This window comes from Polyodon spathula, chromosome 23 (genome assembly GCF_017654505.1).
Source record: "Polyodon spathula isolate WHYD16114869_AA chromosome 23, ASM1765450v1, whole genome shotgun sequence".
Taxonomy (NCBI): domain Eukaryota; kingdom Metazoa; phylum Chordata; class Actinopteri; order Acipenseriformes; family Polyodontidae; genus Polyodon; species Polyodon spathula.
This window is the reverse complement of record NC_054556.1, coordinates 6,967,300-7,111,478: the sequence shown is the minus strand read 5'-3', so window position 1 is coordinate 7,111,478 and position 144,179 is coordinate 6,967,300. Positions and strand designations below refer to the sequence as shown.

At 35.7% G+C, this 144,179-nt stretch overlaps 1 protein-coding gene across 1 annotated transcript; it reads left to right on the top strand.

Moving 5' to 3' along the window:
* The first annotated feature begins 43,228 nt into the window (after positions 1-43,228).
* LOC121298436 (succinate--CoA ligase [GDP-forming] subunit beta, mitochondrial-like) lies at positions 43,229-120,185 on the top strand. The gene is made up of 11 exons (XM_041225560.1): positions 43,229-43,339; positions 58,375-58,516; positions 74,359-74,458; positions 76,716-76,806; positions 78,574-78,726; positions 80,278-80,367; positions 80,794-80,890; positions 83,945-84,106; positions 85,136-85,278; positions 112,531-112,651; positions 118,827-120,185. Exons 1-11 carry the CDS (start codon positions 43,259-43,261, stop codon positions 118,940-118,942), a joined length of 1,296 nt encoding a protein of 431 aa, XP_041081494.1. The 5' UTR covers positions 43,229-43,258; the 3' UTR covers positions 118,943-120,185.
* The last annotated feature ends 23,994 nt before the right edge of the window (positions 120,186-144,179 follow it).

The window sequence follows — 144,179 nt, the reverse complement described above, 5'->3', positions numbered from 1 at the left end:
AAAGAAAATGCCAACCATTTTAGAAGGCACAATTGTTGTTTGCAACAACTGCAGAAACTATACATGCTATACACAATAGATATCTAGCAAGAATTTGGATTTGGTCACAGATGAAAAGAGACATACTGTACAGATGACCTGGGCCCTCCCCCAGAGAACTGCGCTGACTATGAAGAGGTAGGGAAGGACCCAGGGGGCTGTTAGCAAGTTGTTCCTCCCACCCGACTGCAGTGGTAATGTGGTTGTTTGGGTTGGGGATGGAGCCAGTGTACTTCAGAGGTTATGGAAGTGATATTTCTCAAGCGTTATTGTTGGCTCGCTTGCCAGAGTTTAGAGTTGCAATATTGAGTGATTCTGTCTGCTTTGGCTGTCAACGCTGCTTTGGCTTTTTGCCTTTTCAAATTTTCAAAAATTGTTACCTTAAATGCCTTTTCCTACTGTCATTGAGAAAATAAAATTATGAAGAAAAATAAAATCATGGGTGCTTATCTGATCTTCCTATCTCACCTTTTGAGTCTCCAGTTCACTAAATTTCAACAGCTGTCATTATACCACCAAACTGAACCCAATCAGGATAAGAAATCTGTGAATTCAACTGAATATAGACTACAAAACACTTGCAACATTTGGGATATGAATTCTAAGCACCAATAATATAATATAGAATTAAATTTCCTTTGTCTTCATTTCTTTCTCAAAGAAATGGTGACCACTTAAAAGCAATAGTTGTGTGATACTAGCAGAAACAGATATTGCTTAATATAATTAGATTAAACCTGATCTTTATAACTGCAGCAGTTCCATTATAAATCAATGGCAGGTGTAGTGCGTCATGGGAAGGCTAGCTAATCATAAGCTGAGGCAAACTATGTGAACTCTTTTTAATTATATGATGAAGAGGTATCACTGATTATGTCTAATGTGCCTATATCTATAAGTTAATGGAGTTGGAATTATAGATTAGTCTATATCTTAAATGGTTACATGAGCCTAAATTTCATATTCCTCTTGTGTCTCTAAATATGATTAGTTGATTTAAAGTAAATATTTGTAATACCTTTAAGTGATTGTTAATTGCACATTATTACTGGAAATGATATAAACATTATTTAAAAGTGTATGGCATTGAAGACTGTCTGTTAATTAACACTGATATGCTGAAGCAACTTGTTATTCTCTTGCTTGGCTTAATTGACAAAATCTGGAGCAATCTCAAATGACTTTAGAGGACAATATCACTGGGGGGCTTTCTCTGTTGTACAGCTAAGATCAGTTCAGCGAAGTGAAAATAAGAGGTTGACAGCAAAAGACACAAATGTAGTAAAAAAAAAAAAACACCACTTTCCTTTTTTTTGCCTTCATTTGCTTTGAAAATGAATTAGTAAATAGATTTTAAAAGCTTCTCTCACAAGGTTAGTTGGTTCTTATAATAACTAGGGATATTGTCACCTAACATTTGCCTTTCCCTTCATTGAATACTGAAATACAGTATGTAATTAAAGTTTGTTACACTACCATAAAGATGTTATAGCTTCCAGCTTGTGTTTAACATTTAAGAGATGACTAATTAGAATCTTGTTGTTTACCATACCGTATAATTGATGACAAAAACACAACACACAATATAAAATAAAACCCTAAAGCCAAATAAAAAAGCCTAACAGTCACTCAAAATTGCGTAAAAAATAAATTGGGTAAAAAAAAAAACGATTCCACTAAAAAAGTGGCTTATCAACTGGCTTACCCTTGTTCAATAATTTGCTGCATCTATTAACCAGATTGTCAACCACACCACAACCTGGTCCCAATAAAACATGTATGCATTCATTTATTTATGGCTAGCAAGGTTCATAACTGGTAGCAGTGTGCTTTGAAAGCAGCCCCTAGCAGTGGTTTTCATTCTTACAATGTTACTTTCAGTCTAGTTACTTGGCATTGAACTGTAATTGGAAATGTGAGGATGCTGCTGTGTGACAGGAAGGTTTTCCTAATGGCACTTCCAGTCATCATGGGGTATATGGAGATTTAATGTTTAACAGAAAAGAGATAACCTGTCCTGTAAACACTGTTTTCTGAATGCTCTGTGGCGTGAATTTTATGTGCTGTTAATTTGTTTTGTGTAGTCTAAATTTGCGCTCAATTGAACCTCTTATTTGTTGTGAAACGCCTCCCCCCGGTGCAATGAACATGATGGTGACTGTAAACGTAATGGCCCCACACTAACCCAAACCTTTATTGGACCCTTATATGTAATGCAGATGATATTGTCAAGTTTTTAAAGAATTCAAGCCTTGATGTGTTTGCTTTCTGGTCAAAGACAAATTTAAACAAATCACACAAAATAAATATTTTTTTGTGGCGTACTCAGTCCTCTCAAATTTAAGCATCAGTTGCTTTGGATACAGTTGTGTCAGTTCTGTTGCATTTGTCATGTATGCACTCTTTTTTTTCTTCCTTTAGACACCAATCGAAAGCTGTCTATCAATCAATCTCTTGAGTCACGGCTGTAGAATTCAGCATTACGACATTGAAAGTGATCAGAGCACTGTTAAAGAACCCCAGTGGGTAGAGTATAGTTATTCTGTCTTAACCAGTATATCCTATTTTTAGTATTGTAAAAGGACCAATACAAAAATATTATATCTTTTTATTATGTAGCTCCCTGGTCCTCCCTTCTTAATATCCCCTGTGTCATGACTAGAGAGGAACATATGACAAGGGGCTTTGACAAGAATGAATCTGACACCTTATTTTATTTAGTTAATTCCATGTTATTGTATTTCTATCAGATAGCAGTTTCCTATATTTGGTTGAACACCTTCAATTATGAAGGCATTTAAATCATGTAAAAGTAATTAGTACACAGAAAATACTGTGTTAAATAACTATATATACATATGATAACAAATATGTTGCACTGGGTCTTCTCCTCTGCTCAGTTTCCAGGATATTTACAATCTTGTGCTGGAGTCATGATTCACAGGATTCATTTATCCACTTTTTTGCATATCTGCCCTTACTCTGGTCCCACCACAGTCTGATATGCGACGGATTACTGTGTGTGTGTGTGTGTGTGTGTGTGTGTGTGTGTGGCTTTAAAAAAAATGCAATACAATATATCATAGTGGAGTGAAAGAAGTCATGTTTGTTTTTATGGAGAATCATAAATATGGTAAGCTCCCTAGTGATTGTCTAATAATCCCCATTTTTTGGACTCTAAACAATTTATGAAAAGGTCACGATGATAATAGTCTAAGATAATTCAGTTTTAAGACATACATCTCAAGCAAGAAGTAAGTTATATAAGACTATTTATAGCAAGTAATGAAGGGAAACACAGATTCTAGTACGAAAGAGGTGAGCAAAAAAATACATTAACCTTTTGCAACATGTTCAGTTTTACAATATGTTGCTCATTGTGTTTTTGGAAACAAAACATGTCTTAAGTCTTAAAATTCAGAATATCAGAAAGGAAAACACATATAACTAAACCTGTTTATATGCCATAATATGCAATGTTAGACTTACTGTATCATTCCGATACAGTAATTTGTTTATAAATGTGTGTGTTTACTCATGTATTTATGTTCACATATCTATGACAGATGTGCAATATTCAGTACAGTGGTCCCTTACTAATAAAGACATCGTTGTGGATGACATTTGGATATGTCGGGCACAATGTACATCCCATAATAATATCCAATGAAGTGTGATGCTAGGTCACTGTGAATTGCATGATCCAAAGAGACACACTGAAGAATAAAAATATCTGTTATACTGACAGCAAAGACAGGATGAAAATGAAGAACAGATACAAGTAGCCTACTAAATTGCTAAAATTAAGTACATGATTAAGTGAGGGCATAAACTCACACACTATGGAGTTTAAAATAACTGTGCTTGATTGGCTAGAAAAGGGAGAGAAGCTTTCAGAAATGCTGATGGACTCCAGTGGTGCGAAATGTCGTGGGCCACAATAACAAAAATTCAGAATTTTCAAGTCTTTAATTGTTTTTGCAAAGAAAGCTTGACTCATACCAACAGAAAACAAAAAATGTAGCAGATAGGCTATATATTTTACATACAGCCACGGATACACTATGATTTTCTAAGTAAATTTAAAAATGATTGATTTCTGTCTGTGCAGTATATGTAAGATACTGTGTAGAAACTCACATTTTTTGCACCCTGACGAAGGCACTTCTCTGTCAAAACATTGGTGATTTTATGAATTAAATTCAGTGTGCGGTTCTCTCTTTTTCTATGCTGTATAGTATCACCACATGTCAGTGCGCCACCATTATTTGTTTTGTGTAATAAGTAGGCTACGGTAAAAAAAAAAAAAAAAAAAAAAGAATGCACTAAAATCTTTTAGCTTCAATGTAAAATAATCAGTTATGATTTTCACGTTGTACAGTAACATGTACAGGGCAGCAGCTTGATTTATTCTGTGTTACCGGTAGGCTAAAGTAAAAAGAAAGTGAACAAGGTATTCATTTGATTTTACTACTGTACAGATTTCGATTTTCACATCATGTAACGTGTACAGAGAACACATGAATGCTATTTCAATGCAATGATTTATACCTTTAAAAAAAACTTGAGCACTATAAATCTGTGTGTGTTATTTATTTATTTCTTTATTTGTTTTTAAAGCAGACACCTCATTATTTTGAACAACGTGTCTGTCTCCCGACATGTGTCAACAAGGGACTGTTGTACAACGGCTTCCCTTGCTTTTGTGAAGCTGCCTCCTACCATTGTGCCGACACTGCTAAATTACGGCATGAATTATAGCATGGACTGATTGACAATTTGCAACCTCCTTTCAGTCCATCAGCAGGACAATATGAAATCCAATGAGCCAGAACACATTAGGACTGCACTCACACTGGACACAAGGCTGTTCCCAATTTTTATGCACTTTTGTAGGAACATAAATATTCATTGCAAAGTAGCTGAAAATTGCTGAAGTGAGAAAAAGAGAAACATGGAAGCCATTGGTTCAAATCTGTTGGGTAGTTATTCATTGATTGCTATAGGGTTTGGAGAGCACCATGCTTGTGCAAAAAGATGCCATTGCAAGTAAATTGACCAAAACTGCAATGGTGAGACTATTAAATTTGATTCAGTGACAGACAGGGAGAGTGTTTGTTTTCCAGCAAGGGTTTTTTTGTGTTTTATCTCCAGGGCATATAAGTTGCATCGAGCCACAGATGCATACAGTTCAGATTAGAGATGCAAAGTTTCAAAATGATTAGGGTTAATCAGCAGATACAAAACTTAAATACAAATGCATTCATGTACTAATGCCTGAAAGGGTTCGGGGTGTTGAGAGCTCATTTCTGGGGGGGCAACATGTTTGCTTAGTAGGGTAAGACCAAAGGTCTGAATCAGTGTTCCTATTCTAAATTAGAGCTATCAGTATGATAAAAAAAAGATTGATGATTAAGTACTGTGCATACAGAGGAGTATAGATTAAGAATTAGCAATTAAATATTTCATCACAGTTTGATAAGTCATGTAACTGTGCTATACAGTACAGATGGACGAACATACCGCCACCCCCTATATCCCAGGGATCTGATATTGTCATAACTGTAGCTAAATAATATTACTATAAAGTTACAAAGACAATTCTCCACATACATGGAAAAATGTGATGTGCACATACATACTGCAAAGCCACCTCCCTGACTGGTGAAATAGTTTGCAAAACTAGATTATGATGTTAGTAGCCTATGACATTCTGAGTATTTTGAAGTTATTTTGGTGACATCCCAACAATGCATTAGTCTACTATTGCCCTGTCCTCGAAGGGGCTCTCAAGGGGTTTTTCTACAGCCAAGGTGGAAAAATAGCCGGTTAATTAAACAATTAATGTTATGAAATGTGTTAATTTCCATTGACTATGCTAATTTACAACTAAAAAGTAATCAAATTACAATGATTTAGTTGTGAAAGAGTAATTTTATTTATCTTTTAACATGTCACCTACTGTTCTAACTAAAGCTGTCACCTCCTATTCTAACTTAATCATAAAATACATTTATTGTAAATATGAATGTTTCTCGCAGTCAGAATAGTAAATAGTGTTTTATGTATTATCAACAAAGTACAGTATGCTGTAACAAAACAGTTCATAACTTATTGATTTTATTAGACAGTGATAGTGGGAAGGTTTAAAACACATTTGACCTCCTTGGTTGCTTTTTCATGTTATTCCACTCAAAACGTTATGTGTCAAATGTATATTTCTATCTGTGGTATCATGTGGTATGCTATACTTTACCATGCAACAATATAACAGATAATTGTTGATAATTTTCAGCTAATTGTTTAGTTACATTTACTGATAATGCTGAATGTTCAACACAATTAAATCACAAAGCATGTTCCCCTTGTCTGTTCACTTTTGGGTGCTGTAGTACTTGGCCTATGGTAACACAATTGTTTTTCATAACAAAGATTTTGATAATGCGTTTAAATATGAGTGCACTAAAGGACTGAAATCAATAGACAGCCTTCTCTCAAGAAGAAAATAACCTTATTAATCTTTCAAAACAATTTTAAGTTATGAAAGGTCAATTAAAGAGTCACATGCCACAGAAATACATCTTAAATGTGTACCAATGTGGCGCCTATGATCGCAATGACAAAGATTAACTGCATATCTATTTATATTTAAAAAAAAACAAACAAAAAAAAAACCCTGTAATATAACCTATGAATGTGGTGCCTGTGAATGAAATGCTTCAGGAAATGACAAACAATTATGTTTAAATGCTTGTAAATGGCTGTACAATCTTATGAAACAAGGAAACAAGTCTCATTAAATGATTTTACATTTAGCTTTTTAGACCAATTAGCAGCCGATACCTGACCTGTTTATCGAACGTGTCTATTAGAGATGTTATCAGTTTTTTTTTTTCAGAGACATTTTCAGCTCATATTTCAGGTCTTTGGTAGCTTGAAACCACAGAAGAATAATTATACTTTAGGTTGATCTTCCTCGAATAAAGACATCTTAATTTGTGCAGGTGATCTATTGGTGTCTAAAGATTTCCCTTTTCACTGCCACTGCAAAATAGTGACTTTGAAAATGAGATGTTCCATCTCTGTGGCTATATCTTTTATAAATATCTTTGAATAATGAAAGTGTTTGAGGACACTCATAAATGTGACAAGAGGAACAATCAGAACATAATTTTCTTCTTTTTATCTTTTGCGTTACTATGATCAGTGTCACTAGATCAAGACAAACTCCCTAAATTAGAGTAGAAAGGCAATGAGTTTTGAAACCACAACTCTACAATCACCAAGAGAAAACCCTGCACTGTGAGCTAAAACTGTGTCTCAGCCAGTAGGAATTCTCATACACAGTACAAGCAGATCTTTACAATTTGAACTTAGACCCTCAAGATGACAGGCAAGGTCCTTAATTCCTTGAAATGGATACTCTTTCATTTGATGAGATCAGACACTTATTGTAAAAGTAGGATTAAAAAAGCTCCCTCTGCCCATCAAGCGTCACTGATGTTCAGGGATTGTAGAACTAAACTCAATCTAGTTCTTTGTGTAGTACCGTCTTGAATTCAAAGCCAAAAATATCTTAAATATGTTTCTAGCAGACGACTGCTTGGATCTGCATTAGAAAGTCCAGCATCATCCTGTTTCACATTACTCATTATGGAACTGAAACTGTTTTAGTTGGACCTATCTTAGTTGGAAATAAATGAAGATCCAGACAATTAATGCCCAGCTTTGCTTCTTAAAAAAACAAAGAAAAAAATGTAATACTTCTCGTATTAGATGGCTTCTCATGACAAATGACTCGGCTCTCATAACTATATATATATATATATATATATATATATATATATATATATATATATATATATATATATATATATATATAATCAGATCTCATGAAAGGAAAAACAACATTAGTACATGTTCATTCTGTACTTCTTATATTTTAGACACTGTGGAAGTCTGGAAAGCTAAGTTTCCCATTTCTGTATAACAGCAGATGAAGTACAGAGTGTGAAAACCATGAGTTGTATTATGTGTAATTTGAATCCAATGAAGTGTATGGAAATTCAGTGTTAATTACAAGTGGCTGAGGATTTCCAAAAATAATATTCAGGAGTGTGTCAGACACAATAAGATGTAAATTATAGAATTATTACACATACTTGCAGCATGTGAGGAAGTGTTGTAACCCAGAGCTTCCATAAATTATAAGTGAAAAACTATGGAATACTGACTCATGAGTCGCAACAAGCAGCTGCCAATTGCATTTCTGTTACCCCCATGATATCAATTAGAACCACCCCGCCCGAGAGGATTCCAAAGTCATGCTGTGGCTTCATGCATGTGTTTGCTGAGTGCTAGAACAGGTACCATTTTCTTTAATGTATTCCGTGAATGGTATTGCATGTGTTTTACACTGAAGATTTGTTATTCACTGTTGTTTTTGTGTATCCAAAACACAAATCAATCTGAAAATCCTGATGCATCTATTGCACTATAATGTACTAAAGGTGTAATAACTGAGGCAGAATCCATTCCCAAATTTTTTAGTAGCATTAGTAAATATGGAGGTGAGACCTGGTAATGGAAATAACCTTCAGTACAGGAAGTGATGGTGGCAGGGAGAAGCAGTGAAAACGTTTCAAATATAGGGTGTGGTATTTCAAAATCTTCATATTACTTAATACATAGAAAACAAGCAAAGATCAAGACTCCTAAGCACAACAACATTTATTACCTGCCAACAAATACTTCTTAAAGGTAATTACTCAGAAAATATCAGCACACCCCAAATAATTGTGACAAAAATGTAACGCAATCATATTTTTTCTGCTTTTATCTGTGGCCCAATGACAGTATGTGCAACTCATTTATTAGTTAACATTAAAATTGTTTTATTTGCCCCAGATAAAAATCATGGTCCAAAGAGCACAATTTGATTTGTATGCATGGCACTGAAGTAGCTTACTAATGACGTTTGACATTAGGACAGCCAATTTTAAACTCTATAGCTGTTGCTATTTATAAACACCCCCTAAACACTAGAAAGTGGACACAGAAATAACTGACATTTCCATTAGATGGAGAAATGGTACAAAGTATTAATGGTGTTGTCTTGTCTGAGCGTCTCTTACTGAAGATGGTTAAATCTAACTTGGGGATACAAAACAAAATGTAATGTTTATTGAGTCTTTGTGAAAACAGACATTTGAATAATGTATACAGTATGATACAGATGAATTATTTCAATTAAGGGGTGGTGTATGTGCATCCACTAGCTATTATTAAGCTACCTTACAAAATACACTAAACCTTCCATAGCATTATTTGTGAAATGAATGATGTAAATGTTATTTTCCAGAAATAGTTTACATTTTCTAGACTACCTAGTTTTATGGTTACTGACAGCCCAATACTGCTGAGACCCTAAGTGCCCATTAGACAAAGATATATTGCTGTTTTGATGACAACCAGCATGCCTGGAAATCTCATTACACTATATTTTATATAACTGGATAACTGTGAAATCAACCTGTCTGCAAAAAATGATGTCTCAAGGGACAAGGCAGTCAGTTCTATGTCAGCTTTGGACTGGTACTTCTGCTGTCTGTGTTAACAACAAAATAAGTTAATGTTATACCCGTTTTGTTGTATAAAAGGTTTTTATATTAATTTAATAAAGCGTCAGCTTTTATCATAACATATTTATAGAGGATCAACAGCATATGCAAGAGTTCTTGATTCAGCACGATGCATCACCTGTATAGCCATCATGCTGTATTTGTTGATCTCTTAAGTAAATGCATATCCTCTATTACAATATGTTGTAACTTCAGCTGCCCTTTGCAGGCAACACATTATAATTCAAGGATGATTTTCCGTATTTAAACTTGATAGAGAATAAATTGAAAGTGGAAGTAGAATTGTAGTAATTTTATACATTGCACCTTTGGAGAAATATCTTTATATATTAAATATCACTGAGGGGGGGGGGGGGGGGGGGGGGGGGCTGTAGGAATATAGTCTCAATGCTGCTCTTTCATTCAAGTAGCAAATATCCATGTGTAAGTATACAATCAACTTAAATTCATGGCACTTTTGGATCAAACAACAATGTTAACAGATCCTACCTCCTGTGGCATTTTTAGGATTAATGGGGAAAAACAAAAACAGTACATTAGGATCAATTTAGGGAATCTTAAGGTATTAGGGAACTGAAGTCTAGGGTTACCCCAAAGATTCCTTGTTCTATAAATCTTGGTAGCCCTAAACAGATTATCAACCAATATTGAAAACATCATTTAAATCAGCATATATCACACATCATATAATATACTACAAGTGCAAAGAACTGTTTGGGATATGTGTTCCTTTATTTGTCCCAAACATTGGTTTTCTGCAAGTTCTCATTTACATATTTGTTCAGTATGCCATTAAGGTCTCATGTGGTACAGTAAAACATATATCATGAACAATGCATGGTTTAATCATGACTCAATGAGCATAATTAAGCTCCTTGCAAAATGTTAAACTGACTCAAGTTTTATTAAATTTTATTGCATGTATATTAGTGGCTGAGGTTGAGCTCACTTAGAATGTATGTTGATCTCCATGACAGATACGGATAAAATATCACAGACGGATAGTCAGTTAATCAGAATATTTATAAATTTGCACAAAGGCGATGATACCATAAAAGCTTGAGGAACTATTAATAAGCATTAATTTTAGGGATGGTTGAGTTTGCGAGATGAATAAACTACTTAATCCATACTAGAAAACATAATAAAACATAATAAACATAATACTGTTTTCAACATATCTTTAACAATTTTAAGTTTTAAAAAAATTGAGTGGAGACTAGTTAAGTAAAAAATAAAAGCAATGAGGCTTGAGGCTGAGCTGAGGTTTGAAAAGTGAAGTCTTTCTGATGTCAAATTTATTGCAGTAATTAGAGGGGCAGTCAGTGCTACTGTTTTATAACTATAAGTATATACAATTGTATAATTAGGGGTATATTTAGTGACAAATGGCTTTCATACTGTGCTCTTTTGTTGTTTTTTTAGAGATCACTGCCGGGGCTCCACTGCAAATAAATCAATAAACTCACTGATGAATGGCAAAATGATGCTCCTCCAGATTGATCTGATGCAGTCTCACTGGACAAGGCCCCAAATACGTAGTTTGACCCAGACATTTATATTTAATATCTACCTGCCCTTTTATTCAGTGCCTGAATGCTGTGCCTGTGATATCTATCACTTGAAATGTCCTTTGCTAATCAAAAAGAGTTTTATAAAAGGGCACACCAAAGAAATATAATAACCTTGCAATGTGCCTATGATCATCTGCAGAGTGGAAGCCAAAAGATACAAAGATATTGAGCCTTGCCCCCATTGAAGTGTTGTGTGCATCTATCAGTGAACATGAACATAAAATGCTGAATTGTCCCCAAATTGTAAAATCCTGTATTGCAGTTGTGGCTTTTTAACAAAGTTACTTGCTTTACCTATTTAAGAATTAAGTCAAACCTGTTGCTGTTATTATTATAATTATCATATTGTGGGACGCATTACCAATGCAGGTATGTCTTAATAAAGTGGTTTAAAGGTGGTATTCTGTAGAATTGTTAATTACTGTATAAACTTAGTAAAATACCTACCAGTACAAATTTTAATTTGCGTCTTTACTAGTGGAATCTGAAATTCTGCCCACAGAGTTTTCAACTGGACAGGTCAAGGCTGCTCTGTAATTGGGATCTTACATCTTACAGCACTGAAGTCTCTTCTGTTTGGACTTAAATGGTGTAATGCAGGTAAAGACCTATATAATCATAATGTAACAAAGTTTACAAATTTTGTTACATTTCCAAATGCACTACTGCTGATATTTTGATTGTAAGATAATCACATTCAAACATCATTTATTTTTTATGCTACTGAACAGTATTAAAACTTGAGCCATTTCAGAATGTAAAACTTTTCAAACTGAAATATTAACGTATTTAATTGACAGAAAAAAAAAAAAAAGTCAATTTCTGAGGCTTTTAGTGCTGTTACTGCACAACAAGAAGCATGATGAATGTAGCAACATCATTGTTATTTATGTTCTGCACAAAAATTATTCTCTATGGACAGAGCAGCATAAAACAAAAATGCTTTCATTACCACTAGCACTGATGTGACACGCCTGATAAATGCCACTTTAAGACTCCTTTGGGTTTCTGCAACCCTTCACACTTATTTTCAAGTTCTTAATAGACTCTGAAAGTATGACTGGCCATCATTTAGGAGTGTCGTTTGCACTGAAATGACAGAACAGTAAAATGTTCATTTGTTCCAATCTTTTCCTTGACTAATGACTACGAATAATGTTTTTTTTTTTTTCATTTTGTATAGGTGATAAAAAAAGTTATAAACCGGTGATGTATTCAAAAAAAAGGGTTGTTTCAACAATTTCATATATAAACCTTTCATAGGAAGAGGCACTGTATCTATATAGCATTTTTCACAAACTGTAGGACCTCATGCAATACTTGATTCCAGGGTCCCTACCAGGGCAGAGCTGCCAGACCAGTTTACAGTATTTGAAACAATTCCAAGATGTAGAATGACAGTATTTTCCAGTTATAATAAATAAACACACTGTTTATTAGGTATATAAAAGCTTGTGTTGCATACTGCATCTAGTTATTTAGAGTAAATGGACAAACAACTGATTTTAAACTTTGCACAAAGGAAGCTTGTTTATTGCAGCTTTCAACGTACTTTAAAACAGTGTCTGTAGCAAATTTCTGCCTCTCCCCCACCTTGAATCTTAGCAATAATAAGCATGATAATAACTCCACACGATCCGATAACTGGCAGACACAGGTACATTGCTTGCACTCATTATTTGTGTTATGGCTATACATATAACATAACAGCATCCATACAAATAAAATAAGACATACTTTTCTGCTTTTAAAACAAAATCTTCCAGGTCCCTATTTCCACCACTGTACATACATACATGCATACAGTACATGGAACTGTCTCTTAGAAATGTTTTTCTTTCTCAATTAACACAGTTAGTCCTAAGTTTCCACCTGACTAAACACAGAAAAGATTTACATAAATATTATACATTAAACTAGACATTTCCATCCTAATCACATGGTTGGCAACTTTCGTGGGAGAAGTGCTATTATTCACATAAAGAAACGACACCATACATAAGATACCCCATACCTAAAATACTCCATACTTAAGCACATGCACCCATTTGAGATTATACAGCACCTGGAACATGTTAAAAAGTGACATGATAGGAAGTGAAACTTTTTCCCTCAATTGACAGCCTTGTACTTACATAGGTGACTGTGATTTAAAAGTCATGGGAATACCACCAGTAGAGATTCTAAAAACATTTACCAAGCAGTACATACTCACACTCTGAAATACACCTTCAATTCTGAAGAGGAATGTAGACGACTGTAGAACTGCTGCAGTGGACTAGGATGTTTGATTATCTTCATTATCTGCTGGGTATCACAGCAATACATTGATTGCCTTCCACTGTTTATGCCACTCTTTATGTGTGTGTATGTGCTGACCTAGACCTGCCTCATTAATGTTTTTCTATTGGTACTAGCATAAGGTAAAGGTAAGCATTCTTGCCACCTTTACACTATAAATCTCCTTGATGTTATGTATTCCAGCAGTCATTTCTCATGCTTAGCAACCACCCATGCTAAAGCTGAATAACGTTTTCCACTGTCTATTTTTTTAAAGTTACTTAAAAGATTATAAGCCAATATTTTTCATTGTGAAAATAAAAATAACACGTTGCATAAATGTCATAGATGGGATACAATCAAGCATGTTTTTATTTATTTATTTATTTATTTTTAGTTTAGTTGTTTTAGGTAGTCAAAGAGATTATATGAATTTGTAAAATATTTGCAGTGGACAGAGCAGTTCTTTACACAGTGAACATAATGTTTTTGGCCTGGCAAACATTTTCTTTAAAAATAATAAGCCTGTATTGTGTTTTTGTAGTTATTTGAAATGCTGTTAATCACAGTTTCCATTGAGTTTATTGGGAAGGAAGGAGGTTGTGCTAAGATGTTTATGATCAGTCAAAGTAACAACAGCCAATAAATAAATACACAAATAAAACCTCACAGATACTGCAGAGTATTAATACAATTACATATTATTTCTAGGACTGTGTAGTTTTGTGGTGTATTTATTTTTTTTATAATCTTACTTATGTAGGACATTTGTAAATTATACTGAATGTAATCAAATGGAGTCATATTTGAATCCTTTTCAGATCACATATCCAATGACCAACAAAAGACTACACATGTGAATCTTAAACATTGTATGATCATTTGTCCAGGGGTAGTAATACCATGCTTGACACATTATTATTATTATTTATTATTATTATTATTATTATTATTATTATTATTATTATTATTATTATTATTATTATTATTATTATTATTCTTTTAATATTTGTATCATTCCAATCTGAATAATATGCTCAGATGATATTTTGTGGTGCACATTGGATACAATGTATTTTCCACGGTTGGGTAAGCAATATGCATATGAACTCTGTTCTGTGAGGTATGCTGTTGTTTAATATACTGCCATTGTCTATATGTTATTAGAAACATATTTTCCATTCCACATATTTTATCAGCTCTTTCCAACAGGACAAGAGTACAAAAATAAAAAGAACATTTTGTATACTTCCCTCCCTAGTAATATGTGCAGGTATTATATTTTTCATTCCTCTATTAGCACTGTTAACCAGTACCCCACAACCCCTGTGCCTGGTTGATTCTCTGGTACAGCGAGGCATACTATATATTCATTGTCTTAAAAATCCACATTACATATGGCATGCATGTTCCCACGAGAGTCTAATCATGCATTTTTGGTTCTTGATAGCGCCATTAACAATCTGCATTCCTCCCACATCATATCTGCATTGAAAGAAATACATTCCTAAGAGACAGTTCCATGTCTTTAGTGTGTGTTATTTGGGCATTTTAAGTAGTGTAAATATGGTTAAATGGTTTGGTTTGCTCCAGTAGTTATAATTATAATGCTCTAAAACCTGAGGGTCTTGCAACACTTTCCACCCTCTGCTGAGAGAACACGCCCCTTATTTGACTGCCGGGTTGAACTGAATTTACAGGTGCACTCAGTGTTGAGCGTTTTTGGTTATTTAAATGTTAATAGAATTTGTCAAAGTAGCTCTGTGCTGCATCTGCCAAATAGTGTAGACTCTCACAGACTGGGCATTAAAGCAAATCATTACGTGAGATTAAACCTCCTGCTAATTAGGCACTTGTTGTTTATCACACATTTTTTGCAAATGTAAGTTAGATTTAGATTCTCTATTAAGTGTGAACAATGAAGTCTGCAACAGGATGTGGAAAGCTGGGTTGGTAATCAACATCTAGAAATTCAAATGGGATTTAGCTTCTGCTCATTATATATTTCAGTCACTACAAGAAGCATCATTTACAATAATTAAATAATTAATGGATCAGATTATATCTCATAGAGACAGCTTAATGACATCATCCATTCTTCCAGTAGCATCTACCAATAGACACAGTGATAATCTGTATGCCATTGTGAGGCGAGAGTGTATTAAATGGAATGTCCAGACAGTAATTTATGTGTACAGAAATAAAATAATTTATTTTTATTCTCTATACACAACACAATGATTAAATAACAAAAGAAAACAAAATGGTGTGAGGGAAGGAGTGCAGGGGTGAAATCCAAAACAAACCGTGATGACTCGTCTTTAATTGTCTTCGTGGCGACCCATACATAAACAAAAAAAGACAAAAGAAATGTTAGTGTTTTTTGTTTTAAAAATCCCGCTGCACCAAACCAGTCTCTCCCTCCACCCGTTACTCCTCCTATTTTACTTTCGGACCAACCCCGAACACAGTAGTACGTTCCCTTTAGTATGTAATGTCCCGCCTCTGTAGTCAGTGGAACACCAATCCTCAACTGACAAGTGTCCTTATCCTTCACTTGACTCCAGTGGCTGGAATTTACATACTCGTACTTCCGCCCCTCACCAAGGTGCCGCCCCTCAAAAAGATGACTTTTGCCATGGTCACGAGATCTTGGTAAGGGAAGTCCCGAGTTGGTTTGATGCCATCTACTGTCGGGAGGCTGAATCACAGACCGAAAACCCTTTGACTCATCACATATCCCACCCCTCAGAGTGGAGCCGAAGGAACACTCGGAAACCTCTAACCCTTCCCTTTTCCCTCCCTCCCGGGAAAAAAAATCAGCATTTTGATGTAACTTACCCGCACGATACCTTATTTGAAAGGCGAAGGGTTGGAGCGCCAGGTACCACCGCGTAATCCTAGCGTTTGAATCCTTCATCGTGTCTAACCACTTTAAAGAAGCGTGATCTGTGATGAGTACAAAAGGTCGTCCCAGAAGATAGTATTTTAAAGATTCCACTGCCCATTTCACTGCCAGGCATTCTTTCTCCACTACCGAATACCTCTGTTCTCTGGGCAGTAACTTCCGACTGATGTATAGTATCGGGTGTTCTATACCATCTCTCTCCTGGGACAGAACCGTCCCCAGACCAGTCTGCGATGCATCTGTCTGCAGGACGAACTCTCGGCTGAAATCCGGGCTTATTAATGCTGGGGCCTGACTCAAATTAGTTTTAATAGATTCAAAGGCTGTCTGACACTCTGCACTCCACTTAATTTTATTTGGAGCGTTCTTTTTAGTGAGATCAGTGAGAGGGGCGGCTATAGTGGAAAAGTGTGGAATAAAGCGGCGGTAATAACCAGCCAACCCTAACAGTGATCTCACCTGGGTTTTCGTGGTAGGTACCGGTGAATCCAACAAAGCCTGGACTTTTGAAACCAACGGTTTCACTCTACCCTTACCCATTATGAAACCTAAATATTTAGTTTCTTCTTTTCCAATAGCGCACTTTGCCATGTTCGCTGTGAGCCCCGCCCTCCTCAGAGACTGTAAGACGGCTTCTAATCTAGTCAAATGTTCTCTCCAGGAAGAACTATAAATGACTACATCATCGATATACGCAGCTGCATACTCTCGATGAGGTTGTAAAACCCTGTCCATTAGTCTCTGAAAAGTAGCAGGCGCTCCATGAAGTCCGAACGGCATAGTACAAAATTGAAAAAGACCCTCTGGGGTTGAAAATGCCGTTTTCTCACGAGAGGCTTTTGCCAATATCCTTTCGTCAGATCCAGAGTTGAAATAAACCGAGATTGCCCCAGTTTGTCTAAGAGTTCATCTACTCGAGGCATGGGATATGCATCAAACTTGGAGATAGCATTCACCCTCCTAAAATCGATACATAATCGTAGTGACCCATCTGGCTTGTCTATTGGTACTATTGGGCTACACCACTCACTTCGGGAAGGTTCAATTACCCCAAGTTTCAACATACACTCCACCTCCCTTCGAACAGAATCTCTCCGACTCTCTGGAATGCGATACGGTCTCTGTCTAACTCTTAGACCTGGCGGAGTGATAATAGCATGTTCGATCAAATGCGTTCTTCCAGGCACGTTAGAAAACACATCACTGAACATTTTAATTAGATTGCTTACCTCTTCACGCTGATCAGGAGTTAATTGTTCCCCCATCGGGACCTCAATTGCTGACTCTGACTCAATTGAGGGTCCAAAATCCTCTCCCTCCTGTACAGGAGATATAAAATGGACTTCCCGTTCTTTCCACGGTTTCAGGAGATTAACATGATAAATTTGACTTTCTTTCCGACGCCCAGGCTGTCGGATCTCATAATTGACTTTACCAATTGCTCGAATAACCTGAAAGGGACCCTGCCATTTAGCAAACAACTTAGATTCCGATGAGGGCGACAATAACAACACTTTATCTCCAGGTCGAAAGTTCCGAATTCTTGCATTTTTATTGTAGCTTTGTTGCTGCTTCTGCTGTGCCGCTTTGAGATTGTCATGTGCCAATCGACCGACTAATTCTAAGCGATCGCGTAACTGCAACACGTATTTTACTACATTTTTAGACTCCTTTGACTGTTCTTCCCAGCCTTCTCTTATGAGATCCAAGATACCCCGCGGCTGCCGACCGTACAAGAGCTCAAACGGGGAAAACCCCGTTGAGGATTGTGGTACCTCGCGAACTGCAAAGAGCAAGTAGGGAAGCAGTTTAGCCCAATTGCGTTTTTCTTGATCTACAAAGCGGCGCAACATATTTTTCAAAGTCTGATTAAATCGTTCAACAAGCCCATCCGTTTGAGGATGAAAAACTGAGGTTCTAATTGAACGAATTTTCAATAATTTATATAGTTGCTGAATACAGTCTGACATAAAATTAGTGCCCTGATCAGTGAGAATTTCTTTCGGGATTCCCACCCTAGAGAATATTTTTACCAATTCATTCGCTACAGCTACTGCATTCATAGAGCGTAAGGGAACAGCTTCTGGATATCTCGTTGCGTAGTCCACTACTACTAAAATATACCGATATCCTGACTCTGTTCCCTCCAGAGGGCCTACTAAATCTACACCAATCCTTTCAAACGGTACCCCAATAATTGGAAGTGGAACCAGAGGTGCGGGGCGAACTGACTTAGGGGCAGCTAATTGACATTCAGGACACTCCGATACATACTTCCGCACAAGACCATAAACCCCAGGCCAAAAAAACCGGGCCAGAATTCGTTCCTGAGTCTTTTCAGTTCCCAAATGACCTGAAAATGGAATGTCATGCGCCAATCTCATGACTTCTGACTGAAAAGGCCTAGGAACCAATAACTGTTTTACGAGCTGTCCCGTCCCGGGAGCCCGGGTTATTCTATATAATAAGTGCCCAGATACAGAAAAATGCGGAAATACCACCGGTTGTCCTTCCTGCATATCCTTCCCCTCGATATATCTAACCTGTTTCCAAGCATACTGTAACGTGGGATCATTTTGTTGTTCATATCCCAAGTCAATATCTCGGTCCCAATGGTTAGGTACACAGAGAGGAGTGTCTTTTATTACATGACCTTCCACCTCAGTAACCTCGCAGCCCCGGTTACACTGAATACCTACTCCCTTTCCTTGCCGTTTAAGCGATTGGTTTACTTTTGTGTCAGACCCCTCCCCTTGTCGTCTCAGAGTTCCCTCATATTTTTCCACCCGACGCTCTCTTTTTGTTTTTCTTGGGCGGATTTTAGGGTTAAACAGGTCGGATTGCAACGGAAAAATCTCGCCAATTGTTTTCTCCTGTTGCTTTAATTGTCCCCTGGTAGAAACTAAGACCATTTCCCGACCTAAAATACGATCAAAAAACGGCCAGTCTCTTCCCAGGAGAACAGGGTATGGTAAACATTGCGCTACAGCCACTTTAACGTAAGCTGAATAATCACCTACAATAAGTCTAACTTTAGTGGTGGGATAAACCCGAGTTTCTCCATGAATACAGGAGATAGCCACTTTACCCTGTGGCTCCCAGGCTACCCCATCCAAGAGAGCTTGCCGAATCAATGTTTGTGCACACCCAGAGTCCGCAAATGCGTAAGTACTCTTTCCCCCGACCTGTACTCTTAACTGATAAGGGCCCTCCCGACATTCCCCAGTGTTCCTACCTGTTACTGCTGACCAGGATCTTGTCGCCAGGTCCACCTTTATTACTGGACAATTCCTGGCAATGTGTCCAGGCTCATTACATTGGTAGCACACTTGGTTAGGAGGCATCAACGGAGTTAATCTGTCCTGCGAGTCCGCGACCGGCAGGTTAGGGGGATTCTCTCTCGCCCAGGATGGGGCTAACCTCGACCTCCATGGTCTGAAGGTCTGGTTACCCCCTCTGGGCTTCATTGGTTGGTTGGTCCGAGTTAGTTTAGGGGCAGGAGTGGGGTCTGACCCGGCACCTTCGTTTGCGTCTTCGTAGGCCTCCGCCAGGAGGATGGCATCCTCGAGAGTGGTAGGTCGATTCCTCTTAATCCACTCTCGATTCCCTGGCGGTAGTATAGACGCAAACTGTTCTATAACTATTTTCTGCACCAGTTCTTGGGGTGTATGTTCTTCTGGCCGCAGCCACCGGGTGCACTGATCTAAAAGATATTGTCCCGCAACCCGGGGCCGCATCCCCTTGGACAGCTGGTATTCCCGAAAACGGCGCCGGTATGTTTCCTCCGTGATCCCGAGGCGTGAGAGAATGGCTTCTTTAACTTTAACATAGTCCCCTGCATTCGTGGCCGTCAGGGCTCGATACGCTGCCTGAGCTTCCCCTGTCAGGCAGGGTGCCAATTTCATGGCCCAGTGTTCCCTAGGCCACTCTGCAGCCTCTGCCACTCTCTCAAAAGTAATCAAGAAAGCCTCGGGATCATCTTCCGAGGTCATCTTCTGAAGATTAGGCTGAGCTGCAAACATCCGGGCAACCGCTCTCTCTGATGTTGATATTGATAGTTTTTCCACCAGCTGTCCAAAGAACTGGGCGAGCTGTTCCTGGTGCCGTGTCTCTCTCTCCTCTCGCTTCTCCTCCTGCTCCCTAAACATTGTCAAAACTGTAGCTGGATCCATTTTCACTTCTGACACCACGTGTGAGGCGAGAGTGTATTAAATGGAATGTCCAGACAGTAATTTATGTGTACAGAAATAAAATAATTTATTTTTATTCTCTATACACAACACAATGATTAAATAACAAAAGAAAACAAAATGGTGTGAGGGAAGGAGTGCAGGGGTGAAATCCAAAACAAACCGTGATGACTCGTCTTTAATTGTCTTCGTGGCGACCCATACATAAACAAAAAAAGACAAAAGAAATGTTAGTGTTTTTTGTTTTAAAAATCCCGCTGCACCAAACCAGTCTCTCCCTCCACCCGTTACTCCTCCTATTTTACTTTCGGACCAACCCCGAACACAGTAGTACGTTCCCTTTAGTATGTAATGTCCCGCCTCTGTAGTCAGTGGAACACCAATCCTCAACTGACAAGTGTCCTTATCCTTCACTTGACTCCAGTGGCTGGAATTTACATACTCGTACTTCCGCCCCTCACCAAGGTGCCGCCCCTCAAAAGATGACTTTTGCCATGGTCACGAGATCTTGGTAAGGGAAGTCCCGAGTTGGTTTGATGCCATCTACTGTCGGGAGGCTGAATCACAGACCGAAAACCCTTTGACTCATCACAGCCATTTCCAAGTGTTTCACAAACCTCAGTCTACTCTATCCAAATGGTATTTGGTGATGTTAATTTGAGGTGGCTAGCTTTGCATTTTAGAGCAATACTATGGGTTAGCTGTTTACAAAAAAATATACATTACAAACATTAACATCAAACTACTTACTGTATCCTCTAATTGTTAAAATAGGTGTTTATTTACTTTCTGGGAAAAATAAATCTTTCCAATGACAAATTGGATTAAGGAGATTTGAGAATCTAGCTCTGTGTTTTATGAAAAAAAACTCAGTTGTCCAAATGTGCTTGTTCTGCAATAGAAGATACAATAGAATTTGGTATTGCACCTGATAAATGTAATTTGATTGTGTGTAATGTTTTGTATGTGCAGTATAAGGTAATCATTACACAATAGTTTAAAGTTGATATAAACCCTCTGGTTAAATGAAATAAATAATGGTTCTATTCAGTGTGAAATTTCTACAGTACAATGATATCATTAAGATTAAACTGACTGGTGTTATCAGTCTAAGGCAAAGTCAATACCAATTATTTGCAATGCCAGCAGGTTTTGTTTTTCTTTGAAGACTAATTTGTTTCATTAACCTGTTCTGTTCATAAAAACATTCACTTCAATGCAATTCAAATGCAGGTTTTTAGTTTCACTTCTAGCATTACTTAAAGACTTTCGCAGAGGAAAGACAAACAATCGTATACATATATATATATATATATATATATATATATATATATAGATATATATATATATATATATATATAATTATATTATATTTTATTAATTATAATATAATAATATAATTATTTATAATAATATATAATATACGAAAATTCTCATAACACTACACAAATGACTCTAGGACGATCCATCTTGCAAAGACAATTATGCAATTAAAGTAGTTATACGTCATATAATCATAGATCGCATGGCTTACATAGCTGTGTTATTATCATGTAATAACTGGATATTTCCCAATGGATCATGTTATTACATGGTACCTAATGGACACTTGCATAGAACTAGCCTTGTGAACATCAGCTTGTTACCAGATGTAATTACAAGTCAACAGTATGGTAGACCATGACGATGTTATCAGTTGTTATAATGTAAAAAAGGCATGTGTTAAGTGGTTATATGCTAACCACAATCCTAATCAACTTGTAAAAATGCCATTATTCCTACAGAAAGATGCTTTGTAAATGAATACATATATGGAAGGATGAGGTCGCATATACTCTGATAATAACCCCCTCTCATCTTAAATATAATGTGGGAGTAAAACTACAATTAGATTTTTGTTTATGTGGAAATTACAATTAAACTCAGTTTCTTTGGGTTCAAATTTGATTCTGGCAAGCCTGTGTGTATTATACTAATAAACACAGTGTTAACTTATAAATATTTAATCAACACAGGGACATCATCAAAGAGTGAAACATATGTTTCAAGGCTGAAATAGGAATCAAATATGGATTATAGAACATGTATTATAAAATATGTAATGTATTTGCTTCATTTTTAAAAGCACACCTTATTATTGATCAGGGACAATGAGATACTAACTGAAATAAAGAAATCATTATAAGCTGACATTCTTTTAATAAGGCACTGCTTTGTATTCTAAACATGACGTTTTTCAGAGCTTATGAAAACAAGTGCACAAGTATATTAATGTGTTTCTTTTGCTTTATTAAAAATGGGTTGACAATGAGAATGATTTAATTAAATTTTATTACGGGGTGGGGGGGGGGGGGTGCAGAAAATTTGGGGAAATCGTAATTCTTTGCTAAACAGATTCATTTGCATGGAACAAACACAATATTGCTAATATATGAATTCATACTACTTCATACTACTGCACATCCACTCAGTTTAAAATATCAACTACACTGAGCAATTTGCATTCACACATTTCCATAAAAACACAACACATTAAATATATTCACTACACAACCCACTCAGACTGATTACACACTGTCACTTTTGTGCTCTTTAAGTTGCACAGTGCCAGACAGCTGGGAACAACAGGGCATTGTCAAGGTCAGATGTACCATAACAACAGGAACAATTTTATCACACCTCAACACCGACTTCCACTGAGACCAATTCAGTGTCAGTGTCAGATGCTAATTTCAACAGCTTTCTGTACTTTCCTGAACTGAAAATCAAAAGGAAGGTGCCAGTTAGTCTAAACAGAGTATTCTAATGTCATGGTTTCAGTTTACCCTGATCTAATTTCCCCATGCTCACTAAACTGTGGTTTCCCTGTGTATATTATTAAGAAAGAAGGACTTATAAAACACAAAAATACAATGGAATCCCATTGTTAAATAATGTCACTTTCTGGTATTTATGGTGTCCATGAAGTCGAACCACGAAACCCAAAAAATGAACCATAGTGAACTTGGGGCCCAGTTTGAAGATATTTCTTTTCTCAGATCATGGTGGGTCTACCAACGGCTCATTCAACTGTAACTTCCATTGTGGCTGTTCTAACTTTCCATGCCCCTTAGTTCAAAACACATTGACTTTGAGGGCCCACAGCATTGCAACTGAATAGCATTTGGTAAGCTCTGAAGAGCTGGCTTTCACACTTAATGACCTACTGATATTGAGGGTCAGTGCACTGTGTTAAAATCAATCTAGTCGATCCTTGACATTTTATTGAAACCCTTTGCCAGGGGAATTCTATTGAAAGCACAACAACTTAATTAATGTACCTTACTCACGACTTTTGGTCACTCCTTAATCCAGGTGTCTCCCATAGGTAAGATCCCAGTGCCATTTTGAATTAAATCACTGTTTGTTTTCCCTTGTGTGAATCATTATTTTCTTGGTTTGGGCACAATTCAGTTGGATTTGTATTTGAGGTTAATATTTAAAAAAAAAAAAAAAAGATATGCTAGGCTAACATTTAAAAAAGATATACTAATCTACTTCATTAAACCAGGTAGAATGTCTTCCCTTGAGTTTCAGCACATCAGAAGACCTATCACGTAATATGATTTAAAGCAGCATTACATCCTTTCATGTTCTAGATATAAGCAAAAAACGCTTCACAAAAAATTGTAGCATCCTTTTTATCCACGTAGTTTTAGTTTTAGAAACTCTGGTTGGTGGATATTTAAACTGTATGTCACTGTGCTGCTGTAAATAGTGTGTGGGGGAATGTAAGTTTGGCAGGGATGGGGTTAAATCTGTCCCTGCCAGCAGTCACAGGTGTGGCCATTCTCCAGTTAGGTAATTGACGCTAATTGAGGAGTGACCACATGTGTGTTTTATTTATTTATTTTTAAACTGCAGTACTGCTCTGGGTCACAAGGGACAGTATCTCACTTGTGACAGTTATGGCCCAGGCTGGCTACTGACAGGAATTAGACCCAGAGACAGAAAGCTGCAGTTTTAAGCGCATATGCTCACATTTATTTAACAAAATAACACACAAAACACAGGAACAAAATAAGCACAGCACGAGGACCAAAATAAAGGCTTTAAACAAAAGAATAACTGCGTCAGTATACAGTACAGTATGTGTTATTTTTAATTGGTTTAGTTAATCTGAATGTGTAACCAGTAATGAGGTGACATTTCTTGAACTACAAGCTGGAAAATATCTTGTACTAGTCTCTTACATGACAAGTGTATGTTATAATATCATACATATTCGATGAACTCAATATTCTGCTGATAAAAAGGACTGTGTAAGCACTTTGCCTTTGTTTAAATCCAGGCAGCATATCAAGTATTTCAGCAGCATCATTTCTAGGGGTTTTGGTTTGGTTTACCATAGAAATATTCTGTACATTAATGGCAATTTAAAAACAACAACAACAACAAAAAAATGTTCACACTTTATTTTAAGGAGTGTTGTTTTGTTTAGATGTAATTAATGTGCATGAGAAGTTTGTCCAGTATTTAAAAAAAGGATTGTGCTTATCTAACCCATAGCATAGGTTAGACGTGCATGTGTGTAATATTTAGATAACTTGTTGGTGTCACTGTGTTTGTGTTTACTCTACATATTTTTGACACCTATGGAATAATAATAATAAATAATAATAAATAATAATAATAATAATAATAATTTTCTTTGGAAATATTTGTTTTTTAATAAACAAAATATGTTTAATATTGTAACTACTAAAGTTGCCATTGAGTTATTAAATAAGTCTTTAGAAGCTTCAAAAACGGCTTAATGATATTTATAGTGAGGAATTTTGTGTAAAGAAATGTCATTTATACTTCTGTTTAAAGTAACCGCTGTAATTTAGCAAACAGATTCCCCCTTTCCATCACTGTTAGTGTCCCCGGCGATCAGTGAGGCTTCTGATGAGCAGGGTTATTTACTGACTGTAGAGGATCTGAGAGACCTCCCTCTGTGCACACTAGAGGGGAAACAGCTGTATAGGGTGTGTGTAAAGGGCCGTTACCAGCAGCAGCTCAGGGCACTACCAGACACACACTGGAGAGAGAGGCTAGGGGTGACGGAACAGTTAGTGCCAGCTTGGAGAACCCTGTATAAGCCACCACTGCCAAAAAGATCAGGGGATCTGCAGTGGAGGATCTTACATACCATCATTGCCGTTAACTCCTTTGTGAGCATCATAAACCCCGAGCTGAAAGATTCCTGTCCATTTTGCTCACAGAGGGAGACTGTTTACCATTGTTTTGTGTTTGCACCAGATTAAAACCTTTGTTTGCTGCTCTGAAGGAATTGCTTGCTGTATTGGGTTTTGTGTTCTCTGAGGTGTTTTTATTTTTATTTTTGGTTTTAAGTATTGCAAAAAGAGAAAGTACTCAATCCAGTTGGTGAATTTTATTATTGGACAAGCCAAACTAGCAATTTTAAAGAGCAGAAAAAACAAAATGAATGACGTTTTAAATTCTGATCCTTTTGTCATTTTTAGAATGCTTGTATTAACACGGGTTAGACTGGATTTTAATTTCTATAAAGCAAGCATGGTGTGTAGACAGTGTGTTGTGTGCTGTTAAGGATGGTGATCTGGATGGGTATCTGTAATGTGACTTTTTATGTGTCCACAGTATATTATGTTTTTTTTTTTTGTTCACCTTGGGTGGATCTGAATTGGTTTCATGACAATATCTGTTTTATAAATATTGATTTTGTGTATTCTATTTCATTGTTAAATAAAGTTTTTTCAAAAAGTAAAAAGAATGTTACAGTGCAAAATGTTGTTCGATTTTATTTAACTTTAGGTGGTATTTGGATGCGGTAAAAAACAAAACAAGAGTTGACCTTTCACAAGGTAAAGGCAAGTCTTTGAAAGATAGGCTATTGTATCTGAAGGCTGTCTGGGCTATATTGAAATGTCTCTTAGCAGTGTTAGTCAGTAGCTGCACACAACTGTGAAACAATAATCTTGTGTAAGATGTTGTCATTGTTTTGTTTTTTCAGTTGGTGGGTGTGTTGTCTAGGGGAAAAGTTGTAGGACCTCATTGTGTGAGTGGATGTAGTAGAAGGCAGGGGTCTAAACAGAATTCAATGTTCATTAGAGAATGTATTGAGTTTTAGGGAGTCCGTGTAAATAGTTGCTGCACCTGCAAGGCCACAATGTCTAACGATGGTGTGAACTAGAATTGTTTTACTAGCTTAAGTGGCAAAGATCTGAAGCAAATGGAATGATATAACCAGAGCTAATGAGGAAAGGGTTGTTGAAGCTAATTTAATATATCATAGGCCTATTTAGAGCTCTTTGTTAGAGCAGGAAGAATGAAGTAAAGGCTGTGGTTCTGCATGCTGTCATTGAAGTTTAATAAAGCATTGGTATTAAACTGACTAATTGCTGTATTGACTGAATCATTCTGGGTAAACCCATACCAAGCCTCACACCTGTGAGCCACTTAAAAACTATCACAAGTCTTTAATTTAAATCTCTTTTAAAATCAGAAATGTCACATTGAATCTGAATCTATTTTAATAACAGCCCCCCACTGTAAGATAGGTCTTATGGCTGGAAAGTAAAACTAAACATGGGCTTGCTTGTTGCTGTAGAATGATACTATGAGAGAGCAGAAGCCCAAGGAACTTATCCATGATTCCAGCAACCAGGAAACTCTGTAGAATAGTTTGTTCCTCATATGCAACTGTTGCACTTTAAGAAGTTCTAAGCATTGCTAATATCCCTTTCATGAAATGTGATTATTTTATAACCAAGAATTGGAGGCAAGCTTAGGTAATAGCACTGTGTTTCCGTTAACAGTTACTGGGCTGAATTAAATGCATGCTGTAGCTTTTAACTAAGTTGTAGGGTAGTGTAAAAAAGGGTAGTTTGGGTTTTAGAGGTGTTTTGCTACACAATATTAAGTTTCAATATTGACAGTATAGATGTTCAGCTTTTGGCACCAACACGTCTGAACTGGAAGCCCTCTGGAAACAATTAAGTCTCAGCCTAACGTGGTCGGAGGCACCCACATTCTAAAATCAATAACTTTAAGATAGTTGCTGAAAAGCATTACAGCATCATTTTCACCTGCAAATCCTTTACTGTTGACACACAAATCTTCTGCTGCGTTCACATATCACTGAATATTGTGAACCTCTCCGGTGGAAAGGGACACTTCTGTCTTTTGTTTGCACACCAGTAATAGCTTTTTAGAGGGCAGAAAAAAAATATTTAATTAAGAAATAAATATATAAATACATACAATAATATCTTTCACCAAAATAGTGTGTTGATTCATTTTTTTTATATCTGGCATCATTTCTAATTCATACTTGTATATTGGTTTGCTGTTGCTGAGAAAGGAAGACACATTTCCTGTTGTCGGTTGTGATTTGACAACATTCCGTGTAGTGATTTAATATCCTTGGCAACGGTATTGCTTGGGGAACACTGATGCAGCAATACAGTGGAGCTGTCTTCTTATGAATGCACTTTTTTTATATGAAGGTTACATACTATAAGTTCTAATTGCATTTGTACATGTTCTATACCTGGAAATGCATGTTTAACCCATGTTTCATTGTTATGCATCTTTTTTTTTACCTTTAATGTATTTTATGTTGTGAATTACTAACTTTAGCTTATGTCGACAGGGTAATACATTTCTATGGAAATTGAGTTTGGGATACTGGAGCAGTGGTGTAGTCCTAAATCTGAAAGTACCGGAACACCAATTAAAATATTGATTTTTCTCAAACAGATTATAGGAATTCACGTTTTATTTGTACAATGAACTTTAAATAACATTTAGTAGGTAATGCATGTGTCTCGCATGCAACGTTTAAGCTACTCCCCCTTGGTCGGTGCTGCCCGATTGGAGTTTTTCTACTCCCCAGTTAACACCAATTACCTAATTGGGGAATGGTCACATCTGTGATTGCTGGCAGGGACATATTTAACCCCATCCCTACCAACTTTGCATTCCCACACACACACTATTTACAGCAGCAGGGCTTCTGCCCTGCCACAGACCTGTTTTACATTACAAGTGTGTAGCATTCTACCTAACATTAGGGGAAACAGTGATTTCAAATGTCAACTTTAAACCGAAGTGTATAAAACATGTAAGTAAGCAGTTATATGTGTTTTTTTGTTTTCCTCTACAGAAAAATAATACATTCAGACCTCACTTGAAAAAGTACTAAGGAAATATGTACTTAAAAAGTAACTCTTTTTTTTCAGCAGATACGTAACTTCTAAAGACAAAGTATTGGAACCGTTTTCCAAGGTCAGAAGGATGCATTCAATAAAGCTTAATTTAAAGTTTACAATCTGATTTTGTTTTTTTTGTTGTTTTATTTTCATGAACATTGAGCTATTTTGTGAGTGCATTAATCCACTCCAGCATGGGTAGACATTTCTTACTGCACTTTTGGGTGATTGAAGACGACACTCAGATTTGCAACCCTGTCGTTGTTTATTTCTTATGTGTCACACTGGAATATCTTTAATAACATCAATAATGTAGCCAGAAATCTTTAAATGAAAACAGAGCATACTTTGAGATAACATCCACAATAATAAATGTGCAGCAAGGCCAGCACTTTTAAAAGGTATTACAATGGAAATGTTTTCATGTATTTTTTTTTTTGTTTTTTTTTTTTTTTTTTTGGGTGCCCAATTATTTTACCCTTGCTTTTTCTCCACAATTTAAAATGTCCAATTATTTTTCCCCTCACCCTACAGCTCAAGAGAACTGAAGGTTCAGAGGGCATCCTCGGATCCCATGACCAAGCCACAATGTTTAATGAGAGGCATTTTGTGTAATGGAAGGTGACTTTTTAGTGTTCAGAGTCATCAAAGCAGCAATGTATTAATTTTTTACACAAATCATTTGACTGTTGTCTTTAAGAGACAGGAGAATTAGCCTGACAGGATCAAATAGCAGTCTTGATTTGACTCTATCTGATCCATTTGTTTCTTGTATTGGAATAAGCTCCTATCATTAAAAACCCTATTTAATACAAGCGTTTGCAGCCTGTCTGCCAATTTCTGGTTTTGATTCCTAACATGCACTTCAAAATTTTGTATTCCAACAATATTCTTCCCAGTGAATAACATAAATAAAAAGTGGAGGTAATACAAAGGAAAAAATGAAGGAACCAAGAAGAAAAAACCTGAGGCATTATTTACATTTTCTTAGTATATACTGCTTTAGCAATGTTATTATTTTTTTTTTTATAATGGATCTTGCACTAGGCCAAGTAGTTTTTCATGCCCTTAAGGGAGAAACATTTCAGAATCATCTTCCCTATGCAATTGAAACTGCAAGAGGCTGCATCATCGATTTCTGTTACAAGTGACCCTAAAACCCCTTCTCTCTTGTACAAGGTGATTATGCCTTTTGAATGGAAGGCTTATGCTGCAGAAATGTATGGTCCTTTGATAGAACCAGCTTAATTTCTTTGGAGGTTCATCACTGATTATAGAAATGAAAGGGAGTCATGGGAATCTGCTGATAGGAAAAATAGTGAATTCTGGCCAACTCAGATATTTTGGATGGAAGGGATACCTAATTAAATAGCCCTATGCGAGCACAATAAAATGCATGAACATAATAGTTCAGTAATCAGTCCAGAACCCTTCTGGTGGGAATCTCTCTCTGAAAAGGGGAAAGGACAGGTACATACCAACCCTAAAGTGTGGCTGTCAGAAGTGTAGAACTGGACTGTCACAAGCAGAACCAAAAACATGCCCAGCCTGCACGTGCATTGCAAAATGATGTTTGAATGCATTGATGTGCAAGGTATATCATTCTCTCATTTGGATCTTGAACCAGACTATGTAAAGAGCATTGAATGTATGGGTTGTGATGCAGTTCACCCACTTAAGTGGACTCATCTGAGAAAATTAGAATGCACAGATTGTAGTTTGACTTGCCGGGTTCAAGTTTTTTGCAGGCATTTGAAACTGTCACCCACACTTAGGATGCTCAGAGATGGATTTTGTGACTAGTGGTTGTCTGTGCAGATTTACTGAGAGAACAACTGGGCAAAGATTTTCAATCCTGCTGGGAGCAGTCTGATATCTGGGATGCGAACTGGACACTGTGATCAAAAGACCATTGTTACAAGTAATTGCAAAGGGAGGTAATATTATCCCATACCTCCCAAGAAAACCCTGCTTTACATTTTGTTGCAGCTTGTGAGAGACAGAGAAATGGATGAATTATCCTGCCCGCTTTACTAAAGCCGCAGGTACATCTCGCACTGCACAGCCTACTGACTCATACCTGCTGAATATTATAAAGTCATAAATATTTGCGAGACTTTATGCGTTTTTCACATATGAAAAAAAAAAAAGCACAAACATTTTTGCCACAAAATCAAATATTGCAACAGGTAACCAACATTTCTGGAGCAAAATAGGTTTTATGGGTGTGAGTCGCCAAATATTTATGGCTTTACAATAACCCACAGTACATTGGAATGAACATTTATAGTAACCCACAGTACATTGCAACGGGTACCCTTGCTACAGACAAACAGTTTGTTCTCTGCATGTCTCCTTCCAGGTCAGCCTGAAGCAGTTGGAAGATATCAGTGATTATTTGTGTGTAAAGGCAAAATTGCTGCATACACTGTGTGTCACACATGTTCAGAAAAGATAGATGACTTCTAATTATTTGGGGATGTCTCCTCCTTCTCCTCCTCTCTCTTTGTCTGGCCATGTAAAAATCCAGTGTGCACGCCATATTTCTTCTTTTTCTCTTTTTTCTCTCTCTTTTCTTTACCTGCTTCCCTGCTAGTTTCAGTTGTATTTATAGTCGACCATGTAATTTGCACACAGTCCAGACCTGGTTTTCACATGTCATGTTGGTGGTCTGCTAAAGCATTACATCTGTATGTAAATGAGAACACTCCCCTAAAGTTCATGTCATATCCAGCGATAATGCTGACTTGTCGGGTGGGCACTAAAACACAGTTGCTAAATCATATAGGTGGGCAAAGCTTGTTTGCGCACATGAGCACCTGATTTTGGTGCCCTAACTGTCCTCAAAAGAGTTTTGTGATTGCATTAGGGTTTGCGAACATTGCTAAATAGGGCCCCTATTGGAACTGGAACTCCATGATATTGGAGGTATATGTTAAAAGCTTTCAAAAATTACCTCATATATCCTGACGTTAGAAAAACAGAGAAAAGCTTGGTACTGCATATTAATCATTTTTAAGGAGTAACATTAGAGAGTATATACATGTCTGAGATGAGGGCTGTCTAAAAAGCCAGATGTGTTAGGTTTAATAAATGCATGAAGCAGGGAAGAGGTCCTATAAATATTAAAGCAAAACTGCAGTTTATTCATCAGTTTAGTTTGGTAACCATACCCAGCTGACCCACCCCCCTGAAGATTTTTCTGTGATGCTGACTGCTGGTGTTGTATTAGTTTGGTAAGCATCATATTGTATTTGTGTCTCTCCTATATTGAAGCATAAGGCTAAAAGGATATGATTATTATATTTAGCTTTAGAGGGGTTGTTATATTGTCTGCTTTATGCTAGCTTTGGGTGCTTTTGGCTGAACTGAAAGTACGTGCTGTTACCATGTTGCTTTATAGTACTGATGCTGTTCGTTTGCACAGACACCGGATTGTCTATGAGCTAGGATTCGACATCAATCTGTGATCACTCAATCTGTTTAAGCATTAATAAACTGAAGGAATAAATATGTATACTCTGGTTCGTTAAACTATACATAAACTGAGTCTGTGTGATTATTCTTGATTGATGGTTGTCTGGGCATGTTAAAATCTCTAAGCCAGTACACAAACTATCCATTTATGGGAGTTTAAACCATCTGTTTGCCCTCCTGATTGCCTCCCCTGATCCTTTTAGAGAATAAAAGAAGTGCACAAACGTGACAACCCCAAACCCTACCAAGTTCACAACATAAAGTTCAGCAACTGTGCTTCCGTTAGGATTGGATTAAGTAAGCGATAACACTGGAACAGGTGTGTTGTGAGGCCCAACCGAGTGTCTTCAACAAGGTAAAATGTCTTAATTATTATTTTACAGAAATAAAATTATGTTTTATTGAATGTATCTTTCCACCAATGCAAAATAGTCCCTAATTGGCTAGAAGAACATATTACTGCTAAATGAATTCCTCATTTACATAGTAGATATGCAAATGTTATTTATATTTATATTTATTTGATATACTGCCATTTCAATGCATTGTTTTGCTGAAAAGGAAAGCTATTAAAAGAAACGTAAAAATGTACTGCCTAGTTGTATGTTTTATACACATTGGTATGTAAATTTGATGTTTGAAATGGCTGATTCCCTAGTAATCACGTTCTGCACCTTTATATTATAAATTCCAAAAATGTGATCTTTCTCACCACCAGTGCTCCAGATTCTCAGCCTCAGTGCAGTGGAAGGCATGATTTGCTTGCTTGCTGAGGGCCAGTCATTGTAAACACAAACACTGCTTACTGCATTTGAATGCACACCGATGCCTGCAATTACTGTACTGCTGATTATCTGAATTCTGCTTTCAACTTTAAAATCTGAACCTTTTTTTTTTTTCTCATACACGATCCCTTCGTAGTTAAGATCCAATACAACCACGCTGAAACCCGGTTTCAGAAACTGTTGATCGGCTTGTTCGGTATTGTACTAAAACTAAAGGCATTAAAGGCATTCTCACAGTGGCCGACCAGATCACAATTTCGTGATTTTAAAAAAGACATGGAGATTAACATTTAAAATGTGCACGATTCTGTTTACTTTGACAGTGTTGGACTAATTAATAATTACAAAATAAGCTACATATCTAAGTGGACTGTAGGTCTTAACCAATAGCTGTAACGGTGGCAAATTTCACTTTAAAAACAATGGACCCAGGTGTACTTTGGTCCTAGTGCTTGGAATGAAATGAGGTCTGAACCATCGGTTGTACTGGTTTAACAATATGTCAGCAGCCAAGTATAATGCAGAAAATTTCAAAGTCATTTTATAAATGACTATTACAAAGTTTATAATGAGTTGCTTGTTTAATATATCCACAAACCACTTTTTGCTTGTGCAGGTCTCAAAAAAAAAAAAAATTGTGACTCTTAAAAAATATGTAGTCGTCACTTAAAGAAAGGTACATTCTTTATGAACTTACACCTATTATCAGGGCTCAGAGGCACTAACCCTTGAGTCATTCTGACAAGTTGCACTGCACTTTAATTGAAAAAATGCTTAGGTAGAGAGGCCAACATAATTACCTGGACTGAAAATGGACAGCAGCTGCTATTGAGTTAGTGACATTTTCATATTGCAGAAACATTTTTTACTATTTCTATGAAAAATATCTGTAGTGCAGGTTTACATCCTGTTGCTCCAGATCCAAATTACTGCAGAAGAGATGTGTCAGGCACAGTAATTGTGAAACTAGCAGGTGTAAAGGATACTACAACAAAAGCTGGATCTGGGCAATGTTGTTTCGTATTGCAATCTCCTTGAAAAGTTGAAACCAGACTGTGCTGTGTCTTTACTATTTATTACAGAGAGGGGCACTGATCTAGTGAACATATTCAACTTTCTTCAATGCACTTTGAAATAGATTGGCACTCACAAGCTTTAATGTTCTCTTTTGTATTTACATTTTTTTTTTTATTACTGATAAGGTTTCAGTTCCGACTGAAAGCAAATCCAATGAACTGCACAATAATCAATACAAATTACATCAAAGCTTCTTTATGAATATAATATGAGTATGGGACATGAGTATATTTTTATTGTTGACATCAGTGTATTCTGCTGTATATTCAGATTTCTATATGATATACCATGCTATAATACTGAGCTTACACTTTCACTACAGTTCATCAGGACCAAGGCATTGTACGATGTGGTTAAAGCTACATGCATGATAAAGTAAAGAGGTTTATTTGGAAGCTTTGATCGCACTATTCCAATGTGCTATCTGACTTAACGTCTGCCATGTCACACCAATAACATCATTTTTCGAAAGGCTGCTTTGCAATATACTGTTGTAAATGTTTTGCCAGACCAAAGATGACTTCCAAACATGTCATCTTTGTATTATCCCTTTAGTGCCACTATAGATCTTGTAGCTAGATCAGCTTGTTGCTTAAGATAAAAATCAGTTTCAGTTTGAGACTTAAATTATATTAATTAGGCTAGGAAGGGCAAGTGTCTTCAAAATAACCTTGAAAGTGTTTGTTTTTGACATTTAAATACAGCAGTAACATTACAGGAGGTATTCATACAAATGACAGCACTAACATAGGCCCTTAAGTATATTTTTGGTATATTTCAGTAATAAAGAAAATAACATTTAGATAAAGTCAACTGACCTCAGGATCTAGTTTGACAGTTTATTTATTTATTTATTTATTTTAACAATGGTATAACCCATGGTAACATGTTCCTATTAATGAAACACATGGTACACCCATAACATAATCCAGTATATACTGGTAATCCATTGCAATTCATAATACCATAGGGCGAGTAACCAAGTAAAGTCCATTGTGCAATATTTGTACCTAATCTACTGTGTAGCTGAAAAACAATTATGAACCTTGTTGTGAAAAACTATTTTCTTACACATCCTCAACATTCCAACAGTGTTCAGTAAATCATTGTCCCACACGGTTGACCGCACTTTATTGTTGTCCTGAATATACAAATATCGCATGTTGGTTTTTTGTTGTATATAGAGTAAGAATGCTGCTCCAAACAAAGAGACACAAAGATACAGATGTCGTGGTACAATATGATATTTTTTTTTTTTGTGTTATCGATCCAATTTTTTTCAGAAAGCATGAAACAGTAAGTTCACTGTTTACAATTTCCCTTCCTTACCTACAGGAGCAAACTAAATAAACATCCACTGGCAAAGGTCATATCGAGGTTATCTAGCTTCACTCTGGACCAATGAATGCTACACAGGGCAGATAAATTGTAGTTTACTTGTGCAGGTCTCCAGTACATTGTGCTGAAATGAGTTTTAGTCCTTTGAGAATAACTGTCATAACCAGACAGGAAAGACAACCTTAATAGGGTAAAGCTCTTTCAGAAATAGAGCAAGCTGAAAAATAAAATTGCAATCCACTGGATGAGAGCCCAGCACACATTAATGGGGGGAAAAAAGGCACTGCAGGTAAAAATATGAATTTCAGTTATAAATAATTAAACTGGAACACTGCTTATCTGCTATTTGCCTGCTGCTTACAACACCTATACAGTACCAGCACAAATTATGACAACAACAAATGATTTATAGCAAGACGATTGTATTGCCCATTTGTCTTCACTCTGACCCATTACTAAATACCTGGTATCTCTGAATAGATAATTGTCTCCTCTTTAAAAATATGCTAAATATTTTAATGAGCAAGGTATATGTATCACAAGTAGAATGGTATCTTTTTCTAGTAAAGCGGCAGAATTGGGGAGTTTGTTGCCAGATAACTTCACTCAAACTACTTTCTCACTCCAAATCTTGGTATTCCTGAATAGAAAATCATCTCCCATTTTAAAATATGCCAGAGATTGTAATGAACAGTTTGTCCCACAAGTTCTGTAGTACCCCAAATTTGATCCACTTACTAACAATGTGGAATGACTGGGAATGACATGTTCTCTTCATTTTACCCTACAAAATGGGATTCTGGCTCAGGACTGCCAAAGACCACACTAGATTAAGACTGTAAACAATATGCTATACTTTTGTGTATTGCATTTTTGGTACTGTAATATCTTCCTTGAATACCATAGATTTGTATTAGCATCAATAATTGATGCCTCTTTTTGTGACCTACAGTATCTTTCACTTGTGGGTGGAGCAGGTCACAAGTTGCTGTGTGACTATACTGTACAAAACCTATACAAATGTATAATCACTGATATTTGATATCTCTATTATAATGACATAGATTAAGTCTAATGGGAATCGATATGATTAATCGATCCTGTGATTTAAAAAGAAAGATATATCTCAAAGATGTCTTTTGTCATTAAACATTTTGGATGAAGAATTGCTGCTGTGCCATCTTTTTGTTATCAATGCATAGAACAAATAAATCCACTTTATTAATTTAAATGTGTGTGTGTGATGGATATTATCACGTATATGTCTATCTTCCATAATAAAATGCATTAATGCTGATTAAAGAGGAATTAATAGCCATTTTAAATTTGTTGTACTTTCATCAGCCTGGCTTCAGTTAAGTGTGGGTGTGTTGATTGACTTCACAATTTCTCTCTGTTTGTCTCCACACTAATCTGTAGAGACTATACTCTTCTGGAATAAGAGCATGATTAGGTCTCCATGGTTCAATCAAGTACCTCTTAAGAAAATTCTGGCAATTGGAATTAATGTAAACTTCTGCAAAAAGAAAATTATGCAAAGGGAATAAACTGTATAATAATTCATTAAAAACTGCATTTTCAAAATGTTTTCATATTTAACCAAAAGCATACATTTATGGATTTGTGATGCTTGACTTGCCATACCAAATTAAAGCACATGCTTTTTGTGCCAAAATACAGTTACATTAGTTAATAAAGCAAAGAAATGCATTGACTTTTGTGAGCTAATGAACTGCAATATTGAAGCAAACCAGGCTGTTATTTAACAGTTTGGACGTAGGCTAGGTGGTGCAGTGGCCTCATTTGTGGCTTTCATTCCTTTCACTTCTCAAGGCCCGGGGTTGAATCTGGCTTAGATCATGTGACATTAGTTTAGTTGTCATTAGTTTAGTTACCTGACATACTACTGTATACAGTAAATGTATTTGAACAGTCATACAATCTTTCCTTTAGCAGGAAAATAGCAATTTTCTAACAAGGTTAACCTCCTGTTCCTAAGTATAAAATGATGCAGCTAATGTTAGAAGAGACATTACAAGCTGAAATCAAATGTATGTATATTGCATCACTTAGCTACTGTGCCAAGGTTTCAGTATGCAAGTACTGTTTCAGTTTTTAGAAAATTGTATTCTGTTGGTATCAGGATGCAAGGACCAATTGTGTAAACTGAAACCTTTCATTGTGTAAAGACAACGAAAATGTGTGTTATCAAGTTTTTCCAGGACACCCCTCCTTTGTTCCCAATAGTACAGACATGTTCCTTAGAAACCAGAAATGCATTCATACTGTCAGGAAGTATATCTTTGGGTTTTATTAAAAACAAAGCAACTCATCCTTTATAAAATGTCTTGCTATTTCAAAACACAGCAACAAAAAGGGATAGGAAAGTAGAATGGAAAAGAAAAGTGATCAATGTCCTGAAAGGGCACTGGTTTGGGAAATAAGTCCTGCTTCAGAACTTCAAATAAGAAACTGGTGATCCAGTGAAACCTTCATGTAAATCACACTATAAAACAATCAACACTAACTTCAGAATATTTCACCCTCATTGTGTTATTGTCAGCATCTCTCAACAGAATACAAGAGAATTATACATCAAAAGCAGGAACAGCGACCGCTCGGCACTGCCACTCTCTTGCAGGATGGCATGTCACATTTGGAAGATAAGCATCACAGGAGCTTGTTTTTTCCTGTAATATAATAAAAAAATAATTGTTAATGCTTGACTTATGAACAAAAAGAATGCATAATGTACACAATGTGGAGTTTCATTTTTATTTTTATTTTTTTTTTAATAGTCAGTGTTTGATGCCAATCACTTCAGATCTGTACTTTTATGCTCATGCAATCAAAAACAACCCAACTGGCTGTAAATACTCACTGGTAATGACAGAGGAAATATTAAACACGTACAACATAGACACAAGTCTGCATGCACTACTAAGTTGAAAATGATGACTAATGATACTGCTCCAAATCTCAACCTTAATTACACAGTTTAACTCTATACTGGTATGGCTTCTACCAAAACATGCAGAAACAGGCCCTGCTTGTGGACATACTGCAGTATAAACACGTTACAATTTTATTCTATTTGATGCACTCCATCAACTATTAAGCAAAAATATTTTTTTATCCTTTTGATTGACTCAGATTATGCAGCTAAATGTGTTTGAGTCAAATACATGTTCCTTCTTATTTTTTGTCATGGTGACCTGCACACCAAACTGAAATACCTGCTGTACATGTACACAGTTTATTTTATTGCATGGTGTATAACTCAAGAAAGGGTAAGAACAGGTTAATGTCAGATTTTAGTTGAATATACAATATTCAATGTAGTTTTTTATTATATTATATTGTACCTATATACATTAAGGGAATCCATTGTGGTATGTTAGGAAGAAAGACAGCTGGCTGATAAGCTGGTCAGAAGATAATGCTTTATAAAGATACTCTGGGCAGGGTTTGGCCACTGACATGTAGACTACATCAAGCAGATATTAATTTACAGCACCCAGGAGCCGATGGGTTTACATTAAATAGCTAGGGATTGTGCTGCTGCTGTAATTGTAGATGTCGTTTCTGCAACTTATGTAAAACATAGTCAGATACATTGTGCATGGAGTAATAATACATTGTGATTCCCACTCACCACCCACACTTAAAACATATATATATATATATATATATATATATATATATATATATATATATATATATATATATATATATATATATAACGATATTATAGCTCAAAGAGCTATCTTCTTTGTTTTGTGTGACCTGCTGTCAAGGGCACTGCTCTGCAGTGAACATTTATTTTCAAAGCAGCAACACACAGGAGTGGCCAATTGACTTTATAACCATCCTGTATATTTATCAAAAAGTATGACCATGTGAGTATGTTTGGGATGGGAAACCCCACCACAAACATTCTATTCATGAATGCAGTAACAGCATAGCAATTCTGCTTCAACATGACTAAATGTAACAGCACTGCAAGCATGTTGCTTCAGTAGGAGGGAAGAAAAAAACTCTGAAAGCGGGACTGATGGGAAATGCTGTCAAAACAACTTGGCAGGAACACACATTAATACATATCCTGATCATATCATATCATTGAGACTTGACATACCGGTAATCACAGATTGGGCACAGAACAGGTAAAGAATCCTTTTTTCAATCCACCATGCTACATTTTGCCTTAGAAATGTTTGACATGTTAAACTCACTCTATTGCACACTTGTTTTACAGTACTGGTACCTAAGTTTCAGTATGTAAGTAGGGTGCTGTGATATCTTAAAAAAAAGGTAAATATCTTGGATTACCTTATCTAAGGCACAGCAAGGTAAATTAAATTATTCAATTGTCTTTAAATGTGATTATTCAATTACCAATACTCAACTACATGTATGTACTGTATCAATAGCACATTTGCTCTAGCTACCGCTCTTTGCTAAAAGAAGAGTTTATACATGAAAGGGATGAGGGGTGGGGAAGGTCTCAATATTTACCACAGCTTATAGGTGTCATTAGCTTTACTTCATGATGAGTAAAGCCCTTTTATTTTAGAATTTGAAGTTTGCAACAAATATTAGTTTTATGTCAGAAGTGCTGATAAAATGATATGTTAATTCCTTTGCTGTTGTCTTTTATGTTCTCCACAGGGTCAAAGCAAACCACAGTAAACTGAGGAGCCCTTTTCCCAAGCTCTTGTTTTAGAAAATGTATTCACAATTTCCCTAGCAGGTTGTGAACTATGTGATGCTTGCTTAGGATTTTTAATTGACGTCTCCTGAATATATTTTGTAGCTCATATACAATAGCTTTATTGCAGAATTGGAATCTTTCAAATATAGAGCTATGCAATGATAAAGGTTACCAAAGAGATCTTGGGGGATTGTTAATACTCGCTAAAATGGGGTTTCAACGCCTTTTAAAAATGTTTAAAACCTGTGGGTCACATGTCAGTACAAAGATAGGAACAGAACCCTATAGCTTCTTTCAGAAGGTAATTCTGTATTTGTAAAGCTAGTTCTAAAAGGGTTTTGATGTATTCTGCACACAGCTCTTTTGTTTTATGGTCACAAATATTTTTAGGTGGCGCTGGAGGTTGACATCTCCAGGTTGCTATATAAGAATGGCTCCATAAATCACTAGCACACTTATTTGTAATTTATACAGTTGTCATTCCAGCTCTAGGGTCCTTGCAACACTAATCTCCTCTTGTTTTAAATATTCAAGATGTTTTAATCATTGTGCAGTTGCCAGTGGAAAGATAGTCCACCTCTACATATCCAGTTCTTAAAACTGAACAGGCTGAGCTCTTTTTTTACTCTATACTGGAATCTGTTGAAAGTTGCTTGGGCTCTTTTCTGTTCCATTAACTGTCCAGTTGCCTTTATCCTACCTGAGATTTCTATTCTATAAAAACATACAACATACCTGTATTAAAAATACATTTGTTCTCTTTTGTTGTAACTTAAAGCGAAAGTGTCCTACTGCCCACATATTGCTGGACTCCTACACTGGTTCTAAATTACTTTACTTTGAAGCAAATACTTTCTTGCATCTTCTCAGTTCAGTGCATACATTCTGTAACTTTATAAGCTCTGTATTTGTTGCGTCAATAGCAGCGTTTCAGCTACCTAGTTACCCCGATATCCAACTAAAATTTACAATTACTAGAAGAGTCTTAGCCATATAAAGTACATGAATCCTTCAGCACTCCTAAAGTGCCCATCTAATGCATGATAAAGCTGTAAGTAAACATGTAATAAAATGCATTGTATGCCTTTTGGGACGAACAAGGAAGCAATGGAATTTAAGGACTTATTATAAATATATTAGAATTACACAGTATTATAAATTGAAAATGAATAAAGGAAGGAGCAGCTAGTTTATGTACCCATTGTTGTTTTTCACTGCATGGAAATTATTCAAGGGTAGTATTGTACCTTTTATAGGAACTCAGAGTTAAGCATTTGGGAAAGAAGACATCGATCAGGGATAAAGAGTCACTCCATAGTGTCATTATTACTTGGCAAATATCTTGACATCTGGAGTCCCCAAACATCTGTTAAAGGATGCTGTAAATCCCTCAGTAGCAAACATACATCTTATTTTAACTTTGAGATCTAAAAGGCTGAGTGAATGTTGAAGAACACGTAGAATTTTAAATTAAAGGAACCCCCCATATATTGGATCCCCTATATGCAGGCAGAGGGCTATTCATGTTCATTTGTAGCCACATTTGGCAAACTAGGAGATTGTGATATTTACCTACCCTACCCCTTATTGAAAACCCTGCTGCATTAAAGTCTCACCGTGTAAGCCTGAGAAGGTCTGGTGCAATCAGATATTCAATAACTTTAAAATGAAAATGTAATTGATTTAGAAATAGACATGCACTACATAACTGGTGGGATGTGACAGGATTTTAGATGAGTGCATTAAGGGTTGTTCATTGCCTTTTGCTAATAAACAAATAAATAAATACCTATATAGATACACACACCCATTTTACATTGGCCACTGGGTTGGCAGAACCTTCATAAAAAAGTTTTGAGGCACTAAATATTCCAACCTTCTCTACATCTTGTTTGGGAGATTTTCACCACATACACTGATTTAGTGGGGGTACAAAAAAAATAAAAAAATACAGCCACTTCTGCTAATTTATCAGTACACAGTTTGGTGGACACAGAACTATTGGGTAGCGCTTGGGTCAAGAAACAAACAGCCATGGGTCTGAAAGCCACAGCCTAGGTGGTGAAAGCACACCAATTATTGACACAGCCATTCTGTAATTAGTAGTAAATTATTCATCACATTCACTTTCAGTGCAGTGCTGCCGGCATTGACTCAACATAGGTATAGGCAAATTTCACCCTGCTGTCATATATGTCAGTCATATGATTCTTTGCCCTTTAATACATTAAAGATGTTGGACTAATGAACATGCTAAATTATTTACATGCTCGAGGTAGCACATTTTAGTAGGTTTTGCTGATGCCCAATATTACACTTAGGGATGTTTTCCAGATCACATAATTACTGAGCAGGGATTTTTTTTCCACTAACCAGTTACACACATTTGCCTTGTGTATTTTATACTCTACAATTTTAAATATTTGACCCGATGAACATGCTTTTACGTATCCTTGTGGCTAAAATGATTTGCAGGGTTTATTATGATTCTTTCTGTTGCACTGTATTTTTTTTAATAGTTTTCATTTACAAAGGGTTGAACCGTACCATATGCAGACTCCCCTGCTTCTATCCTAGACTGATAATGTGGAGGACAGGACATGACATGACTCATACTGACACCTGTGTATGTATGTTCAGTATGTGGTTAGGCCCTGTGTGCAGATGCAAACTACAATTTAAGTTTTTTTGAACTTTTTTTTTTAATTAAATTAAAAAATAAAATAAAAACTAACGTTTTCCCAAAAAGTGCGTATTATTTGTACTGTTAACATTGTCCGTGTATATAAACACGCCCAGCTTTATAACTACATTACCTGGTGGCTATGGTATGTATTGCTTTACACATGAACAGACCTTTCATTTTTTTCTATTTTTTTGTTTGTCTAACCTTCACTTGTAAAAGTACATGCAGATGTTCAAACTCCTTCTCTCACAGTATCCCCGCCCTTCTCCGTGCAGAGTTGATAAAGTCAACTGCTGCTGGCGTGCTAATTTCAGTTCATACTTCCGGTTCAAGATGGCGGCCCCCGTGGTAGCTCAAGCAGGGAAAAGTCTTCGTGGAACGGCAGCTAGATCCGTGCTCTTCTACAAAAGCAAGGTACTGACCCCAAACAAACTCCAAACCAAGAGCTGCATGCATATTATAAAAGCGAACTGACATAATTTAATTGCACTGTCAAGCAAATCCACAGTACGCTGCAGAATACAACATTGAGGAAGTATGATTTTTCGTATGTGACTTTTTTTTATAGCTAAACTTTTGTATTGCATGTGTTTATTGCTGCAGCTTAAAAACACGTTTCACAGGAGCGTAGTGTAAACTAATGTGTGCCCTTGACATCTGTCCTCCTAATTAAAACGAATTCCATTGTAGCATTTTTTAGTCATTCAGTTTTGGGTGTCAATACAACCTATGGTAAGCACATGTGCACACTTACCTATACGTTTTTGCATGGGTGAACTTTGCGCTAGTTGTGTGATATAGTTACTGGATTATTAATGCAATATGAACAACTAGATTCCACACTTTACACTGTTAATCAGTTAGTTATATCATAAGGGTACATAATGATACAAGGTAATAGTTTTATAAGTCGAAACCTATCAACATGATTTTGGAACTTTCAATGCCTTTAAGCCTAGGAATTCTACGTAAACGAATCTTTAATTGTATTATGCATAACAGTAGCTGTAAAATAATAAACTTAGACTTGGTGTTAACTGTTAAACTGTAACCTTATATAATTGATATTATTTTTGTTACCTTAAAAAAGAAAGTTACAATGCAACATATAATTTTTTATGCACAGTATGTTTTTGCAAACCTTTGCCCCTTACGAAAGCCCTGCATTATCTTGTTAGTTGATTAATAACATTCTGACAACCTATAACTGCACTGCTGAAGTAAGATAATAAAGGTTAGTACTGCTATTGGATGTGTATATATGTAAGTACACACATGTTTTATGACTTGTTTAGTTTGTAACAACATTTTAAAGTTCACATTTGGCTTATGTATGGAAATATCCTAATGGTCATGTGTTTGTTTTTCACAGATACCTCACTGTAAACAAATAATACTTTAATACATTAACATTTAAACTTTGTAGCACCTTCTTGACTAGTGTACTGCAATCAGTGTAGATTTGTTTAGGGGCAATCTCAGGATTCCCACAGATAGGTGGCTGATGGATTTCGGGCTGATTTTCCGGTTTTGTAAAATTCTTCAATAAAATCCAACTGGGACCATAGAAACACACTTGGATTTTACTGTTACTTGTAAATTCTAAATGTACTCTAACGCGTGGTACACACTGATCAATGCGATCAGCGCCTAAGACACTAGCCGATACAATGTTTAAACTTTGTGAACCGACTGAAGTTGACCTACCAATCCTGTAAAATCGCATCACAAAGCATAAGACACTCCCAGATGCGACTGAAAAAAATGTGTTGCAATTGATCGGGCAGTATGTACCGGGCTTAGGGCTGGTTGACTTTCTCCGGTTTACGAGACTCGCAGTCTGGGGGATGTGAGGATTAATTTATTTCTTAATAATTGATTATTGTCATGACTGAATTCAGTGGTCTGGCAAATACTGGTCTGCCCACTGTAGTAGTGTTAATGAAATTGCCAGCAGCATGACAGGAGTGAACAAAGCATGGAAGATGTGTGACTTTTGAAATCTGATTGATTTCATGGGTCTTTATACTTGGCTGGATTAAACCATTGTGCAGAGGCAGACACTACATATTGTTTGGTCTTGACTGACCCTGAATAGATGACTTGGTTTTGAATAAGTGAAGCATTGTCTGGTAGCTGTGGCTATTTATGTTCATGGATTTTCTGTTAATAGGTTCCGTTAATTATTGTGAGTCAAATAAATACTGTACTGTAGGTGGCTGATCAAAGTATTGCATTGCTGTGTCAATACTTTGCATCAATAAGTCATGAGAACTCTGCACTTCAGGCTTGGCTGTCAAACTGACTGACGTGTTTGTTTGGAGGGTTTATATATCATGAAAGATCAAAAGGGAAAGGGGTGTGGTATTTTCAGTGATGCTTTTGTATTGTGTTTTTGTGTCAATGAGAAGGAGAAAAGAAACTGTTGCAGTTACCTAAAGATGACATTACAAAGGGTTAATTGCAACTACATTTCCACAAATGCCAGCCATGTCTCCTATAAAATAGATTTGAATCTCTTTGCAACTTCTGATTTAAATTGTTAAATGCAAAGGTTGTTTAATGTATTGATTTTCTATATTGTGCTTATGGGGAAAAAGTAATACAAATCTTTTTATATCTTTGTGTGTTGAAAGACCATTTCGTCACATTTTCTAAACGCAACTTTCTACTATACACCTCCCCTGAATAAGTGCCTATGTGAAATGGACTAAGATTGATCTTAGTGAACCCATGTAAAGTTGGCACCTTGAAAAAAAGCTTGAATGTTATTTTGCAGCACTGGGATTCTTAAATCTTTGCTGCCAGTATGTTGTAGCAAACATTTAGTGGTGACATTTGGATTGAAAAGGCCATTACATTAAACTGGAAGAAAAGTGTTTGGAGTTTCTGTGCAGACAGCATGCCATTGTCTATGGAACACAATGTGTAACTCTCATGGAAATGCAATTAAAACCCACACTTGCTTGCTGTTGCCTGTTTTGTAAGGACTGCATGTAAACAGGTGAACTCAGTGATATTATATAACTTACTCTTCGTTGTCCAGCCTTCAGGTGAATAAATTGAACCTTTTTATATGTGACGCCCTGCTGGAACATACCTACCTGCTGATTTACATTCCACACCTGGCAATTACAACAGGCAGGCTCTCCCAGGAGCGTCAGGTACTTATTAATTAATGACAATAAATACACACAATTTACAATATACATTTACACAAAAAACCCTCTTCATGTGCAGGGCCTCCTGCCCTGCCACAGTGCTGTACTGTATACACTTACATTAGCATTGGGTGATTTAGCAAAATGCATAGCGGTACGAAAAAAACAAAACATTCAGTTGTAAGCACAACTCGCTTCTGCTTTCCTGTAGCCATTTTGCCTTAGCGCTGTACACGTGGGGGATGTTGCTGAAGAGCTTGATCATGACGGATAAACATTTAGGGTGGATACAAGACGGATTACTGTAATGTAAAAGTTGATACCCATGGCTTTGAAGAAAGTAGCTTTATTGAACATGTAAAAACTCATGTACTCACCATTTTTATGGATGTTTTACAAAATATGCATTTTTTATTAATGACCTTTAAGTAAGGTAACACACTGTCTGCTTGAGGTAAGTTAGAATGAGGTATAGAGATCCCCAATGCACCATCAAGTAAATGCAGATGGAGTAGAGGCAGGGTGTCATGCAATCAGGAGGTGGCTGATTTGAATCCTGATTGTTTGGAGTTGCTGATCTTGGCGGGTAGCCCACAGAGAGTGCCACATTAGCCTTTTGATTGATGTGGGCTAGGGAGAAAATCTTCTTGACATAGTTAATCATGCTCCAGCGACCCTTACTGGTCACTCATGTGATATGGCTACTGTAAGCAGAAACTATCCATAATGGGCCTTGCTGCAGGGTTCAGTGGCCTGGCTTGTGACTTAAGAACACTCGTAAAACTGTGCACCATTGTGAAATATTAAATACGAAAAATAAATTACATTCAACATACACACAGTGGGAAATACGTTTTAAGTGCAGTCATGCTATGCAAGATGTATAGGAACTGCTGAGCAATAAAACATTACCAGCTGGTATCAAATGTTAAAAATGATACATTTTACATTACGTATTCTTCCTGCTTTCTTTAGTAAAGATTATCATGCAGTGTACATTATCCTAATAGAAACTGCCAGCATGACCACTCACCTACAGTAAGGTTGATATTCAGTATTTTATTTGGTTTTGGCTGAAGAATGGCTTTGAATGGTTTAGGTCTTGGCTATCATATATACACCCTGCAGTTGACACCCTTATTCAAGATTGTTGTTTCATTTTTGGGAGGTAGCCAAGGAAGAAACTGTTAGCAAATTTGGAACTGTAAAATGCATGAGATTAACCTCAAGCTGGTATTTCATGCATGGCTGTATAAACATGTAGTGCAAGTGGTCATGTGTACTTGCCTGAGGACCATTTGTACCATCGGGGATGTCCGTTTGTCCGACTGACTGTACAGTATTTCTTAATTGCGTTGTTACATACTGTAGAGAATTGCCTCAAGTGTGATTTAACTTTTAGTGCAACATTGAATGATCACAAAATATTTAATAAGGTTACATAAAAAATGTAAAAGCCATGAACATTGACACAGCCTGTTTGCCTTAATCTTTTACTCTAACAGATGAGCACTTTATTCCTTATAATCATGGGTAATGTGAGGTAAAGGTATCTCAACAATTTACTGGGTACTGATATGATTAAGGTTAGAAAAACAATATTCTAGTCTCGGAAGAGAGATATTTGTAGTGAATAATTTTGGGCTCAACTGCAGAAATCAATGAAACACAGTATTGCAAAATGGATAGTTAATTTAAGAAACAGGAGTTATAGTGTTATATGCTCTTGCTCTCCCCTGATGATGATGATGATGATGATAATAATAATAATAATAATAATAATAATAATAATAATAATAATAATAATAATACTACAAGAAATAATTCAGTCCTTTAGTTTAATCATACATGTTGATAATAGGAAGCTATTGTAAAAACATGCTGGCTATTTCCTATTAATGGTCCTATTCACCCAGCTTAAATTCATTAGTTATTTAAAGAATGTATTTTCAAAGTCTGATTTAATGAATGGATTACATACTTACTCAATAAACTGTGCTGAGATGTTAACTTATTTAAAGACAATCTAGAACAGTTTTAAAGGCAGAGTTAGTAAAGCCACTGTTAGGAACGGTAGATTATAAAGCAAAGTGACGATACTTGATTACGGTAGCTATTGTAACACACCCTATGACTGGTTTTTCGTTTTCGTTATTTATTGTTGAGGAGCACACGATCTGTAATGCAGCTCTCACCTAGACCAACATGTTCACTTTGAGAAGGCTCAGGTTATTTATTGAATCATTGTCAAGTTTATTGTGCAACAGGTTGCCAAAGGTTTTCCAACTTTGTGCCCACATAAGATGTATTCTTTGTTTCTGGCCAGCTAAAGCACAGATCATGACTTGAATGTGCCGGGAGCAGAGATACCCTAATAACCAACACTCGTCAGATTTACAGTAAATTAGAAAATGTATTTTCTATGAGTATCCTGATTATAAATTTTAAAAATGTTTATCCTGTAATATCCACACTCACATAACCAAGAACCCTAAGCACAGTGCCTACAATGCATATTTCATCCAGCAATGAAAAGTATTCCATCAATGTTTTCAAAAGAGGAGTAGTTTATTCAGTACACGGTGAAAGTTCATTGATTCTCGTTTCCATGCGAGAAACTCTACTTTGAAAAGAAGTACAGCAACAGAGAAGGAAGGAAAGCAATGTTTATGTATTATGTGAAACGGTGCAAATCAGATTTCAATGGATCAGTCATGCCATCAGCTTCCTACCAGGGAAATTGTTTATGTTCTGTAACCTTGAAGTTATGAAAGACTTTTTATTGACCTTATTTTTTTTTATTTGGAAAATATAAACTTTTTACAAAAAGTGTCAGTGTTTTGCCAGTTCCCTCTTTACTGACAAATTGCTTCTAAATCGTTTTTAAATGTTTTAGAAGAAATATGTGCTAATCAGTTTAATTCAGTTTTGGTGCTCCTGCGTCATTGTCAAGGCAACGCCTGTGATCCTGTTCTAATTATAACATGCATTGTTTTCTCTAGACAGCAGGAAACGTACACATTAACTTGTTAACATCTGGTAGCAGGGTTGAGGCCTTCCCCCAACTCCGGACGGCGACACAAAACGCGAGGTTAAAAAAAAAAAAAAAAAAAAAAAAAGTTTTTTTTATTTAAGTTTGGCAGGGATGGGGTTAAAACTCAATGTGAGCATGTGGCTGGGCGGTGTTGATTGAATGATTCATTATCAACCCCTCAGCCACATGCTTGATAAGGCTTAGGAGTGAAGTGTGGTGTGAAGCCCTGGTAAGTGAGTATTTGTTTATGTTATGTTATTTGCCTCAGTAACGTTCAGTAAAGGCTCTGCCCAGCCTAAACTGTTTTTTGGGGTTTTATTAAACTGTTTGTTTTGGCCCTTATGCCTTTTCATTTGTTCCTGTGTTTTGTTTATTAAAAATACACCAAAGTGCTAAACCAAAGCAATTCTGTGTTTGAGTCTCTCTCTCTCTGCCGGTAACACCTGGGTCGTGGTGCTGACCTGTTCACAACATCAGCAAAGTTAAAAGAAAGAAGTACAATTCTACGACACAGGTTTTGACTAGAAGTCTTTATTAATGCCTTCCATTTTACTTTATTTAGTATCTACCCATTTTATGATCAAGTGCTTTTAAAGTTATTTTAACTAGAATAACAAGACAAACCAGATAACATTAATAATGTGCTGTAACTTTAAAATAATTACCATTTTCCTGTAGTGGTGTGGCACATCTTTGCTGTAAGCCCTTCCACACACTTATCTTGCTTTAGACCTGACATGTGCAGTAGTGTTACCTAATAATGTATCTTATTAACAATGCTAATTGCTAAATTCGTATCAGTACAGAGTTGCATTCTGTCTTAGTCTTTCGTTTGTGGCGGATTAAGTCTCTTCAGACCTGCCAAGATGCAAATTAGTTGAATATATAAAACTGCAAACCACAGTGTTTGCTGCAGGTGAATCGTATCTCACTTTACACTGTGGTGTTGCAACCTGAAGATGTACTGGAACATGTAGCTGCAGAATGACACTGTAATTGTGCCAAGAACTTTCATTACAGGGAAAACCTTAAATATATATAAAATAAATTGTGACATGTACTTATGCAAAAAAGAAAATACACTGTACATACATACCAGATCCAAGCTGCCAAATGCTATTATTGACCATGACATCTTTTTTATATTAAAATGCCCAAACTATTGTACAGTATATAACTTCAGAATCTTCATGTGAGTTTAGGCTTCCCACATACCTGTAGTTTCAAATGTCTTATAATTTCATATAAGTCAGTGTGCATCATCCTCCATTGACTCATCACTAATTAGGCTGACTGAACACAAATGGTCAACAGATACCCTATAGCTGCTAAAATGGCATATTATTATTACGTAAAACTAATGCGGTATTCATATTTTTTAAACTGCTGAGTGGCAGTTCATAAGCTCTACAAAGTAGCTTCAGGTCAATATTAATTTGCAGGTTGTCCTTCTTGAATATGCTAGGGAAATGGGTTGCTTTATAATGAGGGCAAAGGTACTGTAGCATGGATTTTCTTAAAAGCTGCTTTGCTGATCGATGATTAGTATTGATGGCTGAAGTATGCTTTCTTTCAGGTTTTAATTGAGCTGATTCTGTGAGCTGTTACTGGTCAGCCCTTTTGGGATTTTAATAATATTGCTTCATTAGTTCTTCTGTGTAGTACCTTTTATAAGGAATCTGGGATGTCTCAATGAGATGCACATAGTACACAAATTAGTTTAAGCAATGGTTTTGTAACTTCTGAAACAATTAACTGAAAACAGAACTTGATTAATGGTAAGTGATCAACCTTTGCCAATTTATTTTTATTTTTAAATAAGGGTGGAACCAGAAAAGAGTAAACACATGTATTTATCATCAAGGTACTGTAATCATTGGCTAATTTGCAAACTAGCATGTTTGGAATGGTCGCAAAAAGTCAGTCAACTTGTTTCAACTCCTGTACAACTATAGAAACTAGAGAGAAATATATATATTTCACTTACTTTTTCCCATACCCTGAATCTTAATTACTCATTGTTTGTCTTATTCATACATCGTTTTGTTTCAAAAGACATGAAATTGGTTAATATAACCCTATTGGATATTTAAGAAAAGGCTATCATGGTAAAACTATGGAATTTCCATAATTATCATTGGGGTCACAAACTTTTTCTCTGCACTATATATATATATATATATATATATATATATATATATATGTGTGTGTGTGTGTGTGTGTGTGTGTGTGTGTGTGTGTGTCCATATAGATATATATATATATATATATATATATATATAATATATTTGTTACGTCTCGACCTCCGACTGACATGTAAAAGACGAACATTTTCATTAAACGTAAGGGGGGGCATTCCCCCCCCCCCCCCCATTGCTAACGAGAAAGAACGTAACGGGCCAAAGCCAGACGGAGAAAATACACATCAGAAAGTGCCTGTAGGACCAATATTTACTAACAACAGAGTCTGAACTTAACTCCATTATGCTTCAATCGAGATATTCCTTCCGTCCAAAGGTAATGTAGCTCTGCTGTTCTGAGGAAGGAGTTCACAGAAGAAAAATAGGTTCCACAGCAGACTTTTAAAGCTATAGGTGATACTCAATTATTTTACAGAGGCGGAATGAAAAGGAAAAGGCACAATGAACCCAATCTGTGAATTCTCTCTTTTGTAGAATTTTGCGAAGCATGTCCTTTGACTTTTTTTTTTCTTTTTTTATGCTGACAGGGTTTGCATATTCATCGTCTGAAAACAGTTTGCCGGAGATAGATTTTTAAGATGAAGAAGACTAAACTGCTACTGCAGGCAACTTCCCAGATGCAATACATTTTATGACGTTATTATGCATCCTTGACCAGAAGTCCTGTAGTCCTGTAGCACATGGACTTGTCAAAAGCATTCGAAAGCCTGCTGGCTTGTGTTGTTGAATTCCCTGGAGTAAGACTGCAGAGGGTACCCTCACAGATGTTCTACTCTAACTCTTTGCCTTTGATGACATGAAACTGCTGTGCTTTTTCAGAAAGCACTGGTGACCACATATCGTCGAGTACAGATCTTTGTCCATACATTTTTAGATCAGGAGGATTTAAAGCCTAGTTATTAAACTCAAATTCTTAAGGTATTTAAAGCCACACATTTAGTTACAGTATATCGCTATCATCAGGAGGGGAGGGACCACCATGCTGGTTTCTGATCTGTACTGATATCTATATCGTTACTGCCAAACTTTTCAAGGTTAACCCTTTGCAGTACTTTGTCGGACCAAGTCCGACATTACAATTTTCCCTTTCCGGTCCGATGTTGGACCCTGTCCGACATCATCAAAAAGACATCAAGCCCAGGTCTCCTAATTGTTTTTTCTCCTTTCAATGGCCTAGTGAGACCGATAGGAGCCGAGAGAAGCCGAAAAAAAGGAGCGGATCTGAGTAACGCACATAGTCCCAGCACAACAGACCTAACACAGATATAAACAAACAAGATAACTGCTTCAGCATCGAGTGCTCAAAGAATATCACAGACATTTGCCAAGCTTTTTGAGATGTTATTTTAATAAAATAATGACTTAGATTGCATTATTGAGGAGTTTGGTGATCAGGAGAGGATTTATCAGTATGAACGACTATGAAGAGGTATGTTTAAATAGAGCGAACAAGGGGTGGAGCAGGGCTGGTGATGCAGTACTGAGTGTCCTGTTGATATGCAGTGCCTTTTAAACCTGTTTTACTTTGAATAAAATTACTTTTAAACAACACTTGTAAAATAAACAGTGCTTGTGACAATAAATTGGACCTGACGCGCCTTACAGGCATTGAATAAATGGACTGCTAAGGGTTAAATATCAACAAGATTGTAAAAAGTGGTATAATATTTTACCCAGTTTTAAACTTAAACAACCTTTTAACACACTTATGCCTCAACGTGATTTCCTCTATAGTGCCCGTCGATGACAGCTCTACCATGTGGTAGTTGACCACGACTGGAATTATACGTCCCGAAACGAAGGCAAGGGTGCTAACGAAAGTCAACTAGCACACGGTAGAGCTGTCATCGAGAGGGCAGTATCGTTATTAGAAAACACATTTTCTCTTTATTTTCTTTAAAATAATTTTATCCTGAACTTTTAGTGATATATTGGGTACCCTTCCGCTGAAAAAAGGTTTAGGAAAATAGTCCAGAAAATGTTCATAAAGGCTCACATACATATAATCAGAGAAGAAAAGACTTTATTAAACAAATAAGTTTTCGATGGTCAATGCTGCTTATAGTTTATCTGGACAGTGCCAGATATCTGAATAGAGCAATATTACTGAATCGCCCGTGTCTCGGTTTGTTATTGTTGAAAGTTGAAGTGCTCTAGTCTAACTGATAGATATTGATTGGCTGATTTGGCAGTTGCAGGTACAGGACTGGTTACTTTCGCTGGTGCAAAGTATTGATTGGCTAGTTTTGGTGGATAATGAAATAAATTGGGACCAATTATGTCTTTGTTTAGTATTTGTTGTCCACAATTTGTGAACTGAGCTTTCATTAAGGCAAGTCAAAATGAAGAAGCCAGCACGAGTGCGAATTTGTTTTAAGTTTGACTCACAGTTGATGCTGTGACGTTCCAGTGGGTATCTACTGTCTGATAAAAGCCTGCTAGAACTGGAAGCGGATGGTAATGAATAGTTTTCTTATTAGTTATTATTTTTATTTGATGTGTTTTAATAATCTTGAGATTGACAAAGCTTTTCTGTTCTTGTATTCTGTTTGTAGGTGTTTTATTTATAACATCCTTGTAATGACTGGTTTAGAGAATATGTATAATTACATGCAAACAAAATAATATTTGTGACATTACTGAAGGTTAAAAAATAAGTGTAAATAATCAGATGTTTGCTGTCTGTACGTGACTCGAATGTTACAACCAAAACTTGTATTTTCAGTCTACCCCTTTTGTTATATAAAAAAAATAATAAGATTGCAACATTAATCGAAAGATAATTTGATTAAGGATTTTTGCCAGTGCTGGCAAAACAGTGATTGGACTGTTTTAGATTGTAGTGGTTTTTTTTTTTTTTTTACTAGTTATAATAAAGACAGGGTTTGCTGTAGTTGAAAGAAGCCTACCGGGTAAAATAATTTGCACTGGGGTGAATAATTAAAGATTCTGCTTCTGGTTAATCACTCTTAGGTGAAGCCCTTCAGGTCTGACAGGGATTCAGAATTCATCCATTGAGATTTTAATCTTTGTTGAAGTTTCACGCTGCTGCCTTGGCAGGATGCTAAGAGAGAAAATATAAAGAAAATAATTGTTCAGTCGTGCATAACTTTTTTTTTATTTTACTGACCGTTCCTTCGGGTCCTTTTTTAGTGTTTTTATCTATTAAGGTTCTTCAATAAAGTGTGTGAACATAAATGCTGACTATTCAGAAATTGCAATATGAAACCAACAAATTTTAAATGTATTATATTATTTGATTTGAAGTGCACAACAATGCCACACCACATATGCAACGCATTTACAGCATAGTGGACAACACACACTCCAAAGACAGCTTGATGTTGCATGCTGTAAAATGCAGTATCCTTTACCTCCTCTGGTGTGAATGAGGTAGATGAGACCCAACAAGCAGTGGTACACCTTCTTGAGCTGCCTACCCAATTTGTGTTTGAAGTGTTTGATTGGATTGAAGCCTTGCGGAAATAGTGGCTAAGGAAGCATCCTCACAACCTGGTCCTGAACTAATCCCTTGGTGAGAAGAGTGTGTTCATGACCAGAAAGACACATCATCTGTAAAGACAAGCATGGCTAATCAGTAATCTGGTGACGTGCTGTTTTTTTGTTTTTTTTTATCATCTATCTGCTCTTTCAATCAGTTGACCAGTGGAACAGGGACATGGACTGGCAATTTTGAAAACATTCATCCAAAGCAACAAAGACTGCTTTGTTATGGTGCACCTCTCTCCAGTGACGTTGCAGGGATGATTATCCTCAATTTTTTTCATTAATTTTTTTCTCTCAAAAGCTGTTCTGCATGTGCGTTATTGGGGGAAAAAAATAACACAAACCATGCCTTTGATTAATTGAACGTTACATTAGTTCTTTCAGTGAATCCACCTACAGTGGGATACCTCAATTCAAAATGTGGAAAATTTTTTGTGTTATATATAAAAATAAATAAATAGAACAAATGTATTGACAAGATACATATCATTTTGATATTCTGTTTAAAAAAAAGATGTATTGCTGCTTCATTTTAGTAACATTAATGATTTTACTCTTTCCCATACATTTTATGTAATTTGCCATAAATTGGTGGACAACAGTTAAACAGGAGAACCTTGTTCCAATTGCGGCCAGGGTTGTTTTTATTAACATCTTGTCTTAGCATCTAGCTGTGCTGTTGAAAGAGTTAGTAATTCTCGAAGCTGTGCAGTTCTGGTAATTAAATCAGTTTGGCAGATAAGATAGGGCTAAAGTGTGTTGTGCTTTTGGGAGTTCCAAATTAAAATGGATTTCTCTATAATAGCCTGAGGATAACACACACAACATTGGGACATGACCCAACACAATTAATTGAACACAGTCCTGTGGCAGTCCATTATTTCGGCTATGTATTGTACAATTTTACTCCGTTTCCGTCATTTTTTTATGCACATTTTTTCTAACTGTAATTTTAAAAAGTAACCCTTTGCCTTTTGTCTGCAACACTGTGGTACAGCATGCAATTTGATATGCAGTACTAATATGGTTCAACAAGAGTGGTTTGCCGTGCTGTATGTCCATCTGTGGATACACAAGCTTCTGTTTTTGATATATTAATCAACCCTGGACATTAAATGCTATAGAATGTGTAGGAAACCAGTTTGTACTGCAGTGGTAAATGTGTTATTTCTCTATAGAGCCCCGCACATAAAGCATCGAAGGGAACGGTGGATAAGGTCATTTGCCTATTAGCATGCAGTAACTTCATTTTATTGCTTCTCATAACAACAGTTAATAGATCTCTACTGTATCTGTTTTCTACTGTGTCCATCTATTCCTTCATATTAGCAGTATGCATTACCAAAATGTATTTCCCTTTGAGAACAGCAGGTTCTAATGGGTTGATTAGAATTCACCACACAATAGCATTCTAGAACCAGTGTACTCTTCATTGCATGTGAGTGACCAAAGATTAGTGTTTAGCTACAATCACCTGAGAAATGAAAGATGTATTTGATGCCCTTAACCTTGTGCGTTAGAGTAAGGTTATGTTGTCAGTGCAGAACATAATACCCTAACATGATCAGCTTAGAGTCTCTGTCATTTTCCAGGGAATGCCTTTCGGTTGCATTAGCCAGCTGCACTGCCAGTAGGGAATGTTGCATGAAGACCTCATGCAAACTGGCAGGGCTGGAAATAAGAATCCTGTTGCCCTCCAAGCTTAAGAAGGTATATGTCACATTAAAAAAAAATAGTAATAATAATCATAATAAATAAAATCCTTCTGCATATAGGCATTTGTGATTTAAGCATACAATTTTGTCACAGTAAAACTATGTCAAAATCACAGCACAGTCACTGATGATATTTTCTTGGAATGATCAGGGCTACAAAGATTTTAACTTAAAATAATATAATATGAATGTGATATATTGTAATATTTGTGCTAAACAAACATCTATTTAATGTATTTAGCATGTATTCAATGCATTTTCTTTTAACACATGGTCCTTGTCAAAAGTAAACATTAGATTTTTATTTTATTAAAACATTTTTAACAGTACCTTTTCAAACAACTGTAACTTTCTGTCTTCCTTGTATGAGGTAAAATGATAATAATAGTCTGAACACTGAAATTATATTTTTAAAGTAAATGTTCTCGGTGTAAATTGAGAATTTCATAACAATATCCTTTTTGTTGATGTCTATTTAAAGTTAAACACAGCTGTGGTTTTGTTATTACAAGGTGAACCTTAACAATTCAGTTTTGATGCGGTATCTGTCATCCCCAAGCACGTTGTTAAAAGATAAGAGGAATCGTTCTGCATCTGCACTGTTAACAGGTATTGTTAAGCACCACAGGGCAACTACTTCAAGAGCTGCAAATCAGGGTTTCATGCTGTAAACTGTCCTCCCTTTAGGTTTTGCATTATCAAGGATATGCAGACGTATATTTTCTGCACAAAAGGCTTTAGTTAATTTGAAAAATTTAGTTTCTCCTTTAAAACTGCTCGCTCTGCTTTCATGAAATTATTTGGGATATTTTGCTTTGCTCCTTACTTTAAACGTAATTTCTCCACATTTTTTTTTTTAGTTCTGTGTTAGTGTTACCTTTAATTGACGTTTGCTAACCTCTTTGATAACTTTACGCTACCGCCAATTAAACAACATTTACTCCTCACTATTTTCAACTGAGTGGAAACAAATGGCAAAATACACAGGCTCATTAAAGGGGGGGGGGGGGCATGTGAGCAGTAGAGCTAGCAGCTACACCACAGAGATAATGATGGACACAAACAAAGGAGAGAGCTGCTTCCGCATCCAGCGCTCAAAAAATATCAGACATTTGCAGAGCTTTTTGAGGTGTTATAGTAATAAAATAATGACTTGGATCACATTATTGAGGAGTTTGGAGATAAAACAAGTGATCAGGAGAGCATCTATCAGTATGCACGTCTAAACAGAGGTATGTGAAAAAACAGCGAACAAAGGGTGGGGCTTGGCTGAAGATGCAGTATTGATGTCGTTTTGCCATGCAATGCATTTTAAACCTGTTTTACTCTGAGGGGGGGGGGGGGGGGGGGGGAATTTAAACAGCATGTGTAAAATAAAAAGTGCGTGTGAAAATAAATTGGACCTGCCGTGCCTGACGAGCGACTTATATACCGGTGTGATCTGTAGGCTCTTTCCTGAAATTGTTGTCTTTAAAAGAGGGCGGGGGGACTTATACACCGGTATGACAAATACACTGATTTTTACGGTAGTTATGTAGATAGATAGAGCACAATTAGTAAGTCACTGCCTAATAAGATGACAGAATGTGTCGTTAATAAACATATTAGCTGGGTTCTACAGTAGCCTGTCCTGATGACCCAGCAGTTTTAATATGTGTTAAGAGTTTCATTCAATTTGTAACGCTGTAAATAAAATGCTGGTGCAATTAAGTGCAGATTGTTGCACCTTGATCAAGTGGTTGGTTTTTAAAAAAAAAAAAAAAGTTTTTCCTTTCCTGCGTTGCATCATATAAGTTGAATCTGAAATATAGCCTTTTCTCCCCCTCTATAGTCTGTTCGAATAAACCCCCAAAGATGGCTGAACTTGCAGGAATACCAGAGCAAGGAACTGATGCAAAGCAGTGGGGTGGCGGTCCAGAGGTTCTTTGTTGCTGATACGGCCAAGAATGCTTTGGAAGCAGCTAAAAGATTGAGTAAGTCCTGTGATGTGTTTGTAAAGCATTGCAAATGTTAACGCAGTAAGTGGCAGAAATACATATGAACTCAATTATTATTCCTGATGGATTTCATGAAATAATAATTCCTAATGGGAATTGCCAGTGTGATACATGAAGTATGTTTAATGAATATGATTGAATTATTAAAAACTATTAGGCCTGCTGCTTAAAAAAAAAAAAAAAGAAAAATCATTAAAGAGGCAGTTTTGTACAACATATTCAGGACCTTCAATATATATTTTTTTAAATGTCTATACTCAAATGTTCTCATTAAGCCTAGTGTTTTTACCAACAAATGTGTGTTAGTTATTTTTTTTGTATTTACCAATGAACATATATAGATGTTAGTATTTTGTATAAATTCAGAATAAAGCACATCACTGTTTATTTATATATATATATTTTATATATATATATATATATATATACACACACACACACACACACACACACACACACACGTACATATATACATACACACATACATACATGCAATTATGTGCAAGTGCATTTTTTGTTAAATGGCCAAGCACAAGGCACAGCTGCTATGAAGGTAATGAAAATGTATAAGGTAAACAATGCACACAACCAGGTTGCTGATGCTGCTGTTTTTAAGTTTCCAAAAGCCCCTGGTACATCAATCACTTTTTCAAGAAAAGTGAAAGAATGACTGTCATCCTATAGGTCTCCGTCTTCAGCTCTCGGTATATGTTGAATACTAGTGAAACCTAACGATCTGAGCTCTCCTGAGGAGAATGCTGAGAGGAAAGAGAAAGCTGAGGTCCCCGAGCAAAACACAAGAAGTGAAGCATCTCTTACTGTTGCTGGGTCTCTACTAACATTTAATGTATTGCATCTGTAGGGATTAGTTTACCATGTAACTCTGACTCTGGCGGCTTGTCCACTTCTAATTAGTGGATTTACTTCAAATTAGTGGATTTACGTATCTTTATACAGGTTATGATTCATGTTTGTCACTTGGCTTTGCTAAACCTAGGTTTGAAATTATATGCGCATAATGATAAAACTGTAGATGTGTGAAAGAACTAAACTAGAATAGTCTTGTATTAATCATTTCTGCAACTTGTCTTGTGCTGTTTTCTTTTCTCCTTACAGTACTTTTAAGGAGGTTACCCTCTACATGACAAGTACAACACGAGACGACTGTCTCAGGTATCAGTTATGAGAGAGAATTATTTATTTATTTATTTATTTTAAATGTGGTTGTCGCCAATGGTTTTTACCTCGGATTTCTCCACAATTTGTAATGCCCAATTATTATTTTGATCTCGGTTCACTGCTGCAACCCCCCCCAGCGACTCATGGAATGTAGTCTGAAACATGTTTCTGCCAATCTGTCATTTTTCGCACTGCGGATCCACAACGAAGCCACCAGACCTATAATGCCGGAGGACAGCACAGATCTGAATGGCTCCACTGCAGAACCCTTAGACACACTATCAGCCACAGGGGGAGCTGGTGTGTGGTGAACGGTGGACTTCCCTGCCTACCTAAGCCCTCCCTACCCGGGCAGCTCTCTGCCAATTGTGCGCAGCCCCCTAGGAACGGTCAGCAGAAATGGGTGGGTGGGGGACGCAGATATTACAAAACTGGTGCTTTAGTACTTCACTGTTCTTGTCATTAGGCACGAAAAGTTTGGTGGTATGTGAAAGACTGCAATACTGTATGTGTTTTGCTCAGTTCTTTCTCAAATCTTTGAATTGGTCTGTAAAAAAACATACCTCCTGTATTTCATATGTAATTGTAGTGTGAGTTAGGTATATGAAAACTAAATATTGTAGTATTGGAGAGGTAAGAAGGAAGGACCAAGGATAGACAAGGTTATAAAGGGGGTGTTTGTTGGATATTAAAACAGAGTTTGAAACATAGGGGTGCCTCTTTCTAACGATCGAGCTATCTATGGAGTGTGGCTTATATATATATATATATATATATATATATATATATATATATATATATATATATATATATATATATATATAAAAACTACTTTTTGCTTTTTTTTTTTTTTTTTTTTAATAATGTGGCGTCCAATCTAGTGTACACGTCCTGTTGAAATATGTATTTGTAGACAATGCCACCCTCAGTAATGAATATAAATGATGATATACCTTTTTTCTGTTTGCTCAAAATCTCTTTGAATAAAACCCGTAAAAGGATTTTTGGTTGCTCTGCGTATCTCATAAACCTGTTGACAGATGCATCTGTTGAATAAATCTAGATGGATTTGCACCACACTTTGAAACCTCATAAAACAGATTTTTCCACTTATCATGTATTTGGCATTTTTAGGCTTCAGCCTAACATGCACATCTGTCGAATCCTGTTTGATACAATGGGTCTGCAGATTGCAAACATTAGATGAAATAAATTTGGTCCCAATGTTAAATCAAACTAATGCATTTCATGAGTTCACTAGACTAATGTTATTTAAATAGTGAATTTTAGGAAAGATGTGCTCATGTAATTCATTTAATTTAAAACATTGTTTCTAAATGTAAAAACCCTAAAGCCATCCAGATTCAAGGAAGTATTAGAACATTTCTTTCTCAGGAATGCAAAAGTTCAGTTTTATGTTCACGCTCACAATGTCTATTTAAATAATATTGTTCGTAGCCTTTGGCAGATTTGTCTTTGTCTTTTGCCTTCTATGGAAATGATGTTTAAGCAAAGGATACCTTTATATAACCTGTGCAAATGGAAACATATGTTTCGTAACACATGATTGTCTTATGAGGAATGCATTGACATGCAGTCACAAAAAAAATAATCTGTTAAATGTCACCCCCCTATGGCCAGAAGTCATGACTTTGTTTGACATGTTTTTTGCATTATGAATAATGATTGGATGTGATTTAAAAATACAACATTGTATCTAAAAACGAATCCTTGCATTTGAAGGAAATATTTAAAATGGACTTTAGGTAAGCTGTGCTCTTTAGTACTTTAGTAGTGTTTTTAAATTCACTGCCCAAAGGTAATGATGTATTACCACGATTTAAATTATCAAGCTGAAAAGAGTGACATTTTTCCATCATTGAGCTTACTGTATACCAAAGGTCTGTTGTCAGCAAAAAAATATTCTGATTCTTAGTGGTTGCACCTTATTACCTTTGATATTCCCAGATTTATGCTTACAAACCCCTAAACTCTTTAGGATCGGATGATTCTCTCAAGATGAGTTAAACTCCAAGTTAAACTCCAAGCCGTCTGATGTCTCAAAAGAACACAGGCAGCTTGAATTTTCTGGTTCACCTGCGTGTAACTAATGATACAGAAAGATCATTGATGTTGTTTTAAATTGATGGAAGAACATCCTCTTCATTTGTGTGGATGGATGGGTCTTGTATCTTCCTACTGTTGGACCTTTTTCAACTAGTTCAAGAATAAACAAAGAGCATGGAGATAGTGATGCTTTTTAAATGACAATAACACTTTAGTCTATACTGTAGTTTTGCTTGTGTGTTGCATGTTTGTAAATACTGACTGGCTGAAAGTATTACATTTAAAATGAAATGAAAATGCCTTTTTGGTGCATATTGGTCATGAAACATACCAACTATACCATATTTAGTTTCGGTTGTCTCATAGTCCTTATTCTGTTAGAAGCGTTGTCTGTTATGTATGCTGTCCTACTCAGTTTTTCCCACAATATATATATATATATATTTAGTTTTATATTTGATTCAGTATTTTAATTGGTCTCTTGTGGTGGTGGTGGTGGTGATGATGGTAATCATTCTTCTCCCAGTCATGCTGTGGTGCTGTCTCCATCATGTCATCTTAGTACTGTCAGGGTCTAATTTTTTAGACCACTTGAAAACCAGTAATCCCATTTGTTTAATCATATGATTATTTCTTCCATCCATACTGTCATTGTTGTGCCACCATCCCTTTTGTAATACAATGTTGTTATTTTCAATTTAGGCTAGGCTCAGTATGTGAGCATCATCTTCATGTTTGCACTGTTTCAAAGCTTTGACTTTTTGACTACAGCAGCTTAGACTTTTAGTAAATCTAGGTTATTGCTGTCTGTCATTAACCGTTGGAATCTATATATTTTTCACACTTACCTAATAAGTAGTATTGACTCTGCTAAGTCTAGCCAAAGCAAATCAGCCCTCACCACACTTTGTCGAAGACCAAAGGCCTTTCTCAGCAGCAAGTTTGTAATCTGAGGGCTGTTTTATCACTGCTGAAGTCTCTGCCTAAATATAATACTTTCTTGCAGTTTATGGGATAAGGGACTGTGAATGAAAGACTGTGTTTGAAATTGTATTGTAAAACAACTGACTGCTCTTGTAGTTGATTTCTGGAAATATATTTAAAGAAACAGTAGTTACAGTCAGGACCCTAACAAATCAGAATCTAATTTCAGGTGCTTGACAGTAATGCAATACTGATGTATTATGTTATATATTACTTGTTCATGGTGGTGGTTAAGCTGCAAACCTAACATTTCTCTCAATGGTTAAGAACTATGCTATTTTCTTTTATCACACCTTTTTCTGCTTTATTACCTACTTTTAGTACGTAGATTAATAGGCATGTTACAAATTATGGTTTTATTTTTATTCATGGAATATTTTTGCTTATTTGGAACAGCATTTGTATAGGTTATTTACATTGCTTGTGTGTTGTTCAGTGACATGTTTCTTTGAAAGCATATTAGAAGGTAAATGGGGTCATTTATCTTTTGTCTGAGTAATACTATAATAGACTGGTTATCAAAAAAAAAAAAAAAAAAAAAGCCTAATTACAGTGTTTCCTTGTTTTTCTCATTAAATTTTCTTATTTTTGTACCTGTGTATAAGCTTGTCACAGGTAGGGCAGTTGCCTCTGACTGGAATGGATAAGAGCACCTGGAGTGTTAAAAGCCTGCCAGTAAATCACATAGCCAGACATTTTTTCGACAAATCTAGGCTCAACTAATGATTGCAAGTGACTGGCACAGTAAGGGATCAAGCACACCCTTGTTCTCCAGGGTTGATGACTCCAAACCAGAATTGCTGCATTCAGATCATAGTACGCTGCTGTTTGCTTGATATAGGGTTTCAAGCACACATTGTTATGGTGGACCCATCTCCAGCCAGACAGTCAAGCAGCAGATGCTTCACTGTTAACAGTTTCACAGGGAGTGTGCTTGTCTACAGCAGTGATGTGTTCTCAGATGAAAGTCGCAACATGTTGGCAGGTTATTGCTCTGTAGGCCAGTTGTAGAGGAGGGGTGTCAGCAGAGAGCACAGAACAGGCATGGATATAAATAACAAAGATTTCGGGGTTAGCTGAACCGCGTGTTTTGCAGGTATTCTCCCTTTGTTGCCATCTATCCAATGCTGATGAGACGTTTAATAAGGAAAGGACCCATCCTCAGACTTTCTGGGTTGCCTTTGGATTTCTTCAGCCTTACAAAATGCTGATCCTTTCTTGACCAATGCTTTCCTTTCATTCCATCACTGCAATTCGGTTCGGAAACATACAGGATGCGATGGGCTTGGAAGCGTGTTCTAACTGTGTAGCAAGCAACCAAAGTGAATAAACTTGAGCCAGCTCTCACACAGGCATGGCACAGAAACCCTAATGACATTTCGGGTAAGCTTGCCAAAATGGTTATCTCAGCCCTGCTTTAACTTCATAGTAAGTGCTTTGAGTTTTCTGCACAGGAAACCCTCCATTTGGTATGACTGGGTGTAGAGAGCATCTTCCTCTTCTTTGTTTATTGGTCGTTTGCATTCCTGTTTTCTGTAAAAGCTGCAAAGGACAAGGTGCCCTCAATTGGAAGAGCTTGACATTGACTCTCTGAAGACTGCGACCATCACTATGAATTTGAATGATTGCATTTAAGATTCTGAGAATTAAAAGAATGTGTCATTGTGCTAGTGAAATATCAATAACATGTGTTTAATTCATGCCTTATAATGAACTGTGTCACAGTAAAGGCAAGGATATCTCTTGTACAGTTCCATACCCTGCTGGTTCAGAGTGTCATCGCTGCCTCTTTTTTTTTTTTCATAAACTTCAACGACATTAAAAAATAATGTTAAAACTGTAAGTCTGTCAAAAATTAATTTGGGTAAGGAATGATTCTGTATTCTTTTTGACAGGAATATATTGCAGGGATATAAGGCAGCAGGGCGTGCAGCACAGACTATAGGTCATATCTGGTGGAGGTTCTTTTTCTGGTTCAGAAACAGACAGCACCTGACCATTCCCTGCCCTTGAAGACTCGTCTTGTGCACTCTTACTCTCCTGGCTCTTGTTAATTCGGGTCTTTTCCACCACTATGACTATTGGGAAAAGAAAATAACTGAGAGTGACATGAGTACAGTATTCATTTTATACAGTACTGCTTTTTTGCTTGTGAAATGGGCTGTTTTATGACTGAATGAGAAAGATGTTTGTGTTTGAATAAAAAATAGGAAGATCCATGCTTGAAGGAACAAAGGTTAGGTTTGAATGCAGCTGTGTCTCCTTACATTTTTAGTATTGGTGTTAGATTATCATCTAAAACACTTATTGTCAATATATTAGTAATGAGGAGAATATACCCTCAGAATATTTTACACTGTAATAAACACAATTACAAAAGAAGCTCCAAAAGCAGACTTTGGGACTTTTATTTTAAATATGTTCTCATAAAGTATGAGTTCCCTTAAAGTAAGACTGTCTTGAAGCATTAGAGAACACCCTTGACATTCAAGCATTGTGTTAAACACATTTGTGGTATTTTTATGCACATGTTCGGGGTCATTAATGAACTGGGAGTATAATCTGCCCTCCTCTCAATCTGTCTCCTTCATTTTGCCATCTGAATGCCATATTGAAACATGCTTCTATGTAAATAAAGGTCTCCATTTGCCGTCTTGCTGTTTTCTCTGTGTCTACAATAGAAGTGGATGGTTGGCACTTTATTATGTTAAAGATGGCAAACATTAATAGGTTTTCAGTCGGTCAGTGGAATAACTTTGGAAACGATCTCTCTTTTAAGGACACAGAATATGATACCAAAACAACATCATTAGACAGAAATATATCATTAGAGATTAATATTTAATAATAAAATAAATATGAAAAGAAGTATTAAGGCAAAGTCTGACAGCATCAATATAATGTTTTTATTATATTGTATGGCCTTGTAACCATACATTGCATAGAATGATATACGGTATCAGGGTTACATAATGGGGAAATCAATGGTTGAAATGTAGCCTTTGCTGTTCGTAAAGTACCACATGCATTTTCTTTGACACAACTGTAGTACATGCAATACAGAGTGATATCCAGCAATATTGATTTGAACTAATACAGTGCCTATAGGAAGTATTCACCCCCCTTGGACATTTTCACAGTTTGCTGTGTTACAACCTGAAATCTTGATGCATTTAAATGTTTTCTTTTTCCTTTCAGTCACTTTCTATGTGTGAAAAAATGTGGGGGTAAAAAAACAAATCAATTAAAAATAAAAACCTGAAAAGTCTTCATTGATAAGTATTCACCCCCTTTGCTATGACACTCCTAAATAAGCTCAGGTACTACCAGTTGCCTTCAGAATTCACACAATAGGTTAAATGGAGTGCATCCATAAGTGGTTCACGTGATTTCAGTTTAAATACACCTGTCTCTGTGAGGTCCCACTGTTGGGTAGTGCATTCAAAGCAAAGATACTACCATGAGGACCAAGGACATTTCAAAACAAGTCTGGGATAAAGGCACAGATCAGGGAGGGGTATAAAAAGATTTCAAAGGCATTGAATATCCCTTGGAGCACAGTCAAGTCGATCATTAACCCTTTGCAGTCCATTTATTCTGCGGCTGTCAGGCTGGTCCGGTCCAATAAATTTTTGTGAACAAAATAAAATTTCAGACCATGTGCTGTTCAAATTGAAATAAAGTGACTTTGTTTGCTCAAAACAAGTAACAAAGCAGTGCAAGTCCAAATGGTACCCTATACAAAGACAACAGTACCAAATTTTTGAACAAAAAACATGTTTTTTGCTTTGTGTATGTGTGTGTGTGTGTGTGTATATATATATATATATATATATATATATATATATATATATATATATATATATATATATATATACGAACATTGAAAAAAGTAACAAAATGTCACAAAATTTGAGTTTTTGCTTGATTATATTACCTTTAGAATAATCAGACAGGTGCAAAACTTTTTACAAATCAATTACACACTACTACAAACAAAAAAAAAAATATCTATAAACTATTTTCATCAATGTTATAACTATTTACACGAGGCAAGGTTTGCAAACAAAAAGGCAATTATCTGTATGTGTCCATGGTATGGTATCTTTCAAAACAGTCACCTGGGTGTAACCCTGGCTGCCTTGAGCATGTTTTGCAGAAGCATACAGTCTTTCTCTTGCCCCCTTTTGTCTTTCTGTCACTGCACCCTGCGCAGTCTTTGGTGCTCTTCGATTCGTTTTTGGAAATGAAATGTGGCTTTCCATTCCGTTTCAGTTCTTGATGAAAATGGCATGTCAGGTCTCAACATGGAGTCTGTTGTTGTTCTACCAAAGTAAGGAACAATAGCAGAGACATTAGCAGAGAACCAGTTTCACAGTCAGCAAAAACAAACATGCATCCCCCACTTGGTAGGCTTCTGAGGATTGTAGCACTTGAAGATAATCCTTCCTTTGAAGCCAACGGAGCTCTCATCAATGCAAATGTCTCTACCTGGGATAAATAGCTCACAGCATTTTGTGTCTATGTAGCTGACCACATTCCTGACCTTTTGTCCTCTGCTAACAAAAGCAGCCTGGTTGGGGAAGGGGGGGGGGGGGGGGGGGGGCGCAAAGGTGTAGCATCCTAAAGATCTTCGAGAAAGATGATCTCTTGAATACATCTTTGAAAAACTGCATTCTGTTAGCCCATTCCTCTGAGAAATATTCTTTTATGTCCGTTTTTACATTCAGTCCCATATTCAGCAGAACATAAAAAAATGCCTTCATTTCAGGTAACGTAACAGGTTTCCAGGAGTTCCAAATAGAATTATGGCTCAGCGGTCCCGTTAGTTTTACACTCTCATATCTATTGGTTTCATTTACAATTTCAGTAAACAAAGTGTTTGTGAAAAAAAAAAGGTGAAAAAACTCCAGTGCAATTCTCAAAGTAGTACTCCCTTGATATCCCCTATTTACCACAGTAAATTGGAGTTTTGCGAAAGCATCTGCACTTACTGATGAGCGTCTCCATTCGCAATGCTTTTCATTGGCAGGGACTGGGAAACTTGTCTGGGTAGAGGGCAAAATGGATGGCGCTAAATACAGGCAAATCCTTAAGGAAAACCTGTAAAATATCTGAGGCTGGGTCAGAGATTCACCTTTCAGCAGAACAGTGACACTGGAGTGGCTTAAAAACAAGAAAGTGAATGTCCTAGAGTGGCCCTGTCAAAGCCCGGACTTGAATCTGATTGAGAATCTGTGGCAAGACTTGAAGATTGCTGCCTACCAACGATCCCCATGCAGCAACTTGACAGAGTTTGAACAATTTTGCGAAGAAGAATGGGTGAATATTGCACGATCCAGATGTGCAAATCTGGTGGACTTACCCCCAAAGACTCACAGCTGTAATTGCTGCTAAAGGTGGTTCTACCAAGTATTGACCTGGGGGGGGGGTAAATACTTATCTAACCAAGACATTTCAGTTTTTTTATTTTTCATTAACTGTTGATTCACAATAAAAAATATCTTGCCTCTTCAAAGTGTTGAGTAGGTTGTGTGAATCAAAGGAAACAAATCCCATGTAAATGCATCAAGATTTCAAACTGAAAACACCCAAGGGGGGGGATACTTACTATAGGCACTGTATTTAGCTATAACACCATAGTTTGAGGATAATTTTTGACAGACAGCAACAAGCCAAAAGAAAGTTGATACGGCACAAAGTGTATATGTTCACTTACATGCAACATTACAGTTAAAATAAAAAAAATACAGTGGTGATTTTATTTAGGTTGAAAAATAGATAAATAAATAATGCAAGGTTCATGTTTTGCCTGGGAAGCTGCAGGTGTCCCTTGCACACTGTTACTCACAGCTTGTCTGTTGAGAATGGCAAGAAAGCCATTGCTCTAAGAAAAATCTGTTCTCAATTGTCACATTGAATGACTGATGGCTTTGTGTGACTTCTTGGCGTCTTTACCTGCCACAGCAAGTATGCTTGAGGCTAGATTTGGGGAATGATGTACATTGCAGTAATTTAGATACTTGCTTAATTTAGCACAGGATCAACATTAAAAAAAAAAAAAAAAAAAAAGCTTGGGTAACCGAAAAGGAACATGTTTTGTTGCAGAATACTTTTAAGTATTTTGTTAGCGAATGCTGGTTTTCTTCCAACATGTCTGTATCTTTCAAGGACAAACTCATAATGTATTTCTTGTCCGGATAATAAAATGACCTTTCATGTGTTTTAATAAACTTTAATTGTAACCTAGGTTAGGCTTGATGGAATCAGGGTTATAGCATGCCTTTCATTTATTGAATTACAGGAGCAACCATCGTTCTAAAATGTTTCAATTACATTTAATGTTATGGGGGCTTTGGCACAGAGCAATAACCTCTTGCCTTTTCCGGCAGTTGAAACCTTTTCCTGACACCATGCTGTATAAATAATTAAAAAAGCAACAGCAGTGAAGCAATTTATATTTGATTCTTACTGTTTAAAATCATGCATCTGTTTTTTATTTGTTATTTAAAAAAACCCAGAGTGCATTAGTCTGTTAGCAAAATGTAAGTTCTTGTCCAATTAGATTTATGATTCCATATATTGCTTTTTATCATCTAGTTAATAAAATTGAATACGTCCTTTTTGTCAAAAGGCTATTTTACTGTATCATACTTAGTAAAGGTGCTCAGAAGATCTGTTGCAAAGGAGTCATGAACAGGTAAGCATAGCAATATTCAATTGACAAGATGCATAGTTACCATATGAGGAAAGGGAGGATTTTACTGGGTGAATTTATGCCAGATATGTATCGATGTCTTGACTGTTTATTTACGTATTCTGTCCAACCAAAAACAAGGTAAGGTACTTTGTCACTGTGCAGGCTGTAATAAGAACAGGTTTATTCTTTGCTAAGAGTTGGGTTAGCACTTAACATTCCCCAGGTAGCCTAAAAGCAAGAGTTAGTGTTTCTGCCGCAATCCCTCCTTCGTTTCCAATTTTCAGTGGGGTGTACAATTTACCTTCTCTTGTCTGTTTGATATGCAAGTTTCATAACACACTGCTTAAAAGATGCCTCGGGGATAAATAATATTTTTTTTATTAACAGAATTAAAGTGTTTGAATTAAGATAAACAATTTACTGCTGATGCTTAGTATTACTAGTACTACTGCTACTGTAATATCAGCATGTGTTGTTTTTACTTGTCAGCTGTCAGGAACCTTCAGTTTTTTCAAGTGACTTACTGTACACCCATTATGAGAGACTCAGCCCCAAGCTTGCACAGGCCCATTACCCTTCCTCACTGCTGCTGTTGTGCTTTGTCATGCAGCTGTCCAGTCTGTCTTTTGAACTGTTGATTTTTAACCGAAAAACGTTAGTTTGATTTATCAAAAGCTGAGATGTATCATGTTCCAGGTGCTGTAGAAGCTGTTCTGTTGTAGCATAGTGCTTTTATTTATTTATTTATTTTTGGTTTTTTGTTTGCATACTCGTTGCCTAAAACCTATTTCAATTTCATGAATCTGGGGGGTGACCACTGGACAAGAACACATGACACCTGTCAATGTACTTTTTCAATGAAAGAACTTCAATTTTTTAATTTCTATCTTCCAAACATGGACTAGATAACACACATTTTGTTTAATTTCCAAGAAGTGGTCACTACTTTGCCATTTTTTTGGTAATCTAGATATTACTGCTATCTCATATAGTGACCAGAATTTGTCATATAAATGTTGTATTACTCATATGCTAGTCAGTATAAATTATATACTGCATACTCAAACATATTTTAGTATCCTGCGAAATACTTAAGTGTATGCCTCACAGTGAATTTTTTTTTTAAATCAGTGATCGAACTATAACCTTCTGGGATATGCATGTTTCTTTTTTAATGATCCTGTTTTAATCCTTCTGGGATATGCATGTTTCTTTTTTAATGATCCTGTTTTAATCCTTCTGGGATATGCATGTTTCTTTTTTAATGATCCTGTTTTAATCCTTCTGGGATATGCATGTTTCTTTTTTAATGATCCTGTTTTAATCCTCCTCTAGATCCTGGAGAATTCATGTTTGTTAATTGTAGGCAGTGTTTTTCCTTCCTTTTCCTCAAGGTCCTAAATGTGTTTGTTGACTTTAAAACATATGCTATACACAGCAGCTGAGTTTCTTGGTTTTCTCCGTGGGTTCAAAATGATAATTAATTCTTGATCAAACTCTGTAACCTGTTATTAACGTACAATACTTGCGTCGACAGATTGCAAGGTTACCCAATATACATCATGAGCCAGTTATAAAACTGAAAGCTGTAATTAACAAATCTACTAGAAAAACAACTTGTTGGTTAAAATGAAATGTTAATTAATATAAGTGACCTGAAGTACCCACACATTGGCTGGCATCTCAAGTGTCACAGCCCATGAGTATCACACTGCTTGTTTACTGATATCCTCAAACATGCCATTAGCATTACTGACGACCTGGGGTACAGACCAAGATAGCTTCTTTTTAATGATGTTTTAATCAGCTAGTAGTTGTGAAAGACTATTTAATCCAGATCCACGCTGAGCAACAAAACAGTGTGCTTGTACCAGTTATGTCTGATTTAGAACACAGCAAGCTATTTTAAATGAAGTTCAGAGGACACTTCATCTTCTGATACTGAGCAGTATCACAGTATGAAGCCAAATGGATTTCTTATAACATCAGATCTATATTATATAGACTGATGCCACTTTCACACACAAATACCGCTACTGAGCCATCTCAGAGACCTTAAAAAATATATATTTAAAATTCCCATTCACACAGCGCAAAGGTGCACAATCTATGCCAGCATAATACCGTCACAACCCTTTCACACAGCCAGAGGGATCATGTGAGTACAACGTTTAAGCCTGTCAATCAACAGATCGTTTTCATGTCAACGGATACAAAACAAAACGGACAAATAAATAACGTGGGTAAGCTACATTAAAAAATAATTATGATATATATGTATATTACACTTTCCAATCTTTTAATGAATGGCGCTGGAGAACTGTAGTGTACTGTAAACTTCCCTGTGCTTGCTTTGCCCTCTATTAGTAATATATATGGAAAATGTTAATACAAATATTTAAGTGGGGACACATTATTAATATTATTTTCATTCAGCCGTCTCATACCAAGTGCAGTGTATTAAAAGTTGTAGGTTTGTCAAGCATCAAAAAAAAAAAAAAAAAGACCATTGCATATACTGTCAACAGCTAAAAAAAATGTGCAGATGCATTGTTTTTTATATACAGTATATATTTTTAACAGCCTGGTGTGTCCGTTGCTTGCTTTGAGTTTCCTTTGTATTGTCAAGAAGTCCCCCGATCACATTAGCTGGATTTGCGCAGTAGTTAAAGTGATTTTATAGAAGGCACCCTTGTTCTATTTATCTATTCACTATAAAAAAATAAAATAAAAATGTATTGCAAAATCTTGCTGATATACTGGGAGCATGATGAGTCTCTCTTAGATACAGTAATTACATTTTTAAAATGCATTTTGTAAAGATATTTAAGATACAGAAAATGTTTCCTTCATTAACTGTATCTTTTTTTCTTATTTTATATTTAGTCGTCTTATATTGAAATTGTAAATTGACACTCACATGGCACAAGGGAAATGTACTCCCCTCATAGCCCAGATGTACTTAATTTGCTTGGAGCCTACCTTGTTCCTTTATATACTCCCACAGTGGGATGGTTTATTGCTTAATTAAATATCAGACGACATGAACTCGATCATCTGTAACCCTTGGCAAGATTACTTCTGACTATAAAAGCGTGCAAATCTTATATTCTAACTACACTTGCCATGTATAAGACAGCTAAATGTATGTTTGTACGAATTACTAATTTAGTAATTGTTTGAAAAATGAGTTGTTTGAAGAGGTGCATTTTAAATGTACAATTTCTTTCCAGCTGCTAGATGAAAGAATAATTCAATGCATTTTAACTCATGTAGTCGCCAGTTATGTATTGTAGCAAATAAGGTGGGTTTCATATATATATATATATATATATATATATGATATATATATATATATATATATATATATATATATATATATATATATATATATTAGTAAGAATATATTATATTTTTGAATAAATCATGGATTAACCTAAAGTATAACAAGTGATTGTTCACTCAGTACGGTAGTTTTTTTCAAACACATGCTACATTAATAAAGAAATGTATATACACATCAAAACGTCAGGCAGCTGGCTCTTTGAGACTTATATATAATATATATATATATATATATATATATATATATATATCTATATATATATATATATTATATATATCAACAAATGATAGCAGTGTGTGAAATTTGAAAATGGATGTTCCTATTAACTATGCTGTGTGTTTCCACCCATTTTTTTCAGAATTTATTTGATTTGGAGGAAAACAATTCACTTTTTAAAATCAGAACCTTGAAGTTTTGTCTTAATGGGGTCCATTCATGGTAGTAATTTAAATTGCCAGCCTTTTTAAATCTATAATGTAGTGTAGTGCACTTCTGTGGTATACAGTGCTGGTTTAAAAGTGTGTTTTCTTTGTATCAGGTGTTAGTGTTTTTGTACTTGAGTGTTTTGACAAAACACTTGATTTCCTGGCATGTTAAAGGAGTCCTGAATTTGCACATACATTTGTTTCCTTGGTTACAAATTATTTTGTCTCATTCATGTTATCGGGCAATGCCTTTCTTAAATAGATAGTCTCGACTTGCTTTTTAACACTGAACTTCCATGCGGTCTCTTCTTCACCTGCGACTATAGATGGAACCAAAGAAGGAGGTGCTACCTGAACTTTGCAGACAGCTGTTACTGTTTGCTCAGTCTGGATTCTCCATTCCGGGACCTGGTGGTGCATTCCATATGCATCAACTTTCTCAATCCCTTCACCTAAAAGTGATTTGCGGATAGTTCTGTATTTCTAATTTATTCATTCCCTGGACTTTTCATTGTTTGGACTTTGCATTGCACAAAATCATTTTAATTAACCTCCTGAGTTATTTACTGATGCAAACTTAGCACTGATGTAAATGCAGTGGCAGTCTTAGTATTTGAAACGTTCCTACTGCTTTCTGTGTTGTTATTGGCAGGGTTAATAATGAGCATTGGTTGCTGTTCTTCCTGTTCACAATGTTGTGTGTGTTTGTAGTTATCAGTATTTTTTCTTCTTCTGTGTTTTCTAGTATAATATATTTCAGCACTGTTAAAGTTCCAGTGTTGTGTTTAGCAGTTAATTTCTACTGCTCTGTCTAATCACCATCCTCCTACTGTTGAAAAGTTCTAAGCACTGTATACAATACTATATTGGAAGTGATTTTCTTTCCAGGTTTAAAATTGATGCTAGTCCAATAAACATACAGTAAATGCAGATTCCATCACCATTGTTTGCCCATATTGCCTCCTACGGATTTTCAGTTGGGAAAATGTTCTTCTCAGTTTCTGTTTTTGCTGCAAGCCTATACCTGTAGTTTTTCTTGCATGCTGTTTTCTATGTGAAGTGTGTTCTTAGGAACTTAGCCACCTAACCTCTTTTTTTTTTTTTTTTTTTTTTACAGAAGCCAAAGAAATTGTTTTAAAGGCACAGATCCTTGCTGGTGGAAGAGGGAAGGGTGTCTTCACCAGTGGACTCAAAGGAGGAGTACATTTAACTAAAGAGTAAGTGTTTTTATTCATTTCATCAAAATCTTTGAGAGGAAAAAAGCAGAACAAGAGACACATTGATATGGTGGTCTTTGATGTGGATCATGGTTCAATATGCTAGATGTCTTTACAGTTTAGGACTAATAGCAAGATAAGATCTTTTGCATCATTGTCAACAAACTAATTTCTCTTAAAGTAAGTAGCGGGGTTACAAAAAATATAGTGTTATGTCCTAACATGTTAAAATAACATATCTGCCATTTTTATTTTAATTGTTAACATTTTGACAACTTTATACACTTATATCTTTTATAACTTTAAAGTCTGTTTCAAAATCTCGGTTCTAGCACACTGGGGTTTGAGAGCTGTCCTCTAAATCACTGCAGGAAGAGCGATTCGGTGGGGGGGAACATAACAAGTGCTCTGGCTTTTCTGTCCCGTACCACATCATGGATCGCTATTGTTGTGTTACCTGTTTGAAAATGTGGACAATAATCCTTATACTGTCAGTGCATTTGAGCGGACATTTTGAAAAGAGCTTTGAAACAGGCTTTAAAGTTTTCAAGACGTTAATAATGAAAAGAAAACTTACAGGTACGTTATTTAAAAAGTTGTAGCAACACGTGGGAACATGGAACGCTAGATTTAAACAGTTATAGCAATACATGGGGACGTGGAACGCTAGATTTAAACAGTTATAGCAATACGTGGGGACGTGGAACGCTAGATTTAAACAGTTATAGCAATACATGGGGACGTGGAACGCTAGATTTAAACAGTTATAGCAATACATGGAGACGTGGAACGCTAGATTTAAACAGTTATAGCAACACGTGGGGATGTGGAACTCTAGATTTTAACAGTTATAGCAATACATGGGGACGTGGAACGCTAGATTTTTCGGATCTCCACTACTCCCTCTTTAGCCTAAACACTGTAGACCTGAATATCAATGCTAGCAACATTCTATTGATTTTTTTTTCAGAACCACACTGTAAAATCTTACTCACAAAATTGCTCTGATAATAATGTTAGCCTTGTTTGTAAACACCTTTCAACTTGTTTTTTTTCTGATTCCACACTTCACTTTGGCAAATTAAGCTACATTTATTCTCAAAGGTTGCAGTTATTGCAGAAATCCATAATGGAATCACTTTGGCCTATTTAAGAGCTATTTTCTGAATATAAAAATGTTTTTCTGAGTTATCTGTATATAATCATGCAGCCTACAGCACTTTGAACAAATAGAAAAAATGGCAAACTCATTGTAAAACCAAGAATGAATTTCCCAAATAGTAGCATTAAACGTCATTTAAACACCAGGAATCAAACCAAAGCCACCAAATTATAAAGCATAAATGTTGTATTTTTAGTGATTAAGAAAAACAATGTTGAAAGCTTCCCTGAACATATAATTGAAAATCATTGCTTCCAATTTAAGGCTGTATTTGGAGCAATTCCATCTCATACCAAAGTGTTCCAGGTTGAAATTCTCATATTTTTCTAAAACGTTGTCAATTCCAAGGCGTTTTCTTTTGATGGATCAACTGAAAACTTCAGCTCAATCTGACAAATAGAAAAAAAAAAGGATAAAGGTTTAGTGAAACTGTGGAGTGTGACTGGCTGCTTTACTGTAATGAAACGCTGTGCTACAGTTTATTTATTTATTTATTTATTTTGGTAGATATGACCTAGTTCCATCCATACTAACAGGTTGTTCAGTGCACTAGACCCTCTTAACAATCTGTATTTTTGCATCTGCCAGCAAAGATTTCAAATTCGGTATTTCCTGGAGCTTAATTTAGTGGCAGACGGCACTTTTCCTCATTTGATGAAAAGAAATGTAAAGTACACCCTATTAAGTCACTCTATTAAATCGTCACATTAAGGCAGGATTTGCCATCTTGAATTCAGATACATGTTGGAATGCAAAGTGGGCTCACAGAGAAAAGAAAAACAACGTTGAAAAAAAACAAAATAACATTTAGACTTCTGTGGAGCAACAGGATACAGGAACAAAAACAATGAGTTAGTTTCGCGCTATCACCAGCATCCGCAATATATCCTGTACCCTTAATTGGTTTCATACTGCGTGACCCTTATTAGAAATAAGAAAAACAAAACCAAGCGTTCTGTGGACACGATGGAAGGGCAGGAGCCTCAAAAAGGCAGATTCTCTTTAAGAAAAATGCTGTAAAAAAAATAAATAAATGATATCCAAGTAAAACAGAATCAAGAATAAATATGTATATTTGTGTTTCTGTCTTTGCAGCCCTGCTGCTGTTGGCCAGCTGGCAAAACAGATGCTTGGGTTTAACCTCACCACCAAGCAGACCCCGAAGGAAGGTGTTAAAGTGAACACGGTAAAGAGGGGGTTGTGTGCAGCAACGTTAGCCACCGTCATTAAATGTGGATCACCATTTAATAATGCTTTTGATTTTCTTAAGGATCTTGATTTATAAAAGAGTATGTAGCTTGAGTAACATGCAGTGTAGTGAGAACTAGTGCCACCTAGTGAACAGCTTATGTTTGTAATGCAATGCAAAAGATGGAAATGGTTCTAAGTAGTATAAGGACACCTTTGATGATCAAGCCTATATTACATATTTAATGTAAAAAGAAAAAAAAAACATGTCTATTAAAAAAAAACAAAAACAAACAAAAAAAACACAATCATTATAAGCATTAGTTAAGGAGGATGTGTGGTCCACACACCCTAGTGTCTGTAAGTCGCCTTGGATAAAGGCATCTGCTAAATAAATACTACTAACTAATAATAATAATAATAATAATAATAATAATAATTATAATAATAATAATAATAATAATAGTAAAAGCTAACCGGCGAGTCAAAGATATGAGTATAAATATGAAACAGTGATTAGAAGTTACTTGATGTTTAAAGAGCATTGTATTGCCATTAAGGATTTCATCTTACACTTGTTTGCACGCTGGTGTATCACAAGCATCCCATCATTTTGCTTCTTCATCTCCTATTAAACTCAACAAAAATTTATAGTGGTCCAGATTGTAGGAATGCCATTGATGAAACGTTGAAAGTGTGCTGCTGGTTTCTAAATATCTCCTGGCCATAAAATCCATGTGTTTTAAATGAAAGAAGTCCCCTGGTACTTAGCACTCAGTAGTTTTCTTATTAGTGTAAAATGGCCTGGAGCTTTCTGTTAAGATTTTGCCTCACTGTACACATTTGTTCATGTCAGTCATTGAAATATTATTTCACAGAACAATTTTCTAGAGTGAAATTGGCTAATGGTCTTTGTAAAAAAAATATATACTGCATACTTCCTATATACGATGTGCTGATTTTTCCTCTGCAAAAACTAGCTTGACACAGCTGTTTAGTTAAAATGTGCAAGAACCATGATTCCCACTGCCATCACTGCCGTAAGCCTTTAGAATCCTCTGCAAAATTATAATTGCCTTTATTGCTGTGATCTGTGTTATTTATTTATTTGTTTTTTTAAACTGTTCGAGGCTAGTTTATGTTCTCAGTTTTCGTCAGCATTTCATTGTAGCCCATAGAAATTAATTTAAAAATCAGTTTGGTAAAATGACTCATATTCATCAATCATTTAACATCATGGAAAACTTTTGTCCTGATAACATGTTGCTCTGTATTCTGAATCTTAAATGATTCAAGTAACGCCGCACCAAGGGCCATTATAATAGGATAGAAATGCAAGAATTTCTGACATTATTAACAGGGAGAAAAAAAAAATCACATGGTTGCTTTATTTTCAGCTACAGTATTTCCAGTTTTACCCATTATTAATTTATGCAGTGTTAATTGCCTTCCAGACATTGCGCATTTTGATCCAAGAAGGTTTGATGCACGAACAAAGGAAATATCTGATTAGCTCACATAACCAGTGGAAATGAATCAGTTTTTATACTTGATTATTCTCTGTGGGGAATCTAAATGTGATTCAAAAGCATAACTTTATGCAGTTGTACCCAGTCATTTAATAAATTAAAATACAGGATGCAGTTTTTTGTGAGCTGAGAATGCCATAGCAGGGTTTTGTTTAAATGGCATTTTGCATCGTGTATATTACAGTGGTTTTAGCAGAGCAGTTCTTAATTGAAGTTGTCTGCTGTTCAACATGCAGGTGATGGTGGCAGAAGCCTTGGATATTTCACGGGAAACATACTTTGCCATACTGATGGACAGAGCCTGTAATGGGCCTGTTATGGTTGGAAGCCCCCAAGGAGGAGTTGACATTGAAGAAGTGGCAGCTTCTAGCCCAGAGAAGATTTTTAAGGTATGATCATTGTCCATGGAGGGGGACAGCTACCTTTTTAAAGAATGTACGTCTTAAAAACATGTATCCCTATTCTTTGAAAAACGCTGAAAAACTAGGATATCATCAGATTACAGTTTTATGTGTACTTTTGATACTCTCCAGAGGCCCCAGCTGGAAGAGAGGGTTTCCTACATCTGCAAGACTCCCTGTAATTGCCTATTACACTGTGTAACAATTTTTTTTTTTTTTTTTTTTTTGTTCCTGGGTAGTAAGTGTTGTTTCCTAATTGCTTATGCCTCAAAAGTATAGAAAATGGCTATTATTCCCCACAAACTTTGCTTTGGGACCAGGACAGTGATATTTCAAAATATCACTATTTCCAATGGGAAAACGGGCAAACGGACAAAAGATTTAGAAGTGAGTAGTTTTTCGAGATTTACGATTATACTGTAAATTTACAGTATAATCGTAAATCTCGAAAAACTACTCACTTCTAAATCTTTTGTAGTCATTTTTGTATTACTTTAGTATAAATACATGTTAATTTGGATTCATATGTTGTTTTTTTTCTGACTTTATGTGAACGAAAAGACACAAAAGCACCCGTTTTCTCATTGGAAATAGTGATATTTTGAAATTTACCTGTCCTGGTCACAAAAGCAAAGTTTGTGGGGAATAATAGCCATTTTCTGTACTTTTGAGGCATAAGCAATTAGGAAATAACACTTACTACCCAGGAACAAAAATTGTGTTACATAGTGTTATCTGCTCTATTGTAAGACCTAAACATACAGTAAGAATATATAGTTTGGCTGTCATTCCAAATTTGAAAACTATACAGAAAAAAAAATAGCAATTCACAAATCCCTTTGCTTGAACGCATAGGCGCAACCACAGCTAAAATGTTAGGGGGTGGACATGGATTTTTGTGTCTTGTGTGTTGGCCATTTTTTATACGACTGTGGGGTCTCCCAGTGTACCCTGGGAGTAAAAATATCAAAGTAACAATCGGACTAAAGGTACATCTTCACGGTAAAGTCAGAATTTCTAAATACACTGCTGTATGCTAGCTATTAATAATTTATCTTTACAAAAGCTTAGGCAATTATAAGTTACAGATTTTCCATCTTGCCACTTGCACAGCTGTAGTATTTAGATAGAGAGTAGCGACACGTTTTTAAATCTTTATAAAGTGGGTCCTTGATATGTGTTCTGAGTGATACCCATAATGAATTGTAATAATATCTCTGAAGTAACTACTATACTTGTAATTTCTTTTATCAAGCATATGACATGTTTGCCCATACACTTTATACCAGAAATTGATGTGAAAAACGGTGTCATGTTCTGTCACTGTGTCACTGTGTAAATAAGTGTTTGAATCATTTTCAGTAGATGGTTTGCTAATTCTCAAACTATCCTTAAGGCAGTGGTTTGAGATTGAAAACTGTAACTGCCAGCCTGACACCAGTTATGTACTGCTTTTTGAATTAATGTGAATAACCGTTTCATTTCAAACTGTCAAATTAAACTCAATATTAAATTGTCTTTGCTTTTGTGATTGAACAGGAAGTAATAGATATTTTCCAAGGGGTTACAGATGAGCAGGCACTTTGCATGGCAGCTAATCTGGGATTCAAAGGATCTTTAGAACGACAGGTAATAAGTACACTTCTTGCAGATACTGGATGTCAATGCAGGCTATATTTTACGATGTGAATTCAAAGTTGTTGTTTTTTTGAGTTTGGTGTCAGTCAATTGTGGGCCACTGCAGTGACTTCTTTTTGTGTGTCTGCTGCGTATTATCTTAAAATGATGTGCTGTAACCAATGTTTTTTATTAAGATTCGTTATACATTAATTTATGCCTGTGTATTTATGAAGGTCACACAATGGTTCTTTGCCAGCCATTACTGATCATCATTACTTCAAAGCTATTTAACAGTGTTATTAAACATTTTCTTAAAATTTCCTGTCTGTCTGGAGTTGAAAACATTAAGAACTTGGATGTTTTTTTTGTTTTTTTTTTTTTTTAAAGTTGGTTACCTTTTTGTCTGCTAATTATATTTTCCTTTGTAAAATGTAGGCGGCGGATCAAATTAAGAAGCTTTATGATCTGTTTTTGAAAGTTGATGCAACTCAGGTGGAAGTGAATCCCCTTGGAGAAACTCCTGAAGGACAAGGTAAAAAATGAAAGAAAGTAAATTAATGATTTTACTGTATTTTGTGTATTATGCATGTTTTTTTTTTTAAACTGTATTTTGTGCATTATGCATTTCTTTATTTAAAGTATTATGGGTTTTCTTGTTACTGCATCTTGTAAAGCACTCTGTGATGGTGGTCCACTATGAAAGGTGCTATGTAAAATAGAGATTGATTGATTGATCTCATTTGGAAAAACAAAGTCTTTGCTGCAAAATGTTGTAATTTAACAGACACTGTATATGGTGTCTGCTGCAGTACAATATATACATACATTTAAGGCAATATAGCCATGTATTACAGTGCATGCAGGGTAAAACTTAACCAGATACACCACAGAATAATCTAAAACACATAAATAAAAGACATAATATGCCTGTATGTCAGCAATGTAAGAAACTGTAATTATCTATACAAATTATCCCTGGCGAAAACTTGACATACACTAGGCAGAGCAGCCACAAAAAAACCCCCAGATATTTTTCACTGACAATGTACAGAACCTCAGTATTGGGAAATATGGATTTATTTTTATAACAAAAATAACAATAAAAACTGACCACTGTAACAAATGAGCTTCTATGCTTAGTAATACTGAAGCCTGTGTTGCCTACAGATCACTAGCAGACATTGTACAGTGTACTTTCTCGTCATTAAAAGCTAATGTCTTGTTTGAAATGGCCGGGACAGAACAATATATTGTAATGGCAGGTTTATAGACCACTGGACTTACAAAACTTTGTTATTCGGTAAAGGAAAAGTTGTCATTTGGACACCTTAACATCTATAAGAATGAAATTGCTTGAAAAATAACACTTTTATAGCCATCACAACTATCAGTTAAATCACAAACAGATAAAGTTTAGAAATTAGTGTAGTGCACAGAAGAGGGAGAGAAGTTCTCAACAGGAACTCCTCCAAGAATTCCTGTACAGTTAGGGGTGTCGGGGAGCCATTTATTCGCTACACCCTGTACTAACCCAGAAGAATGCTGAGATTATGAAACCTAGTCTATGTATTTCTTTGGAAATGTCCAGCTGTTTGGTCAGTTGCTAGTCTTTGCCGAAGTAGTATTCACATATATAGACTTGCTCATTTTCAGTTTCACTGATAGTAATTAGAACTTTACTAGATTGATAAGCTTGGTATTGTGCAAGTAAAAAGCATATTTATATTTTAAAAGTTTTTTGACTGCTTTTAAATTGCTAAGCTTTTATTTTACACCCAAGTACATTACCTTCAGTACAGCACTATATTGGAAGAAAGCAAAACGTTGGTGTTAGCCTCAAACGTTCTTGAATGGCATTCAAAAGTAACAATGTTTTCATAAACATCTGCAGATGCACATATGATCAGTGTGCCTTTGGGCTAGATTGATTGGCAGCACACATGAAGTAGTCAAACGAAATTGAAGCAGAAAAGCTTGCTTTCATTTGCAGTACTGTAAATGCTCTTTAAAGATGTGCTGCAAGAAGGCAAAGCAGCCTGAAGGCTTCTCAGATAAAGGACCTATTATTTTTTCTTCAAGATTTGGCTTCTGACTTTTAATTCAGTGCAACTGTGTAGGTACAGTGCATTGAAAAACACACAATGCCTTATACATGTTATATGTAGAACTTGCAGTAGGCAATGGATATAGTATATGTAGTCTGTTTCTGTGGTGTACATGGCTCAGTACATTCTGTTACGTCGATTATGTATATGTTGATAAACCTCAGTGCTCAATGGTTTGTGTTTCTTGAATGGTTAGGTACTGGTGTCATGTCATACTACTGTTCATCCAGAAACCAATGAAGGAACACCTCCTAGGCAAGCCTTTTGATGATTTTCAGTCTGTGAGGCAGAATTAGAACCCAGTGTTGGATGTTCTATGACTAAACAAATGTAAAATAAATAAATAAATAAACATCATTTTAATTCAGATGGTGTTCTATAGCTATGGTCTTGTATTAAATTAATTAATTAAATTTAATTAACATAGTAAGGTAATATAATGTTTTTTTGTTTTGTTATTTCAGCTGAGTGACTGTAAAATTAATAATTCTGACAATGGTGCATCTCCTGGTTTATCTCATTGAGCTTCAGTGTCATGTATGTTACCCCATTAAGGGGTTATGTTGTCTGTTGCACCTTTTTTGTTGAAGAGTTCTTCGTTAAACCAACCAGATCAAAGCATACTGTCAGAATGCACTCTCTCTGTTATGCTAAAATAGCAGTTCACAGATCCTTAGACCGACAGCAGCTACAAAATTAAATCTCTGTGGATATGACAAGCTGTCTTTGATATTTGTTCAAAAGGAAAGATTATTTTTATATTGCGTCAGTCAATTGCGTGATGATATAACCTTTGGTAGAAAAATAATGGTTGGTTTACAAACTATTTTCTTAAAGAAATAAACCAAACAATAATATTGGTACAAAAATCACATTACACGTTAGCAAAATCATAATAACAGAAGAGAAACATGCAGGCCTGAAAAGGTTTAAAGTAATAAAGAACTGTACATTTATGTTTCTCTTTTACTTTCCTTATGTATTACTTGTGATGCTGTTCCTGTTCTTTAAGGACAGCTTACTATGAAAAATAACAGCTCATCAAGGTAAAGAAGTGCGTGTTTCATTTTCATGAGGGTGGATTTCATTTCTTTTATTTTTTTTCAATGAGAATTGCAAATTCAAGGACAGTATGTTAGGGTTATGTTTTGGCTACAGCACTAAGTAAGATGGACACAAATCACCCGCCATTCCAGTTAGTGTTATAAATGTTGTAAATAACATGTAAAGGTCCTGTAGTTCAAATTTAACACAACTTTTGAGCCCACATGGTGCCATATAATGATGCTATTATTATTATTATTATTATTATTTATTATTATTATTATTATTATTATTATTATTATTATTATTCTTTAATAGCTGAATTATTTCTGTAACCCCAATATATCCTAGGAGGTAATAGAGAACACAGCCTGATGTGCACAGATGTTTTCTCTCTTGAACACTGTTGTATTTTGACTAATTCTATTCTTTCACAGTTGTGTGCTTTGATGCAAAAATCAACTTTGATGACAATGCAGAGTTCAGACAAAAAGAAATCTTTGCGATGGACAATACGTCTGAGGGGGATCCAATTGAAACAGAAGCAGCCAAATATGACCTCAAGTACATTGGATTGGATGGGAATATCGCTTGCTTTGGTAACTAGAGTTAAACTCATTGTTCATATGTGTAATGTCATTCATGTAAGAATGTATGCAAATGTGCAGTATAATCACATATATCAAGGAGAAATATGATAAACATTGTTGGCCTAAATCAATTCTTGGAAAAAATGTTTTGCTTTAGAGGCCAGTTACAGTATATTTTTTACGCAATCGTTCTGATTTCTCCCACTGAATAAATTACAAAAAGAGAAACATGTTCAAACTTAATTTAAGATTTTAGTATAATACAGTCGTTTCCCCTAATTATATATATATATATATATATATATATATATATATATATATATATATATATATATATATATATATATATATATATATATATATGCACATGTACTACTTACATGTGATTTTGTCTTATGGATTTACATTTAATGAATATAATTTAGTTAGCCACTTCAGTGGGTAGCATATACAAATTGATTTTGATTATTTTGAACACCAACATACATTTTCAGCAACACACTATTTTTTATTAAACTTCAGAAGACTATGTACACTGCTTGCATAATGCAGTTTCAGCACCAGTAAAGTTAATGAAGTAAGACGTTGGTAATTAGACATGGGTTGTAGGCCTAGCAGGGAGTGAATGGGTCACTTATTTCTCTTGGCTCCCCTGGGTCAAGAGGAACATTCTTGTGAAGGTCATTGTAATGACCGCAGATACTAAATATGCGCGTGATCATGAAATAGATTTCCTTGTCCAATCAGGGCTTCACTCAGGTATTTGTTAATGAGAGTGAATTCATATCTCATTTTTATTAATTAGATCACTGCATAATGTCTTATTGTACATGTATCATCATCATCATCATCATCATCTTCTTCTTCTTCTTCTTCTGTGACTTTGTGACTGGTTATATTCTTGGTATATCTGGTTTCAAAGATGGTAACTAGCTTAATGACACTCATTTCTAAATGTTTTTTTTTTTCCAGCACTTTTTAAATAATATTGCTTGTTCTTGAAGAAAATGTTCTAATGTGTTTCCTTTTTATTTTTAGTAAATGGGGCAGGACTGGCAATGGCAACCTGTGATATTATTGATCTCCATGGTGGAAAGCCAGCCAACTTCCTGGATCTGGGTGGAGGTGTGCAAGAGAGCCAGGTCTATCAGGCTTTTAAACTTCTTTCTGCTGACCCCAAGGTATTTGTAGTCATAAGACATGTACAAGCAAACTCAAGCAAAATTACAGCTAAGGCCAAAGTGTTTGCATCACCTTGTAGAATTAATTTTGCTTCATATAGTTGAGTGAAACTGGCTGAATAATGTTATATTAAATTACATACCACTTTGTAATTTTCCATATACTTCACTATTGTGGCTTCCGGTAGACTTAATTGTCCTAAAATTCTAGGTGATACAAAACCTTTGTCCATAGCTGTACTGTACTGTGTATACCAAAGATACTCAATTTAAAGATCTGGCAAAACAAAAATAACCTCCATTGCAAGTTCTCTTTAATACTTTATTAATCTGACATTGTATGACATAACACAGATGTATGCGTTTGTGCAAGTATAGTAAGGGGCGGTGTTAAGCTCCAAAATGAATTGTGAGGATGATACTGTAGTTGCCACTTGGGAAATTCTGAGACCACCACACAGTATGCAGAAAACAGCATGTCCTGAAATCAAAGCAAAAGGGAGGGAATCCATGTCAGTTTCTACTAAATCAATTTCTCAAAGTTTAAGGTTTCAGTATAATTATATTTTGTGAGCAATAAGACATTGCACTTGATTCTGTGGATCATACACATTTTGTGCTGTCTATATAATCTCAGTGAATGGGGGACTTCTGCCTTACAAATCTCACTGCAGAGGTTTGTTATTGTTTGTATCACTGGTGAGAACTTTAGTGATGTCTGTGATTATAGGCTGAGTGACTATCAATGCCAGTAATGCCAATTAACAATTTGTGTGCTCATTTATTGAATATTTCATTCTTGAATGTTAAATGGTTACGATATCATTGGCGATGTTCATATTGTGATGCATCACCCACAAAAATAAATAAATAATAATAATAATTATATATATATATATATATGCAAGACAATAGTATCCCAGCACACTGCAAGTAAATACAATCTGCATATTTTTTTCTGTGAGAAAGTACTAGGCAAATACCAGAAGACGCAATGATGAATTTCTCTTTTCTGGTTCTGTTGTTTTTTTAGATATTGATTAATTGTAATGGTCTGGGCGCTGTATTTATTCTATTGGACTTACATAAATCCATGCACTTTGTGCTGTACAAATCAAAGGACTGACCTATTTATTTTGTGTGTTTTATATATTACATATTTCCTTTGAAAATATTTTTTATATATATGTTTATTTATTTATTTTTTTTTACTGGTCATTTGAACTTATAGTGTAAAATTATTGACTCTAGGGAAAACTATTGTTACGGACAGGGGGCTAGACAGTAGCCTTCCTGAGGGGCATTTAGTTTTCCACTATGAGCTGAGTACATAAGTAAGTACATAACATAAATAAATAACAGAAAGTGTTTTTGAAGTTCATACCGTATAGTTATCAAAGTTTTTCTCCATTTGGTTTGCTGACTGCTGCATAATCCAGTTTATATCCAGCTTGTCATATTTCTTTGAATTTCAGGAAGTCAGAAAACAGTGACAGTGACGTTTGAATCACTATTTTAGTGTTTGGCGCATCTTTCTTTTGTAGTATGTTTTGTAATTAATTTTTTGTTAGGTCACAGAATTGATGTTCTTGTTGTGAGGATGAAGGGAAGAAAGGCTTTCCTTTGAAAAGGGGAGGGACTAACAGTGATTCGAACCAATCACATGACAGACGGAGTCTGTTGCCTGGTGGTATGAGGATGTCAGGGCAATAGTTCAGTCTAATGTTGATCCTGTGATGCGGTTTCAACCAATCACAGGCCAGAATTTTCAACTACTGATTCATATATATATATATATATATATATATATATATATATATTATGCTCAATTGAAATTTTAGTCACATAGACAACATCATCACATGTAACATGCTTCGAAAACTGATGAAACAATGCATGCAGCTCATATTCGTGTACAAAGCAATCTCTCTGGGCTACTCATAGATTATTATTATATGACTAATGATTAACATTTGATCCCTATCCTTAGAGTGTAGCTTTTGAGCTGCTATTCAAAAACGACCTTGTCCACTATTGGGAAGACTAAATAATTGGGTTTAAGGGTTTTTGCAATTAAACTTAAAATTAAATTTATTTATTTATTTATTTATTTTTTAGGGGTAACCTGAGAGACTACATTCCACCATTTGTCTGCACTTATACCTCTAAATAATATTAAAGAAATGGCAAAATGAAATGTCATAGAAGACTTTAGTGTAGCTCTTATTTATTAAAAATCAATGTGTAATATGGTTTTACTTTTCTACAGTGTTTGAGAATGACTTATAATGTCAGCTCAGTTTAATAAGTCAAGAACTGGGTTTATTATATAATCCCACATCATATATTAGAATGCTAATTTTACAGCGCTTCAGTAAACTTATGCCTGTACTAGTGCTTTACAAAAATTGGATAGCTTTGTGTATATAATAATTGATTTCAGATCAGGGTTGTTTACAAAACACTGTACAATGCAGTGCTTACAAAGGTACCAGGAAATGTTCCTGTCAGGACAACTGAGAAAGTCAACACATCCGGTCACTTTTCTTTAAAGTAACAAAAACGCTTATTTACTGCCAAACACGAACTACTTCAGATGTCTGAGTTGTTAACAATAATATAATAGCCAATCAGAGTCTAATGTCCTGAGAGGAGAATTTTATGTTACCTTTGCAAGGACAGCCTGTACAGTATTATCTCATACTGCTGATTTTGTGTTTTATCACGATGATGTGTTGTTGTTGGTGTATATATATTGGTGGACAGGATATAATGTAGGATATGTAGCACGAGTGATGTAAATCTATAGATTTGTATTTAGGCACAGGGATTGCATAATCACTTCACGTGCAGATTAAAGTATGTAGTAGTATGATAAATTAGCAATTGAATCCTGGCACAGCTGTATATATAGATGCATGAATCAGTCACTCGGGCTGGAGAGAGAGAGACGTGTTTGTGTTGTTCAGTGTTTTGTTTAAATGTTTTATTTGTTCATTTAATATACCGGCACAAGCAATCTGTAACACACGTGCGGTTGCATCTTTTTTTCTGTGCAGCAAAATGTCTGCAGGTCTCTAAAGTCAGAGCGCTGCAGGATTAATACAAAGCAGACTCATAACATTGATGAAAGCATTAGCTGAAACATTTGTCTACATGACTTTATAGTTTTGGCAAATCATTTGTCAGTCAAAATGAAAATGCAGTCTGAAATTTAATGACATACAGTATTGGATAACAAAATAAATACAAAAATAAAACACCTAGGGGACTAAAGTCTGTGACCCTTTTTTTTGAGATAAAAGACTAATGTACTCAAACCTTAAAAATGTATGGAATATAGATAGGGCTTCTGATTTTACAGAACTGAAAACAAAATTGCAAATTGTGGTGAAATGTAACACACAGGAACCCCAGAACAATATGTGGAAGGATTATGTGGAAGACAGCAAAGGAAATAAACTGTCGTGTTAAGACGTATTGTGACAGAAAAAAACGGTCAAGAATTTTGGAAAGTAACCGATAACAGTAATTTCATACAGTATATAAAAAGCGAAAGCAAAAAAACAACATTTACATAAAACTTGAAAATAGCTAAAAAATAAACCACTGAAAAATGAAATTAATAAGAAATGAAAAACAGAAGCCCTAAATACAGATTACACTAAAACTCAGCTCTTCCTTGTTAAATGATTTTAAGGGAAAAAATATTAGCACTTCTTCTTTACTATCCGACTCATCAATTGTGTCTAAGTGGCTGGACTGCTGCTGGATGTCTGACTCCTCTAAATCCATCAAAGACATTATTAGCACAGTGGTTATTAATGAGCTTCTTCCCCTATAAGCTCTACTTGAGAGACTAGGAGGAGCACATGCCAGAAACTAAGTGGCAGATACATGGATTGTTCAAAAAGTTCCAGAAAAACACTGTTACAATGACATGTGCTTCCCTTGGGCTTTCACACCTTTCCCAGTGTTGATAGAAAATGTCCTGGTTCCTCTTTCTTTCAGTCTACGTGCTGTGCATTACTGTGAAGTTTTCTGTGGCGATTAATGTCATGGCCACTTGGGGCACACTGTGTCTAAAATGGCTTGATGCTGGAAAAGTGGTCCTTCCAACTTGTTAGACAGAAACGAGGCATATTTCTTGTGTCTGGGCTCAATGCATCCTTACTGACAGTACATCTTCAAACAGACTGTAGAGATTGCCTACAGAGAATAGAAGAACACTTATTTCCTGGTCTTAACTAAAAAGTATTCCAAAGGTCACCATCAGGATCTGTTTGAAAAATCCTTGGGAGCATTCGAGAAAATGTGTTGAAGCCAAAAGAGACATGGCCCAAGGCTTTTTGTGGAAACATTTGTTTTGATGATGTGTTTTGTTTTGCTTATTAACCGCATGTTGTATCATTTGATTGGGCGTTGTGGATGGTAGCAAGAAAGGCTTCTTCCAAACATGTCTACATTTATATCAAATATATTTTTCCACAAATATAGTATCATAGTATAGTATCATAGTACTCCTACTGACTTAGGTTTGTTCTTACTGTACATGTATACTTTTCATTGATCAGCGTTTTGTTTCACAAGTGCTTATGGTACTTCACAGACTGCATCTATAAATCCTTAAGTGTATATGAGATTCCTCATATTTTTGGGGATAAACTGTCATGGTTCCAGCTTCAGTTCTCGGCTTACTAATGTGAACATATCTAAAACTAAACTGTGGTAGGCAAAAATATGTGTAACGGGCAGTGTTGTGTGATGTCCCCTGTCCCCTGTGAGATGAGGTGGTAAAGATGCTCGCTTGCAGTGTGCAGGGTCGCTGGTTTGCCGATTGATGCCGTCATCTTGTGACAGCCAAGAAAGGTACATATTGTAGGACATTGTTGTACATCACATTGTGTTATCTTATGGTTCAGTGTTGATTACAGTTATAAAATAATTAAAAAAAAAAATAAATAAAATGTGTACAACAGGCACTAGTGGGTTAATAATGTCCTTCCTGGGAAATGTAAATAACAATGCTTAAAAATGTGTTAATAATAAAGTAAACTTTGAATTTATAGCAGATATTGGAAAACCATATGTCTCAAAGAAGCTCTTATGTGTAATACTGTCACAGTAAGTGCTTCAGTGTATATGACTTACAGGTCAAGGAACTGTTGTTACAGGTATAGTAGTGGTTTGTGAATTATGTATAAAACCGGTAATCACATGCAGCGTAGGGATGTGGACTCTTGAACCACAGCTTCTCTTGGTTTTTGTCCAGCATTTTGACTGACAAGTAGATAATGTAGCACTAATGGGAGAAATCAGTGTCAGCTGGCAGAAATCTATCTTGAAAATTCACAGTATGGAAGCGCCTGAGGTTCTGCCTCATTCCTGTGCTATTTTATGTGACACTTCTGACTGTTGAAAGGGTTTGAGTTTGTTGAAAACATACTCGTTCAGAGGCTGTGGTCCCAATTTTGGTGATGCATGGTAAAATGCAAACGCAAGGGCAAAGTGCTTTATGTTTGCATGCGATTGCTCCATTCCGTTCATGTTGTGATTTTAATGGGAGTTTAAGCAAGGCACAAGTAGAATTCCATTAGTGCTGACCAGTGAAGAAAAGTGAGAGTCAGAAGCTGCTAACTAATCAGGATCATTCATTCATTTTTTCAACTACATACTCTCAGCCTTTGCCATATTGATGATTATATGGTAACTACGATTTGGAACGTAGCTTCATTATCTCTAGTGCTGCTTCCAAATACTGTGTCTGCATTTTTGACACACAAAGAAAAGGCACACCTACAAATATTAAATGATCTGGAGTGAATTACTTAACATATGGGCTGTATATTACATTTTTCAGCAGTACACTTTGTGAAGCTGGTGGCAGGGGTGCAGTAACAAAGAAAGTAGAGGAGATAAAAATCAATGATGGTACATTATCAACAGTTAACTAACCGCACATATTCATTGATGTTTATTAGCACTAGCACAAGTCAGGTGGGACAGTTAAATCACTTAAATTCTATTAATAATACATTTGTCATTGTTTAGCATTAGGGTACAGCGTGTGTACATATACAAACGGTAGCCTCTTGTTTTCTTCCTGGTCAGATTGTGAAATACAGATGTTAGCGTGTAACCATATAAATAAAGTGCACTTAAACATGTAAACAGTACATACAATAAATTGTGAATCGCAATCACAACAGCTGTGAAAATTAGGTAAAAACTGAGTTTCAACAATTCTTCATATCCTACCGTTGAAAGAAAAAAAAAGTTGTGTGATGCATTGAGCTGTTTTTCACAACCCTTGGGTATTTCAATGTACAGTAATAAAAATAAAATAAAATAAAAACCCTGAAGTAATTTGCTTGCTAGCCTGTGCTGTGTTCCTGAGGTGTATGCACTGTGAGTGTCAGTAGGTAATATTAGCATATGCACCCTTGATAAATGTGAGTTCCATGAAAAGTGTCTACATTAATAAACTACAAATACTAAAACGAGTTGTTGACTTAAGCTAACAAAAAAGCCATACAGCAGACCCATGTCTATATTGGGCTATATAGAATCGGTCTACTGTGCACTCATAGCATAGCATGCTGGAATGTAAGTCATGTCACGTGTTTTTTTAAGATAATATTTTTGTTTCTTGTCTCAAGGTTTAAAACATACATCAATTCTGATAAAAAGAGACTGATAATAAGGTTGAGGTGCATTGGAAGATTCACATTGTGGTTTCTCCTGTCATTCTTGTAATTGCGATGCGAAGCCCCCATACCTTTCACAAGCACTAATGTTCAGTACCAAATTATTTATACAGTGAGTAGGAGAAATCCAGGATAAAGATTCCCTTTGCTACTATAAAGGAAACACATCCTTATCTGACTCATGTCTGTTTTTGACAAAGAGCCATTTTATTTAAATCATATCTAAGCTGAAAATAGTATTATTATAGAAACAAGTTTATCTTTGTATATTTTTTCACCATGAAGCATTTTGGTGAGCCAGCAGCTGTCAACGGTAAACAAATGGCAATACATTTTATTTTTACTGGGTCCTTTTTCATTTCTTGGCAAATATCCTGTACTTAGTCTTTAATCATGTTCGGCTTTATTATAATGAATTAGATTAGGCGAGGGCCGTTAACAATCCAATTTAGTTACGTAATTTAAATGAACTGATTTTTTTTTAAATTATGATTATACTTGATTGGTTCATTTTTATTTCCTTACAGGAACAATGGTATGTTGCTAAGTACATGACGAGGACCAAAAAAGCATTTCCGAAACTAATTATTTTTGCAACGCAATATTGCATTTGCTTCCATCTTTACAGAAGAACAGTAAATCTTTTCAATTTTAAATGATAGCTTAATATGTCTAATATGTGCACTGGATTAGAAAATTAGGACCGTGCTTGAACAACATGACTGCAAAATTAACTTTATGTTCCACGAATATTAAAACTTTGATTTTATTTGTTACAACGTACAAGATAAACTAATGCTGTCAAAACTGCCCATTCCAAAGACCATTTTAGACAGGGACTTAATATTTGCTTGGTTTTTATAAAATCTGCACTAAACACACAAAGCTGCTGTAAATGTTAAATAAGAATTAATCACTCAAATGTGTTGATGATGATGACATTAACCTCTGGCCTAACATGACTGCCTTTTTGATGGCTTTTTAGACCTCTGCTATATAGAGATAGTACAGTTCCATAAAGGCATTGTGTATAGTGTGTATTGTGTATATACATTATCAGTTTCCACTGCCTTTCCAAAATGTAATACATATGCCAGAAAGTTTCTAGCAGGGACTCTAGTCAAGGGTTGTTTTGTTTTTTCTTTTTAAATATAAAAGTATCATTAATCACATATTGGTGTTATTAAATAGATGCCCTGTATGTTTTAATTACAGATGTCTAAAATAAAACAAGGTACACACAGACTTAATTAACTAAAGTTCAGAATATCACTTTTTTTTCTTTAATAAATTAACACTGGAGGGTGTAATAAAGATCAGCTGTTCAATTGCTGTTTTACGAATATAATCTTTTCAGCACTAAGTAATTATTTAAAAGCAATTAGCTAAGTTTTCCCCTAAAACAAAAGTTGTATGCTTGTATATGATTGCATACCTAAGACTAGTTTTCTTTGTGTGGTTCTCATGTGCAGACTGTGAGAGCAGTCGGCTGTTTTGATTACTGTATTCTGTCCATGACTTCTACCTGCAATATTTAATGTGCTTAAAGACAATACAAATATTCAAATACGTTCTACTGAATCTGTTTCTGTAGAATCACAACCAACCGTCTGGGACTAGCAGGGTTACGTACAGTTGAAAAGCTTAACACTGCTTTGTCAGTGGTTCTAAAAAAAAAAAAAAAGTATTAGATTAATAAAGTGGTCTGTCTGGCTCCAGGAATACAAAGGGTTATTACTGACTCTAGAAAAAGACAAGCAATCCAACTGTATGTAATCTATACAAAATAACAAGAAGTCTAAATCATTAACTGAAATCAGTTTAAATATCTCTTACGTATCGTCATTTAGGAGATTTCAGGTTCCTTATCATTTTAATCCCTCTTAATTTTCCATTCTTTTGATTCGTTCAATAGCATCCGTTAATAATGGTTTTACATAGAGAATTAACCAGCCTTGAGTGTGGTCTCTCCAATGCTGGTTCAAATTTAACCAAGGATGTATTTTTATGATGTACAGTTTAAATATTTAACTCATAATGCTTGCAGTGTTCATACAAAATCCATGACTGAACAGGAGTCAAGCTGAACTGAATTGATTGATGTTGAGCAAAGTGTATTGATTTCAACAGTTTCAATTGGGCACACATATAATTAGTTTGTAGTGCAACAAATTAAAGACACATTTCTGTAATCCTGCTTTATGATATTGTGCGAAGCATGTATTATATAAGATTTAGGTTGCTGACCAACTCATTTCAAAGGATAATTGTGACACACACACTATAATATGCCCATTATGTATATTATCTATGGATAAGATTATAGTTTAAGACAATCTGGTACATTTCCCACACACTGGGAATCACCATCAAATAAATGAAGGAAAGTTTCAGTGCTATGTTGTTTTCTGCTTATACACTGCCTCTGGAATGTCATTTATGCTTTATATTTCCTAGTAGTGAAAAGAGGCACCCGGGGGACCAAACTCATTTTCCTCTGACTTCTTTGACAACTACCAAGAGTTCTGGCACCACGTTGCTGGAAAGTAACTCGCACTACCAGAGGAGCTATTTGTCTCATTGGTTGCACTGGTGTGACATGCCTTTGTAATATTACTTTGATACAAGTAGGTTTACAGCTACATTTTATGGCCTGTGATAAATCTGAGTGTTTTTTTTTTTGTATATATTCATGGCTGTCCACCCAGGTTGTGCAAGTCTAACAGATTTCCTGGAAGGGAAAGAAAGCAAACTCAGAACTTTCTTTTACCTTGTGTAGTAACAGCGATTGATATTAATTTCAAAACTGCACATTTAAGATGTACTCTATATGTTCCATTTAACTGCAAGACAGGTGCCACTTTAAGATTATCATTGGGCCTTCATCTGGATTATAAAGCTATAAAGCCAGAGATGCCAAGGTTAGTTAGAGGATCTAAAAGAGTGAGACTTTTTCCAGAGGGTGTAATTCAATCCACAGTCCACAGTGAGATGTCTAACCAGGTGAACAGTTTTAAACTGAGCTGTTTAGTACCATTCAACCAAACACAGATCTTGTATCAGTATTCAGTAGTACTACAACCACCAACAAATATGTCTATCAGTGGATCTTGCAGTGCCCCTCCCTTACCTTTGAAGGTTTTTTTTTTTTTTTTTTTTTTTTTTTTTTTACTGCAGTGGTTTTGGTAAGCTGGATTGGCCTTACAAAAGGTAAACCATGCTGATCTACACAAAGGGTTACATTCTCAAAGCATATTAGCCCAAATCCCCATTAACTAGCCCAGCGTGTTGAACAGCGGGTAACTTTATCGTCCCGTCTTGTTCCCTTGGTGGCTGCATGTTCACAGCTCCCGGGAACACTACATTTACGAAATGAATACATAGATCACCAAAATTGGATTTTGTATAGAACACGAATATGCAGGTAACGTTTTTTGTTATCCTCTATCACTCTGTTGTAGTCATATTCTACAAAAAGATATGCACTGTATGACACATTTCACTTGTAGCTAGAAACAAAACATATGATGATGTGTTGGGGGGGGGGGGGGGGGGGGGGGATGCGTGGGATAACCAAGGCTGAGAAAATGCAAATGAATGAGTCTCACACTAAGTGTGTGAGACTTGACATGACTGTTGACAATTTAATGTTTTTTTTTTTTTTTTTTTTTTTTTATGCAAATAGACCTGGAGACAAATTTGGTCAAATGTTGGAGGTCTCACATTGCTACAAAATAAAGGGGGATGCCTGATGATATAGTGTTAATTGCTAGCTGCAAGGAGTAGCTTACAATCGCAGGCCTTTGGATTTCCAATACAAGTCAAGATTTCAAGACAGAAATGTTACATTAGTATTGCTTGGAAGATGCAGCATAAAAAAGAAATGTATATTGGAAACAGATTATGCATGTGGGTAATACCTTTGACATCATTGTCATCATCATCATCTTATGATAACAACAAATATGAACAAACATGCATTTCTTATTTATCATATTTTGTGATTTGGAGTCAAAACAATTTTTCTGTGTGTTAAAGAATAGTGACTTACAGATTTGATGTGCAGAATGGTATTTATTGTACATATACTGGCATAAAATGTCTTTTTTTTTAAATTATTATTATATGGGGTATTGTTTTATCTGTCATCACAGGAGCTTCCAGGAGTGAAAATAAACAAATAATGCATTTACAAATCCATGACCAATCTGATATCTAATAGGTACGTGATGAATCTTTAAAGTCGGATATCCAGCAAATCATTCGATTGAAAGGGTAGGGACCACAAAGCATAACTCTTCATTGAAGACTATAAAAGAACAAATAACATTTTGCCTCAAAGTCACAGAAGACTGATCAGAATGGTTTAGTTCCTGCTGCTCTCTGGAGGTATCCCTCCTCAACTGGTGATTGAGAATGTGCTCTCTGGATTGTGAAGGATTTGGCTTTATAAATAAATAGTCACAAGAAGTAGGATTTTTATTTTGTATTTGTTTTATTTATGAAAGTCATTCTGGAACATGAATAGATTACATGTATATGAATATTGTAACAAACCGGGGTAAGTTTGCCATGTACAGGACCTTTACACACTGTCTTCTTATAAAAGGAACAGCACTCGGAATCACAGGTAGATTTTTAACAGTGTGGGGCCGGTATATTTTCTTATTTACACAAAAACAAAATAAAGAAAACAAAACCTAACTCCTCCAAGTCCTAACTAAACTTTTCAAGTTTATCCTATATCTGGGCAGCTAAGCTGTTTACTGGTATCAAAACCACATACCTTATCAGGTCTGACCACCCATGCTTCCTTCAGGCCTTAACTTAGACAGCCTCTCCATGTGCTGCCCTACTTATGTAGGCTTGCCTAAATTACTAGCATGTGTTGCTAATTAAATGAATATAACAATTAACCAATTAAACCTGTAGCTGTGCACAAAACCCACATTTCCACATGTATTTGACAAGGCACAAAATTAATCCCATCTGCTCACCACCACCAACACATAAACCCTAACACTCTACCCTCCCACACTGCACATAACATGCTCCAAAATTGAGTTATTTTCCTAAAGGGACAATGTATCCTAGAGATACATGTGGTACACCATAAAAGTGAACATCAATCTGCTTTATTCAAAAGCATAGGATTTTAAAATTCTGAGTTAGCTATAGATGTTGTATGTGAATGGAAATAATTTGCATACGTCAGTTTGCTTTGGACCTTGTTTCATTAAGGTAGAATCCAGTTCCACATATTAGCTTGAGTTGACTTATCATTTCCAAGCAGCACTTGCAGGGAATTTGTCATGTTTTTGTTTCCCTCAGTTGCTCAACAAAGTATTTGGTAAAAACAAAAAAGCTGTTCATATCTTCATTTTTTTTTTTAGTGACTCTACAAATGTGCTTTCGTGTCACCAGCACGACGTGTCTTTGTCAAATGAAAGAACCCTGCTTAGTGTCAGAAGTAATTTGTACTAATTTGTTCATGTTTCCCAAGTCTTCAATTCCAATAGGCTACCCAAGATTCCCTTCCATCACATTTTGCCCTCTGTGAACTCAGACTTTGTAGGAATTCCACTTGTTATCCTGATTGACATACATTACAACCCATTCCACTAGGATCTGGACTGAGACTGTACACTTCCTGGTTGCTGTCATACAGAAATGAGATTCAGACATTCTAAAAGTTGTTGGATTCAAATCCAGGTCAAAGAGGTGAAACATGTCATTATCAGAGCACAAACACCCTCTATCTCTAGGGCAGCAAACCAACGTGGAATACATACAAATTAAAATACTGGACGAAACTGCCATCAAATGACTTTTAAAGTGCACAAAGTGTTTGCAGTACATGCTGGTGGATGAAAACGATTAACAAGTATTAAACTTTGCTCTGCCGCATAACTGTTTTCTACTTTTCCTGTTGTGGTTGAGATAGCATTTTCATGTCCTGTCTGATCAAGTCAAATCTGACATCTGCAACTGAATTCTGAATTATGACTCTTCCATCCAAGATTCTGTCCAGAATCTTTACTCGGACATGCAGTGTAATCTACCAATGTTGAAATATTTGGGGATATACACACATGCAGTGTTAGAACGAAAGCATTTTATATCAGAAAGCTGTGAGTTATGTCACAGCAAGATTGTTTTATTTGTTTCCAAGTTTTTCTTTACGGTATTTCATCTATAGAGGTGGTACTGCCTCATTTTTTGTAATAATGGCGTTCAGCACAGGAAGACATTCTATAATGAACCCACTGATATTTCTTCGTGGTAAGCAGCAACGTGTGTGTTTTTATTTATTTTTGGTGAACTGAACAATGTACTTTCTGCCCACAAGCTTCTATAATTTGCATTCAGGTGGGAGCATTTCTCTCCAGTGATGTGCTTTGTATTCTGAACCACACTGGCTGCTGTTCATAGAGATTACTGTAACTATAATTGGCTTTTCTAATCATGATTTGCTATGAAACACTTGTAAGATGTATGTATACCTCTTTACCTTATACAGAAACAAAAAGCCACTAATTTGGAAGAAATAAAAACGTGAAATAAACAAATGTTTTTACCATGTTGTTCTTTGTTTTAGTTTAAATAATAATAAAATAAATGCCTTATGCACAGAATAAATCAAGTTAGGAAATGTGTATTCTTTTCTTGGACACTTGCTTGACAATTTCATTCTGATACTTCTGCCACAAATATATTCTGGGATGTTGGGACTGGAAATATGCTGTGTTCTACTCAGTAATTTGTGAAGTCTAGTACGTAGAACACCCTGCATGATTACTGCCTGCTACATGCTCTCTTTTGCAAATATATCAGATTTGCTGACTTGTAGCGGAGATGCAACTTAGTTATATTCTCCATAATATTGTTAGGATAAAAGAATCACTGATGTAACAATGGTCATTTAGAAAATTGTGAGTTACCTATCACAGGTGCCATCTGCACAGTGTACTATACAATAACAACTGTTAAAGTAATTAAATCAAGTTTTGAGTCAATTTATGTTTATGCCTGTTGTTGACATCATATACTGTGTCACTTCATGACATATAAACAGTTTTGTGTGAATCTGTAAACCTTATTGTTATACCTAAGAGATAGCAAGAGTTTTGAGCAAATTTAATAAGCCAACGCTTGTAAAACTGAAATGTTTACACATGTTTGTGGGTTTGTAAACCATACCCAGAGTTTGAGTGTCAGTTAATAGTGCCTTTACAATTTTTTTTTTTTTTTCAGTGCCCATCGCCACTGAGTACTGATACATACAGTTTAAGTATATCAGTGATTACACTGTCAGTCACAGCTCTGAAGGACCTGAAACATTCTGAGATTGATGTTTGACAGAATAATTAGAAAACTGTCACACTGTAATCACAGGGGTTTGTGTTCAAGAAGGGTTCTTACACCAAATGCGTCCTGTCAAAAGCTTGAGGGTTAAATGTTCACCTGGACAAATATTGAATGGCAGGAAAGAAAATGATTTGAAACTTGCTATAAAAGAGTAGGCCTGACTGCTTCCAGTCCAGTAAATTACTGACCCATTTACCCTTTACCGAGTCCTTGTGGGTCTCTTAATAAGTGACAAAATTAAGCGAATACCTTCATGGCACATACTGTAGGGTTTAATGATGTTTTACCAAAGTTACCAAATTGCATATGAGAAAGCGCTGGGAAAGGGGTTTGTAACTTTTCCTCCTAAAAATTCTATGCAGTTTTGTTATTTATTTTTCCTCTGTAACTATAAATAACAAAGAATGAAATGAACTAGTTTTTGTCAACTGTTCCTAGGTCTGTCTTCTGTTGTCTGCTACAGTAAGTCAAGTCTTGTATTACATAGTGTGGCAGCACTGTGTTGAGAATCAAATGATTTTAGCGCTATATGTAACTGTAATTGACAATTGTTCCACAGCACTACAGAGCTCGTCATTCTTTCTACCCTGGGAAAAGAGAGCCATTTAATTGTGTTTTAGAAGACTTACATTTTCTAAAGGTGTAATTTATTTTGAATGGCAAGCTCCAAGTTGCAACACATTCACTGCAATAAAGCTGTCATGTAAACATGTTACATTTTGTGTTACCGCAATTATTCTGTTTGGTCTCAATCAAGAGGATATAAAAAGGGAGACACATCTACTCGTTTAAACAATGCATTGCTATGTGAAACTCTTTCATTATTGAATTCAAAGTGTTGAACATAAGGCAATTTTTTTGTTTTTGTTTTTGTTTTGTTTTTTCATTGGGGTCTGCTATTTCAAAAAAGTAGAACAATTGGTTTTTCAGTAGCTTTGAGATAAATTATGTTTAGATCAGATTGGTAGGTTTGAAACTGAAATCCAGGCCAGCACTTAATACACCTATCTGGTACTATAGTATCAGTATTGAGGTGCACATTAAACAACGTTTGAGTCCTAGGACCAGAACTAAGCAATGCTGTTAAAGATCACCTATTTCCTCTTGTAGACAAACTTAATTCTTAGGACTGCTGCGATTAGTGAGATGTTCCAGGAATATGATATTTTTGCAGAGTTTTATACTGGGGCATAGCTTTTTTTGTTGTCAGTTGCTGGTTTATCACAGCCCTGTACAGTATTTGTTGATGCTTGCAGATGGCTAGAGAGAGGTTTCTGCCCCAGCTATTTTAAAGGGCCTTAGTGAGCTGCGACAGTTGCATCCAGGTGTCTGTCTTCAAAAAAAAAAAAACATGTTTAATGAATCCAGGGAGATTAATTGTACCAGTCTTGTATTACATGAGTAAATACAGCTGAGTTAGCATGTACTTTGAGCTGGGACTGCTTGTCACTTGTTTATGTAAAACAGTAAAGTTTGATTTATGTTTTAAGTGAAACAGTCTATTTAAAAAGTTGCTCTTTATAGTAATTAGCACTCTGCATATCATCTTTTCGCTACTACTTACCTATTTTGTCTGTTCATGCAAAAGGAGAGAGGGGAGGAATATAAAATTTGATACTTAGGAAAAAAAAAAGAACAGATGCCCTTTAAATGGCTCATTGGCTTCCAAGATCAGGTGCAGTCTGAATTAAAATCATTTGGATAATTGACCTTCTGTGTGAATAAATTAGAATAAATTAAATTTGATTGGCCATGTAACATTATGAACAAAGTAAAATTGTAGTGTTTTATATTCAGCTGTAGTTTGTTGTGTTGAGTCTCAGAGGTGATTATGAATTCCATTCAGTGTTTTATAAATTCCTCAAATAATCTAATAAACTAATCTGTGATTTTTAGAGTGCAAGTTTCCTGAGGTGATTGAAAAGTGTTGAGTGCTTGAGAATGCCATTTGAGTAACAGTTTAGTGAATGGTCATATATTTTGTGAGAATGAATAATATAGATATCTCATTCTATTGGGGGGGGGGGGACAACTCACAATCTGTATCAAGGCAAATGTATCGTTGCCTTGTTTGACGTCTTTCAGTAATTACTCAGTAAATGTGTTACGCATTAAAAAATATATATATACACATCAACCATATAGTGACATGCCTGGGACTGGGTAATTGATCGTCTGGTTGAGTATAGTTGTTTTAATAGACTGATTGGAGATATGGGATTTTAATCCTATGGAAAGTCAATGGCAATGAGATTTTTCTTCTCATATAATGTTCAATAGTAGAACATGTTTACCAAAAGTGAAAGTTGCTCTTTTTACTGTCCTGAAAAAGAAAAGTTACAACTATGTCTGCTGTGGCCTTTCTTGATCTATTAAAAAAAAACTGTTTAGAAGGAAAGATAACCCTAAAGCAAAATGTTAAGTCCTAGGAGACATATGAGAGGTAGCGACTGAATTTACCTTTGAATGTTTTAATCTAATTAATAATCATGGAAACTGAACTGAATGGAAAATTAAAGACTGCAAGTACAGAAGGAAGAATGCAGTGTTGTGTCATGAATAATGTAACTTTAAATACCCCTGCCTTGATGAGGATGTTGAGGAATTTACAGGGCAGAGTTGTCAGTGAATTGCTCCTTAAAAGGCCTTGCTTGAATGGGATGAGGATAAGATGTATAAAAAACAAAACAGAAAGAACTGCAGCCAGGAGCCCCTTTCAATAATGACATCAGTGTACAATACTTGTCATTTTACTGTTTGAATAGGCTGCTATTTTAACATAGGTATTGTTCTTACAGTAAAGAAAAACATGCAGGACAATTTCAGTTGATGTTATTCCTTTTTTCTTTTTTTTTTTTTTTTTTTTTGGTGTGTAGGTGGAGTAGGCATGGAATTGACAAAGTGCTAGTTTGGTCTAAAGCAATATAAAACAATGACTTTGACTGTGCTTCATTAGAAATCTGTGAACCTGTTTTGTATTGCCGACATGATTTCTGGAAGTGAATAGTTCTCAAGCTGAAAAAAAAAGCAGAAGTCACTGTTCATAACCTTGTGGTAGCCTACAAGACATAGAGACCTTGATGCAGCATGAACCACTTGAGTTGGGTGTGTTTGTGATGCACTCTTGCACTCCATCGTCTTAAAATTTAAGATGTATTTATTTTTAGTTGATTTAATTCCTTTACTTCAGCTACAAATGAAATGCATTTACAAGTTGTAACCAGAATGGAACATTTGAAGGGAGGTTGAACTTTATGTATAGCATCAAATCAGACACTTGCATGGTACAGTGTTCAAGCAATTTCATGGCAGTCTTCAAAAGCCACTCCAAGTCTTCTGTACAGCAAGATGCCCATTATATACCAGGTTTTACTTTGAGCTAAATTAGACTGATCTGAGCTTATTATCAATGCATTGTGAAGAATTAAGCTCATGGTAAAAACCTGGATAAAACAGTTCTACAATGGGAGTTTTATTTCTACCCATTTGTACTTTTAAATGGAATTAGCAGTGAGTCTGCAATGAAAAGTGTTTACAAGCCACTTCATTGGGTGATGAGTATTCACATTTAGATGCACTGTTTTACAAAGGCGCTCACCCACTTTACCTATTTTGTGATTGACTGCAGATGATGAAAGCACACCTTGAGACAAGAGGTGGGCATTTAATGGACTAACACAGTTACAGGCCCTTTGAACCAGTACTGGAATCTTGGTGGTCGTCGTCTACTGCCTCCTGATGCCAGGTTTCGTTGCTATATGTATGTGTTGCAAATGTTTTTGGTTCACATGTCTGGAAAATAAATATTACTTCTAGTACAAGCTTAGGGGTCCAAAGTTATTTCTTAGTCACTGGTTTTGTGAGTCAAATAGATGAGCCATCATAGGTTCTGGCATTTTTTAATGATGCATCTGCATTTAACATATTTTCTTGCCATTGTTATCAACAGGAAGGCAGCCTGCAGTTTGTGTGTGTGTGTTTATTGGCAGAAATGTAAGACCACGCTGTGTTGAGGCTTCTCTGTTGCAGCTGATTTGTGACATAATGCTTCATCTTTCTTACTTTCAGCAAGGAGGAGCTGTCATGCTTCAACAGGCTGGATAATTATTTCTCTCTTATCCCCTCTTCCAGGCCAAATCAAAAGTTTCAACAAAAAGCTGGGGCCTTTCCTCACTTTGAAAGCATGTGTGCTGTTAGAATTTGAAATATATCTCAAAGAAACATGAGAGATGTGATAAGATTCTATGGGGGGTGGGGGTGGGGGAGCTACCAACAGTTTTTATTGAGTATCAATATCGGTTTTCACATTCCTGAAAAAAAATAAAAAATCATTTTAGTTACTACTTGAGTATTATTAATCTATATGCATGTTGTAATTTTGTTTAAACTTTTTATTAAACAGAATGCAATTATAAAGATATACAGTTAAATATATTAAAGATGCATATTAGCAAGTGATTAAAATTGAAAATATGGTTCAGCTATATACAGCTATGAACATAATTTAGATATTGTGTAATCAGTCATCATGTAATCAACAAAACTACAAAATAAGCTTGCAAAAGTCTACTGGAAGCCATAATACTAGTACAGTATTTCATGTTAGATTTCAAAATGTCATTTTTTTCATTTTTTATCAGTTTTTTTGTGTACTATATGGCGAACTACCAAGCAGTACCCAATGCAATATGTTAATGTGACATTCGTCATCAGGTTTCCTTTGACACTCTGAAGCAAAGTTAGTTAATTCTATAGGGTGATGCAACACTTTTGGCCTTAGCTATACATTTGTGATGCAGACCACATATACATAAAGACATGGGGCATCTCATAACCTGTGTTTGAGGCATGAATATTAGACTGGAATGGTAATGTTATTACCAGAAATAAAATCCAATTTTAAAAATTAAAATTGAGTGTGATAAACATGCATCTGCTTTTTCTAAGAGCTGATCTTAACCCTTGACCTGTATCGCTTTCTTCTAATCATTTCTAGTAAATACAGGATTAGCATTCTAGAAAGTGAATACTTTAACTGAAGCCTGCAGTTAATAGATAAACTTGAACAATGTTTTTAATAGGCCATGGAGCATGTGCATTGAATGCCTTAGCAAATTGTATTAGTTCTTACAAAGGATACATGCATTTTGAGAGACAGATTACAAACATCTGTCAAGGGTATGGTATTGTTAAGAGTGAATGGCAGCATTAAATGTGTACTTAGACGATAATTCAGATAGTCATTCATAGGCATCACTGTAAAATAAAAGACAAGTTTTTATTTCCTATTGTTTTGACAAGATAGGGAGATGATTAATTACATGGCTGTGTTTCTCCACGGCAAGTTCTCAGTAAACATGTTTAGTGCTGAGAATGGTTGCTTGGAAATTATTGACTATTAAAACCTTCTCTGTTATTTTTTGAACAAAGAAAATGTATTGCATTACATTACTCCCATTGTTATGCAGATTATCCTTTCATCTATAGCGTGTCGTAGATTATAATAGTTTAATTGTATGAATGCTGCAATCTGAGCTTGCCTTTGATGTTTGCATTTTTAAACACAGCTTTCACATCTCTACAGGATTTTTTTTGATTGACTGTTTTGTTCCTACCCTAGAAGCACTTGAATTCATGACCTCCAACTTTAATGTGCAAGTGTCCTTTTCTAAACACACATTGCATCAGTATAAATCCTTTACTTTTTTTAAAGACTAAATATCTTCCCTTTCCAAACAGCACTCTTGTTAGATTTCAGGTAGTGTTCCTCCGCATTTCAGATACAGTTTAGATTTAAAGTGTTTCTACTGGAAATTAAACGCAGGTCTCCAGTAACAGTGAAACTGTCTGAATGTATGAATAAGTGCACTTTGTGGCTGCAGATGTGTAATTGCTGTGATGATATTCACTGTCCAAATGCTGATCACACTAGCGGCATTTTCATACAGGTTTTCAAACAGAGGCATCACATTCGTAAGGCCATGGTTAACCTTAACTGCATTCCAGATTTGCTTGTGCCGGTATTCAGTGCTGCCATTGTTCTCTGTCTGAACAGACTTACATTATTTCAAATATCAATACTTGAAACTGGTTAATGGCGTGGAAGACAATGGGAGCGACATGACTGAGTATTTAATTGTAAAAGTGATTTATAGAAGCGTTAAGCCAGTTCTTTCTGAAGGACAATATTTAAATATTGTATGCAGTAGTGCTTTTTTTTTTTTTTTCTTGATGGGAGGTTCAATCTGCTCAAATGTTAAAATAACCTTCAGCTGCTTTGTGTTTGTGTTATAATTCTGGTGCTTGACTTTAGGTTTTTTCTTTTTTTTTTTGGGCAGCAGGTTTGTATGACCCAGAAAAGTGACACTGTGGCACAAAATAGTAATCTAGCCAGGACTATACAAGAATTGTTGTTTTAGAAGCACTTGGGAATTCTTGTCAGTTTTCAAACAGTAAAAAGCGAAGGACTCCCAAGTGTGTTTACAGGGTGGCAGGTGAATGTATGTTGTTTTAGTGGTGCATCATTCCTCCTGAGGTCATCTGCAACAAATAGTGCTACTTATGGGAAAACTTGATTCACGGGTAGTCTTACAGGTGCTGGTTAGGGGAGGGGAGTTACCTTAAATGTAGTTATTTCACCATGTGAGCAAGTGTGAGAATACACAGTAGAGATGCATTTTTGATTGATGGTAAATCACTGTTATCTGCAGGGACATGCTTTGCACATGATGTAGTTGGCTTTCAGTTATTGAAACTTTTTTTGTCATTTGTTTTTACAGTAAATGTACCAATGAAATTACACATTCTAGATACAAAACAATTATTCTGTACTATATTTTGTATATGTGTAACTTATACACTTTTAGTATTTTACTTTAGGCCACTCTGTCAAGAGGTCTTGCTGTTTATACATAGGGTGATATACTTACAAGGTATATGTTATTCTGAAGTGTATGGTAAAGTACAAATGATTTCTCCATGCAGTGTTTTCTGTAATTACCATTGATCTTGCTTCGTTATAGTTTATACGGAGTGTTGTTAATGTTTACTTTATGGCATTTCAGTATTCTTTTCCTTCAAATCAATCCCATTCATTTTGTGCATAACTCTGTATCTTTGTAATTCCAATTGGAGTTTCTGTTAAGTTAATTGAAATGTTGGCTATCAATGTGTTTTCCCTAACATTTTGTATTCAGGAATATAAATCGCTTGTAATGTTACTGGGTATTTAAAGATGTTTAAAACCATTGTCATAGATGGCCTTTGTATTCCCTACCCTCTAGTTTTATGAATGTAAAACTGAAAACAACAAATATTTGCTCAAAACACCATCGCAATTTAAATGAACTATAATTACTTATATTTGCAGCTAGTTCCACAGACCACGGTTAGCATTAATCTCAAACTAGTTTTACCTTAGATAAGTTTGTCCAAGATTGGTGGTAATCATGGTATGTGAAACAGAAAACAGTAAAATCTGAAAATAGAAATTAATAAAATTTGTGATTGAAGAAGTAGACATTTAGGATTGACAGTATCCCTTAAATTTGGATCTTTGGTCACTGCTACAGCATATTGCTGTGTTCTGCCCTCTAGTGGACATGTATGGGAACTAAATAAAAACTACAGCAGGCATGAAAAAAGCTGCTTTTTCAAAACAATTACACAATAAAATTATTTGTTTCTAAGGGCAAATATCTGATAATCCTTTTTTTTTTTCCTTTGGAGTGAAATATGCCTGTTTTGATTTGGTTACCATTAGTATAAGACTTACAACCTAAGTATAATGTTTACATGTGTAAGAAAAAGCAAACCCGTGTTTTATTTGTCTTGTTATGAGGATATCAATAAATATTGTTGACCAAGGTTAAACCTGCACAGAATTATCAAAAAATCTGCACCTTCTACTTTATACAAGAACAGTCGCCTTTTCTTATCTTCGTACTTTAGTGGTAATGAAATACTGCAACTCCTAATTTGACTGCTGAAATTACTCAACAAAGCACAATACTTTAATTTGGACATGATTGAAATGGCATCAGTAGATTTCCTTTCCTATAAGAAGGAGGTCAAGCAATCTACTCTGGTACTTTGTGTTAAGAGTTTTGTCGGATCTTAATCACTGTAAGCCTGGGAAGAGTTATTTTCCGATGTTGCTTTTTAATTCGCTGCAGACAGGGTTTAGGCACATTTGCTGAGTAGCTCGTTTCTGGGAAATAAACGGATCAGGCCTCGGAGCAGTGAATTACATCAGGGTCAGCCACTGATATCAGTGATTGTAAGAACATGGTCCATTGCGGGACTCTGATTGCAGCCTGAAAGTGAATCCCTCAGATAGCTTTCTCCATTGGTCGTGAGATTAGGTAATGTTAATTTGGGCTAGCTTTGAAGTTTTTAGTTAGTCGGGTTAGTGAAAGCTTTGATTGTCAGACTCTTAAAACAAGTGATTCTTTTACTGTCTGTCATATGCTGAAGCATATGCTTTGAGCTGAAAATACGTTTGCAGTTTTAAGCCTTTCATGCATGGAATTGAATTCATTATGTACTGATATATAAAATTGGTTGTAATGTGTAACAGTGTATATTTCATGGTTTTTAGTCTTTAGTGGAATATGTACTGATGTCACTGAAATATGAAACCACTCACTAGCTCAAATGCTTATGCAAGTAGTTAAAATAATACAGTAAAAGGAAAGTGAAGTCACTGATACGTGAAGGGTTTACTGTGACATTGCCTCGTTAGTTCTGAAAAGTTAGAGATTTTTCATTTTAGTCAAAAACATCAATATGTATTCAATACAGTTTTACAGCATTGTTTGCTTTGTCTGCACATTTTTGCATTAAGATTGATAAAACGTAGTGGACCAAGAAACCTTATTGCGATGGTGTCTTTATAAAGATCTGAAGTAATCTTTACTATCATAAACGAGGATCTATCAAAGCTTGTGCTAATCTCAATCAATGACAACAGAAGGAATAGAACAGTTGACAGAAGCCAGCAGGTACAACGACTTTGAACCTTGTTGAATTCTATTACTGTACCTTTTTCAGAAAGGAATCAACAGAAAGACAATCAACACTTGGGTCTAAAGAACAAGAGAAGAGTTTGATAAATACAGATGAACTAAAAAGTATATATTAATATTCTGAAAGGTCAAGATGAACAACGGCATGCAAGTGTAGTTTAATTGTATAAAACTAACTTGTTAACATGTCACTGAGGTAAAGCAGCTGATATCATTCATCACAATGATGAAGATTCTTTCTTTAAACCTTTGTCATTTGTCTTGAGTTCTGACAGGTGAAATGGATTATTACATGACTGTTAAAAAGTAACCTACAAACTCTGTTCTTGAGCACCAATCCTGTACAAAGGGCAGACAATGTCAAAATGCATCCAGAATACTGTAGCAACACAATGTGTTTTTTTGTTTTTTTTTAGTTTTTTGCTTTTACAGGTTACGTTAAAGGGTACATAAGGACCTTTTTATTTTATTGTGTTACATATTCTCAGGTATTGCTACAACTGTTCACGTAAGGTGTGTGTAATGTTTTATTTATTTTTTACATTTTGACCACTTTTCTAAATGTTTAACTTGCATTCCTTGCCTCAAGATGGCTTCCCATGTACCCATATGGACCTCTCAGAACAACATTTCCCATCATCCTCCTGCTTGCTGGTAAATCCATCTCAGTTACATAATGTGATATAATGTAAACACGTGGGAACATGTAGCACAATAAAATGTACCCTTTAATATTCTCTCGAATCACGGTATTGATAAAGGATTGTTCAGCCATTTAAAAGTAGCATTGAGAGACCCTATTGTGTATTTATGTGGGAGCATACATTTTTGTTGACTAAATCTTGTGTATGGTAGTAAGTGGACAGTGTAATATATATGATAAATTCAATGATTCTTGTGCAGACAGATCAAAGTTTTGTAGTCCTTTCTCAAAGTAGTAGCATTTTTTCTTTATTTTCCACCCCAGGAGAGCTCAATAGTTCACTCTATATGGATTGTAGACAGCTTGACGTCCGGTTTATAGATTTTATAAATGGATAGTGAGCCCTGTGAAACTTCATTGGATACAGCATAAGAGCAATGATGGGACAGTAAATTATATCGAGATCAATATCTACGTTGTAATACGATGCAAGGTATTGTCCCCAAGCAGTTTTTGTCTCTTTTGGATTTTTAGATTGTTCAAGTATTTAAACTCAGGTGCGTATGTTCCCACACCGCAGCAACACCACACATCAGCTCAGGAGAATTGAAGGTCACTGGGTGTCCTCCAATTCCAGCTCCAAGTCATTCGGCATTTTACACCTGGGAGGGCAACAGCAGATGTTGGCGAGCTACCAGCCCCTGTGAGAAAAAGACCAGCCCTGTAGGTGTCCCCTCAAGTTCACCAGGTGCCTGGCCAGTAGGGGCCACTGTAGTGCGGTGAAGCGAAGCAGTCCTCATTTTTAATAAGCCCATTCTGTCACACACAGAACTTTACAGTTTAAAGATTACACACTCAAGTGACTTGGCTGCATTTAACCTTAAATACTTTTTTTCCACCTAGCAGTCAAGAATAGATTTGATTCAATATTACAGCATACGGTAGCTTTGAAAAGATAAACAGAAATGGTCTATTTCATAGACATGGATGTAGACTAAATTAAGATGTCTGTATGCTTGTCTTAAAAGCCACACTCTTATCCTTAAGAATGTAAACATAATTACTTGTAAATGTTTGGTATATGCCTTGTGTAGTATGTCTGCCAGATTAGCAGAGATTATAAAAACATAGTTAATTAATCTTTGCTCTGTAGACAACTGCACTCAATAGTTACAGTATGTGACGGACAGACCTGTGATGTGAACAGCAACCAAGAATAATCTGTGTCCAAAAAATGCCAAAGGACGTGGTGGCTCAGCTATTTTTATATCTTCATATCAAATTGATAATACTAAATTAAGTATACTGTACTTGCATGGGAATGTAACGCAGGGATCAAAACTATAGACACTGCCAACATACTGTGTATTTTAAATAGCCAGCAGAGGTATAGTAGCATGTCAGGATTTTGTAACCCAGCCATTAACTTGATTGGATTTGTAACCCAGCCATACCTTGTGAGATGTAGCTGTAATGCCAATACATGAGCATTATTTGAAATGGTATGCATTCATACGTTTTACTTAAAATCCCTTCCAAACGCCAGGAAAATTGGGATACGCATCTCCATTCCCTGTTGCATTCTGATAATACTGAGTGAATGGATGTAAGGGAATGCACCAATATTACGAAAATATTTAGGTTTTAAACCCTTAACAGAATAGTGTTTTTGTACAGTAGATGGTCCAATTGCTTTTGATATATGTATTGCAGCATAGCTTGTGCCATGTCATGACTACAGATGAGTTTTTCTTTTCTTTTTGCCTGGAGTCCAGAATCCTCTTCTCCCTGTCAGTTTTCAAGCTCTTCACTTGTATGCCAAATGCTAAGTTAGTAGGTGATAGAAACGGCAGCCTGCTACACTTCGGTATGGTCAGAATTCATATAAGACAAGAATGAGACAAAGTTTGTCACTGCTGTGTTTCAACTTTCAATGTGGGCATGACTGTAAAGATAACAGAAGTTTTTCAATCCTTAACCTGCATACCTACTATACCTATTTACCCCACCCGAACCCTGACAGCTGGCCACTTCTACCAGAACACCTCACACCCCTCAAAAGGATGCCTGCTAGCTTTGACCCATAGAATGTGCAATACATATTAACCCCTGTTGATAGGACCCAGAACCCCCCATCATGTGTTGATGACCCCACAGCCTCCTGAAATTGAACACACTACATTATATACAGATGAATGGTGGCATGCATTTATTATTGTGGTTTTGAAGAGACCACGGTGCATTATAGAAACAGCCGATTCCTAATGCAGGGGATATTATGAAGGTATAGGGAGTAGACAGTTATAGAAGTTAAAAGGTGCTTAACCACAGATAAGCCTCAGTTCTAACACTTCCAATAATTAGTCTGACGGTACTCAATTATCCATCTGTTCAATGTTACATGCAAGAGTGAAGACATCATCTGAGGAGAGTACAGCTGCAGTCATCAGTATATTTGGATTGCTCTAAGGAATCATCTTTTTTTTATTTATTTTTTTGTTTTTCCACATGCAAATTAATAAACCGAGTAATTGTACAATATACAGTCTTTGTATTATTGTACTTAAAGTCTTTGATAAAACAATTAGCTGCATTTGGAAAGGTAAGTTTTCATTTTATAACTTTTGTTTGGTTTTACCATTTAATGGTGCAAGGTTCCTCCGGGCATGTGTTGCCGTCACGGTTTTATATGGGTTAGGGAACGATTATATGAGCAGAGTACAAGTTTTCAGTTTATCTAGTCTTCATGGAGGATTTTGACTTTATTTGTACCTCTCTTCAACACTCCCCTGATACAAAATCTGCATGTGTGCTGAATGCTTACCCTACATGGGTCTGCTTTTCATATGCTGCCAAAAGTTCTGCTCTCATTCTATCAAGGACAGTGGGCAAAGTTTCCTGTCTTCATCCGCTGACATACTTACGAAGTTTCGAAGAACTAAGAATATAAAAATCTGATTGCACATTGCAGTGTTATTGGTGCAGAATGCCTCTCTTGACACCTGCAGGAGAGAGAACATTAAAACCTCTAAAACTAAATATGAAGTGGATGGTCACACTGTGTGTTACATTAGCAGTATGATCCTGATACCAGTTTGCCCAAAAATCTCAGGTGTTATTAATGTGTCTAAATTCATTGAACTTTCCCAAGCATTCATTCCCTTGGACTTCTTGCATAGCTAAAGCTGTACAGGTGCTTTATGTAATAAAGCTTATCTAAAAAATGTATACTTTCCTATTAGAAACATTTTGAAAATGGAACTGCAGAGTTTTTCTAAATCAAGAAATATGGCATACAGTAATATCTGTGTCTGACCCTGCAGGAACTGTTAAAAGTAATAACCCTAAATGCTCTGGGAAAATGACACAGAAGCACTGATCACATAAATCTGGAAAACCAAAGCAGAATCTATTTTACTAATATTTAATTCATCACGATGACTTTATTTCAAGGCTATTCTGTTGGCGTATCTTGTGGAATTAATCACCCGGCTTTGTCTTTTCTTAGGTTGAGGCAATCCTTGTGAACATTTTCGGAGGAATAGTAAACTGTGCGATCATTGCAAATGGTATCACCAAGGCATGCAGGGAACTTGGGCTGAAGGTGCCATTAGTGGTCAGACTTGAAGGTAAGTACAAGAATCTGCTCTTTCACTCACCAGCATTTGATGAAATGTGATTTCTGGCTACTGGCCCTGTAGATTATGCTGAATTATTTGTAGGATTTGGATGAGACTGTATCATGTGGAAACTGCTGAAAACATCTACCCTAGTTTTCTATTAGTTATGCAGTGCTTAAAATATTTATATTTGTTTACCTATATAATTGAATTTGTTGCACAAATTGCAGTCCGGATCTAGAGATGCAGTCCAGTTATCATAGGTGTTACATATGTATCAGTGCTGTCTGAACAGGGTTCTGCATACCTTCATGATTGCTAAAGCATAGAACCCTATATCATTTCAAATGAGAGGGCATACAGAAATAAATTGCCTGCAAATGGGTCTCGGCCATGAGTCAGATCTTTTAAAAACCAAAGCTTGGCAGAGATATAGAGGAGTACAGACACATTCTCAGTACTACTGTGCTTCTGTTTCCTACTGTCAGGAACAATTGCTCCTTCCAGTACTGTATTAATCACCAGAGAATCTCTCTTCCGGATGAACAATGTTTCCTTGATAGTAAAAAACTAATTACTTTCGAAGACCTGGCATTGTAAATGCCCGTTTAATTTCTGGACACATTATTTCTCAGCAATTGGCACAGACTACTTTCTATTTTTTAAAACAGTCAGATGTTTTTGTATAGGTTTTTTTTTATTTATTTTTTTTTAGCAAACTTTTGATTCCCAAGATAAGTGCCCTGTGTATACTCTACAAATGAGGGTACTGAGATACTAGACTTGTATACTGGAGCCAGATTACTAACAATTTAAAATGACAATCCTGTTCTGTCTATCAGGAAGTCCAAAGGTGGGAGGAATCTGAAGAAGGAAGTGGATGTTGATAAATGTCTTTGTTTTAAATAGGTTGTGTGGTTTTCAAGTAGTTGTTAAGACAGGCTTGTTTTCCAAAAGAATAAGAAAAAACAAAACACAGCATTTGCAGAGTGCAAGCCGTTACCAATCTTAAAGTATTACATTTAAAGGTTAAGATGTGAGGCTAATCAATAAAATATTTTCTTTCCTCACTTGCAACTGAATCACAACAGCAATATTGGCTATCAGGTTATTCATCTGGAAGTGTTTAATGTCTTTACTACATATTGATTGGTACATGAACCTGTCTGCAAAATGGCAGCTCGTAAGTGCTGAGGATTTTATCAAGGTGGAAGGCTTTACTGGCAGGATAGCCATACACATCCTGTACAGTGAATAAAACCTGAAATGTAATGCCAAAATCAGAGGTTACTGATGCTGTAAATACTTCTCAGGTTTCACAAGTGCAATCAATGCCTTATGGGATTGCAGCAAATGAGAAGAGTTCAGTCTGTTACAAACTTCATCAGTCCTCAGCTGCAGCATTTAGAACAGGTCTTGTCCCAGTCATTGTGTGAGCTGTTTGTGAATCAGAAATCACTCTGAATCAATCAGATCTGCCTGGCCCTAAGAAGGATTTCCAGACAAGTCTCTGTGTTTAGTTGAGGTAGTAATTACAAGCTGTTCTGCAAGAGGATAAAGCAGGGATTACCCTGCTGTGTGAAAATTGTCTGTTATTAATTGCAAACAGTCACTTGGTTCATTTGTACTCACTAGTAATAATCAGATTACTGTGGCAAAATTATTTTGGAGTGCTTTGAATCATTTTAGCCTTACAGCATGTCAGTCAACTCGTGTTATATGGTAATTTCATACAAACTAATTTGGAGCAGCCCTTTTTCCGAGCATCCAAAGCATTAACACCCAATCCTAAACTCCTGAGTTAAAACTCTTAGTAACAAAAGCAGTTATACTGGGCATATTTGTGCCCTAAAGATAAGGTGCCCCCTTACGATTTTAAGAATAATTACAATATACTTTTGAGGCATATCAGTGAAATAAAAACTAATTGTAACACTACAATCAAGCTACTAAATGAAAAGTCTGAAAACAATTGTGCAAGCAACAAGTTCAGTAAATAGCTTGAGAATTTTGTCTGTTAGGTTCTAGCAGAACATAAAAAATCTGCTAGTGGGACTGTATTGACCTGGAAGGGTTTTTTGCTAACAGAATGACATACTGAATGACAGTACTGGAAAACGCCAGTTCTGTATTGTGTTGTATTTTGATGGCATTGCAAGCAGTGAAAAACAGCCAACCTAGTTTGCAACACTAAAACCTATTGTAATATATATTATATTACACTTACAATATGAAGAACAAATACACTTAAGATAGCAGAAGTACTGTGTCTAGTACATGTTTGTATGTTTTACTTTATCAAATGCGGTATCAGCAATGATACAGTACTGAAACTTTTAACTTTATTCCATTTCTTAATAATTGAAAAAATATCAGTAGGCAATTTACACGGTTTGGTACTGTAGTTATTGACTGTACCAAAAAACAGATGAAGTGTAAAATGTGTGTGATGGTTGTATTCACAACTGTACTGTCATGGAAAAAGTTTGGGGAGGGGGGTGGCAGAGCAAACTTGTGTCCCTGCAGCTGAAGTTACTTTTCATGAATGTTGGCAAAAGAGATGGTCAACCAATGAGTGTGGAGACATGTCATCAGATGCCAAGTAACCATATTTTACTATAAAAATGAGTAAGATTGTGGGATACCTCATCTTTATGAAAAAGACTGATCCAGCAGTTCAAATAATGCACTACGCAAGTCAATGTATACGTCTAATTGTATAAGAAGCGTGCTTTTAAGATGTTGCAAATGATGTGTGCTGTGTCAAGAGGGATGAGTGATTGGGTATGGAAATGTGACTTTGTTTTATTTTAAAGGATGAGCTTTCCATCTGGTTTGTAATTATTAACTCATGTGCTGGAGTGCTGTCTTAAGTTTCTGTGATTTGTCTTTAGAGAAATTCTCCAGATATCAATATTTTTTAATGTCGCTCTTGAGGTCAATCCATGATGACTGTACGGTGTAGTTGAGTTATCTGTGGGCAAGAGCACATAGGGTGTTCATTCAGGCTAAAACTGCAAGGGCTGCATCAAGGAAAAGGGAAGGTGATGGCCTTCGAACTGCTGAAAGTTGAAAAACTTTTGCAGGTAGGGAGATTCCCTTTGTCAGAGATACATTTCAGTTTTTATGAAAAAAAAGTCCTGTTTATCCAAAAGATGAATCTAAAATCGTATTCCACTATAGAATTCTGGTTTTGATTTGTAAAGACAAAAACAAGTAAGTGATAGCACAAGTTCACTTAAATTCTGACCAGTTATTGATAAAGTGCTCCAGAGATACACATATTGCTTATACAGTATTTACATAGTTTGAATAAAAAGGAATATGTTGAAATGGAAGGTTTTTCATACTGAGTTTTTTTTTTACTTCTATTTACTATTATTTTATATATGTGTGTGTGTGTGTGTGTGTGTGTTGGAAATGATGTAACATGTATATAACATGTAATATTGTTTAAAAGGCATCCCGTCCAGGGTGTGGTCCCGCCTTGCGCCCTGTGTCTGCCAAGTTAGGCTCCAGCTCACCACGACCCTGTAAAAGGATAAAGCGGTTGTTGATAATGGATGGAGGCATTGCCTAGGCCTGTTTGGCTACTGGTTATTCAATTTAAGTTTTGGCAATTAACAAAATGTTGGTCAAAACCTATTTAAAGGCTTCATAAACATTTGTTAATTTGTAATATTTTGGTCTTTTTTTAAGTAACATTAAAGCTAAACTATCTGTTTATAAAGAAGGCAAATACGCAGCTTGTATATAAGGTAGGCGTCTCTGAATCCCGACCCTAATCCTTAAGAACAGTATTCCGTATATTCTGTAGGTATTTGCCACCACCCAGTGGTAGGAGTTAATGGTCTATTGCTGCAGACTTTGCATGTTCTCTTGGAAAAAGAACTCCAGTGCTTGAAATAAATTCTAATATATTACCTTAAGCCTTGTTGTTTCAAATGTGCAAAATTGCTATGCCGAGGCTGCATTTAACATGTAAATTGCGATCTTTGTCCTGAAAATTCAGCCTGCTTCAAAAATCTGCTTTTTAATGTTGTCATTTTGTGGAAGGCTTTGCTTATTAAAATTGTGTAAAATGACATTTGTGGCGAATGTCAATCTTTTTTTCTTTCTTTTACTGTATATATAGCACAAAGGTTTAATTTCAATCATTTAGTGTGTGCCAAATGATATTAATTCAAAGCCTTTGCTTACAGAACGTGCCAGTTGCAGATATATTGCTTGTTAACAAAGAATGGCAGCACAGTTTTGATTTATGTAAAATAAAAAAGTTGTCTTCTTTGGAGGAATACATCATGCATTTAGCATTTTAACTTGTGTCATTCAAGTGTGGACACCCCCCAATTTGCAAAAACAATAAGTTGCAGTACCATTACTAACACTGTACACAGTGGGCAACTTACAAACCTGACAACTGGCGAACCAGCCACGTAATTAACATCTTGAAGTGATGAATCATGGCAGAAAAGTTTTTTTTATTTTTTTTTTATTTTGAGATCTCAGGTGAGTATCTATAAATGGTCATGGTAGGTGGTAAAAAGAAGTACTGGCAATTGTTTCTGTTATGTGTCAGAATTGTGTTTTAAAATGCCCTCTTAGTTTCCACTTGCATAACAAAATATGACATATTAGCAGTCCTTCAGTGCTGGCATTAATCTGATGCCATTTAATACTGTTATTGATTAACGAACCAGGGATCTTGAGAGTTTAAATATTATACACATGGTTAATTACACTCTGATGGCAGCTGGACAGAAATATAGCAAAAAGATGAGAGCTTTCACCTGTCTTGAGAATATTCAGTCTCATGAGCCGGCAGTAAAGAAAAGAGAAAAAAAAATAATAGTAATAATTCCAGAATTGTTCGTGTGCATAGATAATGAAATAAAAACCCTGGTGGTTATTCATTGTTTCATCAGTAGAGAGATTAATCATTTAAAACCCAGTAGATTATGCAGTGTTTGCAACTATGTACAACAATGTATCAGTTAAAGATTACAGTAGAAGAATGAATGCATTGTTGTTGCAGCATTAACCTTCATTAATGATTATAATTGTATGTAATAATAATAAAGAAAACTCTTGTTTCATGTACAGTCGAAAAACACATATGTGGTTTTATTTGCTGAACGCTCTTGTTGGCAGTAATGAGTGGTATATAAGAAAATGTATGACTGTGTTCAGAAAATAATTAAATAAAATAGTATGTTTGTGCTGCGACTGGCCTCTTTAAGGTAAGTAGAAGGTCATTTTTGTCCAACAAATAAAAAGGACGCTGACTTTCTTGTTTTTCCTCTTAATGTTCTAGTCACTCTCAAATGGATTTTAATAAGAAACCATTTGAGCAACCTGAGTCACTCTCAAATGGATTTTAATAAGAAACCATTTGAGCAACCTGTTAATTCCTTGTGTACCTTTAGGGTTTAATCTGTCTAAACTGTCTGATTTTAATAGAAAGAAAACCATTTAATTTTATATATATATATATATATATATATATATATATATATATATATATATATATATATATATATATATATATATATATACTGGCATTAATAATTTAGATGTTTTGTTGAAGGGTTGGGTCAAACCTGAAACAGGAATTAAAACGCTATTTATATACCTATATATTCTTCTGTAGTTCCATGTTAACTTTGTATGTTATATGTTATAGGTTACAAATATAAAATTACATTTTGGTGAACCTGTCTCATTACAGTGCTATCAGACTGACAGGCTGGGAATGTGATTGACAATTGGCCGTCTCTTTCAATTAATCTATCCTCATTTTATTGTGTGTTTCTCCTTTATGAGAACCACTCACCAGTGTGATGGTGTGAAACTCTTTACTCCTTACCATGTCTCTTATGATTTAGAGTCATCCTTCTGATTCACAAAGTCCTTTTTGACCAAATTTAGGAAGCCTGCTGCTAAATAGAACATGTTATGCTAAACAGGTCATTGTTGTGAGACAGAAATACAAACAATTTCAGCTTCAAACCCACATAAGGGAATACATACATACAGCTATAGTATATCATGCACAGTACATCGCCTTAGAGTCATTTATGTTTTGCCAAACTGGAGTAAAAAGATAAATCTTGAGATTTGTGTTCCGTTCATTGTTAATATTTCCTTTGTTAGAGTATCAGTATTATTATTTTTTTCTCTCTAGGAACGAACGTCCAGGAAGCCAAGCGCATTTTGAATGAGAGTGGACTGCCGATCACTGCTGCTAGTGACCTAGACGATGCTGCACAGAAGGCAGTGGCCAGTCTTACCAGGAAGTAGCTGTGCAGAAGAACTTTGCCTGTGATAGCTTCTGTACCTCAAATGGAAATTCCCACTAGCATCATAGTTCTAATCATATAATCCCTTCCCTGTTTTTTTGTCTACAAATATTTCTTAATAGAAGAAGTGTGCTCATTTAATGCTTAATGCATCCTTCATTTTGTTTTGTTTTTACCAAAAGGGCAAACATTAAAGGAATTCCCAGCAGCTAAACCACCACTTCCTTCCCGAAGGTACTGTAATATTTTCACCAACCAGACCAGGATTTCACAAGCCGCACTGTAATACTAGTCAAATATTTGTTCTTACTGTATCGGTCAAATGACATATGACTTTGTTAGGCATGTGAGGCGAAGTCAATTCAGCACAGTGAAAGCTTGATAATACATACACATTTTTATTGTTTTGTTTTTCCTCATTTTTAACTATTGTTTTAATATAAATGTTTCTTGTTTGTCGGTGTGACTAATCTGCCTAATATTTTCATTGATGGTCTTATAGATGATTGCATTGGAAGAACAGTTATATCAAAACCTAAGTCATTTTTTGTCAAGTTGAATCAAAATCCTTTCATGCTATAATATTCCCATTATTTTCAAATGGTCAACGATAATAGAAGTAACAAGATACTCTTGCCTTAAAATGGATAAATTGTAATCCTTTATCCAACTTTTTTTAAAAAGATACCTCTTTTTTTGTATTGTATATGAATACAAAAAATCTTCTCTGATTATGAATAAAAAGCTAATATTATAAACGGTTGACAGTCTGTAGTTTAACCTTTTTATTTTTAAAGAAAACACTTTATAGAACTAAAAAGAAAGTGCCATTTAGATTCCTATTCAGATGTTATCCTTGTATAAGTATGTGTGATGTGGAGCCAATTTAAATCTATGGTCTCATCTTTATTCTTATTGGAGTATGTCATTTGTAAATGTATGTATTTACACAATGTGTTTTTGAGGGGTTTATTTTCCATGATAACAGTTTAATCCATGTTGTCAGCTTTGTCTGTGTTAATCATGAATGTGTATTTAGAGTCCATATCGCATAAGGAAAAAGCTCATCATCTGTTATATTTCAAAGAGAAAAATAAAGGACTGAATATTTCAGGAACTTGTTTTGAAAAATAAATGAGAACGAGTTCTGTTATTTGTAGCGTGAATGGTGTTTCACTGGTCTTTCCTGGCTGGTTTTCCATTTATCTCAGGCCTCGTGCTGTTCCTGGCAAGTCAATCAAAAGGTAAACCATTTTGATACGTCTGTCTGCTTGAACATTTTCTTCTGTACTGGCCATCTGTCAGAGCAGTTCAGAAAAAAAAAAATGGCAGTTTACACTTCAACACTTTATGTTTTTTTGTCATCTCTGTTGCTGTTCTTTAAGAGATGGTAAGTGCCCCTTGAAATGGGTAAAGTGCAACACCTTGATTCTAAATGATTTACTTGAAAAGGTTTTAATTGGGTGGCTCACCTGGTAAAAGCACTGCTGCTTGATGTGCAGGGTGAGTCATACAGTCAGGGGAGCACAAGTTCGCATCCTGGCTGTGCAAAGTTGCAGGTCTTTGCTGGGGACTCCAGAGGGAGCATCACATTGGCTCTGGCGCTATTGCAGGTTAGGTAGTGTTTCAAAACGTCAGGGACAGTTTCTACTCATCGTGCAACAGTGGACCCAACCGGCCAGCCTAGTGAGTTCAGCCGGACACCTGAAGGGCTGGCCTTTGCCCTCCAGAAGCCGGTAGCTCGCCGACAGCCACTTTAGAGTTTCTGGGTGTAAAAGAGGAAACTGGCTTCAGTTCTTCTGAGCTGATTCCTGCGGTGCGGGGAAAAAAAAAGCTATTGGACTTTCTAAATTGGGAAGAAAGTTGGATGTAAAATAAATGGTGACTGAAGAAAAAAGGTTTTAATCCTTTTAGTATTGAACTTTAGCCTTGTCTATGCCTAAAATAGTTTTGCTTGTGATGGGTGGAATAAAGACTGACCAGGCATGTGAGTAACAGTAAAAAATAGACATGTTTCTTGACATCTGTTAATAGAAAACTATGATCACTGCTTGGTGCATGGGTGGGTTACTAGAAGAGATCACACAGAGCCAGAGGGAGTCATTAGTTTGGTGATTTAGAAAAGCATGGCATGAAATGGTGTGGCAGGATGGGTGATGTGTGTGACATCAGGTTCCAGGGAAGCAGTACACAAACAGCAGGATGCGGCGCAAAAACTGCAGTGTTTTATTAAACAACAAAATAAAGAGTGTTCAAAACACAAAATAAAAGGGCACAATGGCCAATTATAATGAAAACAGTAATAATACAAACAGTATAACGCACATCATCAATCAATCAATCAATCTTTATATTATATCGTGCCTTTCATAGTGGACCACCTTCACAAAGCGCTTTACAAGATGCAGTAAAAACAAGAAAATCCATTATACTTCAGATATAGAAAAATGAATGATACTTAATATACAGTAAAAACAAAACAATGCATAATACATTAAATACAGTTGAAAATACATAATACATGAAATAGTATATTAAATACAGTGGAAAGTGCATAATACATGAAATAGCAGCAGCTAATAGCAGATATAAATTGCGGGGCACCCTGTCACAGATGGGTACAGTGGAGAACTGCAATCCTTCAAAAACACATTAACCAACCTGACTTGCGAGTTTGCATGCAAAAATAGACTTGTCAGAAAGCTAACATTTTGATAAATTATGTGTTACAGTATCTGAGAGGGGAGGGCTCAGAAGGATCAATTGCATGGAGCTCTGTATGATTCCCTAGGGAATATAAGAAAGGAAAAGCAGACAATTGTATCTTTGTGGTTCAAGCATTTGGTGGTCTTCGTTTTGAAATAAATAATTAGTTATCATACACAGAAATAACAAAAGGCAAATAAAGTGCACAGTCTGCCACACACACACAGCCACAGCCATCATCAGATATTTATACTAGAACATCAGATAAATATTTATATCTGTCTCTGGCAGCATAACAACCATTTAAATAAGACAAATGACCAGATAATTGGATATTTCACGGTCTGTGAGCAGCAGTATATTCTATATGCAATGATGAAATTGACCATTTGAACCTGAATTTTAAGAAGGTAACTATTATTGTATTTGTTACCAAGAATGGGATATGCTTTAAATTACAGCAATGCAAATTGTAGAAAATTATTTATGAGATGCTATTTCTTTTAAATGCACAACTTATTTTATTGACAACTGATCTCTGTGAATAGTTGTGCTGAACTCAGTGGGCTGTGTACAACAGAGCTTTGATGTACATATTCTTGTAATATCTTTTTCAGCATAATCGCGATTGATTTGATGTTTGGGTTAACATATCCCTGGTTATAAACCAGTTTTGACCAGTTCTTTTCTTTTCATATTGGTTATGCAGCAGGTCTTCCTGTCGAAATGTCTTTTGGATTCACAACATCGGTGGCTTCAATGCATTCTGTTCAATCAGAAATATTTCATTGGTTCCCGACTCCTCACCCAAAGTTCAGCATTTTGATTGGTTCGTCTGTCCTACCTGCTCACTCCGGTACAAGTTCAGAGGGGAGGTGAACAGGTTTATGAATACTCATGAATATGTAGCGGCAGGCAAATAATATTTTAAATATAAAACAGTCATGTGGCTTATTGGTATAAACATTACAGGTGGAAGTAAGCTGACATCAGTTTTACAGTTGCAATTGTTTGCATTGCAATGCCAAAATACATCCAATACCTTTCCATTGTAGCATCTGTCGATGTTTATTTGCAATAATAAACATTTTTAAGTAATGGTCCACATAATAAAGTGACCTAAATGAATGCAAAGGGAACTGTTCCTAAAGAGCTTGTATTATAATATTAATATACAATCTGTGTATTTTTCAGAGAGGCTGTTGTTACTACCATTACACATTTCAGCTGCTTACAATCAAAGCAACTATTGTGGGCAGCCTTGAGTTTTATTAACCAGTTTCTTCTTGTAACTACCAATTGGAACCATTATGCTCTGTGGCAAGAACGATCTATTCTATAGACCTTGAATGTCCATGTCCTTTACTGAATAGCACAAGTGTGTTTTATATATAAATCACCTAATCTGGTGTTTTTTGTGTACTGTAATATTGTTTATGATTGTCATACTGAAGTGGGTGACATAGAAACATTCGGCATAGGGTATAACCTTTTAGAAAGAAAATTCAGAGAATTTTTAAGCATTTGAAATAGTCAGTTTTGGGAATGTTTGAGTAGAGAAAACAAATAACTTTGTTTTTATACTTGTACCTGGAAAAGAAAGCTATTTTTGATTTTTTTACTGTGCCAGTTTTCACTGTTCTTACAATCTTGGATGTGGTTAAGCGCTTGAACATTTTCACTGAAGTAAAACTTCAATGTAATTTCAAGATCCGTAACCATTTAATAAGACCGCAGTGGGCTGGATTACTTGCAATTGAAAGACTTAAAGATCTATTTATATCACCTCCTGTGCATCCTTAACAAGAAATTGAACCAAGAAGTATTGGCTTCAAACTCGTTTAATAATTGAAAGGGTAGACACTTCGCTAAACATGCTTCCTTGGCTAATGTATTTGTTCACCCAACGCCACACTTACATTTTAGGTTTTTTATGCTGCTCCATGTTAGTAATAAAAGAAACCTTTGTTAATCAATAGTAATCCCAACAAGTGTCTCAAAACGATGTTGCAGCACGTAACCTATCATATTACTTCTAGTTTTAAAATACAGACACATGTTTGGGAATACAACAGTCTGTACTTTTTGTCAAAACAGCATATGTGAAAAACGATTTCTTCTTCTTTAAATTTGGTCGGAATTGGTGTTTGAAGAAGAAACTTATTTTAGGAACACACGTTTTAGCCAATTACTCCTTTTATTCCTCGATCGTCTTTCAAGAGGCTATTGTAGAACATTTTATATGAAAAAATAAATCAGATAAGGAACTGAGACACTGTCAGATACACCTTGGTGACCTATCTTAGCACAGTTTGCAAACTCTTACAGAGAGACACCTCTGGCTCTCTGTATCTGAACAAATAAAATAAAATCAGAAGTTTAAATAGACAACACCAGGATCTAGGAACTAGGAACTCTACTGAACTGGTAGGAATCCAGCACACACTGACTACAGATGCCTATAAGACAATTGCTAACCAAGCAGTAGAGCAGTATGCTATAAGCATCTTTCAATTGAAAGACAATGCTATGTTCTCTCAGATATGATCTACAGTATATTAATGTTATTGATGTAGTTACAGCTCTCCCACTTGTAAAGATGAATTTGTTGTATTTTACAACATTTATCACTAATAATTCAGTGACTGGCCTGTGCCACAGTATTTGTCAAGTAATGTTTTACTGCCTCTTAAAGAAATTAATTATAAAAAGAGGAAGTATAAAGGATCAGAAGAAGTAGTTCATACTGGTGGTTGACACACTAATTAACAGTTGCTTGTGACCTTTCAGTCTTTCTAATTAAAATAAAAACAGGAGCAAACATGAATTTATTTAAAGTTGGCTGATAATTACATCTTGCCACCTCCTGAAGCATATAACTCAGCACGTGTATCACTGCCTGTCTAATACGTGAAAAATTCATTTAAAAGGCTACGGGGAATTCTGTACATTTGAACAAGTGAAAATGGAAACCCAAGGCAACTTACAATATTTGTTAATTATGGTGTGTCCCAATAGTGGCTTACTGTTTTGTATTCATAGTCTGACTTTTAACTTTAAAACAAATTGGACGGTGGATACAAAGCTCACCCCATCATCTGTTTTGATTCAGCATTTATTATGAATACATTAATACAAATTTGAAACCTCAGGAAGCTTGATGAATTTGTGGAGAAGAGAAAAAAAATACTTGAATAATATGAATATATAAAAGATGCAATGTAGAAATGCATTTCAGTGAGAAGGCTTTGACAGTGTATTTTACTTTGCCTTGCAGTTATTCTCAGATTGGCTATTTTTTTTTTTTTTTTTTGCAATTCAAAATGTTGTTATTCCTCACTTGTTATACAGTGTAGTGCACCTTTAAACAAGCAGTTCAGTGAGCCATCGAACTGTGTCTGAATTAATCTGAATTTTGCCTGCAATATAAAATGAAATGAATGCATGAAAAGAATCTGCCAAATCCCCTCGGGACAAGAAAAGTGGTGAAGTGGCTGTAATAATGTGTAAAAAGAAAATGTAGTCAAAACTGCTTGGTGCTATCTATCTAAAATTCAGTTTTCTTTAATGTATAGCAACAAAACAAACAAACATGCTGCTCTAATGGAATTGAACATTTGCTCACGAATGTCATGCCATGTGATAGAAAAAATGCATTTAATGATATATAAAAATATACTGCAGGTTTTAAAGTTTTTTTTTTTTTTTTTTTTAATATAAATCGATATGATTTATAGTGAACACCTACACACACTGTAGCTTACATTTTCCTTTGCAAAGTAAATAGAGCATTTTTTTTTTTTAGATTAATGATGCCCTCTGTGTTTTCTTACTTGGGTTAAAAATAAAGCTTTCATTCGTTTAAGTGAAAAAAATATGTATCTACTTAGTGTTTCTTTATTTCGTTCCTCGATAGATGCCTCGAAAGTACTGACCTTCGATAGAACACGCACACTGGCCTTTCCTTGAGGGTGCTGTAGCTTTGCTACAGTAGGCTGACAAAGTGCAAGCTACACTCCCGGCAGGATTAGTGGCTTGTTACAGTATGCTAATGATGTTCCATGTGCTAGATTTATAGAACACTACATTGGTGAAAGCATACAGACTTTAATTGAGTTGTTGATTTATACATATTTAATATACCATTTAGAGGGTGATATGAATTGTTACAAAGAAGGGTACTACATGATTGTTCAAGGGGAGGTGAGTGGGTGTTTAAGCCTAAATTAAATAGCTGAATTTGCTATGTTTAGGAACCATTCCTTACAATTTGACAGATCTATTAGCTGGTTGTGATGATAGTATCATTTTGGAATGAGTTGTAAAACACATAGTCAACGGTAAGTACAGGCTTCAGTTGTGTGTGTTTGTCTTGAATCACAACACATAACCTTTGATGTGGACTGAAGGTATTGTTACAGCTTATTCAAGAATTTACTGGAGGTCAAAGAAGGGAGAATAACAGGGAAACGTTGAGCTCATGATTGATCATAAAGAGGTTCATTGTCTGTCAGGCTGCATCATGAGAGAAGCCAAGTGGTCCAGTTATGCCTAAGCCTTTCACAGATCCTGTCTTGTATCATACATAGGAGATGAGGTGTAAATAGACAAGCACTGGCCTTAAAACTACTGCAGCCTTTCAAAAATGGAGGAGTATAATCTTTAAAGTTTCATATTTACTGCAGCAAGGAGAAAATTGTGCCTGTATATTACTACAGTATATTAATATACTGTAGTAATATGGTCAGTAGGAGGTTAAAGAGCCTTTTGAATTATGATTATAAAACCTTTCAACTGCAGTTGTGATACATTGATTTTTGTTTCTTCAAACCTTACCAAGCAAATTCAAACTAATAAAATGAAGTTTACCCTGGCAGACAGACGGACAGAAAAGTTTCCTTAAAAAGAAACAAAAAACACCTGTGCTCTTAAAAGTTGTAACGTGCAGTATAATTTAGGTTCATTTAGTCCAATAGGTTGATTAAACACATTTTAAGACTAGTCTTAACCCCAAGAAGAAGAACAATTAGATTGGATTCAGTATTGTCTTCTAGTGGAAATGTTTGTATTAATTTGTGCTTTCCATTTGAGGAGGAATCATCTCCTGAAATGTTTACAATATAAATGCACCTGCTGTACTGTTTCTTCATTCATATTGAAAATGACATTTGATCGCTAACCTGTCTACCTTTTCCTAGGTTAGCTAAAAAAGCAGTTTGTGTGGAAATGAAGGTGACCTTGCAGAGCTAGTGGCAATTGTGTGAATGAGTGCCCTTTTTTCTGTCTGTATTCTCACAAGCTACATTCTTCTGGCTTCACTTAGAAGCAGTAAACGTATGAAACCTGCACATGACAAATGCTATTGGCATCAAATACCTTTCATCGAGCCCCAAGCCTCTCAGCATCTTTGAGCTCCTTACCCATTAAAGTGACGTGTCACAGATGATTTTTTTCAATGTGATAAAGCCCAGTTATAATGAGACTATGAAATCCTGGCATTCAGCTCCCAACTAGTCACACAGCTGCTTAAATTTTAAGCATGAACTTGCATGATAATTACGGTAGGGTATAAAGAATAAATAAATACACTTGTTTACTCCAAATTTCTATATCTAATTAAGTTCATAAAAATATACACACAGTTTCATTTTTACAACAGGCTTTGTTGCTAGTTATTTTATATATATATATTAAGGTTCCTTTTTTTCTGTAACTGCATTTTCTTTTTAAATCTCAAGAGTTGTCATCCTACCCGCTCCATTAATGTACATGTATTACTGTGTTTATTTCACTCCTGAGGATGGTGGTAAAATATATCTTTCAAAGTCAATGGATTTTACTGACTGCACCATATTTTAAGCAATGGAAATAATGGCAATACCTACTGGATACTGTGAACAATGTAATTGCCATGTTCACGTTTTTTTTTATCTTATGTCTTAGTCTCCTAACCTCATATTCTAGACCTTTGATAAGCTATTGATTTTTTTAACTTATAGATTAATGCAGTGCAATACAGTATTACAAGGACACTCCCTTTGGGTGCACTGGTGCTAAACCCACCAAGACTATAGAGAAACCAAACTGTATATTACTGTATGAGAGTCCTTCTGGTTTATTCTCACCTAAAGGGCAAGTTCAGGTGTTATGCTGTAAATGTGATTCCTAACAGAAGGACCATCCTACTGCCATAATTTATTTCTATGTGCCTACAGTTGTAAATTTCTCTATTACACAGGTCTGGCAAGGGCAATCGGTGCCAAATCAGTGTGTCTAACCTATTGAAAGAGTAGATTTAAGAAAGAATACATTCCTGATGAAATACCTGTCACACTTGTGATTGTATTTCATAAAGCAAATTCACACAACGTGCGGTTTCTAAAGGAACAATTTTCTGCTCATGTTGACTAGGAGACATCCAGAGATTAATAAAAAGGCGCTGTCTGTCTCTGGCAGGAAATTCACCTTTTACTTGTTCATATATTCTTGCAGATCAGCTTCCAAACAGCTAAAATCAAAATCTCATCAAGTTTCCAAGATTAAAAACTAATTTCTCTGAAATATTTCCTTTATTGAAGCTATTTATTTGCATGAAAAAGCTTAGAGGCTCATCCTCTGCTTTATTTGTTGTGCATGCCGTGAATGTGAAGAGAGCATTTTGTTCTGCTCTCTAATTACATGCATTATAAAGAGAAATCCAATCATGGCATACATATCATTAGAAGCAGCCCTTACAGCCCTGTCTTTGTCAGCTAGACTGTCATGGAGGCTCACTGCAGAACTGACAGATTCATACATCAGTTTCATACAAGATTAAAAGTCTTTTGATGGGTGTTTCTTTGAGAGGCAAAGGTGAAGAAAATTGCAATCAGACACCAACTAACTACCCTTTCTGTGTTCAAATCTGAACACCAAATTGCATAGAAATGGGTTATTTCAATTTCAATAGTGTGTCAGGGCAGCAAGTTTGTCTTTTTTTTCTTTACAGGGGCTTTGAAACAGGGTTACTGTTGAAATGTGTACTAGTGGAACACAGTTGCTTACAAAGTAATACTAAAAAGAAACGTAACAATACATTTTGACTTATTATTTGACAAACAGTCTTTCTCAATATCTATCTCCATCACATAGATAACAATTTCTCAGTTATGTTGTGTAACCAGTAATATACAAAACAATACTCTGCAAATAAATTGTCACTGACTCTTGCATAGAAATACTGTATCCAATTAATATGCAATGGTTCTCTTGTAAGGTATCATGTTTGTCTATACATGTACTTTTCCATGCCACAGTACTGTGACTGTTGTTGAGTTACACTGTAGACACTGTAGACTGCTGAGAAAATAGATTATGACTTGATTATCTTTATATCCTTCAGCAATATGCCATTAACAAAAACAGGACTGCTAAAAATTCCAATCTGAAGTTGTCACAATTAATCAGTATTCCTGTATTTCTAAAAGATCAAAGATAAACCTTGGTAGCTGGATCATCCACCATGTTTTTAATCTGCCAAGGACTGAAAGCTAAGCAAATCATACACGTTTAATATAAATGGTTTAAAGTAAATATTAGCAATTGCTGCAGGCAAATGTATTTTACTTCGGTGACCTACTTAAATCATATATCTTAGGTCACAAAGGCTGATCTTACATTCTCAAGTTTAAAGGAAACACTTACTGGAGCAAATATGTACTTGAATTTTATAGCAGCAGGTATTTCACCTGGAGTAGCCTCCCTCATAAAACTGTACAAGCTAAATAAGCCAGGATAGAATATTCCCTATTAGCATTTAGGATGCAAACCTATCAATATACACCAATGCATATTCTAGGTGTGAATAATGATTTTGAGAGTGAATATTCACTAATGCCTACTACTGAACTGGACAACCAGTATTACTTTGATATTTGACAGCGGCTGTAACTGAAATGCAACATTATCACAGTAGACGGACCACGTGACATTCTGAATCCATGCACCGGTAAGAAAAACTATTACTGTAATAAGTAAACTGTAACTAATTTATGTTGGATTTTGAATTGATATTTAGAAGTAGGTTTCTGGCATTGTAATTCTTCTCAAATACCTGTATCATGTCTTTGAGACAACAGAATATAAGGTGCCACATCTATAGTCAAGCTAATGTACACATTTATAGAGAAGAAACCCTCCTGATTCTTCAGGCCTGTATGCCCTTTTGCCCCAGTGAAAAAAAATCCTTATTTACAAAACTGATAAACAACTAGATCCACCCCCCAAAGAAATAATGTATATTATGTTCTGGAGAAACAAATTTGAGACACTGTGTCACCCAGAGGTCTGAAATTATAATTTTTTAACCAATTTCTCACTCTAGACAAAAGCTACATATATTCATCTGAGAACTGTTTAAATGTCAATTAACACATAAACTGTCTTCATGTATCATTCCTTATACTGTAACTGCACTTCCACGGGCTATTGAACACTGATAGGTATGTTAATGGCATTGGTTCACACTTCTGAGAAAATACTCTTCAAATCATCAGTGAATAATACAGCTATTAAAGATTGTCACTTTGATTTCCAAAAGAAATGTATCGTATGCTTGACTGTAAATTAATTGTTTGAAAAGAGAGCAGAAGAGTCTAATTCTATCCAGATAAAATAAAAACATCATTAACATTTGGACCCTCAGGAAGACAAACTTAAACTCTTATTTTTATAAGTTTTGCAAAAAGTATTTTCTCTCTAACGTACATTCTTTATAGTTTAAACAGTTGAAACATGAAATGCATTTTTTGTTTATTTGTAGCGAAAACCCATTGATGTGGTTTAGTGTATATTAGGGTCGATATTTTCTGTGGAAATATGGTGGCTTTTTTAATTACTATCCTCTCTGGGTGTTGGAGCCATGCAGGAGCTGGGCAATAAAGCAGAACTTTTTATTGATTTACCTATCCCACAATGTTAGATTATGACAGCATGGTCATGAGAAAAAAAGCTCACAGAACCATGCTTGTAAAGCCAAACTGTGAAACCTGATGGCAATTAGCAAAATTCTGCTGTTAGAGTCTTGAAAGTAAAACTGTTTAGGTTAACACAAACTGAAATTCTGAAAATCACTAATAAATAAGAATTTGTTCAAACAAATCAGTTAAGCTGACCTTACAGTTCTCCGTTCACAAGGGGTACGTTGTGAACTTGGAAACTCTTACCTTCAGCCAAAGCAGCTATCAGCCGTTTACATGCAATGAAGCCAGTGCACTTATGAATTGTACATAGCACGGTGTAACCAAACGTCATGACTTTTCAAGCTTTGCTCAAACACAGAATCAATGAAATTAGAAATGCAAAAGGAAACTGAATGCATTTGGATGTGAATGCATGTAGCTGTCCCCATTCTCCAAGAAACTGGACATGCATGAATTCAATATGCATGCATTTATTTTTTTAAGGAAAGGTTTCAACCCTGTCTTCAAAAGTATTGCTGCTGCCAGGAGTTTCACGACAATTAAAAGCCCCTTTAAAATTTCTCTGATAAACATGAGAAGAATTAATTAACAGAAATACATTATTTATTTAACATGATTCAGGGGCATGATTTAACATGATTATGCTGTACATAAATGTGTATTAGAAAACATTTTTATCGACAGGTTTCACAAGATTGAATAGAATTGTCTATGTAGGTTTAGCCATGCCATATCTTGCTCAGAACTACAATAGAAGAAACTTCTAAACCTTAAATGAAGTTAAAAGTTATACAGCTTGTGAGGTACAAATCCCTTGCCACCTACACAGAGAGATCTGAAATTAGACAAACCTAATGAAGCTTGGTAATATAAAAAATCTAATGACTGTAAACTTAATATCGGAATCAAACTAGTTCACCTGTATTGCTTCCATGTTTCTCGATGGAGACATTAAAATGGCTAACAATTACAGTTAACTGGATTAAACTGAATTACATTGTCATTTGTCTGTTTTATACGATAATTCCCGCTTCTAAAAAGTCATTACATACTGTTTTAACAGGCTGGGGTGCATACTAATTTCACAAAATAATTTTCTCAAACCGGCTTCCTTTCTATCAAAACGAGGAAAGGGTGCTCAATACAGCCTTCCTAATAACAATAAACTGAATAATGCATCCCCTCTTGTGAAAATAATGACAACAATAAGAATATCAATCTGCCTTCGATATTTTTATGTTTAACCTCATTTCATAGCCCTTGACATGCCCTGTCAGACTGAACTGCAATCGGCTCTAACTTCGTAAGATCATTGCATAATTAGCCCAGTGAGTATCATTCTGCAGCTGCTAAACATTAATTGGATATTTGGAATAACTGCACTTCTGGAAGGCAGATGATATATCATAAAATATTTATAAAAACAATCGCAGTGTTCCTTAATTAGTGCTAGAATATAATGTGTTTTTAAACTTACTTTATGATTCATGTTTTTATTTTATTCTTAGATTGTACAGTATCAAGACTTTTGTTTTGTGTTCCACTTATAATAGCCAAAATGCAAGTCCTGGTACATTATACTGTACAGTATGAGGCACAGTGATAGGTGTGGCGCCCATGAGAAAATGGAAGTAAGAAACAGTTCATGTGAAATCAATAGGAATTCAAAAGAAAATCGTGTGTTAATATATCCTGTTCTACCTATAGTGACTGCAGTAAACTCCAGCTCTTCATTAATACCATTTTCTGACTGCAAGGAAGTCACATGTCTACTAATAATGATTTTTTATTATTATTATTATTATTATTATTATTATTATTATTATTATTATTATTAATAATAATAATAATAATAATAATAATAATAATAATAATAATAATAATAATAATAATAATAATAATAATAATAATAATAATAATAATAATAATAATAATAATAATAATAATAGATTTTTTTTTATTTGATTCTGTTTTTCTGATTAAATTGATAAATCACATATCCTATAAGGTCATTTTTTATATTAATCCTTGCTTTTCCTACTTTTAAACATTTTAAAAAATAGTGTGTCTGTGTGCAAGTCTGCCTAACCCTAACCCTAAACCTAACCCTAACCCTAACCCGACACAGCAAAGTTGACCATTTAGGAGACCCTAATTCTTACAGATTGAATAAAGTTTGTACTAAATACTAAGTGTATCACATTTTATAAATCTGTATACATTTGCCTATACTTTTGTTAGTTGAAAATAACTACACACTATAAGCATAGATAAAGTCAAGGCTATTCACAATTTTTGCCCTATTCAGGGTATCAATTATTTTTCAATTAATTAAGCTTATATATGCAACATTAAGCATCTAATTTCCTGCTAACTATCGCAATAGGTGCACACATCTGGAGCTAAATATGCTGTTATATTATTTCTACCTGAAGCAACTCTGTCAAAACCTAAAAATCAAATTATCTTCCAAATCCCTTGTTTGACAGTAATGACCGATGTTGGGAGGGATTATATTGCTAGTGGAGTTTCTAACTAAACGTATCAGCTCTCATGTATTTTGTCTTTTGTAAACTGGACTCGCTATGTCATGCAGCATTGAGATACAATACAAATATTTAATGCTCATCTTTGTATATTGTGCGATTTGGTAGGCTGGACTTCTTTGGCTTTACGAAGGTTGAAGCACTGGTATATTCTGGTATATAAGGCTATTCAATGTAAATTATATGAATATACTTATTTAAATGAATACCTTATAGCTTCCCATAGTAACCATAGCCTCAGATCTCATTTTTCTTTTGCATTTTAAAATACCAAATGTGTGTACTGAGGCTGGTAAAGGATCCTTTGCTTATTATGCCCATGGTCCTGGAATGAGTTCCAGTCCAAACTAAAACTGCAGACCCTGATATCTTTATTGCAATTTAAGAGTAAACTGCATGATTTCGTGACTGAGAGTTGTAATTGTTTTAAGTAGTTTAGTTACCTACTTTTGTGTATTTTGATTATTGTTTTAAATGTGATTTGCCTTTTAATTGTATATTATTACGTACTTGTTCTTATTGTCCGATTGACTTGTTGCTGCCTGCTTGGCTATGTCTCACTCGTAAAAGAGGTTTTAATATCAATTTGACTACAAGGATATATATATATATATATATATATATATATATATATATATATATATATATATATATATATATATATATGGTATTGACTGTTGATCTACTAAAATAAAATAAAATAAAATACAAAATTACAGGAAGATATTGCAATGTCGGCAACCAGTTTGGGGTCATACAAGTACTAATATATTTGTGCACATTTTTTGCAAAGGCTTTGTTGGGCACAAAAGTCGTCGTCTTATATATTATAGATTATAAAATGACCAAAACTGGTTTTCTGAATAAGGTGTCTAGAAGGGCTAGTATTCCAATGGTATCCTAATACTAAGTGGGTATTCGGTATCACGTTTTCGGAATACTGGTATCCAGAATACGGACGGATTCATTCGGAATACCCTGTTTACATGGCATGGAATAGCTATTCAAATTTCCCACTATTCCGAATACAACTGGAACAGGTGCCCGCATAGCAATATGGGTGCAGTAAATTGCACCTACCACACGAGCAGGTGCACAACCTCATAAAAACCCACACTATCCTCACTGTTTGCTCTGGTACTGGGGAATTGTATATGCTTCAGCACATCTCAGCAACGCGGTTATGAAGTGGTTGATGTGGCTGGACTCTGCTGTCTGGGTAGCCAGGATACACATACAGACAGACACTACCAATTGCTTTTTTTTCTGGCCAGTCCATTATGCAGGCATAAATGAGTCGAGACGATACCTGGACACGATTTGCTCATTGCTGAGCTCCTCATATGTGTGCCGAGGCCGGTACACCCTTTCAGCATATATTCGGGGTTGCTGTTGCTGGGTGTGCCTTGCATGATTCACATCCAAATGTCGACGGACACGTTGCATGCTACCCATGTTTCCCATTGTTGCCTGTTTGTAGTCAGTGCTGGAATGATAGTGTTAACGCAGTCCTTTTACAATCCTTATTCTGCGTGTCACAAACCTGGTTTTGTGCTTGGAGCAAAACTTCGAATATACCAGGATCATGCATATTGTCGGCCACTCCCCCCATATTGCGCGATGCATACATTTTATTTCTGCACAGCGCAGAATGGATTGTGACGCGCAAAAGGACTTTTGGAATATGGCAACTTGGCACAATTTTGGCACAACGGCCATTTGCAACGCACATACTCCTCTGCGCGGTGCGTAAACCTTTCGAAGATCTGGCTCATTGTATACTGTAATAACACATGGCATTATATATTTACAATGTAATTGCTATGTAACTACATGTATAATTTCACTGTAATAGTAATACACTGTAATACAGTGTAATAAGGGGCAATTCATGTAAGGTTTTAAGACTGCTACTTTTTCTATTACTACTGCTACTAATGATATGTTAATAATAGTAATGCCTGTACCGCTAATGGTTATGTAATGCCTACTGTAAATAATTCAGTATCTATGCTCATGTAATTCATGCCCTGTTCATTACTACTATATAAATTATTATAACCTTTTTACACTGTGTATCAAGTTGACTATATAACACACAACCTGTATATAGTGCTCAGGCATTTTTCTCCTAAAATTTGAAAAAAAAAGACATAATTATACCTTAAATCAGTGTGATCTTTCAATAGTACGTGTCCTGGCATTGAATCACCGGAAATACAGGTTATAAAAGTAAAACTCTGAAACGTACATTCCCATTCAAGTCTATGAGCTGATAATGTACCTCTAAACCAAGCTGGGCCTTATCTCTCAAACCATTTAGCCTGTCCAGCAAGATGGAAGCAAACAGATAACAAGGGTCATATTATATTGCCGAATTATGTAGTCAAAAGAATGGAGACTGCAGATCCTGGCCAAAAAATTAAGACCCTGATTACAAAGTGACCTATAGACTCTTAAAGTTTATAATCTGTAGAAAAGAAAGATCTGTCTGAATCAGCACCAAGAAAATTATAACCTTGACTGCTTGACTGAGTACAGCTAAATCGCATGTGCTGAATACTGTCAAGGTTTCTTTTTTTCACCTTAGAAATATTGCCAGACTGCGTCCCATGCTTTCTCTACCTGCAGCTGAAAAACTGGTTCATGCTTTTGTTTTCTTCAGGATCGATTACTGTAACGCCCTGCTCGCTGGGGTGTCTAATAGCATCCTCACTAAAATTCAATTTGTTCAAAATTCTGCAGCCAGAATTTTGTCTCGGTCCCGCTGAAGAGATCACATCACTCCTGTTTTGGAGGCCTTGCACTGGCTGCCTATCGGGTTTAGAATTGATTTTAAAATTTTAACACTGACATATAAGGCTCTTCGTGGGCTAGCTCAGACTGTCAGATCTTTTATTGTTATACACTCTCACTTGCAATCTCGGCTTTGCTGATCTCAGACTGCTGTGTGGCTCACCTGTACTCTATGGGCGACAGGGCCTTCTGTTGCTATGCCCCCAAATTATGGAACTCTAATCCACTAGAGATCAGGGACTCAGCTTCTTTGAGTGTTTTTAAAGTTCATTTAAAGACTTACTTTTTTAGAAAGGCGTTTCTATGATTTTTATGATTGTTTTATTTCCTTGTGTTTTTTTTTATGCATAATCTATTTATTGCAGTACTATTAATTGTAAAGCACTCTGAGATGATTGCGTTTAAGGGACTATACAAAATAAAGATTATTATTATTATTATTATTATTATTATTTATTATTATTATTATTATTATTATTATTATTATTTTTAAATATGCTGAGGAAGCCCCTAGTTTTCATCAGTTACTCATTTCTTAAGGTACCAACAGAATTTAATCATTCACATATCATCCATTGTTGGTTGTGTGTGTTTGTGTTTTTTCTCTAGTACAGTACTTTCTTTGGCAATTTTAGTATGGAAATATAATGTTGTTTTTAGCCCTCTTCATGTGTCAGTTTTAATTATGCGCTGACACTGTTTCTGCATCTTTACCATGCTTATTTCACTAGGTGGAAAGCAGTAATGAATTACAATCTTTAAAAACAACAATCCTCATGTGCATTGAATGCAAAATACTATTCCCGCCTCATACATATTAAGAAGAGGAGACATCATTTCATGCTCATGCAGGATTTTTTTTTTTTTTTTTTTAAATAAGAAACTGCTTTCCGTAACCATAGGAGAGGCACAGGGGCAGCCTAATCCTAGACCTTTTCTGTAGTACCCGATCTGTAGAGTGAATCTAACCCAGTCCCTGTGGAAGGATGTGCAGGGAACATTGCACTGTACATTAGTCACATTAATCATCTTCAGTCAGATGGCTTCCAGAGCTCTTCTAGGTTTGCCCTGCCTTTGAACTATCTCACGACTGTGTTGAATATGAAGGCTGAGTGCATTTCTATTAGACCTCCCCTCCTCCTAATGTCATTTCTGCATAACATACTGGCCTATAGAGAGAAATATGAAAACAAAAAATTGTTGTAGTTTGTTGTGTATTAGTTCGTCAATTTTCAGAGCATGGAGAGCATGGGAGTTAATTACACAAATAATAATCCGTGGGAGTTCAGCCTTCCTATTAATCTGGTACATTAGTGGAGTTGGATATGAAGCTGTTTCAGTTTAAATTCCAGCCATTCTTTATACTTTTATTTTCTTAACCCTATAGGGAAACAATAGTACGAAATAGCCATTTTCTTTGCAATATGTTGCATTTACCTTGTGATACTGTATTAGCTTTTAAAAAGCTAACTACTAAACTACTAAAAGAAACTACTAAAAGCGTTCTGCTAATAGTAGATCATCACAACAGCCGTGTGTATTGGTGCCAGCTGAATATTGATGGGGTTTTAAGGTATTGCATTATGTGGTATTGTGGGATTACAACAAGACTTACCCATGTCCTTTCCCCAATGCAGTCCACTTATCTTTCTGTCACATTATCCATTCTGATTATTTTTAATGTCACATCAGCACCTCTACTGGATTAGACCAATGTCAGTGTCAATGCCCGGATTCGAAAGCAATATGTAACAAAGATGAAATCTTATAAATCTTCTACATTGAATATAAGACAAAAAAAAACAAATAAGAAAGCATCATGCCAACCCAGTATCTTGAATATTTAAACTATACTGCCTTGTCTCTCTGCACCTAGCTGGCTTATATCCAATGACGACATCATTATAAATGTTCTTACTTATTAAAAGGTTATTATGTGGACAGGTTTGTTATGTGCCAAGTAACCTAAAATCTATGTGCACTGACTGGAGTCAGTTATAGTGCTTATTAGAGACTTGCAGCATTGGTGTAATGTCATGTCTTTCAAGTGATCTTTAAGCTATGTCTCTAATTTCCTCATAAACAACAAATAACCAAAATGCTCAGAGGCACTAATATGTAAAAGCCACGAATAATATGCAATTTACATCTGATAGCTGTATATGTTCTACTCAGTTTGTAATCCATCCTCAGTGTATCAGAGAACATCAATGATCAAGCTAGAACTTTGGGGAAACTGAAATGGGATGCACATCTTGCAAAAAAATATTTGCAATAAACATATTGCAGTGTTTGTTATAGGTGTTGGTAGGTGAATGTAAAATGTAGTATATTTTCCCATTCATGATTCATGCAGAAAATGGTTAACGATTTATATGTGGGTAGAATACTTGGCAAGATGAGAACTGTAGTCTAAGGTTGTCATTAGTTGGTTTTATTTATTTTAAGGATGAACCACTCAGAGACACCTGAGGTGAAATGTGATGCAGTTATCTGCCACTATAACAGGCTGCATTCCCTCTAGCGAGATGACCTGCTGCCATATGTAAAGAGAACATCAAGGCAAGATAAAAACTGGTGGTAGATCCTGCAATACCTTTTTAAAAATGTGTTTTTATTGCATCCTAAATCAGTCACTGTGACTAAATGGGTATTATTTCTATGCGGTATGACCAATTACTCTGACATTAACAACTAAAAGGTAAAATGATGCTAATCCTGCTACAATGTTATAATTTTCATAGATCAAATCTTATGTAAATTTAGACTCAAGCAAAGTTTTTTGACAGGCCATCTTGCCATTCCCTGTCTATTATCTGGGTTAAAGGTTTTTTTTCAAAAATCTCCCTTTATTTGGGTATACCTCCCTGAATCTTATTAATTAATTAAAACAAAACACTTTGTGCTGTAACCATTTTTACCAGCAACTTCAACATATTCATTTTTGGGCTATAATAAATGAGTATAATATTGAATGTTGTGCCCAAAATGTGGATTTGAGACAGATCTTTTCATCAATGAATTCATTCCCCTGGGGTTGAGTCTTTGAATTGCACCTTATGAACAATACTATAACCGAGGGACTGAAAGATTCATCATGTCAATCGCGAAGTTTTCACCACTCAATCAAAAATTAAGATGAATTATAAAGGCATTGTGTGTCTGACTTTCTTTTTTTATATATTAACAAAGGCTGGACGGTAACACTTGACATTCATTTTTTCTAATTGCTGTCTATTTATATAGGAGTTACTTAGTAAATACACATCTGTATGTACACAATTACAATGTTACTATATATAGTTACAATGTACTTAATGTGCAAATGTTTTTGCACCATATAATGTAAGTATACAGTTGTAACAGAAAAGATTTAGGATTAGGGTTATGTCATGTAAAAACATGTACGCAATGATATTAACTGTGCATAATAACTAGTATGTGCTAGTACACATGTACTTACTAAGTAACTACTATGTAAATACACAGTAATTAGAAACACACTGTAAAGTGTTATAGCAAGTACAGCACAAGGTTTGTCGGCTAAGGTATTAAGATGTTTTATTGTTGTCTTTTTTATTGTAAATACCCATCAAAATGAATGTTGCTTTAATTATAACTGTAAGGTTTCACGTCAAGAGAACTCATCATGTTCCAATTCAGTCTTGCCAGTGCCAATTCATTCCCTTCTGTTTAAAACTCACCCCCATGGCAGGCTATCTCATTTACCACTGCAGTGCAGGGCAATTTAACCATGCACCTGAGGCAACTTGGTTGGATTCCGAAAGTGAATGGCCTGGGCATCCCTCAGCTGTAGAGAATGACCTTAAACATATGTACCAGGGGAAGGATGGTACCAGATGGGGGCATGCATAAAAAAAGTTTTTCTTTTTTTTCACCCACTTATTTATATATATTTTTCTTGAAGTATCACATTTAAGTTGAGCTACTGGGTTGTCTGGCGTTACGTCACGTCTCAAGCTGTTGGAGAGTTTTGCTCTTTGTGCAATAGCTGACTTCTAGCATTTCAGTTCTGTCTGAGAGATTTCTGAATTTGCATGGAGGATGTCCAGGTCTGCATGTCTGACAGCTGTTCAGTGTGTTGGATGTTTAGTAGTGTGTACTCCCAGACCCTCATCCAGCCATCATCATGAAGCCAATTACAGTCACAGGCAATTAAGGTGTGCATTGAAATAATTGCATAATAGAACGGACCAGCATGACAAGTGTGTCCTTTGCATGTTAAAGCTGAAGAGTTTGTGCAGAGATTATTGTTCATGGCAACGTGTTACTGGGTGAATGTGGGGGGAAAAGCAGTCGAAAGACAATTACAAATGTTGCCCCTTCAGTCGAGGTCTTTGTTAAACAAGACCATGACTTGAATGTGATAAGACATATAAGCCAGTTATGATAATATGTGATGCTGGTCTTTATGACTGTGGAAGGGCAGGGGTTTTGCACATGTTTGAAAAGTGTGTTTAATATGGCAGCACTGGGATTGGAATTCCCTCCCTGCTAAAACATGTGTGGAATTATTATTTTATTTTATTTTATTTTATTTTATTTATTTCTTAGCAGATGCCCTTATTCACGGTGACTTACAACTGTTACAAAATCACAGTACAAAGTATCACATTACAAAATATCATCTGCCTGTGGTGGAGGAGCGGAGGGGGCGAGAGGTGGGAGAAATAATAGGGAGAAATAATAGTCCGGATATAAGAGGGAACAGAAAGGTCAAGACAGTGATAGACGAATACAAGAGTTTTGAATTGGATGCAAGCAGCAATAGGGAGTCAGTGCAGAGAGCGGAGCAGCGGTGTAGTATGGGAGCAACAAAGAAGGGAAAAGACAACATGAGCAGCAGTTCTTGATAAGCTGGAGTGGACGGATGGCAGAGGCAGGGAAGCCAGCCAGGGTGGAGTTGCAGTAGTCAAACCGGGACCAGGGCAGTCGGTGAGGAAGGTGCGAATTCTGCTTATGTTGCTGAGGAAGAAGCTACAGTGTGAATGTGGTCAGGTGCTAATTGATTGGAATCGATGATCAATTACACCGGGGCACATGCTGTACAAAAGGAGCATGGAGACAGCTGTAGGGAGAGCTTTTTTAGAGAAAGAGCTGAGAGCAGCAGGTTGTCTTTGGCCTGCACCGAGATAGCTTTTGTTTGGACTTGTTAAATAAAAGTACGTAAGAAGCTCTGAACTGCACTCTCCTGTCTCTGACCTCTGCTGTTCCTACCGCAAGCCTTGACCGCAACGCTGCCCTTCCACAATGACATTTAAATCCTAAACACATTACATTTCCAGGCATATACAGTGAAATGTGGCTGTGAATTTAATTATATTAATTGATAATAAACATTGCTGTAGGGATATGTAATGCCACTAAACACATGCTTTGCTTTATAAATATTGCTATTTATTCCCTTACCATATACTTATTAATCCCATTATAAAGTATATTTTATATATATATTAAAGGATACCAAAAAAATATCCTGTAAGTCAAGCCACTGAACATCATTTGCTTTGTTTAGTCTGATGTTAGTAAAGCCAAGGGCATGGAACTAACAAGGCAGAATGGCACAGCATCAAAAAATGAACCGTTTGTCCGTTCTTGTTTGATTTAATTTGCACACTATGATGCACCTGTACAGGTAGATTAATGTCTAAAATAAAAACTGAAACTGATTGCGCCTTCATTCACTGCATGTAGAAATATAAGATTCATTCAAAATTAACTTCTTTAAGTTTGATGCAAATACATCTTGACACTGTGAACGCCCTGTCTTTATTTTAAATTGGCATTCGGCTTTGTTTCAACATCTAACATGCCTTGTTGTTTTTTAAGAAAATGCAACTGATTTTATGCCTTCTTTTTTGCTGTAGCATCTCCTTCTTCTCTTAATGGTTGCTTTACCCTGTGCAGTATCCATGGTTTACAACACATAAGAACATAAGAAAGTTTACAAACGAGAGGAGGCCATTCGGCCCATCTTGCTCGTTTGGTTGTTAGTAGCTTATTGATCCCAGAATCTCATCAAGCAGCTTCTTGAACATCAACATGTGTGAAATGGAACACAAATTGCATTATACCACTAAAGTAAAAGATTATTTATATGTGATGATCCAAACTATTTGTGCATTTTCAAATGTCCTTTACTTGACAATTCATTAGCACAAAATCAATATCCCAGTGGAGGAGAATAGATAGTCTAAATGACTGGTCTGTTTTAAATTCCGAGACCTAAGTATCTGTCTGTATTAATGCCACTACTCCCAGAGGCCTGCCCTTGCACCTGGTCTGGTGACACAAATCTGCCCTTGGGCCACTGTTGTTTTGTCCTAGCTTTGATTTCCAATATGTCCAGCTATCAAGGCAGATGGTAATAGGGAAAATGTTTCTGAACCTTTGGAAAATATGCCACCCCAGGGTCCAACAGAAGATGCTGCAAAAATTGGAGAATAATGTAATAGAATATTTTATCTGCCTCTGATGAGTTTGATGCTGGGATACTTGCCACCGCCATGCCTTTATGTTTGGCTGACTTCCATGCAGCTAGTTTCATTTAATAACATGCTGTTTAGTCCCAATTTAAAGCACAAAAATGGGACCCAGTGATCTTAGTCTGTCAAAGGATGCTAATTGTATGACAAATATGTGTCTAATCCATTTGATGAGATGAATACAATATTGTGAACTGAGCTGCAACTCTTGGGTTTGTTACCTCTTTAAAAACCGTTGACCCAACACAGGCACTTTCAGTTTTAGCACAGTTGTACACTTTTATTTACAAAAAAGTAAACAAAGACTAAATAAACACCTAGCTCTTTTTGAGCACTGACTAACATTCAGGATCACTCTGACTATACACTGGACAGCTAAGCTGTTTACCAGTAGACATCCACACACAATTTTTAAACAAACAACAAAACCTACACACAGTACCTTTGATACGATTGAGCACTCTTATCAATGGGGCTCTCCACACAGCAGCAGCCCTGAGCAGACTGCTGTTTTCCTTTAATACCCTGCACCTGGCTCTAATTTACAGTAACAGTCAGGTGCAGGTGATAATTAAGCAATACAGTAATTAACAATTTAGTTTGGCAGGGAGATTTTAACCCTCTTCCTGCCACAAACACACAATCTCCATGTGCAGGGCTCATTTGCCCTGCACATATATATATATATATATATATATATATATATATATATATATATATATATATATATATATATATATAAAATAACAGACTGAATTCCACTGACAATATGTAGAACAAATACACTTAAGATAGCAGCAGTACTGTGTCTAGTACATGTTTTTATGTTTTACTTTATCAAATGCAAAAGATGTATAAAACCCAGCCCCAGGAAATTAAATAAATACAAATACAAGTAGCTGCAGCCCAATTATCTGCTCTCTCTGCTAAACTTAACAGGCCATCCATTCAAGTAACCAAATAAAGATTTATAGAATGGAGTGCCAGCCAGGAAAAGGGTTACTGAGCTACATCAGTGCTGCCCCATGATTACCAATTTCATAACTGACTTGTCTTAATAATCTCAAAACAGGGGAATCTGTTTATACTATATATTTTTCATAAATATACATTAAAAAACAAATATATTATAAATACACACAAAGTTGAGAAATACACACATCCAGACTGTCACTGATAAAACCACTGAAATATCAGCTGCAGGCTGAACTCTGTGTGTACCTTAATTTGTAAAGCCATGAGTTGAATCCTGCAGTTGAACAATATTTGAATACTTCTCCCATTAAAATGTAATGGTTTTTATTTTATTAGAATTATAGTAGTTGCAAACTATCATTGAAAATTAAAAAATTAAAAACTATGATAAAATAAACATTTCAAAAGAAACACATGTGTAAACAGATATATGCACATACAGAACTATAAAAATATAAGTAAATTTGAATCAAGAAAGAAAGTAACATATGATTTATCTTGCGTGTGTGTCTCGTAGCACAGAATCCAGGCTGAGCTGCTGCAGCTTGGCTGCAGTTTTCTGATCTAAATGTTTCTGCTGAAGCGCTGTGGCTAGCTTTAAGATGAAATTTCTCCTACCTTGTACAAAATGAATGAATTGATATCTGCCAGGTCCAATAGAGATAACAACAAGCTTGTATATATATATATAATATATATATATATATATATATATATATATATATATATATATATATATATATATATAT

What these genes read in the sequence shown, in the direction of transcription:
- LOC121298436 (XM_041225560.1), top strand. Translation starts at nt 43,259, where the DNA reads ATGGCGGCCCCCGTGGTAGCTCAAGCAGGGAAAAGTCTTCGTGGAACG. An exon ending in AGAAACTCCTGAAGGACAAG is followed by an intron (nt 80,891 to 83,944) that starts GTAAAAAATGAA and finishes ATTCTTTCACAG; the next exon opens with TTGTGTGCTTTGATGCAAAA. An exon ending in TGGGAATATCGCTTGCTTTG is followed by an intron (nt 84,107 to 85,135) that starts GTAACTAGAGTT and finishes TTTTATTTTTAG; the next exon opens with TAAATGGGGCAGGACTGGCA.